This window comes from Trichomycterus rosablanca, chromosome 16 (genome assembly GCF_030014385.1).
Source record: "Trichomycterus rosablanca isolate fTriRos1 chromosome 16, fTriRos1.hap1, whole genome shotgun sequence".
Taxonomy (NCBI): domain Eukaryota; kingdom Metazoa; phylum Chordata; class Actinopteri; order Siluriformes; family Trichomycteridae; genus Trichomycterus; species Trichomycterus rosablanca.
Genome location: NC_086003.1, coordinates 23604577 through 23748755, shown reverse-complemented (window position 1 = coordinate 23748755; position 144179 = coordinate 23604577). Strand labels below are relative to the sequence as shown.

The following is a 144179-nucleotide window of genomic DNA, read 5'->3' as shown; positions in this document are numbered from 1 at the left end:
TACATGGGCTGCATTTAGACCAGAACATCAATTGCTGTGCATTTGCTGTATTCAAACCACACACAACCACTATAAACAATATTGGTAAACAGTAGTGGTAGTGCACTAATGTGGTCTCATTTTAAAATGGAAAAAAACTGTGCATTAATACCCAATTTGCATCGATACCTCTGTGCAATTTTACCAAAAACCAACTAACTAATTTCAATCAGCCATTTCCTCAATGTTTGTGGGGTTTAATTTCAATGTTTGTGGGGTTTACCAATAACCTTTCTTAAGGATACCTTAAATCTGAACTTTACTTCTTTTTTCTTTCTGAAGGTTACACATAACTCAGCAGAGGTGATCAGAGAATGCCCTATGACCCCATGTTTATGAAGGTCTGGATGTACCCCCCGTTCTTGTGGGTTGCAGTGGAACAAAGACATTAATTTCAGATTGTATGCCTGTACTTTTCACACTACAAACCCACAACCATGTCAGCCAGGACATTTGCAAATGACATGTTAAATGATGTGGTTCACTCATCCCTTCCTCTTAATGAAAAAGTTAATGAGGGAAGGGAAGATGAGGAGAAAAGTATCCCAGGGTTGGATGATGATGATGCCTTGGATGACTCATCAAGTTCATACTGCACTGCCCTTTGTTCTCTGGACAGTGAGGATTCAGAGGATGAAATACTGTTCACAGAGCCACTATGTGAGGATGCTTCATCTGAATCCTCTCACTCTGAGGCTGCTTCAGAGACATCAAAAATCTCTTCTGTGAATTATGTTCCATTGCAAGAGTGCAAAACAAAGGAGGTTTTACACCCAAATGAAGAGACTAAAATAACTGTTTTAAATCTCAATCTCACAAATATTAATTCTGTAGTTGCTGTGCCCGGCAGTGCTCCATCACCCAACTTATCCAAGACAGAGTTCTCATTAATGCCATGGGATTATTTCAGAGGCAAGAATGCTGCTCGAATTCATACAAAGTCTTTTCAAAGTTTCAGGGGTACAAAGCCTAGATTTGCCCCAAAAAGTAGTGTAACACAGATGTGTAGCAAGGATATGTATCAAGCAGAGCAGATTGGCATCAAACCAAAAGAAGACTCAGCAATACATCAACAAAGCTTCATAAAGCCTCACTATAAACTTGACAGTGGCAAGTCTATCCTTGGCAATTTGAAATGGGAGGAGGAGGAGCAGGATACAGGGGTTGGAAAAGAGCAGGCCAAGCTGTCACTCAAAGCTGAAAATAGAAACTTGCCTGCAAACTGCACCTCAACACTTACACCTAAACTGCAGAAGTCAGGAATCCTACCACGTTCTTATTCAGAACATATTCCTGCAACTAGCAACCAACACCAGTCCCAGAGCCTTCCTGTATCCCAGAGTCTGCAAAAGCAGAGTCGTCAAGGAGTCTGGCTATCTGCACTGCTTCCACCGACACCCTCCAGCAGCTCAAGAAAGCACTGCAGCACTGGAGACAATATCAAAGGAACTTCCAGAATGGCAACAGTAGCAGCTGAGACAACAACCCATGTGAGAACCCTCACTTCTTTAGACTCTACAAAATCATCATGTTTAGAGACTAACTATATGGATGTTTTTAATTATTCCGCCTCAACTTCATTGTCCTGTGATGGAGATCTCCATGATTGCTCTACAGATGCTGAGTCATTTAAGTTGCCAGTGATGCCAACAAAGGACCATAACACTTCAGCATGCTCAGAGACCAGCAGTTTTGAATGCATTGATGTTGCCTTGGAAAATCATGAACAAATGAACAGAATTGCAAAGACTGTGCCAAAGAGACAGATTCAGCTAAAGAGAAGAGAGGACTCTCATGTCAGCGAAAACAATGCTTTCCCTGAAGTTCCATCACCACCCAGCCGGCCTCGTGACCTCCTTCAGCGTCAGCACAGCACCCCTGCAGCATTTCATCAGGACTCACATGGATCAGAATCTAAGTCAGATCAAACAGAGCGAAAGCAGAAATTTCAAAAATCATTGTCCCTGGATGAAACTGCGGGCAAGACCAAAATGGCATCCTGCATTATTAAAAGTGTACTTTTAAAGAGAATGCAACACGAGCAGAACCTTGGCACTCGGGATGTTACTGAGCAAGACTTTGGTCCACTCAAAGCCAGTAATGATGATTATTACTTGAGCTCTTCTACTGAGGAGGTAAGCACTGAAAGTAATCAAGGGAACCTGCAGACAGCTCCTTATTTGACTTCTGCTCCCTTATTACAGAGTCCGACACTGAAAACCCAAACCTCGGATTCTGAAACAACAAGCAGAAATATCAAAGAACACATCAGTGTCAGCTCCAAAACACAACCTAAACTGATATCCAAACACGGCTTCAACCCTCTATTCTGTGCCTTGGGCAGGATTGAGATGCAAGAAAACGATGAAACTACTACCCCCAATGACACTAAAAATGAAAAGCTGGGTCTTTGTAAAGATGCATGGTTCACAAATCAGAGCACTGAAGAACAGAGTAAAGCACGGAACTCGAGTGCAGTGATAAGCAGAGCTGTTGGCAAACTAGCCTCAGTGAAAACTACACCTGAGGAATGCTGCACAGCACTGGAAGCCCATAAACAGCAGAATGTAAAGAATCAGTTCATAACTAGCACTGAGAAGCAGGAGAAAACAGTTGAGGACAAGGAGAGTACACTGTGTCCCCCAACGGCAGCCTGCTCATCATATAATCCTGATGCAAGCACACTGGAAGAAGTCAAGCCCCAGTCTGCTTTGAGTAATCCAGAGAAAGACCAGGAGCATCACAGGGAGGAACCTAGCCTCCGTGGGCAGTCAGACAATTTGCATATTCAAAGCCTTGGTAAATTTAAAGGAATAGCACCTGTGCATGTGGTAAGGGATATACGGAGCCTAGTAAAAAACATTTACACTCAGTCATTTAGAGGTTCTAGTGAGGCAGCACAAGGGCTAAGAGCTAAGGATGAAAAACCACATGTGCAAAAGAAGACTTCACCCAAGGCACTGGATAGGGTAAAATTATTTGCCTCCAGAGGAAATGCAAACTCTCACCTGAAATCACATGACGACATTCCCCATTCTGGATTATCAAAGATCAAGCCAATTAGTGCTCCAAAGACAAACAGTTGTGTCCTGTCAAAACCTCAAGAGGAACACAAGAACCTAACAGCCATCAGCCAAGCCGATGTCCAAGGTAGCAACAAAAACATGAAACAAACAAACAGGAAAGGAATGCCACCACCTACTAAAAGTAATATTGTAAATAAGATAGCCAAAAAGGAACAGTCTGCAAACTCCAACAAGTTGGGACACGAGAAACCGAGGAACCTTGCTGAACATCAAGGGAAACCACAGGCAACTAGACCGCAGCATTGTTCATCTGCAGAAAGCTCTGATCAGCAGGATAGCTGTAAGCTCTTAAATGAAACATGCTTTTCAGCCAAATATGTTCACCAGACCCCATGCCTACCTTCAGGATCTCAGAACTCAGCTGGACCTCCCTCTGCATGCATCTTAACTGTTGCTCCAACACCAGTATTCCCGTCATATTTGTACAAACCAAATCCACTTGGCTACCAGACACTCTCCCCGAATATCGGAACAGCTAGTTATGTTCAAGGCCCTGTTTTCATGCAAACACCAGCTCACAGCCAGCCTATGACAACAAATGGTTCTGCTCCTTTGACGCAATCATTATCCCTGGAAGGTAGACTGCTAGCTCAGCCATGCATAGTAGATGGACACTCTGTACACCAGAGCTCATCTAAACAGACAGAAAGTGTAGAAAATACACTGAAAATGCCCGCACCAGATACTCAGCAGTGTAGAACATTCATCACGACCCTGGGCGCTGAAAGCATTCAAGGCAGCGGCAGTATGCTGCATCCGGAAATGGGAGGAAATTTGGCGCAGAATCCACGACACATGCTGCTGGACCCTGAAACTGGCCACTGCTTCTATGTAGACGTGCCTCAGATTCCACAACGGAAAATGCTCTTTGACCCAGAGACCTGCCAGTATGTGGAGGTTGTATTGCCACAACAGACATTTTCCACCGCGGTTATGACTCCCTCTTGTGCCATACCTTTGCCCTCCCTTCACATCCCAGCCATATACACTCCACACTGCCTGTCTTTTGTCCAGGCACACCCTCAAGTACTGAAACCACCAGGACCTTGACAACTAATGAGGCAGATCTGAGGCTGTTTGAACTGGATGACCTACAGGCTTCTAATTCAGGAAAATACTAGAACATAAGTTAATAAAGGTTCCTCTGGAATTACTAACTGACATAATTAAACACGTGAATATGCAGTTGTAACATGTGAAAACTGTTAGTCTGATAGCATAACTCAAATCAAATCAGCCTTTTTTCATGTTTGTATTAAAGTAACATTTTATTACACTTAGAAGACAGAACTTTGTAAAAAGCAGATAATAAATATACTCACCAGTTCAGGATGATGGAATAGGAGAAGATGCTAAAAGCAGGAACTTGAACGACTTGAATATGTTTTATGTTAAGTGGGTTTTAAGAGGTGTTGGTATTAATTGTTTACTGATTTTATTAGTTCAGGTTGGAAGATCATGGTTTAGATTTTTTGTGATCACACAACTACATACTGTACATAGCAAATGACTGCAATTTTTACAATATTTTTACCATAATGAAAAGTGTACCAATGGTTGCTCAATGGTTATGGTACTGGATTTGTACGGATCTGGTAATCAGAAGGTCAAGTATAGTGGCCAAATTGTCACTGTTGAGCCCCAGAGCAAGGCCCTTAACCTTCAACGGCATTGTATTCAGTTTACTTTAGATACAAGTTTCTGCTCAATGCCATACATGTAAAAAGAGACTACAAGAAAATTATGGGTGTCATCTTAATGTTACATAACATTTTTTATTGAGACAAAATACATGTTTAAAGATTTATCTTATATCAGTTAGAAACTAGTTTCAGTTTTTTTGCTGTAGTATTCCATCCTTATTTATGTCCTGCCCTTTGTGTGCTTGTGTCTGTGTGTGGGCACCAGTCTTATTATGGCTTTAAATTGAAATTCTATTGATTTTATTATTATTTATTTTCCTTTTATTTAATTTTGTGTTTGGGGTTGATAGTTTCTATTTACTTTGGTTTGTTTGTACATTGTGTAGTCTTTTCCAGGGTTTTTTCCTGCCTTTGGCCCTGACTTCCCGGGTTGCCACAAAACCCACGTTGACCCTGATCAGGATCAAGTGGTTATTTAAGATGAATGTAAAAGAAGTGTTTTAATAATGTTATTTCTACAAACAGATAAACTAAAGGAGTCCTTATTGAGCTCCAGATTAAAGTCAGAACTTTGGCTGAATGTAAGGTATTTAAGAGACAGTTTCGGTGTGTATTTTACCAAGGAAAAAGCATTTCATGTGTAAAACCATGATGTGCACAAGCAGTTTCTCTGAAAAGCCTCATTGGTTATGATATGGATTATAGGTTGATTGATATTTTCAGGCAAAAACACATATTTTACATGTTCTGTTTAAACTATCTGTAGGAGTATGTCAGTTTTGCTCATTCTGCTGTAGTTCATCAGAATTCTCTGAACACTATTGTTCTTTGAATGCTTAAATGTAGTGATGACCAGAAAAAAGAAATACAAACCTAAATACCAAATCAAACAGCCTTTTAGAACTGATGAGTTCCCAGTATTATATTTATGCCGTTTGGCCTGTTACTAACAGTACACCTTGGTCAGAGTACTTGGTGTAAATTATTTGTTAAAAAATAAGTAAGGCACAGAAGATATTTTGTATCTGATTTAAATTATAATTAGAAAATTGTTTTGGATCATTTGTTTTGTTACTTTTCTTGTGTTTATAAGTCTTACTGATGGTCTCTCACTAAATGCCTGGTGGGTTTCTGCACACATACAGTACAGAAAGCCATAAGAGTATAAATATTCCTAAACATTAAAATGTAACTGCATCGCATTGTGTTTATGTGACTTTTTACTGGCATTGTTTTTAATTCTGAAGCATTTTTTTAAATTTTCATTTGAAATCCTGTTTTTTGTAAATAGTGAATTTTGTAAATAATAAAGACAAATAGCACATGCAGTTTATTTCTGTAACATTTATGTTGTCATAAAAATAAAATCATGTTCAGAAACAGTTGTAGGTTTAAATAAAAATGATCAGGAGTCATTCTTTGTAGATCTAGGTATTATTTAGTGCCTCTAATATACAGTAGTAATAAATACAGTATAATAATTAATATAGAAAATCTAGTGTTGTGTAAAATATATCATACATTCTTACAGTAAAATATGTCCTAAAGCTACACTTTGGTACATGTAATATTATCTGGAGTGTTTCTCACCACACTTTCAACATTCTTTATGTTCTCTTCCTCAGCCAAGCTGGTTTTGTGCTGGCGTTGCTTAAAGCCCTGAAAAGTGGGGCAGATGGGCAGGTAGCGCAGACAGCCACTTTGCCGTATCAGTCTCATGCCAATGGGAAAGTTATATGTGTCTGAGCTCACACCACCAGTTTCAAAGACGTCGGCCTTCCACTCGATGAGTCCACGCTCTTCTTTTGTTCCTGTATTCAAACACACACGAGGCTCAATTACAAATTTGCTTCAAAAAAGAGGGATGCAGGTAAAAACTAAATGGTAATTTTGTATAACATTAATCTAAAATGATTGTATAACATTATATTAAAATCATTGTATAACATTAATCTAAAATGCATTTTAAAATTAATTTTAACAGCCTGAAAACGCCAGATGGTGCAACCACACATGAATTAAACTAGTTTATTTTAAGAATGTCACCACCACTGACTACATGTATACACTAATCTTAGCTGTGTCAGAGGTTGCCTGCACTTGTAAGGGACAGATCATGGCAGTCTTGAGATTTCAGTGATTTCTGGAACAGTTATTTTTCTGTGACAGTCTGGCTGTAACAGAATAAACCTTTCACATATTTTAGTTATTTAATAAGATTACTGTGGGCTTTCTAAAAATAGATTTTACTTAATGTTATGATGTAAAAAGTTCTACACCATCTCATTATTAGATATTATAACTGACTGTAGCTGGTAACTTCTCAGGCCATAAACATTGGGCTGTTTGACTGCACTAAAGAGACTAAGCCACAACCTTTACATTGAGAAAGTCTGGAAAGGTTTATTTTTTGACAACAAGTTTTAAAAGGTATTTTTTTGGACAAAAGAAGTGTGTGTTCCAATCATGAAAAACAACAGCTGCAAAAAATAACAAACATGTGTCTTACAAGTGTATCTAAAATGACTGTTTCTTTAAAAAAGGAGATAAATTGGACCAACAATGCAACATTGTATGAATCCACATAATTTAGAGTTAATTTTTTTAATTATTACAATTGTGTGTTTCAAATGACATACATACCCACAATCCTGTACATACCTGAAATGGTGTTGTCCAATACAAACGCTAAAAATCCTCCAACAAACATCTCAGTAGTCAGAAGAACTGTTAGGATTTGATCCAGCTCTGGCAAACCTAATAAAAACATTGTAAATCATGTACAGTCTGTCATTCAAAATCTAAACTGACCCAGAAAATATATTTAAATTATGCTTATAAAATATAACCAGAACACAAACCTGTCTGGATGCTGCCCGGGTGAGTCTCCAGGTAATTGGGCAGCATGAGGCCAGAAAACATGGAGAAGCCCAAAACAAACAGGTTGCGTGAGGAGTTCAAATCCACACACTGCAGGTTCGACAGACCCACGGCTGTAATCATACCTGTTTCAAACATGAGCACGTATAAAATCAGAATGAAATGAAAAAACAGAACTGGTTTTCTAGATCGTGTTTGGGAACCAGTTAGCAATGCCACAATCTGTTAAACATTTAATCTGATAATGAACATCTGGGCTGATCTTTGCCAGAAACCTGGCTTGGTAAAAAATATTGTGCATATATTTGTTTCTAACACAAATCAAGTGTAGTGTTGACTGGGGGAATTAGATTTTTTTTATGTCATGTACCTTTGTGGCATGGCTTTCTTATTCCATGTTAGTGATTGACTATATCTGCTGACTTCTCTGTCCCCAGATCAACAGAGTTAGTTTGACTGCACCCATGTACACACAACTGATTTGTTTCTTATGAATCAGGTTTGGCTTCATGAATAAACTGTCCAGCTCTGCACTGCCCCTCTGTGGACATAGTTTGCTTCTCTGCAAATTCTTGATAATCCCAGCTGCCAGACCAAACACTTCAATCAGGAGGGATGGGTTCTTATACACTATGCACCTCAGTATGAGCTTGTTTGACATCCCATTCAAATACTATTGGCATTAATATGGATAAGGATATTAATCACAGAAAGCTAAAGGTAACTCTCTAAAGCTTCTTACCAAATAATGTGCAGAACATTCCTCCCAGAATTGGATCCGGCAGTGAGGCAAACAGTGCCGTGAACTTCCCAATGGTGCCCAAGAGTAGCATTATGATCGCCCCATACTGCACCACCCTCCTACTGCCCACCTGCAATCCAGAACACATGTTTAAAAAAGGTTTGTAACAAACCTGTTTTGTCTATTACATTTTCATTCAATTATTTATCTTTAAAAACACCTATATTAGTCAGGGCTGTGGTGGGTCCTGAACCACTAGACAACCCTGGGCACAAGACTGGAACACACCATGGACAAGGCAAATGTCAGACAAGCACTGATGTTTATTTTAGTTACCAGCAGTTTCTAATCCTTGCTGAATTTCTCCATTTGGAAATAATAGGTCTCTATCTTTTTCCAGATTAATATATCATCAACACGTTTTAGTTTATTTTCTGGAATGTTTTTGAAACAGCCTAGTCATGTTTGGTTAGCTAAACTAATTATACTGATTAACTCATTAAAGTAATCAATTGGGTATTTACTGTTAAGGTAACATTTTTCCATAAATGTATACAAATTATGTCTCATGAGTTTTACTGAAGATCCATTTGTAATATGTCATGTCTTGTTTATTGATCTAAAATATTTCATGTAACAAATATGCAGTCTATATATTTTTTACACCACTGTATCAGCACCTTGGAGGGACAAAGGCCAGAGCACAGCAAATGAACAAAGTCAAAGATAAACCAGAAAACCAAGAAACTATAGAAACACTCCAAGTAATATTGTGTATTAGAGATACAATTATCAGTGCATTATCTGCTCCACCCTGTAATAATGACACCACACACACACCATTGTCTAGTAAAGTCTGCTTGCTGCAATTCTGGACTACTTACACACAAGTAAATAAATAAAAACATTAAACCTTTTTATGAATTTATTTGCATACAAGTGGACTATTTGTGTATAACTGTTCACTGCAGCAACAATCAATGATGACCAAATGCTGACACAGGTCTCTGAAGAGCAATTTTACTGTTCATCTTCATTTTCTGACCATTTGTTTGTTAAATGATGTTTTGGTGTGGCCCATTTTTGCCCAGGAGTGTACACGAATCACAACATTATCTGTTTACATTGATCTCTTTTTAATACAGGAAAAGTAAACCCCTTTAGATGACCAGGAATTCTGCATTAAACACTAATAACATGCTGGCTGATCTTCAACCAAGTTGTAAAACAAAGGACACATTCTGCCTAAACTAAAAAAAAAAAAACACACACCTGTACTTGTCATTCTTTATTTAACTCTGATTAATTATTAACAGGTCACAGTAACATTTTCTGTAATTGTTAATCAGAATTGCACAAGAATGAGAAGGAAATTTAGGTTTTTCTGGGTTTTCTTGCTGTTCAGGCCTTCTTGCTTTTCATCATCCGACTTCTGTTAAGCTTCAGACGATGGACCACTACCCTGACATTCTCCTGTAAAATTTCCTGTTACAGTTTCTATTTAATTGTTCCTTCGACTGCAAACAGCCCAGACCCTGACAAACCAAAACAGTACCAAACAGTGAAGGTGGGCAGTACCCTTTTTCTCCAAAAACATTCTGCAAAATTTTAGGTCACATTGTATGCTGTGCTTTAGGTGTAATCTTGGAATGATGCCCAGTCAGGACAATGAGGCACATTGCCAGAGGAAGGCAGAGTGAATTTCTTTCATATTCAGAAAATGTATCTAATTGCAGATTAATTCCACTTGTTCACAAATGCTTTTGTAGCCTTTTTCAGTTTGCCCTATAAAATCTGGTTAACTAGGGTATAGTTCACATGTCATGTCACTGACTGGACCATCTGACAGCTGGAGAAGTAATTAACCCAGAAGTTTAGATATTTCAGTCAGTATTGTGAATGATTAGTGAGTAAAAACAAGAAACAACTGTTTATGTGCTAGTAGATCAGGGGAATTGTGTTTGACTAATATCATGACTTTGAATAAAGATCCACATGAAGATCCATTCTGAAGATCCACAATTTTGCAACTATAGTTTCTCTGCAAGACGAGCCTCTTTTTAAGTGAAGGAAAGTGACTAATTTTTGTAAAGATTGGAAACCACTCTAATATAGAAACAGAGTCAATACAGAAAATCTTCATACTAGAATGAGAACTGAATATTTCTCACCTTAGTGATACCAAGCACTCCAATGTTGGGACTTGAAGAAGTGGAGCCGTTTCCAGTGCCCAGTAGACCGGCGATGATACAACACACACCCTCTGTGAAGATCCCTCTAAAACAGCACAGGCACAGATATTCAAATTATGAAAAAAAACTTTACAAACTCACACAAGTTGCGATGAAAGGGGTCTATCATTAAGTTCTAGACTACAACTTTTTCTGACCTGTTAATGGCATGAACAGGGGGTGGTGGAGCTCCAGCGAGACGGGCACAGGCATAGTAATCTCCAATAGATTCCACAATGCCAGCAAAAGTGGCACTGAACATTCCCAACACTCCAGCAATCGTAACTGTGGGCAGTCCCCACTGACCTGAGCAAGATGTGAAAATCAACAACTCTATAAATTCGGCTGGTTACAACTTTGTTTAATTTCTTCTATTGAACTTACAGGGATAGGGCATGCGAAACCATGGTGCTTGGGTCATGATCTCCCCCCTGGCATCAGTGCGAGCCTTGTAGCCATATTGCTCTGGGTCATTTGGCAACACATCAGTCAGGGTGAGAATATAACACACCAGCCACACTAGCATGATAGCCATGATGATCTGCACACAGACAACACAGATACTCAGCATTTTAATCAGTCAGTGCACCCTTAACACACTGCAGAGAGCTGGGATCTGATATGTGTGATACCGTTGATATAATTTCCAGTAAGGCAGGTTTATGGCTGAACTTTTACTGGGTCAGAGTGACTGAAAACAAAGAAGCAATCAAAAGCAGTAAAGCAGTGTGGTCGTGGTAAAGGTGCCATGTGTTGGGTCATACCGGAAACATCTTAAAGATCTGGAAACGGATGGTGTGACAGCCTTTCCGTCGAGAGTAGAAGGGAAAGGGGAAGGCCCAATTTCTCAAATACTGAGCAAAGAGAACAATGAAGAAGATGCACCTGGAGCAACAAAACACACACAGAAAGACATTTGAGATGGTTTGCTAACCTACTCTGGTAAAAATAAATGCTTCCTGGTACCACATGGTAAAGTTATCTAAATGTTCACCTTATTGCTAATTAGAATACCAATAATACCACAGTAAAGTGAGTATCTGAATTGAAAAGCACTTACACATTTACCGCTGCATAATTTTATAGTAGATGGAGTTCTTTGGTGACTACTAGTAACAATGAATAGTCCACTAATCAAGTATAAATAATTTAACCCCCCAATTAATGATACAATATAAAATATTATTTAAAACTGGCAGTTTTTCTTCTAGTTTAAATAAAAATTACAATGTTTACTCATGGCACTGGTCCACATAACAGAGTTCCAACTGAGCGCAAGACAATTATACATTTTATGCATTATATGCTTACATACCAGCTAAAACAACAACAGCATTCTGATAAACCACAGTGTTAAACCATACTACTCCAATACAATACAATCCAGAAACAAAGCCACCAGTGCCTTTACATTAGAGAGAGACCCCAGTGGCTGCCTGCACGATCTCCAGCAGTCTGAAATACCGACAGGCCAATGAGGGACACTGTGGGGGTGACAGTAAGTGGACCAATGTAGTTAAGAAGGAGTCCAGGAAGGCCCACCAGCCCGATCACCACTTCTATTAGACTAGATACAATGATGGCTCCCTGGATCTGTGGGTCAGAGACAAAAGACAAAAACAGCTAAGATGGGATGTTTCGTGCATGCAGTCGGCACAATAATGAACTAGAAGCTGGAACTTTTACTTGTTAGCTTTATATATTCAGTGCAAACTAAAAACTTAAATAAACTTCAGATACCCAATTTATGTTGAGTAATCAGTGATTAATGGGATAACTGTACAAGTGGCTTTGCTAAACTATTACTTTACAAGCATCTGGATAAATGAGGATTACCTCTCTTATTCTGGGCTGCCAGATATGTGTGGTATTGAGAGGGAGGCTCCAATTTCCATAAATCTCCTCTACAAAAAGAGAATATCAGCCTGCAGCATTAAACTGATAAGCATGTTAACAATGACTCCGAAAAATAATGATCCACATAAGCAATCCGAGATGGTAAAGATCAAATTCACTATACCTTCAGGAGGACACTTCCACCTCTCCAGTCCCAGAATAGCCTGTGCAGGGATGAGGAAGGCAAACGCACTGGCCTGGAAAAGTGGTAACCTAGGTACAGAATGTAGAATTAACAATCTCAATGTATGTAGAATTAACAATCCTAAAGTCTGTAGACGCCTTTTAATCAAAAAATTTTCAGCTTTACTCATTACCCAGCGCATACATTTATGCGTTAACCTTTATCTATCCAATACGAATTTTACACCTGCCCACAGAAATTCTGACAAGCAGTCTATAAATAAACCATTTGCATATTGATTGGTATGGGCAACAGACTTGGGTACAGCCTTTTCTGTTTTTAGCATGATGATGTACCTTGCACCAAGTAATTTAATAAAAATGTGTTTTCTCACAGGCACAGAGGCCTGAATGAGATGAAATGAATGCTGACTGAAAGTATATCTCATCACCCAATACCAGTGCCAGTTCTTGTTATTTAAACCCCTCAGCCATGTTCCAAAATCTAGTAGAAAGCCTTTACAGAAAATTAGACATTGTTATTGCAGCAAAGCTGTGCCTGGGTTTTGAAAGTGATCTTAAGGTGTCTGGTGTCCAAAGACTTTTGGTCATGTGCTTTATTTTTTCCAGCTAAAGGACTCACCTGACACCAAAGGTTGTTTGTATGAGTGTAGTAATGCCCACGCAGGTGAAAATTGTGCCAACAAGTTGGCTGACAGTGTATTGGTCTCGCCCCACACACATGGCATCAGCTAGAAGAAAAGGCACAGCAATGGTCCCACTAAAACAGGTCAGGTAGTGCTGGAGAGATGGACAGGAAAAGTACATACAGGCATTAAAAAAGGTTTTTATTAACTTAAAGGATAAAATCCATCTAGGGAAAAAGACTTGCTGAAATATGGGCTTAATTTGCCAAGATGGTAAAAATTTGTATAGCACAAAGGGGAAAAAAATAATTGAAGTAAACAATGTATAAGGCTGGTACCTGCAATCCAAGCAACACACATAAATACCACGGTGGCACATCCTCAATTCTGTATATCATATCAAAGCCTGGTTTCTGAGCATTGACTCCTGAGGGCGGTTTAGACCCGACAGGGGTTGCTGCCTGCACACAGCCATCAGCAGGGAACAACTGGAAAGAATAACAGTCATTCATTCAAACACTCTAAGCTACTCATCAAACTCCATCTTTACTCTTTGAGTCCTTACTCAATGATTGACAGCACCCAGTTAGGCTGTTACAAAGAGAAAAACGTGCTCAGGTTTTGTAACACGTATTCTGCTCATCAAGTGTCATGCTTTTATCATAGAACAGACTGGATCTCTGAGTTAAATTGACCACTAAAATCAAATCAAACAAAGCAGGATTGTTCATTTACAGTCCAGATTAAGTGCAGAGGAAACAATCTGGCTCTGACAATTTCATCATGTACAACGATCCACTAAATGGCTTTGATTTAAGCCTGATTCATGCCACAACGGAGCTGGTTTCAAGAGCTACATAGCAAATGGAAATTGTAAATAGTTTATCACAACTACACTTATCATAGCAAAGGTTTGATCACATTCTCTGCAACAGTCATTGCTTAATTCCACATTGTTTTACAGTTTTTTTTTAATTATTATTATTTACTCTTATTTCTGAAGGCAAAGTATACTGAAAAAAATCTTTAATGAAAAGTTGGGCCCAAACTTTTGGCAGATAGTGTAATTACAAAGAGTTTTAAGCTTTTCTTGCAACTGTTTGAATGGAAAAAAAGCATCCTTCCAACATACCACTGTATGATGTGCTTCCTCAAATAGTTACAAACTGTGACAACAATATAAAATTCAAGGAAATATATAAACCTAAGTAAGTAATACATCTGAACTCTGGCAGAACTGAGCTTTGTTTGATAGATGACAATAAGTTGTCTTTTACCTCTGGTTCGGCTGTGTTGTTGGAGTGTTTTATTGGCCGGTGGAGGTTGGACGTGATATTGGGCTCTGCGGGGCCCATGTTTCTGGCGTCTCCCAGTATCCACGTGAGTCCTTTTTACATGCCGTCCAGCAGGGAAGCAGCTTTATAAGGGAGAGAGGAGCAGGAGCAGATTAAGCAGGTTAATGATCTGCCTCTGGCTGGACTTTACTCAGTTGAGCTCATCAGTAAATGTTCAGTAGTTGAATTGTAAGACGGCAGATTGTGTGAAGCAGCAGGAGATGCTTCACCCTCACCACACAGGGGAAAACAGGATGAATGATTGAGTGAGATTAGGCTGGAGGGCACGGCTTTTATTAAGTGAAAATGCATGATGGGAGCTCGGGGAGGGCTTTTAGCAAAGTTTTATAAGAAAGACCAACTCTGACAATTAGACAACAAAATGTATATGTGAATATACCACAAGAGACACACCAAGAATAAAAACAAAAAGTATGAATAAAGTAAAACAAGTAAGAATTGTTTCATCAGTGCAGTCTATTCTGACTAGAGGTTGCAGTAAAGAAAATTGTATTTATTTATTTATTTTTGCTATTTTGTTTATGCATATTTCTCCTTTTCTCCCAACTTAGCGTAGTCAATTTGTCTTCCACTGCTGGAGACTCCGGTCGCAGTCCACCGACCCTTTCTTATTCGCTCACACATTCGGTGAATGTGTACAGATGCAGAGAGCCACACACTGATCTCTGTGCTCATCCACTTTCTGTATAGGTGCCTCGGGCTACTAACCAGGGTCGTTACACAGCGTCAAAGACCTCACCTACTTTTCATTCCAGTCTTTTTCCCACTCTGCAGACTTTGGCTGTGTCCGAAATCGCATACTTCCATACTGAAAAGTACCCAAAAGCAGTATGTGAGAGCGGCTAGTATGTGCAAATACGTAATATTCATTAAACAGTACGTGAAAAGTACACGAATGACCTACTGCCTGGGCAGCCATTTTTGAGTATGCAAACAATGCACACTTACGGTCCGATAATCTATCCCATGATTCAACTGGAGCTGCAAAGGCGTTCATAGCGAAGAAGAAAGATGTCGGCAAGAGGAGTAAGACAAACATTAAAAATGTTATGATTAAGTACAACCCTGAATAACATTATGAGTCTTATTTTAAAATTGTTTACCACAACTGTGGTGATGTGACGTCATGCACCACGTGACGCTGGTAAGATGGCGGATGTAGTACATACGAGGCATACAGTGGTGTTCAAAAAAATAGCAGTCCAACACCATTAACCTGATAAATCACTGTTTTTAGTAGAAATGCTATTTCTACATATCAAAAAGTTTACTTGAAAGTGTAGTAGAGTAATGACAACAAAACAAACCCAACAATTAGGACATGCATGCCACTCATTCTGAGTAATCGATGCATTGATTGAAAGTGGGTTGTTTAAAATAATAGCAGTGAGGTGTTTAATTGGTGAAGTCATGCATTCTGCAGAAGAACGGGTGTCAATTTTGGTCCTTATTTAAGGTAGGATGGTGGCAAATGTTGCACAGGTTGGTCATAGCGCATTTCATTCTGAAATACTGGGTAAAATGGGTTGATCCAGACATTGTTCTGATGAACAGCGTACTTTTATTAAAAAAACATACAGAGAAGTGTAGCAAATTCTAGGCTGCTCAGCTAAAATGATCTCAAATGCCTTGAAGTGACAACCAAAACCTGAAAGACGCAGAAGGAAGCGTGGAACTACTGTTCGAATGGATCGAAGAATAGCCAAAATGGCAAATACTCAGCCAATGATCACCTCCAGAAAGATCAAGGAACATCTGAAGTTAGCAGTGAGTACAGAAGATGATTAAGTGAAGCCAAGTTACCAGCAAGAACTCCTTGCAAAGTCCCGTTGTTAAGATAAAGACGTGTCCTGAATGGGTTCAAATCTGCCAAGGAACACATTGACTGTTCCAAAGAGAAATGGCTCAACATTTTGTGGACTGGTAAAAGCAAAATTGTTCTTTTTGGGTCTAGTGGCCGTAGACAGTATGTCAGACGACCCCCGATCACTGAATTCAAGCCACAGTACACTGTGAAGACAGTAAAGCATGGTGGTACAAAATGATGATATGGGATGTTTTTCATACCGTGGTGTTACGCCTGTTTATCACATACGAGGGATAATGGATCAGATTAAATATATCAGAATACTTGAGGAGATCATGTTGCCCTATGTTGAAGAAGAAATGTCCTTAAAATGGGTGTTTCAACATGACAATGACCCAAACCATCCTGGTTACAGACAAACAAGATTAAGGTAATAGAGTGGCCAGCCCAATCCCCTGACTTCAATCCCAGAGAGAACTTGTGGGCTGATATCTGAAACACGTTTTTTTGAGGCAAAACCCAAAATTGCAGAAGAACTGTGGAATGTCGTCTAATCATCCTGGACTGGAATACCTGTTCAGAGGAGCCAGAAGTTGGTCGACTCCATGCAACACAGATCTCAGAAACAATTGTTATGCCACTAAATATTAGTTATTATTAGTTAAATATTAAAGTAAAGTAAAACCTCAAACATTTTTTCATGTTATAGATACATTTTTTGAGTTTTTAAAGAAAAATGCTGGCACTGCAATTTTTTTGAACAGCCTAATATTAATTTTTCTGAACTTTCTGTAAAGGATTAACACAAACTGGCAAAATTTTGTTAATGTTTTGAATTAGAATTGAAAGTGGAGTATTTTCAGTGCATTTGCATTTATGGAAATAAAAGTTATCATAATGATTTTGTGCTTTATTCACTTTTTTAAAACCACTGCTATTTTTTTGAACACTACTGTATGTAGAGTTCATACTGCACATTTGCTTAATGAAAGAGCTTAATGCTTTACCAGCCGAGCAGTGCACACTGCCGTGAATCTAGTTCGTACTGTTTAAGTATGCGATTTCGGACACAGCCGTTATTGGCTAATTTTGTCTGCTGCAGGCACTGTCAATTATGCCCGCTAGAGGATGCCCAGCCGACCGGTAGCAGAGCTGAGGTTCGAACTTGGGAGTTCAGAATCCCAGTGCTGGTGTTTTTTGGTCACATTTAAAAATACAAGTGGCATAGAAATCATGCAATTGAGAAGCTATTTTTGGATTTAAAAAAATTAAATCATTTAGTTGCAACCATAAATAATATATATATATCAGTGGCGGCTGCTGGTCTTTTAAAGAGGGGAAGCTTGTTGTCGGCAAACATTATAAAATTTGTCAATTTATTCATACATAAATTCTGCCCTCTGTTCCTTTTCAAGAAAATGGCCTGAAATGGGTTGCAGCAGTTTGTCTTTCGACTTCACTCGCAAAATCCGCGATGGGACTGAAGCTCCCAGTGATTAAGTGATGGTGTAGAGATCAAAATAGCCGTCAATCAAAACGGGATTCAGCCTTTCAACCGATCCTCCAATCATCTTGCAGAAGCTCAGCGTCCAGACCCGCCCACGGCTCCGTTCACCCCCAGAGACGCTCGGCGTCCGGGGGCGGGACAAAATCGTGGCATTTATCCAATGACCGGCGAGTTTCGAAGCAATGACAAAACGCTCCCATGCAGCCCCATAGAAGTGAAGAGACGCTCAGCTTCTGCGGGCAAATGCATTGAGGCGCCATCCCACAACCCACCCTATGCCTTCCGCCAACCCGCCAGCCCAGGGTGTTCCTTATTTCCAGTTCTGAAAGTTGGCAACCCTAGTTCATGGTAACAGCCATTAGGAGTGCTGGTTCTGAAAACCAAAGTGTTTTAGTTGTTCACAATTGCAGACAATGACCTATGAACCGATGGAACTTCCCTGTGCTGCCACCTGCCATTAGTTTGTTAGTTTGATGCCATTTGTAAACTGATGCAAATACTTATGATAACCAATGAGCTCTACTGTTTAAATATCACCTTGTTTAATGCAATGGACTTGTTTCCTATTTCGTTATTAACTGAAAGGAACCACCAGTGACTAGATGTTAACTGAGTGGTCGACAAACATCAGTACTGTAGTCATGGTAACGTGTTGTATAAGTGTAGCAAGTGCAGCAGAGTTTTAAACACCTCAACATCACTGCTGGAAGGAGAATAGTTACGTCAACACAAAATAAAGCTAACAGCGCCCTGTAATCAGAAAGTATACACTTTAAGTGAAAATACTAGAAGATTAACACAAATTGTGCATAAAAATTGACACCATGTTTGCTTTATCCAAGTAAGTCAGTGCTGTTTTAATAACCTGCAGTACACAGCATTAGCCGCTAGAGGACACCACACACTAACATTTTATTCATGCCATCCGATGCCAGTCTGAGGTTCCTGCACCACAATCATGCGTGACTCAGACTCAATAAAAGCACTGATACTGATATCACAGTATAAAGAGAAGTTACTGAATAATTCATACAAACCAGAGAAGCTACAGGCTGGAACTGAGGAGAAAATCCATTACACAACATTAAAAGACTTTGTTAGTTTGGATGTATCTACATGTTTACGTTTGGATTAAATCAGACAACAGTTTTGAGAGGAGGAAATATGACTTACACAGGAAATGGTGTCTGAGAGGAAGTCTTTTATTTCAGATGTCTCCAAACTCTAACAAGGATCATCCTGTAATCAAATCAGATGTTTAGATGAAGTTGTAAGAAACATGCACGACATGACTGTCAGTGGTTTTGAATCTGAGTATCTGAACTGATTTCCTCTCAGCATAGTGGCAGTTTGGGGTATTCCTACAAAACCTCTAACCAGGAGATTAGTGGTTTATGGACTTTTTAATTGGAGCTGTCAAACAAGCCCTGTTTTTATGGGCACAGAGAAGTCACCTCCTAGAGTGAATTACTAATGAGAAATTAGTAGACCATGGCACAAAGTTGAATTAATATCATTGTATTAAAAAGCACCAAATTATGAACTAAAGCTGCTGTCTATATATTATAAACAAAATAAAAAAAACTTAGATGAGCAATCGTCTCTGACTTTACATCAACAAGGTGGACCAACTAGGTAGGAGTGTCTAATAGAGTGGACAGTGAGTGGACACAGTATAAAAAAAAACCCAGCACAACACACACTAACACACCACCACCATGTCAATGTCACTGCAGTGCTGAGATTTATCCACCACCCAAATAATACCTGCTCTGTAGTGGTCCTGGGAGAGTCCTGACCATTGAAGCATAAAAAGGCTAACAAAACATGAAACAAATGGACTACAGTCAGTAATTGTAGAACTACAAAGTCCTCCTATATGGTAAGTGAAGCTGATAAAATGGACAGTGGGTGTAGAAACAATGTTATGGCTGATCAGTGTACTTTAACGATATAGTTTACAGTGGTGTTCAAATAAATAGCAGTCCAACACCATTAACCTGATAAATCACTGTTTTTAGTAGAAATGCTATTTCTACATAGCAAACAATTTACTTGAAAGTGTAGTAGAGTAATGAAAACAAAACAAACCCAACTATTACGACATGCATGCCGCTCCTTCTGAGTAATCGAAGGATTGATTGAAAGGGGGTTGTTCAAAATAATAGCAGTGAGGAGTTTAATTGGTGAAGTCATGCATTCTGCAGAAAAACGGGTGTCAATTTTGGCCCTTATTTAAGGTAGGATGGTGGCAAATGTTGCACAGGTTGGTCATAGCGCATTTCATTCTGAAATACTGGGTAAAATGGGTTGATCCAGACATTGTTCTGATGAACAGCGTACTTTTATTAAAAAGTTGATTGTAGAGGGAAAAAACATACAGAGAAGTGCAGCAAATTATTGGCTGCTCAGCTAAAATGATCTCAAATGCCTTGAAGTGACAACCAAAACCTGAAAGACGCAGAAGGAAGCGTGGAACTACTGTTCGAATGGATCGAAGAATAGCCAAAATGGCAAATACTCAGTCAATGATCACCTCCAGAAAGATAGAGGAACATCTGAAGTTACCAGTGAGTACAGAAGATGATTAAGTGAAGCCAAGTTACCAGCAAGAACTCCTGCAAAGTCCCGTTGTTAAGAAAAAGACAAATCCTGAATGGGTTCAAATTTGCCAAGGAACACATTGACTAGTCCAAAGAGAAATGGCTCAACATTTTGTGGACTGGTGAAAGCAAAATTGTTCTTTTTGGGTCCAGTGGCCGTAGACAGTATGTCAGACGACCCTCGAGCACTGAATTCAAGCCACAGTACACTGTGAAGACAGTAAAGCATGGTGGTGCAAAATGATGATATGGGATGTTTTTCATACCGTGGTGTTACGCCTGTTTATCACATACGAGGGATCATGGATCAGATTAAATATATCAGAATACTTGAGGAGATCATGTTGCCCTATGTTGAAGAAGAAATGTCCTTAAAATGGGTGTTTCAACATGACAATGACCCAAAACATCTTGGTTACAGACCAACAAGATTGAGGTAATAGAGTGGCCAGCCCAATCCCCTGACTTCAATCCCATAGAGAACTGGTGGGCTGATATCTGAAGCGCGTTTTTTTTTTTAGGCAAAACCCAAAAATGCAGAAGAACTGTGGAATGTCGTCTAATCATCCTGGTCTGGATACCTGTTCAGAGGAGCCAGAAGTTGGTCGACTCCATGCAACACAGATCTCAGAAACAATTGTTATGCCACTAAATATTAGTTATTATTAGTTAAATATTAAAGTAAAGTGAAACCTCAAACATTTTTTCATGTTATAGATAATTTTTTTGAGTTTTTAAAGAAAAATGCTGGCACTGCTATTTTTTTGAACAGCCTAATATTCATTTTTCTTAACTTTCTGTAATGGATTAACACAAACTGGCTGAATTTTGTTAATGTTTTGATTTAGAATTGAAAGTGTAGTATTTTCAGTGCATTTGCATTTATGGAAATAAAAGTTATGATGATTTTGTGCTTTATTCACTTTTTTTAAATCACTGCTATTTTTTTGAACACCACTGTATATATTAAAAAGAAGGGAATAAGATAAAAATAAAGCAGTAAAGTGTAACAGTGAAGTGGCTTAGAGCAGCTGGAAGTATAACAGTATATTACATTTTGAGGTCCGGCATCTTCATGCTGAAATATCCATGGACATCCCGGTTAAAGATGGGACACATATGCAAGTCACCCAAACAGATATTGGCTTTAAGCTAATTCTGGATGGTGCATTTCATCACTGGCAAAGAGAACACGACAACTTGGTCCATTTGAGGTAAGATTGGGTACACACTATAACAGTGTGGCTTTATAGACACAGTGTGTGTTTGAGATCTATCTCCTATTAAAAATGTATCATAAAAAAAAAATATTAGACAACAGTGACCATGGACTGTTGAGCAGCTGAAATTTCATTATAAGGAAGAATGGGCAAAAAAAAATCCACATGCACTTCCACTTGGTTTCCTCAGTTTCATACCCATTTAAAAGTGTAACTAATAGGAAAAGCAATACTCTAAGTGTAATGCAGGTATCAAATTCAGTTTTTTATATCTATAAAACACAATCAAGTGGATCAATAAAAATTTGAGATCTTTTCTTTGTACTTTTGTAAAATAAAGGTTTAAGAGAATTAACAATTATTGTTTTTATTGCATTTTACACATTCCATAACTGACTAAAATCAAGCCTGGCTGTTTTCAATCTGCTAAACTGGCTAAAGTTGGATAACTTTATTACTAAAATAAATAAAATTATGCTTTACAAAATGTGTTTCACCAAAGTTCATTTTTGTGTAACATAAAATGTTTTGTTTACTGATCTTAAACCAACTGGTGAGACAAAAATGCACTAATGAACTCAGGAGGAAGCAAATGTACAATATTTCTCTTTTCTTTTTCTACTTATTAATAAATGTTATTATATTTTAGTAAAAGATAGTACAATTATATTGTACTATATAGAAAAGTATATAGCCCCTAGCCAATCATGTCTGTATATACAGGGGTTGGACAAAATAACTGAAACACCTGGTTTTAGACCACAATAATGTATTAGTATGGTGTAGGGCCTCCTTTTGCGGCCAATACAGCGTCAATTCGTCTTGGAAATGACATATACAAGTCCTGCACAGTGGTCAGAGGGATTTTAAGCCATTCTTCTTGCAGGATAGTGGCCAGGTCACTACGTGATGCTGGTGGAGGAAAACGTTTCCTGACTCGCTTCTCCAAAACACCCCAAAGTGGCTCAATAATATTTAGATCTGGTGACCGTGCAGGCCATGGGAGATGTTCAACTTCACTTTCATGTTCATCAAACCAATCTTTCACCAGTCTTGCTGTGTGTATTGGTGCATTGTCATCCTGATACACGGCACCGCCATTGGATGCACATGGTCCTCCAGAATGGTTCGGTAGTCCTTGGCAGTGACGCGCCCATCTAGCACAAGTATTGGGCCAAGGGAATGCCATGATATGGCAGCCCAAACCATCACTGATCCACCCCCATGCTTCACTCTGGGCATGCAACAGTCTGGGTGGTACGCTTCTTTGGGGCTTCTCCACACCGTAACTCTCCCGGATGTGGGGAAAACAGTAAAGGTGGACTCATCAGAGAACAATACATGTTTCACATTGTCCACAGCCCAAGATTTGCGCTCCTTGCACCATTGAAACCGACGTTTGGCATTGGCACGAGTGACCAAAGGTTTGGCTATAGCAGCCCGGCCGTGTATATTGACCCTGTGGAGCTCCCGACGGACAGTTCTGGTGGAAACAGGAGAGTTAAGGTGCACATTTAATTCTGCCGTGATTTGGGCAGCCGTGGTTTTATGTTTTTTGGATACAATCCGGGTTAGCACCCGAACATCCCTTTCAGACAGCTTCCTCTTGCGTCCACAGTTAATCCTGTTGGATGTGGTTTGTCCTTCTTGGTGGTATGCTGACATTACCCTGGATACCGTGGCTCTTGATACATCACAAAGACTTGCTGTCTTGGTCACAGATGCGCCAGCAAGACGTGCACCAACAATTTGTCCTCTTTTGAACTCTGGTATGTCACCCATAATGTTGTGTGCATTGCAATATTTTGAGCAAAACTGTGCTCTTACCCTGCTAATTGAACCTTCACACTCTGCTCTTACTGGTGCAATGTGCAATTAATGAAGATTGGCCACCAGACTGGTCCAATTTAGCCATGAAACCTCCCACACTAAAATGACAGGTGTTTCAGTTATTTTGTCCAACCCCTGTAGATGCCTGACTGGCTGATAGCACAGCTGGGGATTCAAACCTTGGATTCCAGCGGTAGTGGGGCAGTGTAATTTACAGCTACAACATGAATGAAAATGTAACTTTTGTTGATAAAAAAAAATCATTTTAAATAAGAAACTTAACATGGTTACGGTAATAAAATATTTAAATAGAACATCCAGGATAAAATACTGCTACCACTCCGGTGAATGGATAGTGAAAGCGTGTATGGGTGTGACGGGAAACCTTCACACTACTGATATAAAAAGAAAACTCACAGAGAGAAAATCCTGTTCAGTGTTTGAGACAATAAACATTAGTCATTAATTACACCGCTCTGACAGAATCTAAATCGCCATCTTCCACTCTCAGTCTATAATCCGAACTAGTCACAGACACAGTCATTCACAGTGACAACTTTAATACAATGCCTAAACAAACAGAAACATTTTATTATAGCAGTCAAGCAAATACAAGATGTTTTAATAGAATCAGATCACACTGACAGTTACCAGTCAGGTGGCCTAAACTTCACACCCATAATCATCCAGTCCTACTGGCCCCCCATTTACAGAAATAATGAGTGTGTTCTGTTCCTGGGAATACCAGAGTATCGGCAGGTACGCATTAAACATGTAGTAACAAATCCCAGTGGGGTTAAAGGTGAGATCAGTGCTCTGAGTGAGTGTTACTGAGCCCGTCTGGACATTAACATTTCTCTGATGTTGTCCTCTGCGTCCTTTACACTGCGCTCCAGGTACGTCTTCTTTTGCTGCAGAGAAAAGAAGAAATATCATTTGTTTTTCAAAATAATGTGCAAACAATGTCATGGTACCAGCAGAAAGATTTCACAAACATTTTATTTACATTACGTTTACAGCATTTAGCAACTTCTGCAAAAAACTGTACTGAAATTAAACATAAAGAGAATGAAACCATTAATTACTAGCATTAACTGGAGACTAATCTGCAACTGTTTTAAAAAATCTTGAACTATCTATAAGGTACCTGCTTCAAATACTAAGGTACTAAGGACTAAAGGTGTCATATAAACAGATTTAGTACCTGGAGTAATTTTTTGCTTAACACTGTCTGAAATCACTTTCTTACCCCCTTATAGGAGTAATGATGGGAAGGTGGGGTGCACGTCTCAAGATGAGAACACCTGTGTGAGCCGCCAGGACACATACACACTCAAGATTGGCTGTGTGTCTGTAGAGGAAGGGACAATGGCTGAAACAGAGTTCCTTGACGCTGGGGCAATTACAACCTCTCTGCATGCAATACTGCACACAGGGACCCCGCCCCTAACAGGTGAAAAGAAGTAATGTCATAGAGGTGCGTGACAACAATCAGGGGTGTGGGCGGCAGCAGCGATGGGAGTGAGATAAGCTGCAATTGGACATGACTGGACTGGGTAAAAGGGGAGCGGCAAAAAAAGGAAGACTGTTGGGTAAACAGGCTGGTTTCTAAAATCCTCAAACCATGACCACTGAGTCAGACCTACACATCACTACAGTGTGCAGATACAGGTGCGCACACACGCACGCCCGCACACTTCTGTCCCACTGGTACCTCTAACCACATGTCTTACATTGTGAAAACCAGTACCACACTTAAATATGGAGTATTATCATAAAACACCAGGCTACATGTGAGCATAATTCTAATACAGTTTGTTATACCCCAATATACCCTTACAGGAGCGCATACAGTAATTTGAGCACCTCAGTGTATCATACAGTTCATTTTTATCAATAAATGTATTACAAAGGATGAGGGACTGTTCATGCAGAGCAAAGATTACACCTCACTGTTTAAATTACTGTTCACTTTGGGTGTTTTGCTTTTATTTTTGGTGTTCATTGTTGGGCTTGGGTTGAAATAGTTGGGTAGAAAATAGGAATGAGGAGCTTGACATGCAGGTACATTTCTCTTTCAGTGATTAAAACTATTATCTTTGTTGCTGAATCAGCACACTAACATGTGGTTACAAAAAAGTGTTAAATGACTAACAATCATGTCCAAAATACTGTGACCCACTGGATTTATTCTAGGTAAGTGAATTTGTCCTTCATCTTGGTTGTACTCATGCCTTGCACTTCATGTTTTTATGTAGCACCGGAGCTATTGAAAGTCTAAACAGGATTAAAGGTAATAAAATACATAAAAGAATAAATAATTAAATGTTACACTACAAGATGTAGTCAAATTGTGGTCAGATCCCTTCATGAATAAAACCTAATTAGAAAAGCCTTTTTTGTACAAGGTACATTGGGGTGTTGGAGACAGGCGACACCAAATCCATTGTATGTGGGATTTGTTATATGTAACATCATGCGTAACTGGACTTTCAGTGCAACAGTGAAAGGGTGCAACCTAGCAAATTAGCATTTGAAAGCTGCAAGCTTGAATGATGAACATTACCTGTAAAGGTAAACTGATCATGTCTGAGTGGCAAAGGATTTTTTTTGTGATGTGGTAATAATTCAGACTGAAGTACCAGACCGCACATCCAAACAGTATACAAATCCATGAGAAGTGAACCGTTTGTATATCCAGTTTGTGTACAGCTGTATAATAAAGGATAAATCTGTACTCACAAGAGCTAAAGAAGCAAGTGTCAGTTTAAAGCTATACACGTTTCACTGATGCTGATGTCAGAATGGCATCAGATAAACTGTACAGCATTGTTCACTCATGGTAGGATTTATTAATAGCACCTTGCTGATCCTGTTCACTGACACAACAATGCGTCTGAGTGTGTGAACGCCGTCGTCTCATATAAAAATGTTACATTGTCTTCGGTTCAGAGCAGAAGAGTACGACAGTACAGCTCACACACATCACTTTGTTTTGGAAACAGAAGGCAGGGCAGAATGAGATGCAGACATTTTTTCTATCATCGTTATTCCTCCTACTTGTCACTGGCATACCATTACAAACAAAAATCATCTTAAGAAACATAAGAAAAAACTTAAAACCACAACTGAAACCTGCAGCATTCCACAAATTCCACCAAAGGTCACCGGACAAAAGTATCTTTTAAATGACAGTAAAATGCACAAGTTACAAAACACAGGGCGAGAATCACAGTCTCTGGTTTCTGGATTGTAAAAGAAAAAAAGAAAAAGCTGGTTTGTTTGATTTTAACATCATGTTTTACACTTTGGTTACATTCATGACAGAAACAGTAGTTACTTGTTACACAAGATTCATCAGTTTACAATTTCAATGTCAAACACAGTCATGGACAATTTGGTATCTCCAATTAACCTCAAGGTGGGAGAAAACCGAAGCTGTGGGAGGAAAACCACACAGACACGGGAAGAACATGCAAACTTCACACAGAAAAGGACCCAGTGCTACCCACGTAGCCACCATGCCACCCAAAAGTTGTTAGGGTGTTTGGAATGATCTGGATGTTGGCATCACTGTTAACATCATTCAGATATCATCTCTTTTTTTTTAACTCGTAACAGACCAGTCCCAGCTTGATCTCGCAGCTTTTAATACAAACTAAAATGATTGACTTTGCAAAAGCTTTTCTCAAAATGTGTTGCAGAACTTGCACTACTTTTAGAGTAAATTATTGTTAAAGTTACATACACTTATGATGAATTTGTATGTCATGGCAGTTCTGGGATTTACTGATTTCTGCAACGTTTTCTGTGAATTATTTGAACACGCACTTGGTCTGAAAATGATTCACAACTTGTTTTATATGTTTTAAGGAGGTTTATAGAAAATATTCTGGGTCATAAATACACTATAAGATTAATAGCTTGGTGGTAAAAAAACACTTTGTAATGTAATTCAATGGAGTATAATATAGACTGACTACAGTGAATGACTAGTCTGACTGCAGCTATTATACATTACAAGGAACAGTGGTCTCTTGTCAAGGTAAAGAAGGACATAGTTAGTAAATGCCATAAAGTCAATCCTGACCATATGGATAGTGTATCTCCAGAACATCCTGTCTTCTTAACGGTTTGTTCCCTGTTTCACTAATTCACTAATTTTATCCATCCTCTTCCTCATTTACCCTCAACTCCTCTAAGCATGGTTGTCTTTTGCAATTAATTGGTTCTTCTCTTAATGTATTCCAGATAAAACAGCTTTAGTTTGGTTATCTGTGCTTTAAGTGACCAGTGATCCATTTGTTTGTTTTCTTTGCCATCCGAGCTGCTCTCAAAAGTCTTTGCCAACACCAAAGTTAAAAGGCATAGATGTTCTTCCTGTCCTGCTTTTTTATTGTCCAGCTTTCACATACATACCAAACTGCAAAGAAGACCATAGTCGATACTTTTATTGGGTTGGAGAGACAAATCGTTACATCTAAAGATCTATTTCAGTTCCTTTATTCTTGTCCTGATTGCTGGATCATTTGAAGTCAATAATTGTTTCAGATAGGCAAAAGCTCTCCACCACATAGACATCTTATCTTGACTTTCCTGTTGTCATGACATCTTTTCACTCTGTTTTTTAATGTTGAGTGTTCAGATCTACATTTTGAAGATTACTGATGTTCTTCCAGCACTATTGAATCCAAGATCATCTTTCTCCAGTCCTGCTTCTCTTATTAAATTATCGACATACATGCTGAGCAGGAACGGTAACAGAATGGCAGCCTGGTCCAACTGCTTTACTAACATGGATTCAGTCTGTTTGTCTATTTCTGTCATGACTGTGGCTTGTTGATTAGTGTAGCGATTCCTCATTAGAGTGTTGAAAAGATTTGGTATTCCCACCATGCTGAGAACATTCCACAACTGTGTGGTCATCACAGTCAGAAGCTTTGCTGTGGTCAATGAAGCACATGTTGCTACCTTCTTGAATTCCAAGGCTTTTTTTTATAATCCAGGGTACATCTGAGATGATATCTCTGTTCTTCTGCCTTTTGTGAATCCTGCTTTCACATCTGGGTGTACTTTTTTAATGTCTGGCCCCCACAAAGCCACCATACAATGAGAATATATACTGAATATATCACTATATACTGAGAGGAAATCAGTCCTGTAGTCAAGTAAAAAATCTAATCTATAAAACCACAGAGACATCATCAGCATAATTAATAATAAATCACTACTAGGGAATTAAAAGATCATGCCACAATGTTAAATGACATAACAGAATTGTATGTATAGAGTGTTTAGTGAAGTGATTGCACATCACTAAATCCTGAACAATATTTGAAGGGTAGGTTAAATTTGTGTAAAAAGTGTGAAGACTTAAGAAAGGACTAATAAGGCACCCAGGTGGCACAGCAAGATATTCCGCTAGCACACCAGCACCAAGATTCAGAACTCCTCGGTTAGAAACTTGGCGTTGCCACCAGTCGGCTGGGCGCCATCTGGCAGGCATAACTGGCCACCGTATCTGCAGCTTGGGAGCCGGACAATGTGTGGGTGGGTCGGTCTTCATACGCTGTGTAAAGACCCTGATTGGAGGAGGAAAAGCCTGTGCAAAATGCATGGGCGAGAAAAGGAGGGCTGTGCACGTGTTGGAAGAGGCGTGTGCAGCGACGAGCTCTCCATGGATGCAATCGGGTATCCCTCAGCAGCGGAGGACAAATTGAGTGCGCTAAATCAGGAGGAAAATGGGGAGAAAAGGCATAAAAAAGGACTGATATAGAAAATCATTCTGCCCACATGAAAGTGTTTTCATAGAGTTATGAAAAGCAAAACTGTGTGCTATTGCTTTAGGCAGTGTTTATTATAATAGCTAGATGATGATTATACCACATGTGATGAGTAATAAATGCAGAAACCTTTCTCTGCTACTGACAATATTTCTGCAATACTTGGTTACGTACTTTCCCAGGATGATCACAATGCTATGCTTAACACGCATTTAAGTCTAACAATTTCCCAATCGCAGTGAAAAATAAAAGTTCTACAGAAGTCGAAGAACTGACTTACAGTGTTTTTCAAAGTTGTGTCACTATATTACAGTCCTCCAATTTTGTCTTCACCCTGCCTTCCCATTTCCAAGTAAAAATGTTAACCAGCACTGGGCAGTATTTACAAAGTGCTTATTTTGAATGTGCAATAGTCAAATTCCCTGTTACTTCCTGATGTTGCAAGACTGTCCAAAATAATGATGTGTTTGTGTTCATGACACTTTGTTTAGGCGTTTATAGCTCTACAGCATTACAGAGTACACAGTTTGGTTTTCCATCCTCCAACAGATAACAATCAAACCATACAGTGCTCAGAAATGAGCTGATGACGTGTTCTTGGAATAGCACCGGGAAAAATGATTATGTGATAATAAATAGCCATGTTTACACACTCAGACACAGACAGTTGTCAATTCTGATTGACTGGCAGGTGTGCAATAATTTCTGTATCAATGGGTAGCACTGTCACCTCACAGCAAGAAGGTCCTGGGTTCGATTCCCAGGTGGAGCGGTGGGTAGCACTGTTGCCTCACAGCAAGAAGGTCCTGGGTTCGATTCCCAGGTGGAGCAGTGGGTAGCACTGTTGCCTCACAGCAAGAAGGTCCTGGGTTCGATTCCCAGGTGGAGCAGTGGGTAGCACTGTTGCCTCACAGCAAGAAGGTCCTGGGTTCGATTCCCAGGTGGAGCAGTGGGTAGCACTGTCGCCTCACAGCAAGATGGTCCTGGGTTCGATTCCCAGCTGGAGCGGTGGGTAGCACTGTTGCCTCACAGCAAGAAGGTCCTGGGTTCAAAACTGGGTCTTTCTGTGTGGAGTTTGCATGTTCTCCCCATGTCTGTGTGGGTGTCCTCCGGGAGCTCCGGTTTCCTCCCACAGTCCATTGACATGCAACTGAGGTGAATTGGATACAAAATTAGCCGTGTCTGTGTTTGATATTGAAGACTTGATGAATCGTGTGTAACCAGTAACTACCCGTCCTGTCATGAATGTAACCTGACGTTAAAAATTTTAATAAAATAAATAAATAAATAAATAAATAAATAAATATCAAGACATCTCTAATGTAACCAATGTGGACCAACAGGATATTTAATTATATTTATTCAAATAATAAAAGCCCTTCCCGGATTTTCAGTGATGTAATCTGGAATAACAGCATCAATCCAGGAAAAATTTGTACTAGCCTGAATTTATAACATCAGCAAGACAAATAATAAAACTTCAAAAAGTTATTAATTAATAGAGAGGCACGGCAGTTTGTGGCATTGTAAAAGTGTAAAATAATACAAATGAGGAGCTGAACAATACGGCAATAATCAGTGAGAGCTTTCCTTGAAGTTGGGGTTCTTAAACTTATTGCAACCTAGGACCACTTCATGTGCCAAAAAAAATCCACAGACCAGCAGATTTATTTTGGAAATACAAGTTTTATGAAACTGTTTATGTGAAGCGTCTCATGGATCTGGTTTGTCACATATGTTTAACATTAAGTTTCTCCACAAGAGGAAAGTGTGAGCACAGAACTGTAATGTAACATACTTTGCATTAATGACAGTGTACTTATTAACATATTCAAAATAAATGTAAATTCTTAAACTCAAGTGACCAGTTAAATAGAAATATATTGATAGGTTAAACTGCACAACCCCTATTAATAAATCAAGGACCCCACTATGAGAACCTCTACTCTAAAGCACCAGAATGTAAGGATCATGACTGGTAGAGAGAGTTTTTAATGTGTTTATCTCTATAACAACTATCTTTTTGCTACAATGTTTTTGTGCATCGTTTCTGTAAAACAATATTTCTTAACTCTTGATTTTTTTGTAGTTGAGATAAAGGAGAAATCATGTATTGCCTTAAAAAAACAATATGGTAAAAAGTATATGGACACCTGACTATGAGCTAGTTGGACATTCGGTCCGAAACCAAGGACATCAATATAAACCAGCCCTCCTTGTGGCTAACACAGCCTCCAGCCTTCTTTCTTATTTCCTCTTAGGCTGTATTTCCTCAGAGTTGAGGAATGCCTAATGTTAGATGAGAAGGCCTGATTTACATTTAATGATGTACCACATGGTTTTAACAGGAGACAGATATGGGCTACAGGCAGACCAGTCTAGCACCCAATAGCAATCTCTCCGCAGTGACCACAGGTTTAAACATCAGTTTGATCACACTCACAAAACCACTAACAACTAAAGATCCTTTAAAGAGACGACAAATTGTTGTGTGTAAATGTAAGTAATCACCAAGTGCTAATCAATCTGAACGAACAATGCATTTCTTTACTTCCCAAGTCCACAACAAACGTTAAAGCCTCATGAGTGGAAACTCAGGATATGAAACACTATCCTCTTTGCCAGTAATGATATCTTATAAGGCTGACCTTTACACAACAATATAGAAGCAGGTACAATGAGAAGCCTTCTGACTGTGGACGAGTTAAACCGCTGAGCCTCTCATTGTTACGGTGTTAATGGGCCTCTTACACACTCTTGCTGCACACAGTGACTTAGTGCACAGATGACAGGGCAGATACACATACCGCTCTAAATAAGCTCCTTGTTGTCGGTTTGTCTAGTGTCGCAAGCCAAGAGGTCTGAATTACTACACAAACGGGGAAAATCCCGACATGAGGGAAATGCAAATTCAATAAGTAGAGAAAGATAACAATATGCTTCCAGACAGGTTAATTATGTATAAAGAGAGCAGAACAAGCTTGAATGCTTGACCTTATACAGTAGGTGGGTTCACTGGCTCTGTTCTTTTGCAGAAGGTATTGTACTGGCATGGTTCGGGTCCACTTACTATCAATGGGGAAACCAGAGCCTGAGATGATGCACACAACCGGTCCATGCTAGTTTGTGATCTTTACACAACACTCTTGTAAAGGCATTGTATGGTTGGGGAGGGGCGGGGGTGTTAGTGTTTGGCTGTTTACGTCAGTCATATGCTGACTCCAGCGCTGACATTGCAATATGAAAAAAAAACATTGAGGAAAGAGCATGTAAGAAGTTTGGATGATAAATGAGTTGGCTTATACTCTGCATTTCCATGATAAATTGTGTAACTATCGATTCTTGAAAGTTTAATACATTTAATTATGTCAATAACTGATGGCACTGTTGAGAGTGGCTGGGTTGGACAATTGGCTGCGTAAAAAATGCTTTAACAGCATCCCTGACAAAGCCAGGTGGCACTGGTGAGCAAGGTTGGGTTAGACAACTGGCTGTGAAAGGTTAGATGGGAAATAAACCTCTTTGCTGCCTACAATGGTGATTCCTACTGTCTAGTCGGGCACAAAAAAACTAAACTAAAATAACTGCACTGTTTTTGGGTGGAGTGATGTTTGTTTGTTTATTAGGATTTTAACGTCATGTTTCGCACTTTGGTTACACTCATGACAGGAACAGTACTCACTCATTACACAAGGTTCATCAGTCCACAAGGTTATATCGAACACAGTCTTGGACAATTTAGTGTCTCCAATTCACCTCACTTGCATGTCTTTGGATTGTGGGGGGAAACCGGAGCACCCAGAGGAAACCCACGCGGACACGGGGAGAACAGGGTGGAGTGATGTAAAGCACACTGCCACTGGACCCTGCAGGAGTAAAAGCACGTCACATATAAGCGTGTGCTTAATGCCGTTACTGTAGAACATGTCAGCATGGGATCAGCGATACACTAAATTCACAACAACGCCAAATTTCTACCAATGAGGTCTTAAAATACCAAAAAGCAACGTATAGCTGCTTTAATAAAGAAATCCCTATCCAATGGCACACAGATTAGTGTTTTAATACTGCCAAAGAACAGATAATGAAACAGAACCCCATGCGAGGCTGTCCTGACACTGCAACTGACCCATACACAACAAGACCTAATGCTAAAATGCAAAGAGTGTAAAGACCACAAGACGCCGCCCCCTCTTAAAAAAAAAAAAAACATGATGATAATGTCACGCATGCTGTATAGATGTTTAACACTATCAGTTTTAGCACTATTTGTTATGATCCTCATAACACAGATGGTGTTAAGTAACCAATCATATGTCAGTAAGGAGACATAGGCATCAAAGTACCTTGTAGGGACATTTATCACCATGCTCACACCCAAGCTTGACACCCAAGCCACAAGACTAAATCTGCAGACTGTCTAGCCCCCTGAGTATTAATAACAGCCATCAACCATATTCTCTATCAGTACATTAAACAAAAAAACCATCCAGGATGAGTGAGAGGAGCTGACAGGTCCATAAACTAATCTTTCATCAAAGCCAAACTCATCCACAGTCAGCCAAGCGGCCACCTGCATCCCAGCCAATTATGAGCTCATAAAGGAATCACTGGCATTGGTATCGTCATCACTCATGCTCGGCGATCACGAGGAGCTCCGAGGGGGGCCAGCACACTGCTGGGCTGCTGATGACATCATGTTACCTCCTAAATCACTGCTCCTTCCCGGCCAGCGGGTGCGGCAGCCACCAGAGCAATGAGCTCATCTGCACCCTTCGTTCTAAATACGGTAGTCACATCTTGGCTAAAAAGAATGGCAGCAATGTTATTTCTTTTTAAAAAAAGGCAACCAACATCTAAAATGGTACTGTGCCTCAGGGGTCAAGTTAAGGAGCAAACTCAATCAACAGCAGGTCTGCAAGTCAGTCCTGTTAGATCATACGCAAACTGATGATATCAACAGATTTCCAAAACCCTAAATTTCTTAGAGCAAAATGATAGCTTGCGTCCACTGTGGTCCTTTGTCTGAGCAGAACCTTTGTTCCTGCCAGCTCAGAAAATACAGGATAGATAGACAACACAGGTGGCCACTGTGAGAAGAAAAAATGTCATTGGTATGAAAAAGCCCTATGTCCATTCCCTCCCTCCCCTTTCGTGCTGAGGGAAACCCTTAGCTGCATTCCTCAACCGCCATCTGGGACAACCTCAGTGGATCAGCCTGGGATTACACCCAAGCACCCAGCCACAGCGCAGCCACCTACAGGCCCAGACCTGCATGGCCGGAGCTGAGCCAACACAAACAAACTAGATGTTCACCGTTGTCTAAGTGTACTCTGATATATCATGACTGTACCTTGCCAGGCAGTAAGGTACGGCATGTTACAACTTCATAAGCGAATTCAGCCAACTTGGCAACCATAAAAAGTAAAAAGAACTATGCATTTCCCCTACATTTCCTCCTTATATAGTTACATCCAAACCTGGTTTGTATTTGTATTTTCGCCTGCTGCAGTCCTCCAGTCTAGACTGAGGAGGGCCGTAACTAACACACCCCCATAACGTGTGCAGTAGTCAATCACTTCTTTTTACCCACACATGGCAGGTTATTAATGATTGATGTGCAGGCCCCATCAATCGGTCAGCAGAGGTCGTAATTGCAGCAGTTATGAGGAATCCCTACAGCTTTTTTTCCTCGGACAAGCTAACCATTGTACGTGTAGCTCTTAGCAAGCTAAAGATATCAGCACTGGTGGGCTAGCATGCTACCGTGTTTCCCCGAAAATAAGACATCCCCTGAAAATAAGACCTAGTAGAGGTTTTGCTGAATTGCTAAATATAAGGCCTCTCCCGAAAGTAAGACCTAGAAAAGTTTTTGTTTGGACCGTACGCTGTCCCTGCTGTGCTGTACGAGTGTGCTGTGGTGAGCTCCCCCTGGTGGCCGGAAGCTGCAATACCGTCCCTGCTGTACAAGTGGCTCAGTATATACAGTATATATATATATTAGGGCTGTCAAACGATTAAAATTTTTAATCGCGATTAATCTCAGAATTTCATATAGTTAATCGCGATTAATCGCATTAAAAAAAAATCTGTGTAAATGTTATAGAAAACAAGGATTTTTAAGTGAAATGTTACAATTAAAATGGTGAACACATTTTATGCTAAATGTACTTATGTTAAAAACTGCTGGGACAAGAGAAAACTGTAAGGGAGTTTATTCACTCACATACTAGGCAGTAAATGTCAGATTGTAGGTTAGAATTTCTCCATCAGCAAACATTGTAGATCAGCGGTGCTTTAGATGGGATAAGGCGTAGTTATTGTATCAGACTTGTCTGTGGTTGTATCGTGACGATGGTTTGATGGACGTTTCTACACGAAGTGAGTGTGTTTTGACCCTTTGGGGCTTCCATAGTTCATGAACTAACGTGCTCGACTCAGCTTTCCGGTATTCGGTACAGAAGAAGAAGTTAATTAAGTGTAATAAAGTGTTCTGCTCCCGACAACTTGTGAATATAGCGTGTATTTATTTCTTTATTATGCAAGTGCATCACTACCACGATCGGTTACATTATGTTAACAAACCGCAAATGAAAAACGGTGGCAAGTCCGACATTAAAACGTTTGTTCTACCAGTCAAGTGTCAACATGAACTAGAATTTGCGTTAATGGCACTAATTTTTTTAATCGCGTTAAATTGAGGTCGCGTTAATGCGTTATTATCGCGTTAACTTCGACAGCCCTATATATATATATATATATATATATATATATACAGTAATAAATGTTCATTTTTTTTGTTCAACAATAAATGTGAATTCTTCTTCATGGAAAAATAAGACATCCCCTGAAAATAAGACCTAGCGCATCTTTGGGAGCAAAAAAGTCTTATTTTCGGGGAAACAGTATACCACTGCACCACCTGAGCACCCCAGCAAACGGAAAAGTTACATCTAGTTCACACTACACGATTCTTGCCCTGATTTTCGCTTGCCGACTGGTCGGCGCTAGATTTGCCGACTCTGGAGCAACTCGGCGTTCACTCGGCGATCAAAACTCGGCTCTCAATCGCTATGTGTGAACTACTCAACAACTCGATCCGAGCGGCTGAAGAAATATATCTAGCTTGTCAAATTTCTGGATCTGAGTTGCCTGACTGACAATGAGTGCTATGTCGAATAGCCAATGAGAACGCAAGATACGGGGTGAGGGGAAACGCAGGACAGGAATTGTAAAAAGGTGGGACAGGGGCAGAATATAGTTTATATCAGAATACATCGGCACACACACAAGTTTTACAGTATTTCTGAACTCATCGTTCTCTACAAAACATAACACCCACCCTGCATTGCAAAAAATATTTATTAACCTCCAACTCACTATAGAACAATCCATGCTGTTCGTGTAGCCAAATCCACTCAGATTCATTAATTTTTTCTCCTTGATTTTACGCTGCGCATCAGCAGCACTTTGATTGCTCGCTACTTGTTGACGTGCATTTTTGGACGTGGTATCATTAAACCCCTCATCACTTCTCGCGTTTGTTTTCGTGACAAAACGTAGTTTGGGAGACCAGAGAGACTTGCCTGCGATTCAAGTTGGTGATAGATGGTGTAGTGTGAAACCCCCTATCAACAATCAGTCGTGTAGTGTGAAAGCCACACCGACTTGAAAGACTCCCGATTACAAGAGATCCAGTTGTGTAGTGTGAACTGTACCGCGACCTGACGACTTGGAAAGTCGTGTAGTGTGAACTTGGCATTACTTACACCATTTAATCCAGCCTTTCAACTTCCTATAATTTTATTAAGTAAAAACTCTTAATTAATGCTTCGTACTGTATGTTTAAAGGCCATAAAGTGTAAACTTTATTGCTGTGAAGGCTGTGGCAGTCTCAAACTATGATAAAGGGTTAGGCATTTCTCACAAAAATATTTTTGGGGGTTAAAATACTGCCATGTTTCAGTCAAATGCCTTTAAAATTCACTGATTTATGTAGAATGATAAGCGGAATTTTAGACAAATATTTTTTATTTCAATAATATATAATGAGGGGAAATGCACCACCCACACCAAGTACAGCAGCCCAAAGAGTAAATATTTACACAAACGTCTGTCAAATCGACTACTGACACTTTCAGGTCCAGACTATAAGCTGGATCAAGATGATGAAAGTGCAGCTTTATGACCGATCCAACCCAGCCAGACAGAGGAAAGGTGAATTGGGTAATGACACTGTGCCTCATATCCTGTGCTGATCTGTAATTATCAATGCCATCTGCGCACAGTTTCAGCAGGGGCATGGGCGATGGTGGTTTGATGGAGGTCTGTTTCATATGACTCATTACCAAATTAAGAATCTGTGACTGTTCATTAACTTTGAAGTGCATAACCAAACCTCTTATCAAAGCTGGTGCAGATGTCTGGCAGCTATGCAATGTTTGATCACACAACAAAACTAATTGGCTAGGTTACTGGAAATTAAATTTATCATTAAACAAGCGATCAACACTGAGATACAGCGTAGAATTATCACTCGTTTCTGTTCCACCGGAAAAATTTAACAGAATTAATAACAATGGTGCAGATACCAGGGCTTTTCTAATAAACAGTAGATCAAAGATCAAGAGCGGAAGACACATCAACCATCACCCAACACGGCACACGTAATGCTTGCATGCGTTTACGCACTTGCGGGTATATGGTGGTGGGGGCTGAAATACGAGACCATGATCTACATTGAGTAGAACTTCCTGCCTTAGTGTAGATAAAGAAATAACCATTTCCTTCATTTGTATTTCCAAGATTGTGTAATTTGTCTTTGTCCTTACTAGCAGGTTTGAACCCTTCACTGACACATCCGTCAGGCTGCATGCGGGTTTTAAAACATCGAGCCCAGTTAGTCCAGAGAAACTAAAAATTTTATGCGCATCGGCCAATTCATTAGAAACTCCTGTGCACCTGCTCATACAAACAGTGATCCCAAGAGCCGGTCATGTGGAAACAGCAGCGTATATAATATCATACAGACACAAGGGCAAGAGCTTTAGTTAACATTCACATTAAATATCAGAATACAGATGAGTGACTCTGAATGTCGCTGATGCCAGATCGGCTGGTTTGATTGTGTCAAACCATGTGTATGGAATTTCATGCACAGTTGCCTTAGAATAACGGGGCAGTGGTAGTCTAGTGAGTAGGGCTTTGGGCTATCAACTGAAAGGTTAAAAGTTCGAATACCAGCTCTGCCAAGCAGCCACTGTTTGGCCCTTGAGCAAGGCCCTTAACCATCTCTTCTCCAGGGGCACCATACAATGGCTGACCCTGCGCTCTGACGCCAGCTTCCAAACAAGCTGGGATATGCGAAGAAAGAATTTAGTTGTACTGTACATCAGTATATGTATATATGACGAAGAAATGTCTTCTATTCTATATACTGTATATAATGTGAAATAATAATAAAAACATCCAGTGGGAGCAGAAACATCTTGCTAAAGTTTGAGCTGGTCTGACTGGTTTGAGCTGACAGGAAGGCTACACTAACTCAATAAATACTTGTTAAAACTGAGCTGAGCAGTAAAGCAGCTCTAAACGGGTTGTACCTTAAGAAGAACAGGCTACAACTACAGAAGGCTGCATCATGTTCCACTCCTGTCAAGACAAGAACGATTATCTAAGGCTACAGTGGGGACAGACTCACTTGGACACATGCACTTTAATTCTGCTGATATGTAGTGGTAGCTAAGCAATTAAGGTAAAGGGCTAGTACTCATTAGGTTGCTGGTTCAAGCCCCACATCTGCCACGTTGCCACTGTTGGGTCCTGAAGCAAAGCCCTTGCTTGCAGTGTATACAGTCACAATTGTAAGTCGCTTTTGGATGTAAAGGTGTAAAGAATGGCTCAGTTTGGGACTCCTAAAAAGAGCTGAGCTTTGCTTAAAACCCACAGTCAAATATATTCAATATGGTTGCTGACCATGTGCAGCCAACTGCGACCGTAATTCACTAGGGATGTAACAATGCACCACAAGACAGTTAAAAATCAGTGCACGTGTGTCACGATTCGAATCGGTTATTCATTTAAGATGAATCAATATTCACTTTAAACAGCAGAGGACACTGGCGCTATTCACCTCGCCTGGTTGACGGAACTTTACAAAGTTGCCAGGTAGGGGGATTTTCCAGCCAAATTTATTTATGTGAGGATACTTTCTTTATTTGTATTATTCATTTATTATTCATTTATTTATATAATGTTGGATTTGTTTTCATTTCAGTTTTTTTTTTACACAATAAGCATATTTGCCATAGTTTGTACCTACCTCAGAAATAAAAGAGCATTCATTATTTAGATACATAAAAGATAAGCACAAATACAGTATTTTATTTAATTTTTTTAAAGAGAAATTATAAAAGGAAACTTTGTCATAATTTGTCTTCAATTTCATTTTGTTTAAAAAAAAAAAAATCAGGAAAAAATCGTTTCATGAACCCAGTATCGTGAATCGTATCGCATCGTGGGTAGAGTGTATCATTACATCCCTATAATTGACCACCAACTCCAGAATGATGATGCACCATGTCACAAAGCACAAGTCCTTTTCAACTGGCTCCATGAACATGACAGAGTTCAGTGTATTTCAATAGTCTATCCAATCACCAGATCTGAATCCAATAGAGCCAACGTGAAAAGGAATGTTTCCCCCACCTTGTATGATTCATGGCAGAAAAACTGAGGTTGTTCTACTAGAATATGAAGGAAGGAGGAGGAATATTAACATTGTGTTGGAATGTAGGAATGTGATCCGTCTCGTCCTCCTAACATCATTTCAGGCTAAAAAAGACTCAACCGAATCCATTAATCTTATGCTGGTATAAAATGATACTGCAAGACAAAGGATTGATATTTAGGGATTCCCCGTTTGTTTTTAAAGGTTACTAGCTTCCCCTTAGCTTCAAGACCAGACACATACCTGGTTTATGTGGTTCATTACATAATAGAAGAAACATATGAGATGACGTTAGAGCTGTTAGTCGTATAAGCAGGTGTTGACATATTTAAGTATTGGTGGGTGATATGGAGAGTTTTGTAAATGTTACTAATATTTTTTATGTTTCACTCATCAGAAAATGTGAAGCTATGACTAAAAGTGCTGTGACTACGTAGCAACTATGTACCATTACTGATAAACTGACATTATATAACATCGAAAATTCATAGCCATTTTTACAGGTTTCAATTCAATTCAAGCAGGTTGGACTTAACCAAAGATGCTCCCCTTTAATAAAAACCCAATTAATTGGTTGGGGGCAATGTTGTGTGGTGCTCTTCACCATGCTTTTCCGTCACTCACACATGTAATTAATTTGGTTTATGATCTAGACAGCTACATCACCAAAAATCATCTTTTCACATGTTTACTATCACATGCGATATAGTTTCAGAATATCCTTATATAATAATATGCTAAAATAAAATGTTAGAATCACTTTTACTGTATCACAATATTGAGCAACAGTCTAACACATTTTTCCACATAGTAAAAGACATCGTAATTTATTATATCTTTTCTATATGTACTTTGCACATTAATATGATTAACAACCCTGGTTTATTATTAGTAGTTATTATTATAATTATGTTATTAGGACACCAGCACTATTGGTCTAAAGATTACTGAGATGAACTCCAGTGATTGATATTTCACTGACATTCAGATTAATATTGAGAGACGTTCTTGAAACTGCAGTGGTTTATATGTTTTCACTTCCTTTTACTGTATGTAACATTAACAAACAGGATCATCTAGAACTCCTCAAGCTTTGATGGAATATTTTGGGTAACTCAGGGATGAACGTTGACAATCACAAGCCCACGTTACATCACAGCTAATATTTGTAGGGCTAATAACTTTTCATTAAAAGGCATTTCAGTTTTTATTTAACATCAATAAAATAAAACAGCATAATAATTGCTATGGCATATTTTTCAGGACTTCAAAAGCAAAACCCAGAGTCTATGTGCACCAAACAAAGATGTAACTTTCCTTTCACTAGTAACACAAAGCATGTGGTTTGCATGACCTTAAAATGAGACATTCCGTAAACTAGATTTGAATCAGTTCATTATGTATGAATAAAGCATAGCCGTTGTGATAGTCACTTACTGAAAATAGATAAGAATTATACGTAATTGTTTATAATTTTGAAAACGTTTGTGGTAAAATAACTAGATGAAACACTGATATGTAACGCAAACTATGACACTGTAGCACAAACTAGACATGAGCTGACCTATTAACATAAAAATGCTTGTTAAAAATGTTACAACGTATTAGTCAAGGCAGCATTACAGACAATTGCCTGCAGGTTTTGCTGGCTGGCATTAAGTCAGTGTATTACGTGCTGTTCTAATTCACAGCACTGATATCAGAGGTCAAAGAAAGTGTTGTCAGACAGTGATACTGATATAATAATGACACCCTCACAGAAACCAACCAATAAAATGTAAAGCGTCACAGATTTGATGGTGGCTTGATTTTTCATACTTAATGATGGTGGATGACTGGTATTATGCATCACCAGCACACACAGAAAATTCACAAAATGAGTGGAATAAAAATGAAAGAAGAGTGGCTGTTATAGCTGAAAAGATTACTTTATGTTTTTTTTAAATGAGATGTCCAACAGACTGTTGGTCAGGTGTTCAAATACTTTTGGCCATAGTGTACTTTATTTGATTTGTTTATTAGAATTATGTGTGAGCGGAAAATAAAACAAGGTTCACCTCAAGCTCCTTAATCTTGTCATCTGCGGTTTTCTGCTTTTCCACCAACTGATTATTAATCTCCTCTTTTGATTGCAAGATAAACCTGTAGAACAGCAAAATGAGATGAAACCAGCCGTTTCCAGCTGACAAAAACACTTAAAAGTGAATTAGTTATGGTGCACGTAAAAAATGCACTGAGATACGTACATGCGCCCCACTCCTTCATACATGCGAGTGCTGTCGGGAAGTGAAGTGATCTCTACATGAGTCAGGTTAGCGTGCTTTTTCATCCGACTCAGCTGCTCGATTTGCAGATCAGCCAGCTTCACCTTTTGCTGGGTATCGATCATTTTGGCTTGCAGTTCTGCAAAAGCCTGAGAAAACAACAATATAAGAAGCGATTTAGGTCAAGCAGCTAAGTAACCAGTTCATTTTTAAAACCTGGTCCTAGTCTGGCCAATCCTGCACTCACACTTCATACAGACACAAAACAGCTTCTGTTTGGAATTTTAATGTGTAACTTTCGTGTATCACTTGCTCTCTCTCTCAGTAAGTATGTAAACAGTATCTTGGCTCATACACACTGAGGGTGGGTAAGGGCAAGTCTTAAAACATGACTCTAAAGTCTGTAGTGCAAACCAACCATCAGCTGTTGAATTAAAATGAGCTTTTAACCAGCAGCATTAACCGAACAATAACTTTTTTGACTTCTTATTGGTGTACCCGTTAATCATTGACATCCTTGGTATGTATGCTTTTAACATTACAGTGTCCTGGCAGAAGTTTGGTGAAAAGGAACCCCACAGGTCTGATCCCTGTTGAACACCATGTTGATGAATTGGAATGTCAAAAGTAAGCCAGGCATCTTGATTGATGGGCAGTGGAAGCTCAATGGTTAAGGTACTGTGCAACTAATTGGAAAGGTAATTGGTTCAAGTCCCACCAATCACAGATGCTTAATTGAATTGCGATCTGGAAATTTTGGAGGCCAAGTCAACACAAACTCTGTCACGTTCCTCAAAATATTCTTAAACTATTTTTTTGCAGTGTGGCAGGACATATTTGGAAAACACACTACACTACACAGCTCTTTTCTAGAACTGGCCATTTTTGTGATCCAGTCAAGTAGCTAACACAATTTGACCCTTGTCAAAGTCACTCAGATTCTTATGCTTGCCCATTTTGTAAGCTGACCCAACCCAGACTTTTGTTCTACAGCTTGCTGCCATCATGCCTGTAATGTTTTTTTAATAACCTGGCAACAAAAGCATAAAGGGAATCAAATCACTGTCTGGATCAGTACTGATCAGATACCTGATATCAGCATTATATCAATAGATCAAATTTGTTTGTTTATTATAATTTTAGGGTCATGTTTTACACTGTGGTTTTACATTCATGACAGGACAGAGAGTTACAGAGTTGCCAGTTCAAGTTCAATGTCAAACATCATCACGGGCAATTTTGTTGCCCATTTCTCCAAGTCACTTGACTTAAGTTTCTTTGGACTTTGGAGGAAAACCGGAGCTCCAAGAGGAAACCCATGAAGACACAGTGAGAATATACAAACTCCACACAGAGATCAGATTTTAGATCTCTTGACATTTTGTGGTCAGAAACTGACAGGAAGATTACCAAAAATGGTCCATGAGACAAGATGAGCTATAGATTTGAACTGCACACCTACCAGCTTTACCAGCAAGCTAAGCGTGTCTCAAAGGTAGGACTCGGAGTAATTGTAAACAGTGTTAAGACCCCAGTAACCGTTCTGTAACTGATAAACTAGTGTCACACACAGTAGCATGAGAGTGTCAGTACTGTAGTGAGAGGGATCCATCACCCAGCACCCCCAGCTCAGCTCTGTCCTGTGTTGGTCCCATTTCCATATTCGGGCGGGGTAGAGAGCTACAGATTGTGCATAACTACAGCTTACCTACAGTAATTGTATACACAGCGATAATTTTAATTATGCACGTGTTCAATTATTAAGTGTATAGTATATACAGTGTAGCGTTTATAATATTTACAAGTTAGCTAGCAATTACATTGAACAAATAGCCGGTTAGCTAGTAAGCTTTTCAATCCGATAAAAACGTCGTAATTCTTTACAACAGCAAAAGTATTATCAACAAAGGAGTCCTGCAAATGAGCGTTATTTACTGCAACAAGTGTCGACTATAAAATATGAACAGTTTGATTTAATAATTAAAGAATAGCTTGTAATTTACCTTCTTCAGTTCCAGGTCGACAGGGGCTGCCATGTTGCTAAAGACATGTGAGAAAACGCGCATGCGCACTAGCATTGCCATGTCAGAGTTTCTGTTGTTCTTGATGAATGTGGTGTGTTGAACAGCACAATTAATCGATTAAATCCACTAATAGTAAATAAGTAAATGTAGAGTAAATGTAGGAAAGTCACATTATACGACATTAACGGTTATATTTACAGAACATATTGAAAGCAATTATTTTACTGCTAGTTTTCCTACATACATGATCCTGTAGGCATGTAAAGTAGTAGGACTTGCAAGCTTGACTAATTTTACCAGGCACATATGTTAAAATATAAATACACTTGTTAAAACTACACAAGTTACTATTGTAATTAGTGAAAATATAATTAATTATATTAAACATGTTAGAGCAGAAACGAAATGTATTTCGATTACACAAATCAAGTATTTGCCAAGTTTCCATGAGCAAGACCCTCAAGTGACTGAATTGTAAGTTGCTTTGGATGAAAGCGTCTACTAAATGACATGAATGGAAATGTTTTGGGCCAAAATATTTTGCCTTAATGTAAACATAAATGAGTAAATGTATGAGTGTTGTCTTGTGATCGATTGGCACCCTGGCCAGGGTGCATTTCTTCTTTGTGTCCTTTGTTTTCTATGGGGAAACTTTTTAGTTCATTTAGTTATCTTTAGCAACAACTGCATCCTCATTAGGGATGTGTGTCTGGAGCCTGTTTGTGTTAAAACCTAGATTAGTAATTAAAATTAACTTTCATTGCAATCCACTTTTATTTGTGCCTTATTTTAAACCATGATCAGTGCTGCACATCTACATGCTACTTTATGGTTCTGAATTAAATCCTTGCTAAATGCAAAATGTTTTAAATCAACCCTTAAAATAATTACTGGTGTCCATACCTTTGGCTGTAGTAAACATTCACACAGAATTACTAACAATTGTGTTTAATTCCATTTTCACAGTATAGACAAACATTCTACAACAACACAAGTCAATTACAACATTGTAAATTAAATAACCAAAATGTCTTCATGTAGCAACAAACAAAGCATAAAAACCACATATTTAATCTTTACTATTTTTACAATATTTCAAGACATTTAAAAACACAGTTGATACAGTACATACAAAGTGGTGATTGTTGTTTTAGCTCAGTACTTTGAAATGAAACAATAACTAAAATAGCAGCTCTTATTTAATCTAATAAAAGAATTACAGCATTTCCATGACTGTGACTCAGCTCTATAGATTATTAAAAACTGGATATTGGGCATAGTGGTTCAGCTCCTAAAAACCTGGGTCTCCTTGGCTCTGTATAGGCTTGCTCCACACTAGTACTATATTGCCTGTAGGTGTGTGGAGGGGCGAGTGTGTGATGACCAGCCAGGGTGTTTCCCCACCTTGAGCCAAGTGTATTCAGATGGACTCTGGACCCATCATAAGCCTGATCACGATGAAGTGCTTACTAAAACTGAATCTAAGAATTAACTAATTGAACAAAATACTGGACACATCCAATGGCAAAAAACAAAACAACCAACAATGCACCACAGTCCTATTGCTTACAAGATGCACACTTGCAGGGCATTTAGTAAATATACAGAATTATCACATACAATAAATATCAAATACATAAATAATTTTCAGGCCACTTTGTGGATACATAAACTTGGCTGACAGTAAAGAGCTCAAGCAAATGTTTAATAAATAAAATAAGGACAAACTTTTTTTTATAAAAAAATCTTGCAATTACATTCACTAACTTTCTTACTTCCCTTCATTTATGATCTATACTTACAGGCAGACTCATGGAGGATAACTACAGTCCAATAAAATCATTGAAATGTTCATTAATACCAGCGGTTTCCTCCTCGGCCATGACAGGGTGTCTAAGTAGTAGGATACATGTCGACTGTTTTGTGCCTGTAATACAAAATGTTGCAATTGATTATTGATAATGAATAATATAGAATGTTATAAATAATATAACATTTCTGAGAACTTCACTAACCCCAGGCGTAGTATTTTCATTAATATGTATACATAGACTTTTAAAATTATAATATTTAATTATAAACTTACCTTGCTACTGTACTGTTGCTGCCTCAAGTCTGATCTTCTCATCTTCATTACTCTCATTCTTTTTCTTATATCTGTAGAAGGACATTATGTTATATATAAAATAATAATAATAAAAGTGCTTTACATTGAAAGAGAATTAAATGTTCATGTAATAATGACTGAACTGACAGAAGTGATCCAAGGAGCTGTACACATTGAGACAACAATAGAACCTTGCTGAACACCATATTACACACTGTGCAAGATATGCTCTTTTTATCTAAGCATCAGTTTTTAAGCACAGTCTTTTATTCTAGAAACAGTGCTGCTAAATACGACTGAACTGGTAAGTATAGTTAAGCAATAAGTAATCAGCATTATATTTAAGGGGTTACATGTACCAGAAAACATACAGAATATAAATATATAGGTAAACAATAGTGAGCTTACAATAGCACCACTTGGGACACCATATTGCATTGATTTAAGTACAAAAATGTAAATAGGTCCTAAATTATTAACTTGAAAACCAGTAACATGCCAAATTAAAATTTTATAACTTATAAAAATATTTTTGTTTAAAAAGTTCACTACACAAGTAGTGATAATATATATGAAAGTTAAACAATAAGGAGCTTAAAACAGAACTCTGTTGCACTGTTTAAGCCTATAAATGAAACAAAAATTGTTGGTATACTATATCAGAAGTAAACGTCCTTAATCCTGGAAACCACCAACATGCAAGTCAAATAAAAAAAAGCTTCTCATTTAAGTCAGAACCTCACAATTTATATTGTTAACCCAAACTTCATTTATAAAAGTCTTCTATTTTTTGTAACCATGTTACTGAATCTAGCTAAACTAAGTATTTGTCCGCTTGTCAGTATAGTAATAAGATTTGACCTCATGTGTGTAAATTACACATCTTTAAGGATGTTTGTAAAAAAGCCATTTCAAATTAAAACAGAATATATCTGAGATTAAGACAACAACAATACAAACCTGATGGCCAGTAGAATGCCAATGATGGTGAGACACGTTAAGGACAGAACTGCTGCAGTCACAGCCAAAGCTGTGGTGTTGTCGTCTTTCACATCATCCTTACCAACAGGTAGGCTAAAAAAGTGGCACCTCTCACCGGTGTATCCCTCATTACATCTGCAAATGTAGACATCATTAGGAATGACTGCAAAAACAGCCAAAAATCTAACGTTAATGAACAGGCGTTTGGGGAGGACTGCTACTTACATGCAAGATGTAAGGTTAAGTTCCTTTAGGTATTGGCAGACCCCATGAACACAGTAACCTCTGTATTCGTTTTTCAGGCAGGGGTTATTATTCCTATCTTTAGGTGGTCTTTGACCTTTTCTTGTCCTCTTTGTAGCAAGAACTGAAGTGAAATTTTTAGGCTTGGAGGACAATGCCACTGTAAAGCAAAAAAACAAGAAGTGTAAGTCAACATTATTCTAATAGGTCACAGCAAAACACACAGAACTCAAACAGTGACCCAAATGAACAATAACAGTCAGGGATGTTATGGTATTATTGGTATTATTATTGTTGTGGTTACAAAAATTATTATACTTCTTATTATACTTCTTAAATACTGTTCGATTACACTGAGGTAATTATTTTGAAATACTACCTCATTCTCATGCTATCAAATTTTAACTGTAATCTTTCAATCATCGTATTATTTAGCTATAATATCATTAAAATGTAATTTTAAGATATTAAATAATTTTGTGATGGTTAATGTAGGTTATTTTAATCATAATCATTACAATTTTTCAATCACCTTGGGGTGTATTATTATTTAGATATTCTTTAAAGGCTATTGTTATGTGCTGCAGTAACAATGTCAACAATTATTAGATTTTATTGTTTTTAGGTATTTAAGTAAAACTGTTCCTCATTATAATGAGAATCTCTTTATTTAGTGATCTACAATCTCCAACATAAGGTTTTCACACATTTGACATGCAATGTGTGTGCCAAAGTGTGTGAACACTCTTGACTGTGCACAAAGCAAAGTACAGTACTTTGTAAAAATACATCGTTTGCCTGCACAAATTCCCACGAACACACTTCATTCTTCTTGTGAAAACGTTTAAAACGTTTGTTTTAATGTCGGACTTGCCACCGTTTTTCATTTGCGGTTTGTTAACATAATGTAACCGAGCGTTGTAGTGATGCACTTATAAAGAAATAAATACACGCTATATTCACAAGTTGTCGGGAGCAGAACACTTTTATTAACTTATTCTGTTAAGGTACCAAATACCGGAAAGCTGAGTCAAGCACGTTAGTCCATGCGCTATGGAAGCCCCAAAGGGTCAAAACACACTCACTTCGTGTAGAAACGGCCATCAAACCATTGTCACAATACAACCACAGACAAGTCTGATACAATAACTACGCCTTATCCCACCTAAAGCACCGCTGATCTACAATGTTTGCTGATGGAGAAATTCTAAACTACAATCTGACATTTACTGCCTAGTATGTGAGTGAATAAAACTCCCTTACAGTTTTCTCTTGTCCCAGCAGTTTTTAACATAAGTACATTTAGCATAAAATGTGTTCACCATTTTAATTGTAACATTTCACATAAAAATCCTTGTTTTCTATAACATTTACACAGATTTTTTTTTAATGCGATTAATCGCGATTAACTATATGAAATTCTGAGATTAATCGCGATTACAAATTTTAATCGTTTGACAGCCCTAATAATTACTTTATTATTTTGCATTAATTAGGAAGTACTTTGCACTCACTATTTCACAAAATAAAGTCAAAATGTTAATAAAGGTATTATTCTAAAATTACACAGAAATAACGACATATCTCATAATATATATCTCAAAAACTACTTACTTTTAGGATACTCAGTGTCATAATCTGCAGACACACTGTCTTCATACTTTTCGTCCATGTCTGCCTGATGTTGCGTTGGCGTGTACACTTCAGGTAGAGTGTGCGCTAGTTGTTCCGCAGTCACCATGCTGTGATCCAGAGACACACCACCACTCAGTCTAAAAAAAACTGTAAACGGGAGCCAGTTAAAGTGTGTGTGCTATGCAGCCAAGTAATAAATCAGTGAACAAGTGCGAGACTGTCATATCTCTCAAATTAAATAACTGTATAATGAAAGCTCAATGTACATTCATTTATCGAAGGTTTGATTTATTTTCCTCCTAGTCAGGGTCCAAATGGGTCCAGTGCTACCTGAATACACTGGCCAGAAATACAATCTGGACAGAGTGCAACTCCATTACAGGGTACAATTCACTCCCACCCCGGGTCAGGTTAGTCCACATTTGCATGTTTTTGGGAGATGGAAGAAAACCACAGTATCTGGAGGAAACCCACACAAATATGAGTAACCAGTGTTGCTGTGCACCACCCACTCTCCCAACTGCACCACAGTGATGCATAAATAGAACATTATAAAAGTTACATTAAATGTCACAACTTTCCACAGACAAACTTAAAAATCTTGTGAAACCTTGCCAATAAAGTAAAAGCTTTTATAACAGCAAGAAGAGGGGGTCTGTATTAATGCCCATGGATTTGGAATGAGATGGCCAAGAAATTTATGGTCAGGTGTCCAGATGCTTTTGGACTTAGTGTCTTTCATTAACATCCTTAATACAAGTTTTAAATATAGGTTGTGTATGGGTCTACTTCATACTGATAATACCATTTGTAACCATAATTCTTGTCTGAGGTTAAAAATGATGATATTAGAAAACATTAAATATTTTTATTCCACTTAAGGAATACTAGAAATATCTTTGGATGTAGCATTATGCAGTTCGTTTTTAAAGATTTTATACATATTCAATGCATGAAAGATAAAAGTTACTTGTACGTTTATGATAATCACTGATTGGCAGCCATTCGTGTAATATAGGGGATTAATGTACAATGTGTTAAAAGACTGTAAAAATACAAAATGACCAAATATAAAAAATGCAGTTCTAAAACTTAAGAATCCTTAATGTTTCTTAGCTTGGAAAATAGGAGATTTGGAATTGGCAGAACTTTTACTTGCTAAGGAAACTTCTCTATGTGTGGAAGGTTGTTTGGTGGTAGAAATGACTTGTTTAAACTAGTTTAACTTATAAATGTAGAGTACTTATAAAAGTAAAAATTTACTGAACTGTTACTCTACTGTAAATGTGAGAAATAAAAAGAAACAGAAATATTAGTGATTAGTGGATGAACTGCCTAGTTAGCAAAAGAGCTAACATTATACATAAAGTGACTAGAGCAAAAGCTAGCTAACAATGGTAAAAGCTAGTTAAATTTACACATGTAAAACAATTTATTTGATTAAAAATGTATCATAAATATGTAAACTGTTAACTAATGGTAACTAGCAGTATCTAACAGTGATGGTAACTGGTGGTAAATGGTGTTCATTGTAAATACTGTCTGTTAGGTTTAAGGGTTTAAAGGTTTCCTGTTAAAAATTAACAGTAAATGTTTTAGTATTTAGTTTTATTTCTGCATGAATCTCATGAATGTTTTGTGAAGCTAAAAGCTTTCTGCCTTAAAATTTCTCTGATTTGTGGACAGTGTCAGCAGCCCTGATCCAGCAGTTTCCAATTCATGGAAAACCTGTTTTGGTGGTTTGATTTAGATCTCACCACAGTTTCTATTAAGTGAAGTTTCACAATGTTTACTTAACTTTTACTTTATTGAAAACGCCTAGAGGTCTTTACAGCGACAGTTTGTAAAATACCACAGATTAGCCAGCAAGTTAGTAAAGTTACACTGATAACAATTCTGTCACAAGTTCTATGTTTAGTTAAGGGTTAAGTTATAAAGCTTTTTAATATCTATACACAACTCTCAGACTTTATAACACTTGTGATTCAGCTTAATGGGTGCACACAAAGTAGTCTTATTTAACAATGACAAATTACTTATTAGGAATTAGGAGGCTAGCCACAAAGTTTTATAGAAATGTGTGCACCTCAAAGAATTAAGTATATATAAATATAACAATTAATGATAAATGTGAACTGTATGGAGCACTAGGTGTAAATTTAAGGGTGAATGTGAACGGTATGAAACCATGAGTGTACATTTAATAGTATATGTAAAACAGAGTGGAATGCTGAGTATATGTTTAATGGTAAAGATCATTTTAACAAATTGAATCTCTGTAGTGTGAAATACACTCACCAATACTGTGCAGGAGAAAGAGTCGAAAGAGTCGAAACATATCCATATTATTAATGAGTTTAAGACAAGTTGGCAGCAGTTAGTTCCAGAAATTGAGAGTTGAGCAGATGAGAAGTGCTGGATGTCTGGATCAGTGTTACAGCACTAAGAAAGTCAGTAGTGCAGCGAATCCGTTTTATATAGGCAGCAGCAGCACAGAGTAAAGTGTGAATCCTCCTGTATGAATCACAGCCACACCTCATCAATCATTCTACAAGTTTGGCAGACACACACACACACATGCACTTAAACACACACTTCCCTCCTCATGTCAGCTCAAGAGCGTCGATTAATCGCATTAACAGGAGCATTTTATAATAAAACACTGCGAACATTCAGCACAGGTCACCAGGTGCGTGTCATCTTTCATAAAAAAGCACCTGCACACGACCATTAAAACATGACCAGATCCTGTATTTAACTACAGAGCGCCACCTAGTGATTAATGCATAATATTGCTTTAATTACACTATAGGGCATAGCTTCTACTCATATATTTCGGAATGTGTTTGTGAAAACTTGTGTTTATTCAGTTAAAAGAGCTTTTGAGGGGTCAACCAGATGCCCCAGCTTGTAATAAACGTTACAATTCATCTCACAGGCGTTTAGTGTGGTTGAGGTCAGGGACATGTTTAGGCCACTGGAGCTCCACTTTACCAAAACTGTCAAACCACGTTTGTTTGTTTGTTTTTTTAGGATTTTAACGTCAAGTTTTAAACTTTGGTTACATTCATGACAGTAACGGTAGTAGGTAACAGTGGCGTAACTACAGGTGCACTGGGGTCCATGGCGGGGGGCTCCACGACATGAACTCAACCACCCACATACCTGTCAAGTCTCCCGTTTTGGCCGGGAAACTACCGTATTTTACCCCTCTTTCCCGCCGTCCTCCCGTATTAGTATTTTCCCGTAAATTTCCCGTATTATATTATAATTAGTGATGGGTCGGTCGCGAACGATCCGGCTCTAAGAGTCGGCTCTTTAAAGTGAACGACGGGATACGGCTCCTGATCGGGAGCCGATTTGGTTTTTTTTCCCGGTTTTTTTTTTATGTTAAAGTCGCACATGATTGGTCAAGATGCGTAGCGGTGTGCACAAGAACAGGAGAGAGAGAGAGAGAGAGAGAGAGAGAGAGAGAGAGAGAAAACTTGATGAAGTTTGACATTGCGCTTTACATACGCAGACATTACACGCTGGAAAGGTGAGGAACATGAGTGAGAGGAAACAGTAGTTTGGACACGAGGAGCCCCTTTTACAGACCCACTGAACTGGTGTATTCAGTCTACCCACATCTTATACATGTGATGGCACATAGACTGTGTAATGTAGCAACATCTGTCCCCTCAAAGAGAATCTTTTCAAAAAAACAGGGCAGATGAAAACAGAAGGAGAAACAGGATCTTCGCTAAAGACTTACAAATACCTGGATGCTGCTTTTTTTTTTTTTTTTTTTTTTGCACATTTTCATTTATACTTTGTTGAGTGATGCTTTGTTGATGTGTTCTTTTACTCTAGATGCAAATGTACAAATAATATACACAATCAGACCTTTTTGTTTAATTGAGATGGGTCTTTGTTTTTGTATTTTATAATTTATTGTTGTAGCACTCTTCCATGTTGAGTATATAAATAAAACAATTTAAATAATAAACATTTGATACAATGTTTTTACATTAGTAATTAATTTTACATGTAATTTGGTAATAAATTAATTTAAGGAACAAAAAAAATCTAAGGAGCCACTTGGGAGCCGAAAGAGCCGGCTCTTTTCAGTGAGCCGAGCCAAAAGAACCGGCTCTCTAAAAAGAGCCGAAATTCCCATCACTAATTATAATTTTAAAAAACATTCCTGTGCCTCTCCAAACTGAAATGTCACTAACCTCGTGAGAACTGCCACCCAGGCTGCTGCAAGTGGCAGTTCTCACGAGGTTAGTGCGGACAGCGGGAACAAACCTGGAACAGCGAGAGATGGATGGATGCAAGGAGAGAGAGGGCATTCCTGCCAAAAAAAGTAAAGACTGCATGTAAATATCTAGAGAAATGGGACATCGAATTTACCTTTCTAAAGAGGAGCAGGATGGGGCAGAGTTATGCATTCTGTAAGGTTTGTAACTGTGTTTTCATTTAGGCTGTATTATAAGAATTACATATGTAGGAATGTCCACAGCATTTCAGTGTCAACAAAGGTAGGCCTATCAGATTCTGATCATCTAATTGCAGTTTGTAAGTGGTTCACAGGTGGTTATTTTAGATTTCTTGTAAACCTGTCTTAAAATGTAAGGGATACTGAACCTCGGTTGGGCTGGTGGGACGGCTCGTAGCGCGCGGCGGAAAATTTTTAATTTTTAAATGCAAAACTTGACAGGTATGACCACCCACCTCACTGCCATCCACCCCCACCCCCACCCCCCACCCCCCACCCCCCACCCTTGGCTGCACGCATGTATTATATAACTATATCTATAGATATATACAGGTCCTTCTCAAAAAATTAGCATATTGTGATAAAGTTCATTATTTTCCATAATGTAATGATAAAAATTAAACTTTCATATATTTTAGATTCATTGCACACCAACTGAAATATTTCAGGTCTTTTATTGTTTTAATACTGATGATTTTGGCATACAGCTCATGAAAACCCAAAATTCCTATCTCAAATAATTAGCATATCATGAAAAGGTTCTCTAAACGAGCTATTAACCTAATCATCTGAATCAACGAATTAACTCTAAACACCTGCAAACGATTCCTGAGGCTTTTAAAAACTCCCAGCCTGGTTCATTACTCAAAACTGCAATCATGGGTAAGACTGCCGACCTGACTGCTGTCCAGAAGGCCATCATTGACACCCTCAAGCAAGAGGGTAAGACACAGAAAGAAATTTCTGAACGAATAGGCTGTTCCCAGAGTGCTGTATCAAGGCACCTCAGTGGGAAGTCTGTGGGAAGGAAAAAGTGTGGCAGAAAACGCTGCACAACGAGAAGAGGTGACCGGACCCTGAGGAAGATTGTGGAGAAGGGCCGATTCCAGACCTTGGGGGACCTGCGGAAGCAGTGGACTGAGTCTGGAGTAGAAACATCCAGAGCCACCGTGCACAGGCGTGTGCAGGAAATGGGCTACAGGTGCCGCATTCCCCAGGTCAAGCCACTTTTGAACCAGAAACAGCAGCACTGGACTGTTGCTCAGTGGTCCAAAGTACTGTTTTCGGATGAAAGCAAATTTTGCATGTCATTCGGAAATCAAGGTGCCAGAGTCTGGAGGAAGACTGGGGAGAAGGAAATGCCAAAATGCCTGAAGTCCAGTGTCAAGTACCCACAGTCAGTGATGGTCTGGGGTGCCATGTCAGCTGCTGGTGTTGGTCCACTGTGTTTTATCAAGGGCAGGGTCAATGCAGCTAGCTATCAGGAGATTTTGGAGCACTTCATGCTTCCATCTGCTGAAAAGCTTTATGGAGATGAAGATTTCATTTTTCAGCACGACCTGGCACCTGCTCACAGTGCCAAAACCACTGGTGAATGGTTTACTGACCATGGTATTACTGTGCTCAATTGGCCTGCCAACTCTCCTGACCTGAACCCCATAGAGAATCTGTGGGATATTGTGAAGAGAAAGTTGAGAGACACAAGACCCAACACTCTGGATGAGCTTAAGGCCGCTATCGAAGCATCCTGGGCCTCCATAACACCTCAGCAGTGCCACAGGCTGATTGCCTCCATGCCACGCCGCATTGAAGCAGTCATTTCTGCAAAAGGATTCCCGACCAAGTATTGAGTGCATAACTGAACATAATTATTTGAAGGTTGACTTTTTTTGTATTAAAAACACTTTTCTTTTATTGGTCGGATGAAATATGCTAATTTTTTGAGATAGGAATTTTGGGTTTTCATGAGCTGTATGCCAAAATCATCAGTATTAAAACAATAAAAGACCTGAAATATTTCAGTTGGTGTGCAATGAATCTAAAATATATGAAAGTTTAATTTTTATCATTACATTATGGAAAATAATGAACTTTATCACAATATGCTAATTTTTTTAGAAGGACCTGTATATATATATATTTGTTGAGCTCCTAGTTACACCACTGGTAGTTACTCATTACACACAAGGTTCATCAGTTCACAAGGTTATATCGAACACAGTCCTGGACAATTTAGTGTCTCCAATTCACCTCACTTGCATGTTTTTGGACTGTGGGAGGGAACCGGAGCACCCAGAGTAAACCCACGCAGACACAAGAACATGCTAACCCCACACAGAAAGGACCAGTAAACCCATGTGGACATGATAGAATGTGGCAAACTGCAGACAGTCACTAAAAGCAAGGCTTGAACCCAGATACCATGTTTTGTGGCACATATTCTACCATCTGCACAACCATGCCCCCTTACTCACATCTAGAGAAAATTTAGAATAAACCATCCACTGACTGGCATACTTTTTGAAAGAAAATTATAGCATATGAGGAAACCTATATGTGGAAATGGTAAGAATATACCAAACTCCTCAAAGACTTCTCCTTCTTAAAGGTGAAGTTTGAAACCAAGCCACCAGGAACCTGGTGCTGTCCAGCATTTACAGTACATAATATGCTTACACATTCATGTTCCATCCACTTACTGTACTTAAATTGCTGCCAAGCTAACAATTATCATTAATAATTAATTTGTTGTATAATAACGAACATTCAAATCTATTTTTATAACCGATTTTATCATGACCAGGGTCACACTGGGTCTGAAGTCTAGCCACAAACACAGAACAAAAAAGGAACAGGGCACAAATTCACCTTAGGACATCACACCAAGAGGCAGTTGGCAGTAGCAAATTCACATACTGCCTTATTTTTGAAAGGTAGAAGAAAAAAAAAACCAGTAGAAACCAATAAACATAACCAAATGACAAACCAAGAAAGTGGTTTAAGATTAAGTTCTTCATACAGTTAAAATTGAATTATATGGATGTTGTGCCATGTTAGATTTTCTCTCCAAATAAAGCAAATCATTTAAGCAGATCTGCTTTATTCATAAGACCTGATCACTTTCTGCCACTTCAGTTGGCGAGTACAGCAGTATCTTCAACAAATTCTTTGCATGGCACAATATTTTCTTCTCAGAATGAGCTTCTTCCTTGCAGCAGTTACAGAAATATTTGATACAAACCACTTTTTTTCCTATAGAAATACAGCCTGACATGGGCACGGTGACTGTGAAGATAATACTTTAAGCAGAGCTAAACAGTAATAATCAGTAATCAATGAAGTGCACACTGTACATTGTAATAAACTTTTTTCCAGACAAGGATATCCATAAAAAGTTTTATTTTAGAAATCAGCCGTAGAACATGGGAAAGGAAAACATGCCCACAATTTAACAATGAATAGACCTACACTTACTGTATTGGCCAAAAGCAGAGACTTCCAGTTTATTTTAAAAAATCATTACAACCTTCATTATAAAAAGTCCAGTCAAAAGCTGATGAACTGGAAGAATTATACACTCTTTGCTGGGCATTAATAATCATATATACAAGAATAAACAAGGATCAACAAAGGAATCAAAGCATGAACTTTTACAACAGATGCTGATGTTGCTTCACTGTAGCCCCCCAATACAAAAACAACTACACTTACTGCAGTGTGAATACTTACAGAACAAAGACAGGAGGGGTAAAGGAGTACGATTCCTTTAAAAAAAAAAAATCCAAAAATTGTCGTCTCCCCCAACCAAGTGTCTTTCAAGCTCAGCCACGACAAAGCCACTTAGTGGCCGTTACATGCCCCAGCCACCACCCATGCCCATGCCACCATTCATACCACGACTGCCTCCGTAGTAACTGCTGCTTTGGTTACCTAATGATAGAAAGAAGAGAAAAATTACACATAGGTGTTTCAACTCACAACACTATGCCTGTTAATCTTTTTTGCTTATTCATATAATGCACATACATAAAAATGCCATCATCTTTAAACCTCAGTTGTTTTATGTGCATTTAGACAAACATTTCATCATTTACCATAGTCATTGTATCCACCCATGCCTGACTGGCTATTATAGCCTCCACCATAGCCACCGTGCCCATAGGACTGGTTACCTACAAATAAACAAACAAATGCATATGTAAGCTACTTTACAGCATTTTCTAAAATGGCATTGCAAGCGCCATGGTAGAGATTTTTTTTGCCTAAAAATGTTGTCATTGTTGCTCATAAAGCATTTAAATAAATGCTTTTACATAATCTAATCCAATCTACTAGGCAACTCCAGACCACATTGCTATATTTTTATAGTCACTGGACTGGTTGCATCAACTGGTGCCAGCAGTTAACTGCATGTTAACCATCAAACTGAAAAACTAATGTCAGGAAATATCTGAACTTCAGGCCAGACATGAAGTCAATAAATTTGATTATTAATTATTCCAGAATTCTATTTTAACAGACATGCTCAATCTACTTACCCATGCCTCCCATGTGGCCTCCATAGCCATTACCACCCCTTTCAGTTGAGTTTAAAAATAGCTCAACATAACGATGTTCTGCAAACATAAAAAAAAAAAAACAGTAATGAGAGGAATTTCTGTTGGCTGTTGATTCTGTTTATTATTTTTTATACTGTAATATATCTTTAAATTGACCTTTTATTAAAACATTTCTTAAAAGTGCATCAGATTTCTGTTAACAAGGTGTATGTTCACATTAATCCACCTTTTTCTTCACCCAGCAACTATTACATTTAAAAACCACACATACACCTGTGGCGTAGCTGTCTAATGCACCAACCCAACAGCTCAATTTGTCTCACACTTGTATAATTCAGAGATTTCATTTACTCGGCACTACTTACGCATATTTGCTTTATCCTTGGACATGGCAGCCACAGCATCCTCGTGTGTGGCAAACTCAACATCAGCCTCCCCAGTTACCCGTCCGTCTGGACCCACTTCAACGTGCACACGCACCGGGTTCAGAGGGGAGAAAAACTGTAAGAGGCAACAGAACCAAGTTTAGTGTTAAAAAAGGAGGCTCAACATGTGTGCAGGTGTTTTGTGAATTAAAGCAATAGCATACGTTGTAGATGTCGTTTTCTGTGGCACGGTAGGGAAGTCCTCGCATGTGCACACAGTGGCCAGTGGTGCTTGAGAAGTTGGATCCACCATCGCGATATGGTCCATCTAAAATTTATGAAGAGAAAGAATTACTTTAAGCATTTAGAGAAGTGACAAGAACTTGACTCGTTCTAATGTTTCCTCAAACCTAGTCTGGCAGAACTATACTTATACTGTCCAGATAAAAAAAAAAAGAGAATCAGTCTGGTAGTTTTAAATTAAAGATATGAACTGTATAAGCCAAACTATAAACTATTATGGAACGATAAATTAAGGCAGAACCAAAACTCGCCCTCATAGACGAAAATACTCTCCCCAAACTGGGAGAGTAGGGCCAACAAGTGCTTACTCAGAAACTCCCAGTAGTCATAAACAGCATCACACTGAAATGTGCAACACTGCAATGCAAGAGATAGCCACTACTTAGTTTAATGCTAGTTTTCGAACCTCCACCGTATCCACCGCGGCGTGTCCTGTCGAAGGATCCCCCTCTGCTCATGCCGTTATAGCCTCGACCGCCTCCACTTGGTCTGTCGTATGGGCCGGGTCTCATGCCCATGCCTTTACGCGGGGGCTCGTAATGAGTGCGTACCTCGGCACGGCTGCTCTTGAAGATCTCAATGTACCTAAAAGCCACCAAAAAGGTTTTAATGTGGAGCTTAAAGTGAAAGCTTTTAAAACTAGATAAATCAACATCTTTTTAAATTTAGCTGCATGACAATTACACCAGCCAAAAAATATATTTTGTTGACCAAGTAAATATAACCTTATTTTACACATAGATGCCATAACTGAAATGTCAATTGTAATTGGGGCATGTGCAACAGCTTGTAGGACTTAGTAGGACTTAGACCATAGTCTGACAGATTGATTGTTGTTATATGGGAATTTTGCTTTGTTGCACAAACAACAATGAAGATTTTTCTTTACCAGCCCAGACATTTAAACATAAGACAAGTTTAACTAAATACATACCAAAATTCTTCTTCTGGAGACATGTGCATGTCCATGTCACATGAGGATAGTGATTATTTAAAGCATTTCCACATTGCAGCCAAATTTTCTAGGCACAGATTAAGCCAAACACCAAACTAAATCATAAGGCCCTTAGGATCTTCCACAAAAGCCACTTTAGTTAAAGTTTAGGCTTAATCTCCACCCAGAAAACAGTCTGGTACATTTATTTAAGTAAAAAAATACCACCAAGAAAAGCAGCTTGAACCCGCCAACCATCCCCACCTGTGCCCTATTCTTTCCTTGTGTTTCTTTAGAGCCTTTTCAGCTATTTCCTGTGAAGCAAACTGCACGAAGGCCTCCCCCGTACTCCTCCACATGTAGTCCACCGGCAATGTTATCCCATTTGGCACGATTTCCAACCCTTCAACCCAAGGACAGATAACCCCAGCGGGGCAAAAAGTCAATCACATGCCCATTTACACTGTTTTTCTTTATCTTTTTGATGTACAAACAAAGACATAGACCAAAAAATAAATGCATTAAACAGCAGGACAGTTTAACCACTTTGGTCAAAAAACCAACATTTTTTATTTCATTATTTTTGTTTAATTGGTTAGAAGATTATGAACAATTTTCTATTTAAACTGGTGACATCAAGAACAGAAGTCAAAATTAATTAACTAAGAAGTTGGTCAAAACATACAATTACTTAATTTACCCACTTATAAATAAATAAAAACAAATAAGTAAAGCTTTAACATACCTGAAAAGAACTGTACAATCTCCTCTTTGCTACAGCCAAAAGGCAGACCACGCAGTCGCACCAGTCCTTCTCCATCTGCCTCTTGGCTGTTTGGACCAGTGTGTTTAAGAACCCAATCCATTTCAACATTGTTGGATCTAAACACTAAAAGATAAGATGGACAACTTTGATTAGAGCAAGAAAAAAAGCCAACACATTGCTGTGCTACATGCTGGGTGAAATCTAAAGTCTGATATATGCTACTGTTCGTACAGGCATTAAACAGGTAGGTGCAAGGTATTTTTGAGAAGTTACTTGTTGAACCAAAGAAGGCTAAAAACGGTACAGAGTTCTAATTATCCTAATGTGTGGGAACAGGGAACTTTTATTTAATGCACAGTGTTGGATATATGCTCTCGGGGGACTGATGTGTGTTCAATGCTCGCTGCAAGTGACTCCATGATACCATCATAATTTATTCCAAGATACAAATAGAAAAAGAAATCAATTCATTATGCATCGTCACCATCACAATTTATATTGTCATGGTGATATAGCAATTATGTAGTTAGATTAGTACCTTCGACATATCTGTGTCCCATGGATTCTCGATCTTTCTTTACTGCAAGTTTCACATCCTCCTCAGATTCCAGCTCCACAAAAGCCTCTCCACTCGGTCTGCCCTCTCTGGTGTATGTGAAGTGAATACTCGTACCATTGTTAGCCACTTTGCAATCTGAAAAGATGTGAAATAGAGAGAATACATGACAGATTCCGTATCAGTACTTGTGTATGCGCATTAATATCAGTATTAGTCATCAGTATATCTGTATCGTTACCTGAGAAGAATCGGGATACTTCATCTACAGAGCAGGACCAGGGCAAACCTCTCACTCTCACCACAAATCCCTCATCATCTGCCATCGTTAATCTAAAACAAACAGCACGAACAAAAAACAGGAGGATTAACGATACATTATTGGTATGAAGATTGAGGTGAAGTGGAGTTTTGAGAAGCTGGAGAAAGGAAATCAGTCAGAGCGCAGTTACATCAGGAACAAAGAAACTGAAAGCAAATGGCGCTACAAATACCAGGCCTCAAACACTAAACCCTGTTTAACTACATTCTCACCTAGAATAAATACAAACCGACAGAATGTAAACTTAATACAGAGTTAAACACTAAATAAAAACATTTTTAGTACAATAAATAAAGTAAAGTTTAAAACATTACCGTTTGTATTAGCTTTAGCACGGCGTGTTCGACTTCCACTCGGTGGCTCAGCGACGCTTCTTCTGTTCTAACCGCGGATGAACGCTGGTAATGAACCCAGCGCCCCCTGCTGCTCAGCTGTATACTGGAGAAATAAAGAACAGACCGAGTCTGGGGGCGGAGTCACGGCTGGTGGGCGGAGTAACAATACATTTCGTCTTCAGGGTCGCGTTGGGTCCGGACTCTAAAGCTAACGCATTTCACCTACCGGCATATTTGAGAGGGTAGGAAATCCAAACGATTACAGGACGCACGTACAAAAAAATAACTTTCCGTCGGCAGGGTCTGTGGGCAAGATTTAAAAACCACCTAGTATAAAAGAGGGCAAAATTCCATAGGAGATTTTATGTCTCAATATCATGTTTTATGCTTTCAAGTGTTAAATCACTTCATCAGCTCAAGTCAGGAAATGAAAAAAGACCAACACATCAATGAAATTCATAATGAATTAACATTCTTCATATTCGTATTATTATTATTATTATTATTATTATTATTATCATTATTATCATTATTATCATTATTATTATTATTATTATCATTATTGTTATTATTATTATTATCATTATTATTATTATTATTATTATCATTATTATTAGTATTATTATTATCATCATTATTATTATTGTTATTATTATTATCATCATCATCAGTGTTTTTTCTGTTGTACTTTGTGCAATGCATTTTATAAAACAGCGCAATATTTGTTCAACTTTTTTAAAAGGCTGTTTATTTATTTATTTTTTGTTCATTTTTATATATCTTTTATATATATTCCTACATTTCTATTTTTAATATATGTGTAAACAGTTTTATATCTATTTCTGAAAGCTGCTGTGGGATAATAAAATGCTATTTTTTCTTATCTTATCATCATCATAATCATCATCATTATACGAAATACTGAAGACAAAAGAAGAGGAGAGCGATTAGTAAAAATTAGAGTGGTAAGGATGGATCAGGGACAGTAAACAACAAAAAGGTAAATAATAAATTAAACAAATAATAATTTTTCTAAACCAGAACTGTCGTTTTACTTAAATATTAAAGTTGTATTTATTCATTTTGTATTTATTTAGTGTATTGTATTCATTTGTAGCGTTTTTGTTATTTTTTTAGTGTTTGTCACATAAAAAATGAGAAAATGAAAAACGTTACACTGGAGGATGCGGGCATCGATCCCGCTACCTCTCGCATGCTAAGCGAGCGCTCTACCATTTGAGCTAATCCCCCACACTGACCACCCAGCGAGCAAAACATGCTTTCTACAGGCAGGGGTCCTCAGTGCTACTCCATATACCAAAACGACTGCAAAAACTTAGTTTATCGAACAGAAACGGAATAAATTAATTTATTATCTGTTTTACCATCGCTTTATCATGTGGATATTGTGGATACAATTCACTGGGCGAAAAGTAGGAAACAACATGGACAGGTCGCTGGCCTATCACAGATAAATAAAACATCAAATAACAGAGAAATCTGCACTAACACGTATTAAATACAGTCAGTACCAGTATAAAAACAACAAAGAGAAGTCATTTCAAAGACGAAGCTCAACCGTATAGTTTAAAAACCACCAACTACGAGATTATTAGACGATCCTGTCAGAAGTAAACTTATTCTTTTATTCCCCCTCAATCATTGTATAGTGATCAGGGTCGCGTGGGCTCCTGGACGCCAGTCTAACTCTGAACACGTGGTCAGAGCTGCCTGATAGGTTACTTATTAGTGGTTTGGTTTGTGTGAACCTTTACAACCACTTTGCCAACCAAGAATGATTTAAAATTGATTTATTTACTAGGATTTTAACGTCATGTTTTACACACTTTGGTTACATTCATGACAGAAACGATAGTTACTCATTACAGAAGATTCATCAGTACACAAGGTCAATGTCGAACACAGTCATGGACAATTTTGCATCTACAATTCACCTCAATTGCATGTCTTTGGACTGTGGGAGGAAACCAAAGCTTGCAGAGGAAACCCACACAGACACAGGGAGAACATGCAAACTCTACACAGAAAGGACCCGGATCACCCCACCTGGGGATCAAATCTAGGACCTTCTCATTGCTACCCACTGAGCCAAGGTGCCATCGTTAAAACTGTTGAACGGCTGGTTAAGTTAATTTGTGCTACAAGTGATATAGATGTTAGATGTATACAGTACATTTGTCATTTAAATAACAAAATACATTATATTTAAAAAAAACGTTTTTTTGTTTAGTCTCAAACAGCTGATTTAATTGCTCAAGGCAATTAAAACGAGGTACTTTTCCACACTGCTGTGTAACTGCATCCTGTGGTGTGATGTCCTTGTATGAGAAGTGGTTAGAGGGAAAACGGTAGTGACTGGTTTAATGTGTCTGGAGGGAAGCAGGTGTTGGCTCTCACTCTCCTGCTTTGGCCCTTACTGTGCAATTATTTGTTGAGTTGTTTTTCCCCTCTGTGTAAAACTCCAGAAGCACTTAAACATTTCTGCATCCATATAAACACTTAAAAACACTGTAAAAACAGGTAGAGTAAGGAGTAGTACTGAACCCAGCACATTGGAAAGATTCCATAAAACTACAATAATTCAACATTTAAATGTTAAACAAAAAAGTGACCAACAAACAAAACCAAACAGTTTTTTGTAGCTGAAATGACAAGATGCAAAAAAAACATCTTTAAATTAAGAATTGTGGTTGCTTGAGTGGTGCAGCAGTATAACACACTAGCCCAGCTCTACTGACACCTTCAGCTCTCGAGTTTGGATCCTCGACGACGCTATTGACTTTGTTGGGCATCCAAACAGGGTGGTCACTAGGCTTTAATCCTAATGTATAATTGCAAATCCTCGATCAAAGCGAGGGTGGTACAAGATGAAATTAAATTGTAATAGGGAAATTGCTAAAAATTACAAGTATGAGAAAAATGCAAATAATTCACTACAGTGCAGAAAAGAATCAATCTTCCTTTATTAAATGACATGAATCAGTTTTCACTCTGGCTCTCATTTGGACAGTGTATCTCTAGAACATCCTGTCTTCTGTTTAGATCTTCAGGCTTCTTAATGGCTCATTCATTGCATCTCTTCATCCTGTTGCAGATTGTTCTTTTCTCACAATGTCAACCAAATCTCAGGCTCTAATTTGAACTTTGGATGTTACAGTGCTAATGATGATGGCCAGGTTGATAAGGATCCAGCATAACTGTTTCAAGCATAATTGTCTTTCTGTTGTATTGGTTCTTCCCATAAGTTTGGTTACCTGGGTCTGAGTAAGAGGTTAGGTTTGATTTTGGTTTCAAAGGTCTTTGCCTCACCAAAGTTTAAAGGCATCAATATTGTTTGTGTCTTGCTTTTTAGTGTGCAGATATGCCAGTGGTAGTGCACTAATTGGACATACTATTTAGTATGCTAGGGTGCATCTTGGAACATGTTTAATTAGCAAGCTATCGCTTTAAACATTGCCTTTAGAGAGAATACATTAAATGGCAGAAAGACTTTGTTCCCAACCACTTTTTAAACCAAACCCCCACAAGTTTTGCATTTCAAATCATTAAAAGCATGCATGATATCCATGTTGCATTTAGATTTGTGTATAGAAATATAATGCTGGCTTTAAGTGGGAACTGGAAATGACTAAATTGTGAGACAATTAAGTTAAAAAGATGGGAAGGTTTAGTGTTTTATTAAAGCAGCACAAAATATCATTTAGCACCAGTAACAAATACTGGTTTGGCTATAGAGTGCAACGAGTAGTTTAACTCACAATGTCAGCCAAATCTCTCAGGCTCTGATTTGAACTCTGGATGTTACAGTGCTAATAATGATGTTCAGGCTGTTAAATGATCTAGGTTAGAACTTCAGGACTAGAGTTGTACAGCATAAGGAACAACATACAGTATAAACAGCTCCTTATAAATATTAACAGTAGGTTCATCTATGACTTAACTATTAACATGAGCAATAAAATCAACTGTTTCAAACACTGTGCAACACAAAACAAACTCCAAAAAACCCCAATTGGGCTGCATGCAACTAAAAAATTAGTTATAACTAATGTGTAGAGAAAAATACACAATTGGATTAAAAAAAAAAAAAAACACTGACTTGGCAATATTTTAGTGCACAGAAACTTCTTTGAAACACAAAAAATACTAATTCCCTGTGACATCAATGACAAAAATACATCAAATAATTAAACTGACCTTCATACAGACAAATCTATTTAATATGGAAGATGTTTTTAATCATATTGTGATTTGCAACTATATAGAATTTCTATACGCCAATATAAGGGTAAAAGGTTTTTATAACTAAAAAAATGTGGTTAGCTACAGTTAAAAATGTATTACACAAAAAATAAACAAGATTATTAAATACTTTGCTCTGAACAATTGTACTGCTAAAATCAGACAGACATTAAATAAAATATGAGTGTGTACAGGATCTATAGTAAGCCTTGATCACAAGTTCCTTAATGTAAGGAAATATAAGCCAGCTCTGTTACCAGCACATACACACACCCTCTGATGAGGCTACATTTCAGTGTACGTTCACATTACAGTGTACGTTTCAGCAGCTCCATTGCACTTCAGCATGCTGTTACCTACGCAACAGGGCAAATGGGCACCGTTCCACATCGTACCATCTCTCTTCAAACAAAGTGACCTGAACAGATTCAACACTGACATGCTTTATCTGGTTAAGCCATTGCTGATATGCCAGAGATGCCCTTCTTCAGTTGCCCCTCTGGCGGCCCACAAAGCGGTGCAGCTTCTCACAGTGTTCCAGCTTCATGGTCTCAGCCTTCTGCTTCAGTCGCTCATCACGGTACAGCTGGCCCAGGTTAGCCAGATCCGACTCTGCAAACAATCCATAGGATCAGAACAGGGTATGGTAAGTGAGCGCCATAAATCATTCTGGTATTCAATGCATTATATTGCATTGTATCTTGAGTAGGGGAGTTTGGCTTGCGCATAGTTGACAGTCAGTTCTGGACAGCAACATGGGACCTTGGGACCTGGGTTTAATCATTATTCCTGAGTCTGTGAAATATCTCCAGGTACTTTAGATACATTTATTTCTACAAAAAACTGCCTATTCTTAATTAGCCCCAAGTGCATATGTGAGTGTAGGTTGCCTGACAATCTACTGGCATCAGGCTGTTTTTCTGCCTAGCACTTAGCATTTCCAGTTGGCACTGGACCCACTGCAAGCCCCAGATGAAGCAGTTTGTAAAAATGAATGAATTAATATTATAAGTTATACTATCAATCAAATAAACATCTGGCTGGTTAAGCAAGGAAATCCCCACTATCAAGTATAGCATTAGAATCACTCAGAATCTTACTGAAGTATTTAAAAGTACTCACTCTGTTGCTTCTCTTTCCAGCAGCTGTTTTGTAAATGGTCTATATAGTCGTTCTCTATGGTCTTCTCCAGTTCATCCAGAGCCACCCCACGGTACTCCTTCTCAAAGCTCTTATCCACGTAGTACTGTACACCCATGTTCTGCGTTTCCCTGGACACCACCAATCCCATGGAGCTTAAAGAAGACAGGCTTTTTTCATTTACGGAACACAAACCTCAGCACAACAAAACCTCACAATGTCTAACAAAGAATTTATACAACTTAACATTTCATTTAGAAATGACTGGCAAAAGCTGCAGAAGCTTTATCCAATAAGTAAGCCAACAGTCGTCTTACATTGTTGAGGTCACATGGTCTAAACATGATGGCTGTCTCATTTTAAACCTGCAAAGCCTTTGGCACCTTAAAATATGTTTATTTATTTATTACAGGAAACACATGATTATGATGTAAAATGCATAGTAGGAAAAAGAGTTCCTACTGATACATAATACAGTAGAATAAATACATTGTTTCCATGACTACCTACATAATAGCATAGTATAGAATAATTGTATTTTGATAAGTAAAACAGTTTTAGTATTAGATTAATAGGTCATTATTGTGCTGATCTAGCAACATATTGTTGTGGTAAAACCCCATTACACCAGTAACTTTCTGTATGCAATGGTTTGCAAAACGGCTATGGTTACTCTGACAATACAAAAAAATCCATTAAGGTGCCAGTGTTTGCAATTTTCTTGAGTCTTGGCATGAATACGTAATTCAGGTTTTGCAAGCTTGAGACATGTAAGTAAACTAAATAAAATGAATTTAAGGGACCAAATCAATTCAAATGTACAAAACATGACATACATAAAGGAGTTTGTTGACAAGCTGTCTCACATGGCAACATGTCAATAAAACTAACACACTTTAAATCCATTTACATCCAATTTAGCCTCCTGACTCACCAAGAATTCTGTTACATGATTTAATTTAGTTGTGTTGAGTAATACAGTGTAACATTGTAAGCAAAACTACTTTCTGCTGATTAAAAGGCATCTGCTGATGACACTATAGTCAGCACTTGCTCAGATTTGGGCTCAGTGTTAATTTTGACAGCAAATTTTGATTTAGTTTTAGTCATAGTCTTTTGACTAAAATGTAATTTAGTTTTAGTCATAATTTAGTAATCTGAATTGTTTTAGTTTTAGTCTAGTTTTAGTCGACTAATTATCATAAGAATATAATCGACTAAATCTACAGTCGATTCAGTCGACTAAAATACATATTTGTTTGTTTATTAGGATTTTAACGTCATGTTTTTACTAGGGCTGTCAAACGATTAAAATTTTTAATCGCGATTAATCTTTATTCACTCACATACTAGGCAGTAATACTATCCAGTGGTTTAATGGACGTTTCTACACGAACTGAGTGTGTTTAGACTAGGGTGGCCAGATTCATAGTAACAAAAAGGAGGACATTACACCCCAAAAAGCCGGACATCTTATTAGGAACAGGGGGACATGCTACTGCAACACACAGAATGAATCCAGAACCCATATAACAGTTTTTGACCAATTTAAGCAAGAATTATATAACAAATGACTGTTTTACTCACTAAATGTTGTGTCTTTTCATATTTAGGTCCGTTCATCGCTGCCTCAAAAGTTTACTTTTTGGCATTTTCACCGCGTTCCTGATCATGAGAGCTGAGTGATTGACTCAGGTAGCGCGGTGTTTACAAAACAGAGAGGGCGGGCGAAATTCAACCACCCAATCACAGACTAGCATTTAGAGGGCGGACCTTCTCCGATTGGCCAGTGGTAGCTCTATAAGGAGTCAAATGAGGCTGTTAAACCAATGAAATACAAAGCATTTGTTTCGACATGTACCTGAGCCAATGGTAAATAATATTGATCAAAAATGAAACCAGTTCACTCCAAAAGGAGGATTTTTAAGTGTCCGTCCTAGCGTTACGTGAATGGAGGACTGGCAGCTTCTTTATTATGCAAGTGCATTACTACGACACTACCACGCTCGGTAACATTATGTTAACAAACCGCAAATAAAAAACGGTGGCAAGTCCGACATTCAAACGTTTGTTCTACCAGTCAAGTCTCAACATGAACTAGAATTTGCGTTAACGGCACTAATTTTTATAATCGCGTTAAATTGAGATTGCGTTAATGCGTTATTATCGCGTTAACTTCGACAGCCCTAGTTTTTACACATTGGTTACATTCATGACAGGAACGGTAGTTACTCATTACACAAGGTTATATCGAACACAGTCATGGACAAATTTAGTATCTTCAATTCACCTCACTTGCACGTCTTTGGACTGTGGGAGGAAATCGGAGCACCCGGAGGAAACTCACGCAGACACGGGGAGAACATGCAAACCCCACACAGAAAGGACCCGGACCGCCCCACCTGGGGTTCGAACCAGGACCTTCTTGCTGTGAGGCGACAGTGCTACCCACTTAGCCACCGTGCCGCCCTAAAATACATATAAAGGGTGTAAAATGTAAATGCTTTTTTATCACGTCCCTTAAATTATTTAAGTCATTATATACACTTACACAAAATGAAACATTTTTAACCAGTTATGGAATATTATTAATGTTTGAATGTGCAATACACACAAAACCAGATTTAACTTATTTCAAACATCTTTATTTACCTGACCTTGCTTATTGAGCATAACAATAACAAAATATTAATCACCAGTAGGCCTGCTCTGCCTGAAACATATATGCATTGTTCATAACAAATTGCATATTACATTCTTTATAAAACTGGGTACCGTTAAAGCAGCTGTGCCATTATGTTGCCATTATACTGCCAGCAGTGCCAGATGTTTCAGATTTGTTGTGTTTTTACCCTAGATCGCCCCACATGGTTTACACATCGTCTTGTTTTTCACGACGTCAAATGAGAAATGTGTCCATATATCGGCTCTCATCTTTCTCCCTGTTGACATTGTGGAGTTAACCTAGTTCCATAAGTAAAGACAGTTCACAGGCTAGTCTGGTCTTCCCGGGTTTAGATCAAACTTGTGCGATTGTGCTCTTACCGCGGTACAGAGCTATCTCTATCTACGGCTCTGCCGCGGTACTGCAAAAGATTAGTACTGATTGGATGGCTACCCGGCTTGTCCCGCCCCTCCACATACGCTAAAGTAGTTATGATTGGATCTCTTTCTAACTTGTCCCTACCTTCCACAAAACTAAATCAGTTCTGATTGGATGTCGCCCCTGCCAAACATTTTCGTCTCGTTTTTATTCGTTGACGAAAGTGTCGATTCATTTCGTCATAGTTTTTATCTTTTTTTGTAGTTTTTATTTAGTCATCGTCTCGTTTTCGTCATGAAAAAAGGTTCGTTGCCGAAAACTTTGACGAAAATCATTCGTCAACGAAATTAACACTGTTTGGGCTACTGTGATTCAGAGCAAGCACAATTCCTTTACAGACCAACAGAGCAAAGACTTTCTGTTATCTGTCCAACAATACAAACACATAGTCAAAGTACACTAAATTCAAAACTTATCATCTTAATACTGTAACTATAGTACACGTGACTTCTCTCCTATCCCTAATCCCGGTATATAGTTTTTTTTCTGTGTAAGAGTTCCAGTATAATACTATCACGCATGTGAACTTTGACCCACCTAATTTGCATAAGGGTTTAAAGAAAACAAGACTCACGGTTTGTAGAAGAGGCTGTATGGAGGACTGGTTGCCATCAGCTGGGTTATCACAGAGATGAGGATCAGCACCAGGACGGGCAGAAGCTGCAGGATGGCTGTGAACGAATTCTAAAAAATATAATATATTGTTACAAAACTACAACCGTAAATCAGAAAAGGTTGGTACACAAAAATGCAATGTTTCTTATATTTACTTTAACTTTTATTTTATTGGAAACAGTATGAACCTAAGATATTTCATGCTTTGTCCGGACAACTTCACTTCCTTTGTTATTATACATCCTGTACATATGTACATATACATTCCTGCATTTCAGGGCTGCAAAACATGCAAAAAAAAGTTGGGATGGTAAAGCTTTTACCACTTTATTTCTTATCACACAATTTAAAAGACATTTTGGTTTCGAGGATATCAAGCAATGAAGTGTTTCAGGTGTTATTTCGTCCCATTATTCCAGCAAACACTTCTTAACGTGTGCAACACTACAGGGTTGTCATTGTCCCATTTTTCATTTGACTGACTACAGACAGAATGTGGGCTTGGGTAACTAAAATCAGGCTATACATGAACACAGCAGATTGTGACTAACCTGGCTGCGGTTCTCCTGTACCTCTTCTTCTCGTCTCTCAAATGCACGGCGTCTGCGTGGCTGATAGAACTGCGAATAAGAAGCTCCTCTGTTCGTGTATACATGAATATTGCCTGCAGAAATCAGAATTTTATGCATGATACATCTGGCCTTTAAGTATCATACAAAAGTTATATATTTACTAACAACTCCATCTAAGTGCTATATTTTCTGGATAACCTTTATGGAGGACAAAATTAAGTTTCATTTATGCAACAGGTTCTTTTATGTTTAGAAGATAAAACTACACCCGGACTAACCTGTTGGAAACCTGCCACCAAAAAAGATGTTGAAAAGTTCTTCGGGTGAGATATCGGGTTCGAAATCCCTGTGGAAAGTACGATGGTATGCATGTGTGTATCGCGGCTGAGCGGAAGAATGACTCGCTGTTTCTGTGGCACCCTGTTCTCCATATTGATCGTACTGCTGCCTCTTCTCTGAGTTACTCAGCACTGCGTAGGCATTACCAATAGCTGCCAACAAGAGCAAGAAAATAAGACACAGGCTGTTGGATGACAATAGGTGCTGAATTACTGTAACAAAATGATTTCATAGATAGAGAAATTACAGTATTTAAATTGTCTGCTTATTCAGATGGCACTGTGGAACATGGTGCATGGAGAGAACAATGGTAAACAAGTGCCACCTGCTGCACTGAGTGCATTTACAATAATGTAAATCCCATTATTGACTGACTGAAGTTTATGATCCAATTATTCCCAAAGACAATTTTCTCCTGAATGTTTCCCCTTTATCCTACAATCTAGTCTATTCCAATATGTGATGTGAATCCACTGTTGCTTGCACAACCCCCATTCTGATCAACAAGCGCTGGAGACCACACACCCCCAAAGACACATGTCCAATCCTTGGCCAGTCTCGGGTTCCAATACAGAGCTGTATCACAGATGGAGAGCCTTATCTCAGCAGCAGCAGCAGGAAAAGACCCTGTCCGACCTCCCCTCCCTCAGGCCAAGTTGGTAGCTCCTCTGAGATTCAAATTCACAGGCTTGAACACTCTACAGTGGTGAGCAAGCACCCTCAGAAAAATTTTAAATTTTTGGATTTTAGATGATTTTGTAAATGTAATTTACAGTGTCAAATGTATTTTCTGTACGTAGACCCTACCTTTAAATGCATCAGTGGCCCCAGGAGCACAATTCTTGTCTGGGTGGAAGCGCAAAGCCAGCTTTCGATAAGCCTTTTTCAGGTCCTCATCACTAGCATTCTTCGGCACTCCAAGAATCTCATAAAAGTCTTTACATTTTTGTATCCTGCAGAGTCAAAAGCACACAGGTCCATAAAATGCAGGGAGAGACAGCAGTAAGTTTGTAAGTTATAAGTAGAAACTGCATGTACCTGAGAACTCCCTGCCTCTGCTCTTCAGTATAGGTCTTCTTATCATCGCTGGATCCCTCGCCAGCCCCTCCAGTACTGCGACGCTGGTGCTGGACAGGACTGTCATCATCTGTGTTCCTCCAGCCAGGCGGTGGCGTGTACGTACGTTCAGTTTCGGGGGCTGCTGCACTGCCATTCTTCACAATGGCATCAATGAGCACTAAGACAGATATCAGGGAAGGTTTGAGATAATAAGGCTAAACAAAACTCTCCAGCCAACAGCAGTTCTGTGGTTAAAAAACTGACTTATGATGGGGGGGATTAACATAAATTATACCAGACAGATCCTCAACACAGTACCACAATCACATGCATTGATCTTATACCTGAGTATTAGCACAGCACAAATACTGGCCTGAAACCCTAAGTTTAAACAGATTTCAGTTGTATCCACTGCTTTTTATACAGTAGGTACGATTACTGATAAATGTACAGTTGAGGTCAGAAGTTCACATTTCTATGTGGACAACTGACCATAAGCTTGTTGGACATCCCATTTTAACACCAAGGGCATTAATATGGAGTTGCCATTCTCTCCCTTTTTGCAGCTATAACAACATTTGTAGTCATTTAATCAAAAGAGCATTTGTTAGGTCTGATGTTGACCAGGCTCACATTTATTGTTCTACTTTACTGCCGACTAAAAGATGTTGAGGAAAGAGTCCCCAGATGTCAAACTAACTAGGCAGTAGTGGAACATTTTGGACAGACATCACAGACAGCTCTCTCTCCAACACAATCAAAAAATGTAAGGAAAATCACATAAATGGGGAAAACATTCTGACAACAATGGTGTTCCATTCTTCAATCAAGGACGTAGCCATGAATTGAACTAAACATTGAGGGGACATCCAACCAAATCTAAAAGGATTGATGGGGGGCATTCTAAAACATTCCTGCCATCTCAACAACTGATTGGAATATGGATGGATCCTAACATTACACCCCCACCCCATATACACTGATCAGTCATAACATTAAAACCACCTCCTTGTTTCTACACACACTGTTCATTTTATCAGCTCCACTTACCATATAGAAGCACTTTTAAGTTCTACAATTACTGACTGAGGTCCATCTGTTTCTCTACATACTTTTTAGACTGCTTTCACCCTGTTCTTTAATTCTCAGGAATCTCCCAGGACCACTACAGAGCAGGTATTATTTGGGTGGTGGATCATTCTCAGCACTGCAGTGACACTGACATGGTGGTGGTGTGTTAGTGTGTGTTGTGCTGGTATGAGTGGATCAGACACAGTAGCGCTGCTGGAGTTTTTAAATACTATGTCCACTCACTGTCCACTCTATCAGACACTCCTACCTAGTTGGTCCATCTTGTAGATGTAAAGTCAGAGACGATCGCTCATCTATTGTTGCTGTTTGAGTTCTTCATCTTCTAGACCTTCATCAGTGGTCACAGGACACTGCTGTTGGCTGGATGTTTTTGGTTGGTGGACTATTCTCAGTCTAGCAGTGACGGTGAGGTGTTTAAAAACTCCTTCAGCACTGCTGTATCTGATCCACTCATACCAGCACAACACACACTAACACACCACCACCATGTCAGTGTCACTGCAGTGCTGAGAATGATCCACCACCCAAATAATACCTGCTCTGTAGTGGTCCTGACCATTGAAGAACAAGGTGAAAGGGGGCTAACAAAGCATGTAGAGAAACACATGGACTACAGTCAGTAATTGTAGAACTACAAAGTGCTTCTATATGGTAAGTGGAGCTGATAAAATGGACAGTGTGTGTAGGACCAAGGAGGTGGTTTTAATATTATGGCTAATCGGTGTATATTGTGATTTGCAGCCTTGCCTACAGTGTTCTGAAGCCGTACAGGCCAGTTGTGGTATATCCATGCACCTCTACTCTTTGTCATAAGTCTGTAATTCTAAAACTCAATCCCAAACAGTTAACTTTTAGTGAGCTGAGTGGATCTTGCGACATGCAAAAAGCCAGACTCTGCACTTTCTATTTCAGATCTGTAACCAGGGGGGCATGTCAGGTTTGGGTAACTCACCTCGGGCTCTGGTGCTGGGGTAGATCTTCTGTGCTTCGTATAAGAGCTGCAGGGCTTTTTCTTTCCGTCCAGATCTCAGGCAGAACTTGGCTTTCTCTATCAGTCTGTCTGATTCTTCTTTATCAGATCCAAACATCGGCATCTCTACCCTGCATACAGCCTGTACCGCTACTATACTGGTTACACCTCACTAAGAGACGGACACACGGCTGACAGCAACAATAACCGTTTGCCAAAAACTGTACAATACAGAAAGTGAAGTAGTTACGATTCTTAAAAGCGAATATCAAAAGAAATATACATAAATAATACACCAATGTACTAGCGAATATTCACAACAGTTAGCCGGCTATCTAGCTGCAGGACATTAATAGCATTAGCACCACAGTGTGTGTGACACGCATCATTAATCCGTATAAGCACTATTAATTACTAATAAACAGCATTTATAAACTGTCCTTTATAAACAAACCCGTTATATCAGCGACACAAACAACTACCTTAATGCTGCTACTACTAGCCAGCAGCGGCCATTGCTTACAGGAACCGGAATCTCAGTGATAACCAATAGGAAAGCACCAAAACTGTCCTTACATGGCATTCAGCTGCTGCAGCCTGTGGTATTTTACTGTTGTGCATTGTGGTCAACACTTTCTGAGCAAAATTTACTTGGTCATACAGTTTAAAATATATTATTATTATTATTATTATTATTTTTACATTTAAAAGTTTAAAAAATCTGCTCTGTTGATCAGCTATGTTCTGTAAAACAGTGGTTCTCAGTCAAGGACTTCTTTGTGTTGTTTATGGCAAAACACTGACAGTGTTGGTTTAGTGGTTCTCAACTATCCAACTATTCTCAAGGTCACCCAAAGACAAGCTGTTATTAATCTCAATGTTTCTTCCTTATAACATTCCTGTACTATTCAAGGGTTTGTAGAAATTAATTTAATCTGACCATATGCAAAACAAAACAAAAATCATAAAAACAATTATTCAAAAGTTAATGACACAATGGGCAAATATGCATAGTTATTTTAATGTTTTATATTACTAAATAATTGCCCAAGTTATAAATATTACTAATCTTATTAATATAAATTATTATTTCTATGTTTCATGTGGACAATCACTAAAAACCCTTCATTAAATGAACCCTTTAAATGTGTAGTAGAAATTTCTTTCTATGTGTCTCTTTCCAGGTAAGGACCTAATTTATCTGTTCTATTGTGAGGTCAAAGAGAGCCAGGAAATAATAATAATAATAAAAAATAAAAAAACAGGAAGGCCATGGTGTCTGATACAGACCAATAAATTGCAGATAATTTTAATACCGTTGTTGAGATGACTGTCACAACACAATGCATCAAACCTCTCTGTGTATAGAGCCGTGTAGTAGCAGGCCAGTCAAAGCTGTTTTGACAGCATATTAGGTGAGTTATTATTTAAGACTGTAAATATTTGCATCTTAGAAATAAATGCACATAAAAATAAAATTAACGTTTTTATCAGTGCTGAAAAAGGGGCAAGATAAAGCAGCATTGTTTAATGAGGCCAGTCAGTCTGTTTGCTGCCCAACTATGATATGGTGGAGATCTCTGTTGAAGTCTTGGTCTTCACCATCCAGTACTGTACTGTGAATGGATGAGATCTGTGGTGAATCTGTGTCTATAAATAAAGGGAAAGGGAAAATGTATTTTGTAATTGAAATATCTAAAACATTTAAATGTGACAAATTAGCAAAAATAGAAGAAATCTGGGGAGGGGCAAATACTTGATTTATGATCAATTGATAACTAAAGTGGGGGGGGGGGGATGACAAACTGTATAGAGGAACATATAGGCTTATAAAACAATGAATGGACATACCATTAACATAATGTGCTTAGTGAGTGTTTGTCTTGTTAAAACACACACACACACAAATGAAGTAATGAAACACAAATAAAGTAATGAAACAAATTTCCAATTTTTCCTATTTTTTTGTTTAAAGTTTAAAGCAAGTGTTATAATCCTTAAACCCGAATGTAAGATTTTGACATCAACTTTGAAGTCTGAACAGGCTTTTAAACACACAAACAGTATGTCAGGTGAATTTTACCAGTGTCTGTGTTTAAAGTCCTCATAGAGACCAACGTGATGCTTTCTTTTTCTCCAGTGCTGGTTATGTGGCTGTTACAATATTGGACAAATTACAAATAAAAGAATTAGAAATATGATGCCTAAGAAATTCGGTAATAAGTTGAAAAATACATATTTAAGCTTTAGTTCATACCTTTCTGACCTCACAGAATCATAGACTTTAACATCTGTAAGGTAAAAAAAAATATTTAATCTCCTAAAACATTATGGTTTCTAGGAAAAATGGTAATTGTTTGCCCTCTCATACAACACACACACACAACCATGTCATACCTTCCTCCTCTTTTTTACAACAATGTCCTCTAACATTAACCACTGTTACCAAGATCAGCATAACAACGATCAGAATCAGAATGAAGCTTATCACACCTTTGAAACAGAAAAATGGCAAAACCATTACAAAAATGAAAGGACCTGCCAAAATTTCTAAAAAGGTAAATCTGTTCCAAAGAGAGCTTACCGAAAGCTAACATGGTGAGGTTGTTATCTGGTTGCTGTGTCGGTGGGACCTGTGTGAGGTCTGGTGATTTTTCTAATGAATTGTTTGAAGCCTGTTTGTTTGTAAGTTCAGTGTCGTCACCTGCACATTTAGAGAGAAATGCTGATACAGTTGAATTGAAAAGTTTACTCATACCTTTTAGAACATGGAGAAGGTGGGATGGGTGCACTAATTTGTCACTAGGTGTGAGTAATAAAATAAATAAAATAATAAATGGAAGAGCAAGATCTAAAATAATTAATGTGAACTTGTCAGGCCATGAACAGCTAAACAGTTTTTCATACCAAAATTAAGTGTTTTCATATTTCCATATAAAAACAACAGTACACCGATCAGGCATAACATTATGACCACTGACAGGTGAAGGAAATAACACTGATTATTTCTTCATCACGGTACCTGTCTCTACAGTCTCTACATAGGAAGGTAAACAAAGCATAATGCTAAGTATGGCCTAAGACACATTAAAATTCAACAGTAGATCACTGGAACACATTCTATTTACTAAATAATCCAATATTTAGCTCACTTCACACCAACATGTACAGTTAGAGTCAAAGGTTTGGCTACAACTATAGGGGACGTTTACAGTATGCCATGGCAAGGATTTAAATTTCAAGCACCCTTTAGGCAATGGGCATGTAAAAGTGGGTTGACTGTTCACAGTTTCTCTGGTGTCTCCAAACTTGTGTTTCTTCTTAATTAATATAATTAGACTATTCAAACAAATTATCTCATAGCCTAATGTGACAGTTTTGGTTTTCTGTGTGATCTTCGCAAAGAGACTTTTGTTTTATGTCATTTTTAATGGGTGTGGTAAAAAAAACTGTACTTATTGGACCCAGATGTGTCACTAAGTCAAAGTCAAATTTAAATCTCATCATACCAACAGATATTCTTGTTATTATTATGATATTATTATCGGTGTTGTTGTTTTTCTTTGGACTAAGAAGTACAGTTTTTTATTAGTCAGTCATAGAAATCTAAACTACAAAACTACCATGACGTGAGTGTATGTAAACATTTGTCCTTAAATGTAATGCGTTTCTTGTAGTAAATATGCTTTAGACTTACCTGCTGAGACGAAAGATGCTGAATAACAGAGGATGATGAAAACCCATATTGTGAGAGCCATGGCTTTACCCAGTTAAAGGTATATTAGAACAAAATTAGCTCATACAGGTCACCAAGCGTAGATGGTAAAAGGATTTGAGGTGATGTTCGCTTCTTTGAAAAGAGTCTTGAAAAAGACGGTGTACAATGTACAGTATGGCTGGTTTTTGGTGAGTAGCTCTCTGTGCCCACTTTTGGTTTGAGGGAGAGGCTTGCGGGCCATGACAGCGTTTAAGCTTCCTGTGGAAGAATTGCAGGAAGCAGATGTCGAGTTCTCATGGAAAATGAACTCTATTAAGCAGAATATTTGTGATTTAGCCTGACTGGAAAACAGAGTCTTTAGCAGTCTGAACAACTACACAAACATGACACTGTAAGATAATTCCCTTTAGATTACCACCAGCAGTATAACAATTCACCCTTTTGGGAAAGCTTTCTATAAAATTATTGTGGTGTGTCTAAGGGAATATGTGCCAGTTTAATTAAAAAAGCATTTGTGAGGTCAAGAACTGAGCGTGTGAACTTCCATTTCCAGGTCTCTACACAGATGTATAGTGGGGTTTAAGTCTGGGCATTTTCTGGGCCACAGGACCTTCAGAAGGACCTTCAAAAACCTGCCCCAAAGCCACTCTAGTGGTTATAGTCGTGTTGAAAGGTAAACTGTTGCCACGGACAGAGTTTGATTGTACTGTTGAGAGAGGTTTTTATAAGAATGTTCCTGTATTTGGCTGCATTTACCAGTCCCTTATTTCCTACAGGTCTTCCTGTCCCTGAGAAGAACCCCATAATGCTGCCACTACCATGTTTCACCTTTGGGTTGGTATTAGCAGTGCCTGTTTTTCACCAGACAAAGTTCTTTCTGTTCTGGTCAAAGAGTTCCATTTTTGTCTCTTTAAGCAAACTCCAAGTACGTTGTCAAATGCCTAGTGGCTTCTTTCTGCAACCATAAACACCTTAATTATGGAGTGTTGTATATGGTAGTCCCCGCAACAGGTTCTACTATCTCTACACAGGACTTTTGGAGCATTAGAACCTTTGACCATTGAGTTTATTCTAATCTCCTTGATCAACATTCTTCTTGTTTGGATGCTTAATTTGACTACATTTACAGTTACATTTTCAGCATTTAGCAGACGCTTTTATCCAAAGCGACTTATAGTACAGTGACAGTATATTGTCTAAGCAATTGAGGGTTAAGGGCCTTGCTCAAAGGCCCAACAGTGGCAACATGGCAGTGGTGGGGCTTGAACCAGCAACCTTTGGATTACTAGTCCAGTACCTTAACCACTAGGCCACACCTGGCCCACACCTGACTAGAAAGGTTTAATGTTGTGTCAAGCTTCTTTAATTTTAATTCTTGTTTTACATCTGTGCATTGCCTATAGAGTTCCTTGGCTTGGGTTTGGTTCTGACAATGCCGTATAGATTGTGGGTCCTTATAGACTCAGGTATGTGCATGTGCAAACTACTGTATGTCCAATCTATTTAAACTGCAACAGGCGCACTCAGTTTGGGGAGCCACAGCAAAGAGTCTCAATACATTTGTGATAAAGAGATTTCAGGTTTTGATTTTTAAATACATTTTTAAAAAACTATAAATAAGATTTCACTTCATCATTATCTGTGATTAACTGTAATTGATGGGTTAGAATAGCAATTATATCCAATTTAAATCAAATGCACAAAACGAAGAATGGGTAAAAGAGCCAAGCAGTCTGAACACTTTCTAAATCCACTGTATGTAATAAAATAAATAAAACATGGCCAATTTGGCTAAGCTTTTTGAATGAAAGTCGCTATGTTAATAAACTTGCCCTGCCTTGCCTATAAAAAAAAATTGGAATCAGCCATAAAAATCATTGTAGCCGCACTCTTTTAATATAACCATAAGTAAACAAAGCACAGAACAGAAAGGTAAAAGACACTGTAGTTCATGCATATTTTATTCAAGAGTAAAAAAAGTGATTTGTCCCATAGGGCATGCTTACAATGTGTGTCATCGTTTAGGAAGTCAAAATGCCAAAACTTAGTTCAAGAGAAAATTGCAAGAAAAAAAATAGTCACAAGTTAAAATCCATTAAACTCCTTCTTTAACAGAAACCACATCTGGACCAAACAAGGATCAGAAAAGAACGGTAGGCTTAATTGTATGAATAAGAAGAATAAGAATATCATCAAGAATTAGAATATTGTTTTCCTTCAAAGTGAGACACATGATTTTCAGCGTGTCCAATTAGTTTAACATGTGAATAAACCATGCGATCATGCTTTGGCAGCCTGAATGTTGCTTTTCACGGAGTAATATGTTCATTCACACTATTGAACAATGTCTGTACATCAACTGAACAAGAAAAAAGTAAAGACACAAGGCTTCACATCTTAAACAGCCAGTGTCTGTACAGCAAAACAATACAAAAATGAAATGAAATAGAATAAAATCATGTCCATAAAAAACAAACAAAAACAAAAAACAAAAGGAAATAAATTCAAAAGAAATAATTACAAAAATCATATATATACTGTATATAGATATAAAAACAAAGTTAAACTTTACAAATATAGTCTGAAGAGGGAAATTATTGAAATCTACTATATTGAAACACATCACAATTATAATTTCACATATCAATAAGGAACTTAATTGCATGCATTGATGCGTTCCGTACCATAGATGCTGTTAAAAATTTTACTCAGTATTGTCAATCATTATTATTAATAATAGACTTATATGTATATATTTATATATTTATACTTATATATAGATTTATTTGACTTGTGAAACATATTATGTGCATTCTCTCTTGAGTTACAGGCAGGTGAGAAACAATCAGGTAGGTGGTGTCAAAATTCTTCTACTGCATGCCCCCCTGCATCGTCAGTACTTGTGTTTACACCACACAACACGTGCTGCGCTTCATGAGTCCACAGCCGACATAAGCAAACGCTTTACACCCACCAGGCCTCATGGCATCTTACCAAAAGAAAAAAAAACTATAAATAAAAATACTTAGGTAAGATTGCATTGCAAGTAATAAAATGTACATATTTTTCTCAGTAAATGTCCTTTCTTACAAACGTTTCATTTTTCATCGTCATTTCAAATTTCATTAATACTAGTAGCAAAACATCAAACAGTGAGATCATTTCATTATGAGATTGGCTCATAAACGAAACTCATCGATCAAAATATTCAAATGTGTGCGTGGCATTGGTACTGGCTGGTCACCCCCACCAATGAGCTGCGTTGGATCAGGCTAAAGAGTGATTTCTAAATCCCAAGTCCCCGCCCACTAGGCGAATGGGTGTAGTCAGAAACAAATTGATGAAGACGTTTCAAGCCCTTGACTGGCATCCCCCTCCTTCCCAGCAAAATCCCTTCACCACCCACCCAACCCTCACTACCCTGTTTATCACATCCCAAAGAGATCTTTGCCTAAATAGCTAGAAACCCCGTACAGTAAACTGGCAGCGTAACAACAGCAACTGCCCTTCACCCACAAAAACTTGGATAGTTTGCTTCTTTAATCAGACATTGGATCAGTAGTGGATGCATATATAGAGTTATTTATGTTGTTTTTTGGGTTCGGTTGGTATCAGGAGGCCTTAAATTTTCAGGTTTGGCGATATCCTGCCACCCAACAGAGCAGGGGCACGGGTTCAAGCATGCAGGCACTGCAGGCGGTCACTGCATCACTGGATGTTGCTGTTGTCGTCGGTGCCGTTGGCCTCGGACATGTTCATTTTGCCCATGGAGTGACCAACGTGGTTAACGCCATCCTTACGAGGGGGCATGCGCTCATTGATGCGGTCCAGACCCTTGGCCTCCTCGAAACTGCTGATTTTGTGCTGTGGAGAAAAGCTGCGGATGGCTGTGGAGAGGCACATGGTAAAATGAGTAACAGAACTTATGTTTCATACATCCTTATTGTTAAAACAACACGTCAAACAAAATTTGACGTATTGCTTCAGATATGTTTTTTAATGAAGTGCTTCTCTCTTATCTCATGTTCAGACTTGTTATCCCTAACTAGTTAGTGGACTCTAACTTTCATAATAGAAATAAAAGCAGTTCGGACTTGGTAATGGTAACAATCAATGTCAGGATATCAAAGCCATTTCCTTTTATCATCTGTAAAGTACTGGTCCTTCCTTTCATGCTTGTATCAACAGACACTGGAGTGCAGAGGAAGTAGTGACCTTCACTGTAACCCAGTATCCGTGAGGTGGGCCTGCTTTGGAGTGTAAACAGTTGTAGAAAAGGTAAACACACACTGGCTGGCTGGTAGTTTCTTAAATTTACCACATGCTTTGCCAACAGCTTCCTCATGAGATTATGAAAAAATGGATTATTTAATAAACAGACTCAATAAACAGACTCGATCATGCCTCTGTGTTAAACACCATTTTAAACTGGCATGCACATTTTATCCAGATGTTTACTTTTGTTTACTGAGAAAAAGCACTGCAAATATCTGAAGAGGACCAAACGTTATTACTGCACTGCTACATAAAACAGGTCTGATAAATATAATTTCGCATTTGCCACTTAAACCTCACCAAAAGCAAAAGGTCCTTACCATCTATACGATACACTAAATGGCCAAAAGTATGTGGATGTCCCTGCAGTCATTGAGTTTAGGTGTTTTAGACACACCCAACAGTTTGCAGAAGACCCCTTATGTTTAAAGTGAAGTCCATAAACTAGGTTTGTCTAATTTGGTGGAATGTGCACACAGTTCTGCAAACACAGTCCAAACTCTTATGAAAAGCCGTACCAGAAAAGCAGAGGCTGTTATAACTGCAAAATGGGGACGACTTTGTCATATATTAATACTCAGAATGTCCACAAACTTATGGCTGTATAGTGTACATTCCTTTTACTTAAATTGCACTATTTTCAAACAAAATATTGCAGTATTATGGACAACTAAGTTTATTGTATTGATCTGAGTAAAGCTTTGCCTTCTCTTAGGTCCTATTCAGATGGGACACACCGTTCTGTAAAAAAAGTATTTTCCTTTTCTGATTTCTTCTATTTTAAATATCTGTCAGCTGTAATTGTTTCAGATCTTTAATCCAAACCTAATGTATGACTAAGTCAACCTAAGGAAACACAAGATACTGTTTTTGTGACAGGGCAGGTCAGAAGCCACGACTGCAAGAACTGAAAATAACCCCAAGTGCAAAATGCTTGACCAATATTGTGGCTAAAAAGCCACTAAAAAAGGATACACAAAAACAAGGTGGCCAAAATAACAGACACACAGTAATAAATAAAAGATACTAAAACATCCACACCCTGCAATGGGAAAAATTGGCAAAAAAATGGCTTTCCCCCTTTGTACCGTGTTTGTACCGTTATTGCATCTGGTTTTTGATCCTGTTTCTGTCTACCTTTTTCCCTTTTGGACTGGGTTTTGTATTTGATGTTTTGGTTTGGTGATTATCTGGTTTTGACCCGCGCTTGTACAACGACTACTGTTTTTGGTTCAGCCCTACAAATTAAAGCCTATTCCAATTTTTACCGCAAGTGCCTCGTTTCAGTCTGTAACGTTACACCATCTGCAACAACTTAGTGCTTGAAAAAGGGAAGATAGGGAACAAGCAGTAAACAAGCGGCACTCCAACCCAACCAAGCTCTGTGGAATTATGGGTAGAGTCCGCTTGGGAAATGGGACGTCATGCTGCCTCTGAGGCAGTTTTTTTCTCTCCTCAATCCATAATGAGGCCCATCAAATGCTGCAACAACAGGTGAGTTCCCAGAAATAAAGTGTGTTGGCATCATACACCAGCAGTAAAACAGACTGGAGCAAGCCTGGCACCACGGTTCCAGAGAAAAAAACAGGTTTGCCAGACAGGAGAGCTGGCAAGTCTGAAAGGGAGAAAAGATGGCAACGCAGAAAGACATTTTTTGCAAATAGACAAAACTGTATTAAATAGTAATGAATCTTTCCAAAAGTAGCTGGTCTACAAAATCTCAAGGCTACCTAAGAGCGCATTAATAACTCATCCAGGAATTTGAAAAAGAGCCTGGCCTCACTTAACTTAGATAAGGTCAGCATCCATGAAAGAGAAAGAAAACGACTGCTGACCCCCAAGACTTTTGACATAATGTTTCATAAACTAATGAATCGAAGTTGGAACTTTTTGGATCAAATGGATCCTGTTACATTTGGTGTAAACCCATTTCGCTCCTTGGGGGGACTTAAATGCTAAACAACATAAATACATAAAGATCAAACACAAATGGTTGTGCAACAACACAATGCAGCAATCTTAATCAGAAGTGTTCAGTTGCAGCTATAGAGACTGACGACTGCGCACACTTCTAGGGGGCAACTGGGAAGCAGCACTTATTTAGGGTCAAATATACAGCTTAAATAGCTACATTCTTGTGTATTATACTTCTCAGTAATTAATTATTAATAATTAAGCTACCTCACTTCCCCTTATTAAACGTATCCCATCAGAATAGGACTTTGGACCTTGTTTCTTTCAGTGCTTTCTCTTTGTGTGTAACATGAGGTGATGGTAGCTGTGCAGAGCTGATGCTAAGCCCAGATACATGTCCTGGATTTACCTTCTCCGTCCTCTGCTTCAGTCTCGATGGCTTCGATGGCTTCAATGGTGGCTGAGGGTAGAAGGAGGGCAGCAGTTACACTTGAACAAGCCATGCATACAAAAGACGTTATGCACAGGCGGCAGGAGAGCACCACTAGCAACAACCCTGAGTGATACATGCAGGCCAACCCGACTATGGAGCACACAGCCAGTAAACCACTCACACACCATTGGCTGGATACATGGTTGTCTTTAATCTGGGACTCACAGACTCACAGGCGCTCACTCACCTCACCTCAGTTTACCCGCTGTGGGAAAACTGAACCACTGCCGTCCAGGCTTTGGGGCAGCACACGGTACAAAAAGAGGAGCACCCAAAGCCTGGAGTCGATCAGAGGATACAGAAAGGGATAGATGGAGAGACAGGTGGAAAAGACAGGGAATACTGTAGGTTGGTATACTCACCGCTTTGCAGAGTTTGCTTGCCCCCGGACAGCACTCCACTCGGCAGCATGCCAGTTGGAGTTAGCCCCTTCAAAGTCAGCACGTTCTCACTTTCCTCTCTGGTCACATATAGATAAAACACATGTTAGTCCTGCATTTTGGTGCATCTACAAAGCATTTAAATTTTTTCCACTGAAAAAAAACCCTGAGAATACCCACAAAAAAGTCCAAACTGACATACTAATCTACAAAAGAGTGTTTTTCAAATGAGCAAAAATTGTGTCTGTTTTGTGAGATTCTAGATTCAGCAGAAGATTATACACTGATCAGCCATAACATTAAAACCACCTCCTTGTTTCTACACTCACTGTCCATTTTATCAGCTCCACTTACCATATAAAAGCACTTTGAAGTTCTACAATTACTGACTGGAGTCTATCTATTTTTCTACATACCTTTTTAGCCTGCTTTCACCCTGTTCTTCAATGGTCAGGACCCCCACAGGACCACCACAGAGTAGATATTGTTTAGGTGGTGGATCATTCTCAGCACTGCAGTGACACTGACATGGTGGTGGTGTTAGTGTGTGTTGTGCTGGTATGAGTGGATAAGACACAGCAGCGCTGCTGGAGATTTTAAATACTGTGTCCACTCACTGTCCACTCTATTAGAGACTCCTACCTAGTTGGTCCATCTTGTAGCTGTAAAGTCAGAGACGATCGCTCATCTATTGCTGCTGTTTGAGTTGGTCATCTTCTAGACCTTCATCAGTGGTCACAGGACGCTGCCTAAGGGGCGCTGTTGGCTGGATATTTTAGGTTGGTGGACTATTCTCAGTCCAGCAGTGACAGTGAGGTGTTTAAAAACTCCATCAGCACTGCTGTGTTTTATCCACTCATACCAGCACAACACACACTAACACACCACCACCATGTCAGTGCCACTGCAGTGCTGAGAATGATCCACCACCCAAATAATACCTGCTCTGTAGTGGTCCTGGGAGAGTTCTGACCATTAAAGAACAGCATGAAAGCAGGCTAACAAAGCATGTAGAGAAACAGATGGACTACAGCCAGTAATTGTAGAACTACAAAGTGATCTTATTTGGTAAGTGGAGCTGATAAAATTGACAGTGTGTGTAGAAACAAGGAGGTGGTTTTAATGTTATGGCTGATCTGTGTATATGCAAGTGAAGAACCTCCTCTGAAACACCAGACTCAGTATTTGCTGTGGTCAAATGTCAAATCATCAAGGCATTTAATTCTGAGAAAAATAAATAATTAAAAAACTGAATGCAGATTCCACAATAATACACAACATGAATCTGTCAAACGTGCTAGATCTTCCTTTTTGGGAATGCCAAAATCTGGTTTTGAATGCCATCATGCAATTTCTGCATTAGATTAATACCTGGCCCTTGCTTGTATTAATCAACGCCAGTCATTCTTTAAGCTAATCCTGGCTTCAGCAAAACTGTAGAAGGGTCCAGCAGGAGACAAGGACCACCTAAAGGTTTTTCTTCAACAGCTGCACCATCCACATTTTAATGTAAACTTAGATGTTCAAAGGGTGTAAATAGAAATGTTGATTTCAAAACAATGTGGGACTCGAACATCTATTTATTTGAATGGTGTTCGGTGGGGTTGAGCTCAGAACTGTGAAGGTCGTTGACGTTCTTTCAAGCCACTAAAGGTCTTTATGGACTGTGTCTTGCACAGGAAGAGCAAAGGACCTTCCCTGAACTGTTTCCACAAAGTTAAAAGCACATAATTTATCATATAAATTGATTTTACTATAAGTGGGAGGTAAAATAAAAGCATGAACAAGAGGGTGGCACAAGAACGCTATCCCGTCTACTTAAAAGCACGTGGCACATCTTTGCCACCCACCATGTGCCTTCTGTGTTCTTCTTGCTACATTTTAACCAGACAACTTGTTTTGCTCATTTGCAAGTCCCAATTCTCATGGTTAATAACTTTTCTTGCACATTTTCCAAGTTTTCTACACAAGCAAACCCTTATTAAATTTAAACCATAAAGTTCATTTGTTTCTGAGGTTCCTCTTGTACCTGAGCACAGAGAACATCTTGGCCATCTTTCCGATGGCGCGGATCTTGTTCCTAATCACCTCTTTCCGTGCAGCTGCTGCGTTGGCTGTGGAAAGATTGATAAGGTTATATTGTCTCAAATGCAAGGTTTGCTGAAAGTAAGAACACTGTGAGCTTTTCTTAACAATAACGCCAACTCTGCCATTCAAACTGTATTCTGATTTCTACTGCTGTAAGAAAAGTAAATGCTGCAAAGAAACGTAGAAGTAGAAAGCATAGTAAGGATAGTATGGATCATTTAAAAGCCATGTCTTACCATCAAAGATCTCATCTCCATCGTTCATCAGCTCATCATCGGAACAGATACTCAACACATTCACCAGCATCTCTGTGACTGGAAATGAGGTAAAGGAGTAATAATAATGGGTTATATAGAATCACAGAGCTTTACAGGTTTAATGTGTTCTGATAATTGCAACTCAGAGGTAGGCTATGTGTTACAATTTAGTTTTATAGTAGCAAAACTCAACTTAATAATCCAATAATCTGATTTTTACAGTGGTGTCAGTGTATTAAGGCTGTTTTTTCTTTTAACTACATTATTAGTGTGATTAATAATTAAACTATATTCTCCTTTATATTTTTGTTTTAATCAACCATATTAGTTGTGAAGGAAGTTTTTTTAATGTAATTTAACTGTTTTTCATGGCTTCTTAATTTGTAATAACTGTGCCAAATTATGTATGAATCCCTGCGGCAGATCAGTCAAACAAGCATTTAAAAGGTGACCCCTGTATATAAGAGCAGTATATCAGGCTCAGTTATTTTTATGTGTTTTATAATGCTGTATAAAGGAGTTGTTTACTACCTTTCTCTCCCACAAAAGGCAGAGACCAGGTGAACACATCCATGAAGTTTGGCAGCCAGTAGGGATGAGGAGAGCAGTTAAACTGTCGAATGTTCATCACATTATTCTCATACTTCAGGACAGCCGCTGCAATTAGAACAGACACACACACACACACACACACACACACAGAGTTGACGTCTGACACTTTTAAAGACACTTGTCTTAAAATTTTGGGGGCAAAATACTTTTACTCTTCCGATAATTGACAATAAGTTGTTAAAAATCCCACCAACACTGCTGCACCGGATACTCTCGTACCAGATCAACACACACTTCTATGTCATTATAATGTTAGTGTTATTGTAGTGTTGAGGATGGTCACCACCCAAATAACATCTGGTATGGGGGTCCAACAGAGATTCATCTTGGTACAGGAACAGGGTGGTGACAAAGTTTACAAAGCAGCTGGCTACAGTCAGTGATTGTATACCCTCAAAGTGCATCTGTATGGTAGGTACAGTGTAAATAAATAAATTTAATAATAAAGATAGATGTACCTAATTCATTACTGGAGTGAACATATGCTTTGTAAGCGTGTATACATTTTAGATTTTTAAATTTTAATCAATCTTATGCCAAATGGGCCAGTGATACCTTAGTGGTTAAGGTACTGGACTAGTAAACAGAAGGTTGCCGGTTCAAGCCCCACCACCACCAAGTTGCCACTGTTGGGTCCCTGAGCAAGGCCCTTAACCCTCAATTGCTAATTGTGTAAGTCGCTTTGGATAAAAGCGTCTGCTAAATGCTGAAAATGTAAAAAGGGCTGTGGCTAAAGCCCCCCCTGGCATCTCTCTGTGCACATGCTTGACATAAATAAAATGTATAGGTGTAAACTTATGTTTACTTATTTTTTAAATAATTTGTTAATTATAAGCTATGTTTAGATTCTGTGTCTAGTAGAATATGGCTCTATTTTGTTGACAAGTTGGTTGCAGGTGTCAAGTGGTCAAGCAGAAAGCTAAAAATCTCAGGTGATCGTCTACAAGGTTTCCCAGTGCTGTTGTATACCTCCCTATATTGGTTAAACAAAAGTCTTAGCCCCCTGCAGTAAGCCTGATACCAACACTGACTTATTATTGTGGCTCTGAACCAAATGAGTAGAGGCCCAGTACTGGGTTCTGGGTTGGCTGCTGTGAACTCATACGTTTGTGTGATTATGCTCATATATTCGTGTTATTGCCAAATCTTCACTAGATGGCGCTGATGTTGACCCTGTTCTTTCAGAGGAGATAAAACCATATGGAAGAAGTCATTCGAGCTGAAAATCTTGCCTGTTTCACTGCATTCATAATACATAACCTGTACACACATCTAGTCTATCAACTACAGTCAGATCTGGTCATTATTTTCTAGGTTACTTGAGTTGTAGTAGTTGTATGGCATGTGTTTCACCAAGACACTGCTGCTGATTTACCCACCTTTGTTATTGTAAACGTCAAGATAGTTTGGTGCGGAAAAGATGGTGATTAGAGATGGAAAGCCAGTGGTCTGACTCTTCCTGTACATCCGGTATCTGTAATGGAAAATCCAACCCAGAGCACACAAAGACTTTCACTGGATATCACAGAGATCAATGGACAAACATCAGAAGTGTTATGAGCATTGAGACTGTGTGTGTGTGTGTGTGTGTGTGTGTGTGTGTGTACATACCCTGCATCTTGTGCTTCATGTGCTCGGATGACTGATAACAAGTTATTATTCTGCAGGAATTCACATACCGCTGGATAACTGTAAGGCAGAGAAAGCAACAACACTCCATTGTCAGTCAACCAAACAGTAATAAACACTGTATTATCTGCCAGTGTGTAGTTCAGCATGCAGCCAGCAGGGGTACAGTGGTACCAAGTAAAAAAGTGTAGTAAAGACTCAAAGACTCATTGCTCATGTGGATACTCGACCGTGAGCTATGTGAATGTATCATTGTAAAACCATGAGTAATTATATAGAGTTACCAACCCCCATCATCCCTTTGCAGCTATAACAACCTCCACATTACTAGGAGGGCTTACTAAAAGATGTTGTAATGTGTCTGTGGAGTTTTGTGCCCATTTTGACAAAAAGAACAGATGTTTCCAATGATCTACGCTCCCATACAGTTATTAGACGGTCAATGTACCTCATAGTTGGGCATCTGTGCAGACCACATGAGTTCCCCACATCAAGCTTGTCAAAATCATGACTTTATGGACCTTGCTTTGTGCACAGTGGCACATAGTATATTATATTTTGTATATTACTGATTATACACCTGACAGCAATGGGTATTAACCAAAACACCTAAACTCAGTACTTAGAAGGGGTGTCCATGTAATTTTTGCTGTGTAGGTTATGGTTTAAAACGTGTTTTTTATATTTATTGTTTTTATATGGTTAAATATGCATACAGTTAATGGTTTATGAACTGTTTGGGCTCTGCAGATGTGCCTGTGCCTGAGATTTTTCTGTAATGTTTATAAATCTATTTAAATGAATATATACTGTACTCTTGTCATAAAAGTGCTGCAAACCATGGTTCGATTGTCGGGGTAGAGCCTCCTATTTAATATACCCCCCTCCTCCATTTGTCACTGTATAATTCACACTCTGCTACAAACCACTTTTTATTTTGTGTCCTACATTGTCACTCCTGAGTCTACAGAAACATGTCTTTATATCTCTGCTTCATCATTTTTGGTTACTGTAGCCTGTTTAATACGTTGCTACACCTGTTTGAATAGTGTTTTATGTGACTGAGGTAATGTGATGCACAACTTAAGTAATTTAATACCTGCACTCAAGATCAGTGCTTGTTTTAATGTGGTACGCAAGATATATTAATCATATGCAGAGTAGTTTGCACATCATTTTGGGTGTTTAAATTTATGCTTGATTTACTTAACACTAATAAACAATAGGTTGGTATGTGTGAAATACTGAATGATTAAAGGCAATGCAGTTAACTCTGAGGATAATTGTGGTTAGAGCAGAGGAAGAAAAGGCTGGTCCCATTTTTAAAGAACATTTATTTATACTGCAAGTGCGTTAGGACACAAGCACAGCAGAGACACATGAATAATTACACATAGGCTGACAGTTATATTACACTCATCAGATACACACACGATCACACATATACTGCAGCCTGAAAAATACTTAGCCACCGATGCTATTAAGAGCATAAAGTGTGTTCTGTATAGTAAAAGATTTTTGGTAGTGAGTTCTACCGATTTGCTTTATGTTGTAACCTGCTGGGCAGGATGCAAAAGTGTGCATGAGTTCAACCTGTCTAGAGCTAATGGAGCATGTGGTATGATCTAATGGAGAGGAGCTCAACCAGTGGCTCACATATAGCCTACAGCTAGTGTTTCTTCTCTGTCCACAGCCAAGACAGACTCTGTAATATGAAGGGCTCCAGGTTTAATGTCAGGAAGTGATTAAACTGTTGCCATTACTCTCTCTGAATACATTCATATATACACAGATCAGCGATAACCTTAAAACTACCTCCATGTTTCTACACTCACTGTCCATTTTATCAGCTCCACTTACCATATAGAAGCATTTTGTAGTTCTACAATTATTGACTGTAGTCCATCTGTTTCTCTGCATGCTTTGTTAGCTCCCTTTCATGCTGTTATTCAATCGTCAGGACCCCCACAGGACCACCACAGAGTATGTGTTATTTGGGTAGTGGGTCATTCTCAGCACTGTCACTGCTGGACTGAGAATAGTCCACCAACCAAAAATATATCCAGCCAACAGCGCCCCGTGGGCAGTGTCCTGTGACCACTGATGAAGGTCTAGAAGATGACCAACTCAAACAGCAGCAATAGATGAGCAATCGTCTCTGATTTTACATCTACAAGGACCAACAAGGTAGGAGTGTCTAATAGAGTGGACAGTGAGTGGACATAGTATTTAAAAATTCCAGCAGCGCTGCTGTGTCTGATCCACTCACACCAGCACAACACACACTAACACACCACCACAATTTCATTGTCACTGAGAATCATCCACCACCTAAATAATACCTGCTCTGTAGAGGTCCTGTGGGGGTCCTGACCATTAAAGAACAGGGTAAAAACAGGCTAAAAAAGTATGTAGAGAAACAGATGGACTACAGTCAGTAATTGTAGAACTTAGTGCTTCTATATGGTAAGTGGAGCTGATAAAATGTATAAAATGTAATATATATATATATTTTTGACATTTGTCCTTTTTGTATAGAGTTTGCATGTTCTCCCTGTGGCTGTGTGGGTTTCCTCCGGGTGCTCTGGGTTTCCTCCGGGTGCTTCCCACAAGTTTAAAGACATAGAATCCGGCTAATTGGAACTACTAAAAATTGGGGTAGGATAAAGCAGTGGTAAAACAGACGAATGAATAATAATAATAAAAAAAAACAAAAGCCAAACTTTAATTTGGCTCTGAATTTTCACCCAACCTGCACACTTCAAACTAAAGAGCCCTGAGTTATGTAATATGCATCATGTATAACTCAACAACATAGTGGTAACAAGCTTTGAAACGGTTTCATGTTGTGAATTAGAGCAGTTACAGAATTGTTCACGCAGTGAGCAGGAAGATCTGAGCTGTGCACCATCTCTCTTCAGCGGAGTGTGTACTCTTAGCTCAGACTCCTGCTCATTATACTTCATCGATTTAAAAAAGAAAATGAAACAAGCAGCAGGTGCTGCCAGTGTCCATTTGCATGTTCATTTTCATTTTCTCCAATACAGTGTGTCCATAATAAACACTCAGACACAAGCTGGGACTATTGATTTATCCATATTAGTGTCAATCAATTTGTTGAATACAGCTAAAAGTAAAAAGACACATTGCACTTAAGTCCTGACAGGTACAAAGCATAACCAAAATCTTATAATCAAAAAAAGTTAGTTTTTTAAAAATTGATTTTGTTAGTTTAATTATGGCTATAAAATAAATAAATACATAGATTTATTTAATTATTTATTAGGATTTTAACGTCATGTTTTTACACTTTGGTTATATTCATGACAGATCAGGTAGTTACTCGATACACAAGATTCATCAGTTTAAGTTTTTAATGGCAAACACAGTCATGGCCCATTTCAGTATCTCCAATTCACCTCACTTGCATGTATTTGGACTGTGTGAGGAAACCAGTGCTCTCAGAGGAAACCCTGCAGGCATGGGGAGAACATGTAAACTCCACACAGAAAGGACCCAGACCGCTCCACCTGGGAATCAAACCCAGTACCTTTTTGCTGTGAGGTGACAGTGCTACCCACCATGCCACTCCAAATACATTTTACATTACATTTTCAGCATTTAGTAGACGCCTTTATCCAAAAAAACTAAAACTGATAGATAGATAGATAGATAGTTAGATAGATAGATAGATAGATAGATAGATAGATAGATAGATAGATAGATAGATAGATAGATGGCGGTGGGTAACAACAACCTCACATGCCACTCTTTGGCACAGCAAAATTCACTGTAGGATGGAGAGGGAGGGCAGCATCGTCCATAATAGTTAAAAGTTTGTTAAGTGTCCTTTTGCTTAATGACAGTTTCCAGGGAATTTAGCTTAAAACCAGTGGCCGAGCCAGAATTCTTCAATAGTTTGTTGAGTCTCTTTGAAGCACTAGTTATGATGCCATTGCATCAACACACACCAGCGTGAAACAGAGAACTGGCAACAACAGACTGGTAGAAACTCACATCAGGGAGGTGCACACACTGAAGGAGACAATGAAATACCAAGACAACGAGAATCACTAATGGCTAATGCTTGCATGGACACTAAAATTCAAATTATTAATTTATGTTGTTCCACTGGACAAAAATCCCATTGGAAAATGTCAAAAGAGGGTTTGTATTATCAGCTCATTGTGTTGGTTATCATTTTATTTTGGCCAGATTTACCTCCTTTACAGCATCTACTAATGAGTGGCTACCCCCGTTGTGATACTACTCCTCTCAACAACTCACTGTTTCCTTTACATCTCTCTTTTCCTCTCACGCTCTTTCTCACTTCAAATTGGGTGAAAAGAGTGGGTCGTCATGGCAACAACACACTGCAAAGCCCCCGGGGATTGTGGGATAGATCGCAGAGCTGTGTTGCTGCTGCTGGCTGCAGTGTGGGACTTGTTCGTGTTTCCTCCCAGCCTGGATCGCTCCTATCCATCTCTTTGCTGGTTTTCTTTTTCCCTTTTGCCATCCTTCTTACTTTACGTTCAGTGCTAATACTGATTAAAGCACAGTTTAGGAGTTCAGGGGATGGCAGGGGCAGGTGATAAGGCACATCCTCCTTCCTGCAGATGTGATTGTATATATAATATATACTGTATATATTTATGTGTGTGTGTGTATTATATACATTTAAATATGTTTATTGTGTTATTACATCAACATTGTTTTTTTCACTAACACTGGATACAACCAAGATATGCTTACATAATAGAAAATAAAAATGTGAATACACCACACACACACACACACACACACACACACACACACACACACACACGCACACACTATGAGCCACTCCCACACACCTACACTTTGGGTCTGGTCAGTCCCTGGAACAGAAAAGATGTAATAAAAGCAATGATTAAGTTAAGAGAGCAAATATTGTTTCAAATAGCTGTGAGGCTTTTGTTCTGCATAGAAACATAATGATGAATAAAACACTGCTGCACAGCGGCTCAGTTTTATCTGAACATGAGGACAGAATTGTGGCTAGAAACTGCAGGAGTCCATGTGTTACGTGTATATACTGTATGTACAAAGCTGCATGGTTTGAATTACCAGTGGGGGTAGTTCAAAGGGGTCTGACCTTCCTAATGAATACTTGGACCCCTCAAAAAGAGGTAAAAAATGACAGCTGTGACCCCCCCAAATTGTCACTATATAATTCACACTCTGCTTGGGTAGGTATTGCAGGATAAACAGTTACTTACAGTTTACTTGTGTTGACATAAATACAGGTATTAGTTGTTGAAGACACGTTTTATTGATCTTTTCTATTATACTCTGTGAAGTACTAAACAGAAGTTACTTGGCTGCTGTAACATCTACAACGTTTGACATGGAATTACACTGCTCCACCACAAGATGTCATCACTCATCATTTCTACAGTATTTTACTGACATGGTGACACCTGCCGGTACAACAGTAAACTGCATGTTTGCCAATATTTATTTATTTATTAGGACGTTAACGTCATGTTTTACACACCTTGGTTACATTCATGACAGATTCTGTAGATTCATCAGTTCACAAGTTTAATATCAAACACAGTCATGGATTTCGTATTTCCAAGTCACCTCACTTGCAAGTCTTTAGACTGTAGGAGAAAACCGGGGCTCCTGGAGGAATCCCACACAGACACGGGGAGAACACGCAAACTCCACACAGAAAGGACCCGGACCGCCCCACCTTGGGACCAAACCCAGGACCTGCTTGCTGTGAGGCGACAGTGCTACCCACCGAGCCACATGTTTGTCAATAAATTAATTAGGCATTAATTAAGAACAATTTTCTGCAGTTGGACTATACAGCATTTTTGCCACAGATCAAGCATGAAGATTATTGCTTTTACATTTCTAAGAATGCTCCACAACAAACTTGTTTTGTCAAGGTATGGAAAGTTTATATACACTTGTGGGCCACATTCAGCCAGAGGTACAATTATATCCGGCCCGCCAGTATACAGGACGCACAGCATTGATACTACAGTCCCAGAATGCATTGCAACTGTGAGCATTCCAATAACTGCACACCCAGCAGCACCTTTTCCCCACTCTATTGTACATCCATCCTAGGTCAGAAGTCAATTACACTCATGTAACTGTCTAGTGTGTAGAGCTTTGGACTATCGATTGAAAGATTGAGAGTTCAAATCCCAGCTTTGCCCTGCAGCCAATGTTGGGCCCTTGAGCCAGGCCCTTAACCCTCTTGGCTCCAGGGGTGCCGTATAATGGCTGACCCTGTGCTCTGACCCCAGCTTCCAAACAAGCTGGGATATGCTAAGAAAGAATTTCATTGTACTGTATATCTGTATATGTATATATGACAAATAAAGGCATTTTACCTATTCTATCTATCATGTAACCTACCTAAATATATTTTCCAATATCTTGTTTATCCTGCTTAATAAATGTTGACTCTGTTTGGCCCTCGATATAGTCCTGGTTTTTAATTTGGCCCTTTCTGTGATTGAGTTTGACATCTCTGCTATAATGTATAGGTATAGAGTTGATATACACTGTGGGTATATGTGGATAACCCCTATTAAATAATGTGGAGCCATAGATTAAACTCAGGTTTCCAGGTCCCTGGAGCAACAATAGAGCCACCTGGAGTTCCTAGTTTCTTTCCTATTAATATGGCCAGCAGTTTCTCAGCTGTGTTACAATAATAACCAAGTTCAAAGAGAGAGAGAGAGAGAGAGAGAGAGAGAGATAGAGAGTAAAAGAAATAAAAAACCAGAGCGATGGAATGTAAAAGAATCGCCATCAAAAAGTTCAGTGTGGGAGGCCAGTCATCTATCACAGCAAAGCAACAAGCACAGCCCAGAGGCTTCAAAACACACACACACACACACACACACACACACACACACACACACAAACACGGTTTACAGTGTGTGAAATTAAATATTGGATGTGTATAAAGAATACGTGGCAGACCTATGCAGAGTCGACATTTGATAGAGGGCACCGTTTTTCAAACAGACATATGTATAAAACATGAACGTGGGCGTGTTCTCACCCACACAGAGGCTGTACATGTGTGACACTGGGGGGTAAAGCAGTAAAGGAGCTCTAATGTGTGATACAGGGGGTAAAGCACGTTGTGATACGATCTTCTCATTTTTATGCCAATGACAATTTCAGCCATAAGGGCGCAAAGTAATAATATTAATAATCATAATAATAATAATTTAAAGCAACTTTCTTAAACCCAATCAGACTGTTAACATTAGACAAAAATTTCAAAGTCAAATCAAAGAAAAGAAAACAGCCACATACAAAATAACACAGTTTAGGTAATTCGAGTCTTTTTTTTTTAAATGTAGTATTAAACACAAAGCAACACATATTTTCAGGAAAGGGTGTCATAGTTACGGAGCTGCACTGAAAAAGCTGTGTATGTGCTTGTGTATGTGCTTTGTCTAGTGCTAGTGCTACTGGAGTGGAGTAGCTTTCGTTTTCTGAAAGTAATAGAAGAAACAAATGAGCTCACAAAGGAGCTTTTCTGGTTTTGATGGTTTTGTCAGGAATTGATGAACCAAATATATCAAAATTATGCAACCATTGCAAAAACGTTACAGTTTATTAGTTTTCTCTTCCTTTTTTGTTTTGTTCTGGATATATAAGTCATCATAATTAAACAGTTGTTTTTTTTTTTCCTCTCACTGGATTTACTACAAAACAGTATGGTGGCTGTGGGTCCCGGAATAGCTGCCTTAAATCAAAAATAGACATGGTTAGCTTTGATGCCTTTAAAAACCAGAGGTGGGTATTAACATTGTTTTTTTACATTATTATTGGCTTTCTTTGATTTTAGACTTATGATTAATCACTCCTTAAAAGCTTTTTATATAATGTACACATAAATTGTCCGTTAATACACCACTGATTCTAAGCAAATAATTTTTTTAAATATAAAATCCCCCCTTTTTTTCAAAAGGTAGGTATACACCATTTAAGCACACATACGTGTGTTTACAAACTGTTCTTAGTTTTTATTGTGGTATTATTCTTTTTTTTTTTTTATAGCTGCTTTCATATCCCATGTTTAGGGGTCACCACAGTGGATCTGGTTGGTATACCAAACGTTTTTGGCATTTAGCATATGCTTTTTATCCAAAGCGACTTACAGTACTGTGACAGTATACAGTCTAAGCCAGTGTTTCCCAACCTTTTTGACCCGTGGCACATATTTCACATTAGAAAAATCACAAGGCACACCACCAAACAAAAATAAAGTATTGTTGTACTGCCCTCTAGTGGAAGAGAATATAATTGTTCTTATAACAGGCCGCTCGCTTAGAGTACCAAATTGGATAATCTTCCACGGCACACCTGATGATTTCTCACGGCACACTTATGTGCCACGGCACAGTGGTTCGGAAACACTCGTCTAAGCAACTGAAGGTTAAGGGCCTTGCTCAAGGGCCCAACAGTGGCAACCTGGCAGTGGTGGGGCTTGAACCAGCAACTTTTCGATTACTAGTCCAGTACCTTCACCACTAGGCTACAATTGCCCTACAACTGCCAAACTTGACACAGTTTTTACGCAGGGTGCCCTTTTTGACACAACCTTCCTATTTTTATCCAGTCTTGGCTCCAGCAAGTGCACATTCCAATGGCAATCATATCCATGCAAACTGGATACCAACTGCCATCCAGGCAAACACAATTGGCTACGTCTGAGGGAGGAAGGATGACTGGGGTTCTCTTTACTGATGTAAATGCAACTTCTGCTGGCTGGTTGAGGTGCCTGTATCAACTTATGAAGCAGCATAGAGTATCTCTTCGTACATGATACGGCTCTCTGTGAGACTCTGCCTTTGTGAAAACGTGTGATTCATACAGGGAGCAACATTATTCTTTCTGTATTGTTCCACTGCTTTTGCTGCCGGATGTACAAAACAGGAGTCCCTCTGACGTGGCCATGTCTATTAAACTCCCTGCCAGGCTGGTGGCACAGGCAAGAGGTGTCGGCAGACAGATTAGCTACAATATCAGAACGGTGCTAGTTTACCTGTAGAAGTAGGAACAGCCTCTGACTGTGTTGTGGCTGAAGTACTCCTGGCTCTTTTCATTGCCAAAATCCTCCAGGGGATCTGACCACAGGAGATCACACATGGGCCCGAACGCTGGAGGCTCCTTAAACCGATCCAGCTAGGTCACAAAGAAACAAACATACCATAGTATACTTTACACTAAATGCTGTGTGCCCCCCCCTTTCCCAGTGTGAACTGCTGTAGAAATGGAACTAAAGAGGTACCTTCTTTATGTCATCTAAGGTGTGGATTTCAGGGGACAGGCCCCCGTGAACACACAGAAACTGTTGGTTCATAAGGGCAGCCAGGGGAAGGCAGTCAAACGCATCCATACAGGAGTCATACACCTGCTCCGAATACTTAATTTTACCTGAGAAAATAAGGTTAGAGGAACATTTATATCATATGTCTTTAAACACAATAGGACCAAAAGTATGTAGTCACCCCCTTTAAATTTCATCCACACCCATTACTAACAGGCGTGTTACATTAAATCCAACTTCTTATCAGCATAAATAGTGTTCAAAGCACCTCTATTTTGCCACAGCTGAAATCTGGCAACCTTAACAAGGCAATACTAATGAACCTTTGTGACGAGTGGTAACATAAGTTCAGCAGCCGGCTAAACTTATGCAGTAAGAGGCTGGGCAATTAATGACGGTGTAAATGTAGGGTAATACTTGCTCCATCTAGATTATATAAAGCCAGCCTCTGCATTTTTAGAACTATAGTTCTCAGAGAGACCAGCACAATTGGAACACAACTGCCGTCCTTTCATACACATGAGTCACAGATGCCCGGTTTGTGTTGCTTTGGTTTAAAGTGGTGACCTGGGAAGATAGTGGTTACCATGTGCTTCCTCTTCTTTTAATAATGCAACTCATACATTATTAAGCAGATGAACATGCTAAAATGAGGTTGTAAACCTCCACCATTTATTAATATGTGCTCACAGATGTCAAAGACTGGTATCCCTTAGGAATGCCATCCCTTCCCCCCAAAGAACAGGGCCAATTATTTTGTTGGAATGCCAGCCGTGGACAGCTGTGGAAATCTCCACCACCTGGAACACATTCAATTATTGATATTACAAAGCAGCTAGTGACATTTTATTCGTTCATTAACTGTCTGTTTACCACCGCTTCATCCTATTCAGGGTCAGGGTGGGTGGGTCAAATTCACTGGGTTAAGGGTAGGAAACACCCTGGATGGGTCACCAGTTCATCACAGGGCACGTAACACTCATACCTAGGGCAATTTCCAGTATTTCCAATTAACCTGACTGTATGTCTTTGGACTGTGGTATGAAACCCACAGAGACCACAGAACATACAAACTTCATACACAAAGGACCCTGAAAGCTCCAACTCAGGACCTTTTTGCTGCGATGCGACAGTGTTACCCACCAAGCCACCACACCGCCGTAGTGAAATTATAGCATCACCCAAAGCTCTTGTCCTGTCAGGGCTGGCTTTAACCTGTCTGTAGTCTGCAGCTCTACTACATTTTGGCACGCTCACCCGCCCCATACATTGCACTCCCTTTTTATTTCACTGATCCTCTCCTAAACACAATGCTACTCTAACCGACACAATCGAAGACATCTCTTCACTCAACTCTGACCTAGAAGTTACTCTCCAGCTCCTGTCTTAAATAGCTTAAATAGCTCACTCACAGGGTGTCCTAATAGACCTGGTAACAATGCAGCCACAAGGATTGCAAGACCCTATTTCTCATTTTGACATTCAAAAGAGAGCTCACCAGGTGCACAATTATGAAGTGATAGTCCAATCATTCGAGGATTGTAAGTTCAGACCTCAAGGGTCAAAGATAATAAAGTCTGGCTTGCTCTCTGAAGGAGAGGCATGTTTTTTTTGTCTCCCAGTTACTCAGTGGAATATCAGCAGCCAGTTGTGGAAGTCTCTGAGCTGCAATTAAAAAAAAAGCTCAATTTTGCACAAATGTATGTGGACACCTGATCATAAGCTTATTAGAAATCCCATTTCAAAACCATTGACATGAATAGAAAAGTTGCATAATCTAGGGTCTACTTTAAAGATTTGGTAGTGTGTCTGCTGGACTTTGGGTCAGTCACTGATACTGGATAAGAAAGTCTGGATCTGATTAATCCTGTTTTTTAAAAAGAAAGACCTAGTTTTTGAGACTCACCAAAAAACACCAACTATTTAAATTTAAGATGTAGTTGCAGAGCTAAAGGGTAAAGCACCAAACAATACAGCAGGTGGATTGGTTCTGACTGGACTGTGCAAGTGCATTGAAGAGTTGCAATAAAGAAACTGTAACTAACTAAAACAGATATCCATGTTATTCATAGAGAACATGGATATGGAGTGAAACATCACCCCTCATACAGGTAACCCCAACTGTTAAATAAGGGGTGGTAGCATCATGTTATGGGAACATAGTAGTAGTTTTAAAATAAAGGAAATTAATGTTCCTTAGTAACCCAGTCAATATTTTAACCCTATTAAACATCTGTATTAAGACCATACTCACATTCTTGTTTGAAGGTGAAGTATTCTGTCAAATGTCTACATTCGTGATTTCCTCTGAGTAAAAAAAGGGTCTTTGGGTAGAGGATCTTCAGCGACCAAAGGTACAAAACACACTGTGGGTGGAAACAGAAGCATTAGGTGAGTGTGATGCATTTATACCACATCATACAGTATTTTCTCATTATCATACACGAGTGCTGGGCTGATAGAGCAGTTAAAGCAGCCTTACACATTTGATAAGGTGGGCCAGTAGTAGCTTAGTGCTTATGATACTGGTCTAGTCAACAGAAGGTCCCTGGTTCAAGTCCTACCATTGCCAAGTTGCCATGGTTGGGCCCCTGATTAGGGCCCAGCTGCTTGCATTGTATAGGCTGCTTTGGATAAAAGTGTCTGCTTACTGCCATGAATATAAATGTTATGTATTGGAGCTTTTATACAGACTGCTATTTTTATGCAGCTGTACCTTTTCTGTGACTGAATGATCACTTTGTTGTCCAAAAAACCTTTAATGAATTTTAGCTCATTAGTTAATTTCAGTTAAATGTGAATTTTTGAAATACATGCTGGTTACATAAAAGACATAATGCAACTGAAATGATTGATCTGGTTGTACAGAAAGCTTTATACTGTTAATTAACATCCTACTTTTTAAAATTACTGCCCCTAATTTTTTAGCAGTAGTTATTGATCAAAGCTGTTGGCATCTCTGTACTCATAAAAATACTTGTTTGCGCCCATTAGAAATACATGGAACAATGGTCTCTTGCTATAGTTGACAAGGTTGGAAAGAAAACACAAACCTGTCACCAAAAGAGGTTGGTCTAAATGGGCAGATGTAATGTAAAAGATTTGGTCAGCATTTTGTCAGAATGGAACTGGAAAACTAATCCTAGTCATTTGGACACAGAGAAGTCACCAGCTGTGCCATTATTACTAACAAAGAATAAAGAGGCCATGCTACAAGTTAAATGATGTTATATGACTTTATACACCAACAACCTAATAATCTGTGTTGCTGTGTACACATTTTTATACCAGCATATTTTTTGGATATACTAAATTTTCCTGTGCACCCTGAGGACCTCTGCCAGTTGCACAGCACCCAACGCCCCAGAATCTAAGGAGGACCCTGTTCCTTTCTGCATTTCGCTTCCAAATTTAAGGAACAGCTTTTAGAACAACAGTAAGGCTATACCCCACCAGGCATTCCCCACTCCGTCAGACTCTCCGTGTTCAGACTAGAGACTTGGATTTTAGTAATGCTTGGTTAGAGTATTGGAGCGTTGTGCCACCTGGCAACCAAAATGTATAAATATATTAGGACTAATATGTTTGTTTGATGTGTTTGTTTCCTCACCTCGATACTGAAATAGCCCCGGTCTACATAATCTCCAAGGAAGAGGTATCGTGTTGTGGCGGGTGAGCCTCCCACTTCAAATAGTTTCATCAAGTCAAAGAACTGCCCATGGATGTCCCCACACACTGGAGAGAGAGCGAGAATGAGAGATAGAGAGAGAGAGAGAGAGAGAGAGAGAGAGAGAGAGAGAGAGAGAGAGAGAGAGAGAATATTACTGAATAGAACATATTAAGTTACAGACAGTGCAATCTTTTTCAGATGAGAACCACTCCATAAATAAACCTCTCCTATATTATATCTGTGCAGGCACTTTAATCACTCCTGCTACAATCTGGTTCCTGACTACTGCACATACAGTATCTTCATATCTGCACTACTTTCTTAAAAATCATGTACACAAGAGCTTGAAGCACTTGAATTACATTATATTGTTTAAAATATTGGACTACTGACCATGAGCTTGTTGGACATCCCATTAAAACAACAAATGGTATTAAAATAGAGTGAGTTCTTTTCAGCTATAACAACAGCCACTCTTCTGAGAAGGCTTCTTACAAGAATTTGAAGTATGTCTGTAGGAAATTGTGCCTATTTAGTCAAAAGAGCATATGTATGGCTGAGCAGTGATGTTGGTCAAAAAAGCCTCAATTGATGTTCCAGTTCATTTTAAAGCTGTTCACTGGGGCTGAGGTTAGAAATCTGTGCAGAACACTGGAGTTTCCTTAACTGTTGATGCAAAATTGGAAGCATACACTGATCAACCATTACATTAAAACCACCTCCTTGTTTCTACACTCACTGTCCATTTTATCAGCTCCACTTACCATATAGAAGATATAAAGGCACTTTGAAGTTCTACAGTTACTGACTGTAGTACATATATTTCTCTACATACTTTTATAACCTGCTTTTACCCTGTTCTTCAATGGTCAGGACCCCCACAGAGCAGGTATTATTTAGGTGGTGGATCATTTTCAGCACCGCAGTGACACTGACATGGTGGTGGTGTGTTAGTGTGTGTTGTGCTGGTATGAGTGGATCAGACACAACAGCGCTGCTGGAGTACTCACTGTCCACTCTATTAGACATTCCTACCTAGTTGGTTCACCTTGTAGATGTAAAGTCAGAGACGATCTTCATTAGGACCTTCATTAGTGGTCACAGGATGCTGACCACAGGGCGCTGTTGGCTGGATATTTTTGGTTGGTGGACTATTATCAGTCCAGCAGTGACAGTGAGGTATTTAAAAACTCCAGCAGCGCTGCTGTGTCTGATCCACTCATACCAGCACAACACACACTAACACACCACCACCATGTCAGTGTCACTGCAGTGCTGAGAATGATCCACCACCCAAATAATACCTGCTCTCTAGTGGTTCTGTGGGGGTCCTGACCATTGAAGAACAGGGTGAAAGGGGGATAACAATGCATGCAGAGAAACAGATGGACTACAGTCAGTAATTGTAGAACTACAAAGTGCTTCTATATGGTAAGTGGAGCTGATAACATGGGCAGTAAGTGTAGAAACAAGGAGGTGGTTTTAATGTTATGGCTGATCAGTGTATATTTCCTTTATATAACTGATTTATTACACCTGTTAGCGATTGTTATGGCTGAAATACATAAATTCAAAAAGTAATGTCCAAATACTTTTGTCCATATAGACTATCACTCTGTGTGTAATCGGGGGTGTATGGATCTGTGTTTTTTATGGCCATGGGTGCAGGAGATCCTATAGCCACAAGATCCCTGTTGTCTCTCAATGATTCCTGAGGCTGAAGGCGAGATAGAGAAGCAAACTCCTGTTGCCATGGCGATGCAAATTTGATGAGAAAAAATAATGAAAAAAATGAGGAGTTTTCATTTCTCTCGCCTGTGCTTAGCGTTGGCATGGACATTCTGCCTAGGCGTTTGTTTACCCATGAGGCTCCTCAGCCGGTTAGTGTGTTGGTGTAGCCATAGGCTGAAAGGCCACATGCACAGAATAGAAAAACATATGGTAGAATACATCTTTAATATACCGTTCATTCAACATCGCAACACGGGGATTAAAAAACAACTGTACTGCAGCCAGATGTTTGATCCACCTAGCATTCAGCCTGAAGAACACAATTAGCTCTTACCAGACTAATAAAACCAGTGCCTGTGGGGATGGACAGATTCTGATCTCTGTGGCATCCAGTACACTACATGCAGGCCGGGTAACTCTGTGGGTGGAACATTACAGACTGAGACCAGCATAAATGTGTGAACCCAATAGCACACATATTACACCACAATGACTGCCATGCCACTACTGTATTGGTGTCCCTGCTGTGCTGAGAATCACAGTATAGAGTCTGTACCAATTTTAATTTAAAGCTTAAGCTCGGGGCTGATTTCTGCCTAATGTTTAATTCTAAGATATTGCAAACATTTACCCAAATATTCAAACTACGGTAGAAAAACCTTCTTATGGTTCCTGTTTCTGATTTAAGGCAACATAAGATCCATTTTATATTAGGAACATGCCACTTCAATTGACAGTACACATACATTCTTCTTCAGAAAACCATTAGAAACACATTTCCAATTTATAGAATAGCTGCTGTTGGGTCATGGTTCATGCCTGTTGTAGTCTTGCACCACCTAGAAATACCACAAGACATGAAGACACACTGCAGAGTCAAGCAGGCTTTAAGTTGCCATAAGCTTAGAGGTTGCCGGGCAAGCATAGACCAATTATAAACTTGGTACCTTAAAGCTTGGCTGCATTTCTTTGACCATATAGACAAATAGTTCTTTCTTCAACAGCCTCTAGGCCAACAACTAGTTCTTGGGTTACATCTGACCACCCTGCTTTTACCGTCAGCATTACGGGAAACCTTGGCAAAACCAGCATTACATTGGCAAAAACACCCGAGTTCCATGTACATTATAATGGAGTCAGATGGATGGATGGATGGATGGATGGATGGATGGATAGATAGATAGATAGATAGATAGATAGATAGATAGATAGATAGATAGATAGATAGATAGATAGATAGATAGATAGATAGATAGATAGATAGATAGATAGATAGATAGATAGATAGATCATGTATAGAACATATAAAACTCCTCAAAGACAGGAACCAGAGCTGAGGATCACCTCCAGAACCTATGCTGACCACCATGCTGTTCCAGTGGTGTTCTAATATGAAACATTTAGGCACCTTCCAGTCAATCAGAAACTAGTATTTTAGGTTACCATAATAAATAGTCGGTAATTTTACACCACCAATATGCACCAACTAGTTGGGAGTATCTGATAACATGGTCCATAATCAAAGAAAAAAAACCTAAATAAAAATTAAGAAAAAACCCCAGTGCGGATGGTGTGGGGAGCATTCTGCTGGCCGGGTTCGGGTCCACTTGTTCCATTAGAGAAAAGGGTAACTTTAAATCACTATGAAAGTTATTCTCACTTCACAGCTGTTTAATATGACGGGACGTATTGATCCTGATGGAAGAAACAGAATAGGTGTAGATGCTTTACAGAGCACTTTAATGACAAGGATTAGGTCCAGTTGTTCTCAAAGAGGACAGGAAGATTAATTGCCAATCAATACAAAAGTTACTGACTGTTCAATATGATGCAACATTTTTATTTTGAGTGGTGTGGTCTTTTTTAGGAATGACAATGCCTTTATCCATAGGACAAGGGGGTCTCTGAATAGTAATATGGGAAATAAAATGCCTTTGCACCCCTAACTGAAGGGAGATCTATTAGAGGAACCATGTTCCATTTGATTTCAGAGACTTTTGTACATGTACACAGACTTGCGGTATGAATGCCAAGGTACGTTGAAGTTGTTCTCATGGCTCATGTTTAAAGTCATGGACAATTTTGTATCTCCAATTCACCTCACTTGCACATCTTTGGACTGTGGGAGCAAACAGGAGCTCCTGGAGGAAACCCACACAGACACAGGGAAAAGACCCAGATTGCTCCACCTGGGGATTAAACCCAGGACCTTCTTGCTGTGAGGCGACAGTGCTACCCACCGAGCAACCATGCCGCCCATATTTCCTTTATATAGCTCAGCCAAGGTATGTTGAAGTTGTTCTTGTGGCTCATGTTTAAAGATTTAAGGAAACCTCAAGATTTTTATTTCTTTGCCTACCGTAAGGTAAGTGTACAGGCATGTGTTTGTGTGTATGCACAATAAATGGACTGCTTGTGTGTGCGCGATGACCTACTGTAACTGCGTCACCATGTCTGAGATCTCTTACAAAACTGTGTACAAGACCACTTCCTCTGTCTACACTCTCCTCCATCTCTCTCTCCCTCCCTCCTACCTGGTATCACCGTCTCTGCTGATTTGCTCTGCTTTGGCCTTCGCCCACTCAGGACTCAGAACAACAGCGCTAACACCATGAATGCTCTGCAAGAGCATAAACAGTGCCAATCAGCTCTCTCTGCCTCACAAACGTATCCTCAAACTGTTTTTCTCGTCCCACCAGATCAGTGGAGGCTGGGTATCAGCAGCGTCTCAGTTTGACAATGCACATTCATCTTAACACATCATTCCCAGCACTGGTGTCTAGTGCTAAATAGTCTTCTGGGATGCAGTTTAAATAAATATAAGCTGAGTTAAAGAGATCTTATCTGCGTTAAGTAAACCGCAGCTATGGGCATTGAGAGTATGAATCTGCCACTAACACATTTAACAGTGACAGGGCCTTAGCAGCAATTTAGCAGTGAAGCATAAACAAGTAGCGCTGTATTATCTTAATGTGTCTCAGTGACATAACAGACAGAAAGATACAGAGATCCGTCTTATAAATTTAAAATGGGATTCAAGTCCAGATTGTCCAGACCCTGGAAGCATGCGTCCAGGCCATGTTATGATGCGTAATAACCCAGTACTGTTTACAGAACAGTAGCCACATATTATGGAACAGTGGTAGATCAGTGATTAAGGTACTGGACTATTGATTGGAATGCAGCTGGTTCAAGCTTCTTTAGGCTAATACTGCTGGACCCTTGAGCAAAGCCCTTAACTCTTAACTGCCATTTAGATTATTGTAACTCTCTGCTTCAGGCATCAGCTCTTCTCTACTTCATAAACTGCAGAAGGTCCAGAATACGGCTGCGCGTCTACTTACTTACACTTGGTCACATCACCACATTACACCTGTTCTGCAAAACCTCCACTGGCTTCCCATAAAATATAGTATTCAGTTTGAGATCCTTCTCCTCACTTACAAAGCTCTCAATAATCTTGCTCCGTCCTATCTCTCTGACCTTCTCCACGTCTACAAGCCTGTGCGCACTCCCCCTTCTTCCATAGATGGTCTGCTTACCATTCCCTCCTCTAACCTCCAAACCTCCATAACTTTGGTGATCGAGCATTTTCCAGACTTGATCCACACCTCTGGAACTCTCTTCCTTCACATATTCAGCAATCAAATTCACTGTCCTCATTTAAATCCAACCTTAAAAACCCACCTCTTCTGTCTTGCATACAGTCGTCCTTCATCTTAACCTATTGCAGCGCATCTCTTTCATATGTTGTCATTGTGACTTTTGTATCATTGTCTCCCCTGTTTGTCCGTTGTTTATTTGTTCCCTGTATTATTAATTGTACTTTCTAAGCATCTTTGGGCTGTTGAAAAGCGGTATATAAATGTGATGTATTATGATTATTATTAATTGCTTACATTGTTTCTTGCATAAAAGCACCTGTTAAATCAAGGATGTCCAAATTACGGCCCATGGACTGTTCGCGCCCGTTTTTATTTCTGAAACGGCTTGCAAGGTGTTTTAGAAATAAAATTAAAGTTGGCCCGCTGTTAAGCAGGTTTTTTTTTTAAATAAACTGCTTGAACTGTTGGAACTCTGGGTGTTGCTATAGTATAAAACAAATCTACAACGCTCCCCATCTTCTTTCCCCCAACTCAAAACATTAAGGTTACACCTACATTAACAATCTCCTTTTTTGGATAAACATTGCCACTCCAAAGAAATGAAAACTAGACAGCGAAGAAGATTTCAAATCTTAGTTTACACAACACTGTCAAAGGTAGATAATTAGTTACTTAAATAAAAAGGAAGTATAATTTTTAGTAATCAAGTAGGTCTACTATATCTCTGTTTTATTACAAAAGAGTCTGTGTGGCATGTTTGCATGTTCTTACTCCATCTGGCCCCCAACAAGAAAAGTTTGGACACCCATTTGTTAAATGCTATTTACTTAATGCAAACGCATTATTATGCACCCGCATTATGACTTTTGCAAGGCGTGGAGGAATGAAGATGATTGCTGTGCAGTTCATTGCTTAGTAGTCACCATTTATTTTTTCCTGCCTCAGGTCATCCTGAAACTTTTTTTTAAAATTATTATTTCATCTAGTTTTTTTCTTACTTTTCTTCTATTAGTGTGACAGCATGTTGTGAAATCTTTTAATCTCATGTGGTGCCCCTGTCTGTGTTATAATTCCTCTGCTGCTTGGACCAGCTCAGTCCAGACTGAGAAGAGCTGCATGGCTATCATGTGCCACCTGCCAGATGTGGAGTCTCACAGAGAGCTTCTTCCCTATGTGGAGAGCCACGCTATGCTGTTCCGTGATCATCCAACCCTCATGCAGCCAGCAGAGGCAGCAATTGCAACAGCAATGAGGAACCCCGTCAACCCCCATTCCGCAGGCACAGCCAAGTGTTGATACACAATATGGCCAAATTATTATTGAGTTTAGGTGTTTCTGCCACAACCATTGCTTCTATAAAATCAATTAAATATATAATAAATCATAGGCTTCCAACATTCAACAGTTTGCGGTAGGGCCCACTCTCATTCCAGCGTGACTGTGCCCTTGTTCACAAAGTATGGACCATGAAGGCAGGGTTTGACAAGTATGGTGTGGAAGAACTTTAGTGATCTGCACAAATTCCCAAGGTAACTTGCCAAAACAGGGTGGGGTGGTACTCCATGAATGAGATATCCAGTGAGATATTATTTTTTAAAATCATTGTCCCTAAAAATATTAGAAAGATTTAAACCTCAGCTTTTCTATGATTGTTAATAGTTTCACTTTAAAATTAAACCAGGTATAATTTGCACAAAATCATTTTTTAATTTGCAGTACTGAAATGTAGAACCTCGACTTATATATAAATTTTAAAATATTCTCTGAATAGCAATTTCTTTCCTTTAATGTATAATGTTAGCTAATACTTCATCAGCCTTTTATCAGTGGGCAGTCAGACGTAGCTCATCAAATGGCCAATAAATGTAAATATAAGGTAGCTGTACACAATAAAGTGTTTATTAAACCATACATGCTATAATCTCATCAAATATTGATCCTATTCTCTACATTAGAGCCCTGCATTATCAGAGGACTCCCAGGGGACCCGGATTGATTTCGAGGACAGTAGCGGGTGGTCAAACAAGCAGCATGGATCGAGGCATTATCATAAAGTCCTGCAAAATAGATGATCAATAATAATTCATAAAATGTTAATAAATGCCTAATATTTCAGAAGTGTACACATAGTAGATTGTGTGAAAGGAGTGTGTATGTGGAGATTTGTGCCCATTCAATCAAAAGAGCATTTGTGTGTTCAGGCACTGATGTTGGACGAGCGAGCTTAGACTGCAGCTGACATTTCAATTAATTTCAGAGGTGTTGAGTGGGGTTAAGTTCAGGGCTTCTCCACACCAAACTCATCAAACCATGTCTTTGTGGATCTTGCTTTGTGCACGGGGCACAGTAATATGGGACCAGGAAAGTCCCTTCCACAAACTGTTTTCACAAAGTTGGAAGCAAATAATTTACTTTATATTATTGATTTTATACACCTGTCGAGATATCTAGTACTCCACAATGCAAATGTTAGATTTGTGTTCTCCAAAAAGAAAAAAAAACTAAAGCACTGGAGCCTTTACAGATATTGTGCAGTATAAACAGGTATCACATATTAACAGCCAGTCAGAAAGCATTTTATAGCCATGATTATTCTAATTTGATCCAGCAGTGTAACTGCTGTAACTTGGTTGTAACTGTACATGTTTAAATTTACATGTTGTTTTTACATGAACTTACACGTTGTAATTACATGTTTGAAAACATGAGTAGGGCCGCTCAGGTGGCGCAGCGGTAAAAACACACGCTGGAACCAGAGCTGGGATCTCGAATACATCGTATCAAATCTCAGCTCTGCCTGCCGGCTAGGCTGAGTGGCCACATGAACAACGATTCCCAGATATGGGCGTGACTAAGCTGGATGGGGTCTCTCTCTCGTAAGAAAAGTGTTCTCTCAGTTTGTGTCTCTTCGTACACAACGCTGAGCTGCACTTCACTCGTCAATCAGAGCGGGGATCGGCATTGGTGGAGAGGAAGCATGACGCAATCGGGCAATTGGACGCGCTAATAAGGAGAAAAAGGGGAGAAAATGCATAAACAAAATAAAAATGAAACTTGAGTAGAATAAAAATTTCTAATGCTTTGTAAGTATAAGTCTGAACTATTTCACTCCTCTTAAGCTGTTATAGTATCAAACCATGTGACGTACAGACTAAACATGGCAGTGTTTTGTTATGGTGAAGAGCAGAATGGCCGTCGTGCAATTCTCATAAGAATATTGAAGCCCTATGGAGTTTTTCTACCATCTCCCATAAGGTGGAGCTCCCTTGTGCCAAGGTTCTTCTGAAGGCAACTTCAAACCCCTCTAGCACTGCATGGCTTTGTTCCTCACAACCAGCCATGCTTCTTAGTTTCTGTAGATAAGAAAAGGGTTTTATGTAACACTGAAAAAGTGCAGTCACGTTGTGTGATGAGTGCTTTATAACGCAGAGTAAAATGAAATAAATATAAAGCAAGCAGAGAAGCAGTAAATGGAATCTGCAGTGAGCAGCGCAGTATCATTACTAGCTGATGCTCTTTTTGTGTCAATGATTCTCCACACTGTATTAAAAATGTATTACATTTAAACAGTTGTAATGAACTAAAATCCAGCTAATCTTGTCTAAAATATAAACAGCAGCTGAAATTATTGTACAGCCTGGGTAAGTGCTAATACAAAATGCTTAAATGTTCAGGGACCTGTTCTCTTTAAATTAGTTAACTTGGCTAATTATTTAATTATAAGCTTGCCAGGCTTTCAGCCACATTAAATTTTGTTGACATGGACAGGATTGTTATGAAAAATGTTACAATAGTATTTTGGGCAAATAGGCTAGTTCGCTATGTGCTAAAATTACTTACATAACATTCTATTATTATGAGCAGATAGGCTAGTTAGCTATGTGCTAAAACTACTTACTAAAGCAATAAGCCACGAGAGGCCGTGCATTACTGTGATTTTAGCACGGGGATGACGTTTTTGGCACGACGCGAAGCGGAGTGCCTAAAACTTCTTTCCCCGTGCTAAAATCATAACAGTAATGCACAGTCTCCAGTGGCTTATTGCTTTTATAAAACGGCGGTCAACATAAAATATAATAAATACAACAATGTTTAATTCATAAATGTATTTATTGTGTATAAACTTACAATAAAGCATTCTTCCGCGACGCAAAATAGTTCGATTAACAGTGTTGCTAGGCAACATGAGGGCGAAAATAACATTTACTTTTTCTTTTCAGTGGCGTATTAATATGGAATGATGTGAGGTGGTCATAGGTGTGCGTTTATCGGGGATTTTACAACGGCTTCGAACGCGGCTCAGCCAATCAGATTTTAGGACCGGAACTATCCGTTTTATAAATAACATTCTACTATTATGAGCAGATAAACTAGTTAGCTATGTGCTAAAACTACTTTTATAAAACGGATAGTTCCGGTCCTAAAATCTGATTGGCTGAGCCGCGTTCGAAGCCGTTGTAAAATCCCCGATAAACGCACACCTAGGACCACCTCACATCATTCCATATTAATACGCCACTGAAAAGAAAAAGTGAATGTTATGTTCGCCCTCATGTTGCCTAGCAACACTGTTAACGAACTACCTGGGGTAGCGGAAGAATGCTTTTTGTAAGTGTTTTTGTAAATGAAAACATTTATAAATTGAAAATTGTTGTATTTTATTATATTTTATGTTGACCGCCGTTTTATAAAAGCAATAAGCCACTCGAGACCGTGTGTTACTGCTATGATTTTATCACGGGGAAAGCTTCGCGTCGTGCTAAAACAACCTTCCCCGTGATAAAATCGCAGTAACGCACGGTCTCTTGTGGCTTATTGCTTTAACATAACATTCTACTATTATCAGCAGATAGGCTAGTTAGCAAAGTACTTACATAACATTTTATTATTATAAACAGATAGGCTAGTTAGCAATGTGCTAAAACTACTTACATAACATTTTATTATTATAAACAGATGGGCTAGTTAGCTATGCACTAAAATTATTTCATAACATTCTACTATTATGAACAGATAGGCTAGTTAGCTATGTGCTAAATTACTTTCATAACATTCTATTATTATGAGCAGATAGGCTAGTTAGCTATGTGCTAAAATTACTTACATAACATTCTATTATTTTGAGCAGATAGACTAGTTAGCTATGTATTAAATGACTTACATAACATTCTATTATTATGATGTATTTCTACATTTTGTAAATAATTCTTTTTTCTTCATCAGTATTAAATTATAAATAATATTTGGTTAAATTAAGTTGTGTCAATAATCAATTAAAGTCAAGACTTTTATTCTGAAATCTGATCTATTTTCAATACCAAACAGTGCTAGCTGGTTTACTAGTAGTTTGTTAGCTGGTCTGCTAATTCGGCTGCGTTCTAACATATATTACTTAAGAGTTAAATTACTAAGAACCCCACAGGTAGTGTACAAATTTGCCATTCTCTTTTGTGCTGTGTGGTGTTTGGAATACATTAAACGTGTACTGTAATAGAAATGCTAATGTAGCATTATGTCACCCTGTTTCTCTCACATCACACGTCACCCTGATTCTCTCAATAATCAAAAAAATTGTTAGACCCCAACCAACAGCTTGAGGGAAGCGGACAGGACATCAAAAAAAAAAAAAAAAAAATTAGGACATAAACCCCACCTTGTTTTTCTTTTACCTCTTTGTTCATCTAATATCACCATTTTTACTGAAAAAGGTCTTTAGATTCATAAATCTCCAAATCCTACATCCAGGAGCTTCATCATTAATATACTAACAGTCCAGGAATTCATCATACCAGGAATTTTTCATATCATTTCAAATGTAATTTACCACACCTTATCTAGTTAGTATATTTCAGAAGCAAGAGAAGGTTCGCTGGTTCAGCAGGAATGCAGATCTGCAGCAGGAATGTTGGTGATCAGTAAACTCTCTCCATCCATCATTGCTTATTTCTTCATTCATCCTGTTTCTATGTCATTTATCTTCTTTAAACCCACCATCTTTGCTGAGGACTGCTGTTAAGATTTCTTTCTTTTTTCATTCTTACAGTTCAGCTCCATCCCCTCTTATAGTCTTACAGGAGTTTTGTCTCCGGTGTCTTCCTCTTTCATCTCTGACTTCTTTCCTCTCTTTAATCCCTAGATCTCAAGACCACTTGTCAAGATATCCAAAAATGCAGTGGAGAATGTTGCCTTTTTTCTGGAACTTGGTGTGTTTGCTTTTAAAAGTTATGTGACAACACTCTTCCACAAATGCATCCAGGATCAATCTCACATTTCACCTAAGATTGACCATTTCCCCTCTTTTTGTCAGTAATGAACTTCTAAAAAGGTTATTGATTCTGTTTTTAGAGCACCAGCAAAACGCTAACAGCACATGAATACCTTTCAAATAAATAATTTTATTGTATTTATGTTATCAAAATGTTAACTAGTAAATAATTACAATTTGACAAAAAATGTGCTGTTTGACAAAAATATTTATCAAAAACAGCCAAATGTAACCATATATTAGATCAAATATACAATGCAAATAATATTTTTATTAATTTGCGGGTTTACCAAGTTTAATAATGTCAGTCAACTTTGTAGGATGTCCTCTAAAATTTTCATTAGTGATTATGATTGACTATCACTAATACTTCTATTTACATTGCCCTGAGAATAAATGCTGCCATGAAAAAGAAGCTCCACTCCTGCTTCGTCTATGTCCTTGTAATAAGCAACAAACTTCTGGCTTTATTCTTGCATGGCAACGTTTAAACCTGTGGCAACATAAAGCTCTTTTGACTGTGGACAGTGTTACCTCAGTTATCTAATTTATGATAGACCTGTTTTTAGTGGTTCTTGAAAAGTGAAAGTGTTTACCTTGTTTGTTTCTGTTAGGCCTGTATTTATAATGGGTTTTTGACAAAGGTTATTTCAACTGCAATTCGTGATCATGGTTTGGGTTTAGAATGTCCATCAAGCTTATGGTCACGTGTCCACATACTTTAAGCTATATTTACATTTTACATTTACATTTTTGGCATTTAGCAGACGCTTTTATCCAAAGCGACTTACAATTTTGACCACAATGCCTATCTGTCTATTGCATGTTCTCCCCGTGTCTGCGTGGGTTTCCTCCGGGTGCTCCGGTTTCCTCCCACAGTCCAAAGACATGCAAGTGAGGTGAATTGGAGACACTAAATTGTCCATGACTGTGTGTTCGATATAACTTTGTGAACTGATGAATCTTGTGTAATGAGTAACTACCGTTCCTGTCATGAATGTAACCAAAGTGTAAAACATGATGTTAAAATCCTAATAAACAAACATGTTTTACAAATTTTTTACATTTAGCAGATGCTTTAATCCAAAGTCACTTACAGTTGTAACAGTATACAGTCTAAGCAACTGAGGGTTAAGGGCTTTGCTTAAGGGCCCAACAGTGGCAACCTGGCAGATGTGGGGCTTGAACCAGCAACCTAACAATTACTAGCCCTGTACCTTAACTGCTGAGCTAACTGCTGAGTTTTTAATTTCAATACTCACTTCAATAATCACATTGGTCTATTCCTAGAAGAACACTTATGGCTATATGTTATTTGGGTGAAATGATCAGAAACTGTATTGATTGTTAAATATAATTCTAACCTAATTTAATGCATACGGTGAATTAAAGAATATTTGGTGACAATATTGAGTTTGTGTATAAAACTGGAAGCTGCATTATGGAGATTTTCTGGTGACAGCAGCATTATGTAGATGTAGTTTGGCTTTTCCAACATCACTGAGCTTATTGAGTGCAGGACAAGGGACCTGCACAACACACATCTGCATTAGCATGGATGCATAAACCTGACCAATAGCATTACAGTGGAGCTATGGAGATAACTAATGGTAGTGATAAACACACTTTGTTTTTTATTATGGTGGATCACAAAAGCAGCAGACCTCATCGCATGACAGATCCTAGTTTGCAAACTGTCTCCTGCATAATTTGCATACTGACAACATCAATAATACACACACACACACACAGTTTTAATTCAAATTTAGTTTTAGTTAAAATCCAACATCTACTCATCGAACCTATATACATACACAGCACATGTGATATTTGGATATACCCATCTTAGATCTTTTCATCTTGGACAGATTGGGACTTCTTTAAGACCTTGGCAAAAGACCACTGCTCCATGTATTTTGTATGTGTTGATAATTATTTGTATTGATGACTTTGGAACTGAAGTCAGTTGCAGTTGTAGCCTAGCAGCTAAGGTACTGGACTAGTAAGCAGAAGGTCACTGGTTCAAACCCCACCACTGCCAGGTTGTCACTGTTGGGCCATTGAGAAAGGCCCTTAACCCTCAATTGCTTAGACTGTAAGTCGCTTTGGATAAAAGTGTCTGCTAAACTTTTTATCTACTCATTTCTCAATATAGTCATTACCAATTCCTGTCAAATTACAAACACTAAAACAGATGGGTAAAGGTTTTTCACGTGCCTTCTTTGAAATGTGTTAAGCTACCCATCATCTGTTTACAATCTGTAGCTTAAGCAGTGTCATTGGATGAATAATTGGGCTATTCATCAATAATTGACCTCATTCACAAACATGCTTACAGGCAGATTGGCTGGAATGTTAGCACTGATAATCAGAAAATTCCTCCCACCTAGTAACGATGTCCAATAAGCTTCCAGCTATCAATCACGAGATGGTTTGTAGCATCTGTAGCATTGAAATCTTTATATAATAAGGTGAACAATTTTCTGTTGTCACCCAGACGCCACAAGATTCTACAACTGGATTACAAAGCCCCCCCAACAAACAAAACAGCACAAACAGTAAACAGCCCTGCATATGAAAACAAAAGCTGCTGAAATCTCAAGCATTGGTCTGCAGCAGTTGCAAAATAAGCCTGTCGGATTCTAGTGGGACTAAAAAGCAATCACACAACACGATTTTACATATGTAACATATTTATGGACATGCATGATGTATAAATGCAGGAGCCACACGCATGCACACAACACACACCCACACAGATAGAAATCAGCAGAGAGAGGAAAAGCTGGGCTGTGAGGAGATGACTCAGAGGTGTAGGTGTATTCTGCACACCAGATCTTTAATCTCCCTCTCTTCTTCTTCTTCTTCTTCTTTTTCTTCTCTCTTATACTGATGAATTTAAACAGCCATGGCAGTAAAAAGGCAGCAGCCAGAAAAATCTGAAGAGCCAGAGGAACTGTACTACTGCACTGTAGCTGAACCGGGTGAGTCCGCTTTCAGGAACTTGTGTCCGCTTCACTGGGACTAATGGGCACAGAAACCACGCCTCATTTACTGGGACTACTAGGACTAATGGGTACAGAAACCACGCCTCCTTCATTGAGACTAATGGGCACAGAAACCATGCCTCCTTTTCTGGGACTAATAGACACAGAAACCACGCCTCCTTTACTTAAACTACTGTGACTAATGGGCACAGAGACCATGCTTCCTTCACTGGGACTAATGGGCACAGAAACCACGCCTCCTTTTCTGGGACTAATAGGCACAGAAACCATGCTTTCTTTACCCAAACTACTGGGACTAATGGGAACGAAAACCATGCCTCCTTTACTGGGACTTATGGGCACAGAAACCACACCTCCTTTTCTGGGACTAATAGGCACAGAAACCATGCCTCCTTTACTGGAACGACTGGGATTAATGGGCACAGAAACCATGCCTCCTTTACTGAGACTAATTGGAACATAAACCACGCCTCATTCACTGGAACTAATGGGCACAGAAACCATGCCTCCTTCAATGAAACAACTGGGACTAATGGGCACAGAGGCCATGCCTTTTTAATAAGATTAATGGGCACAGAAACCATGCCTCCTTTACTGGGACTTATGGGCACAGAAACCATGCCTCCTCTTCTGGGACTAATAGGCACAGAAACCACGCCTCCTTTACTGAAACGACTGGGACTAATGGGCACAGAAACCATGCCTCCTTTACTGAGACTAATGACTAATTGGAACATAAACCACGCCTCATTCACTGGAACTAATGGGCATTTGCTGGAACCATGCCTCCTTTAATGAAACAACTGGGACTAATGGGCACAGAGGCTTTTTTAATGAGACTAATGGGCACAGAAACCACGCCTTCTTCACTAGGACTAATGGGCACAGAAACCATGCCTTCTTCAGTAGTGCTAATGGGCACAGAAACCATGCCTTCTTTAAAGGGACTAATCGGCACAGGACACCTTTAAAGGGACTAATCGGCACAGAAACCATCCCTCATTTACTGGGCACAGAACTCATGCCTCCTTTTTTGGGACTGACAGGTACAGAAACCATGCCTTTTGCACTGGAATGTGCAGACAAAAACCCATGCCCCTTTACTGGTCTTGATAGGCACAGAGGCAATGTCTACCTTATTGTGCTAAACAGAGCAGAGACCAGAGACTTTTTAAAGCTTCCCTACTTTTGTCTGACATGCTGTTGTCAGTCAGTGTTTGTTTATCATACACACTAAGCCCAGTGTATTGATTAAACATTTGAGTCTTTAAATGCTCATCTTGTGAACTCCATGTTTTTAAAAAAGACAGTTCATGTCTTCTGTCTGGATTCTTGATTTTTCTGTACGTAACAACACAGCTTATGACTTACAGCTCTCCACAACCAATCTTATAATCTTCTGAGACTGGGATGTTTACAGCAGATGTTCTGTAACACTGTACAGTGAATCGTGGCAGACTCAATATGGCAGTGTGGGATTTGGGCTTGATGGGAGGGGGGCTTAAAGAGTGACAATTACAAATAAACCAAGCCATAATTCAGCACAAATACAACTTATAGATAATTTCTCCATCACTATCACCATCAATTAGTCAACACGTCGAGTGTCTACATACAGACATGATTAGCTGTCCTTATGCACAAAGCAAGGTTTTTAATAAAACGGCCTGGTGTTTGAGATTTGGTGTGGACTGATTCCACAGAGACCATTATACAGCCTTAAACTCAACCCAAATGACCACATTTGAAAATAATTGGGACCTTGATTGTGAGCCAGCCCTTATCTTTCAACATCAGTGCCTGACCTTACAAATACACAAATTCCTAGAGACACTCTTCAAAATCTTCTCAGAAGAAAGCAACTCCATACTATTCGTCATGTTTCTGAATAGGATGTCCAATATGTTTACAGGCATGTACCCTAGAAGTGGATGTACACTTCAATTGTACATCAATAGAACAGCATTTGAGAGTCTGCCACAGAAAAAGAAGGACCATGGTGTATAAAAGCTTCAGTGCTATGCAGTGGCATCACACTGTAATATTAAATAATCTGAATATCATGCATTGATGGAAGCTGGTAAAACAGAATGCGATTTTACCTGTGACGGGTGCCTCAATATCAAGCATGGTCTTCTCCTGGCGTAGGATGGCAGCGCCCTCACTGACGATGCGCTGGGCGACAGCCTCCTCCACTCGGCCTTCTTTGGTTAGGTGGGCTTTAAGCAGGTCCACCCGCGGCTTGCCCTCGCAGTCGAACACCTCCTTCATGGTGAGGCGGTGGCTCAGAGGGAAGGGCACGGCTGTGGAGAATGACCACGAGACAAGAAGTTAGCCACCAGATTATAGACAGATGAAGCAGCAAAAATACCATTCTACCAAGTTATTATTCTCAAAAGATTCATTAGGCTGGATGGAATAAGCTAACAATGAGCTGGTAATTATACAAATTTTGACTTCAAAGCAAAATACAACACTTGGAGTCTATTCAATTTTACTCAAATAACAGTAAAAATGTCACATGCTAGTAAACTAAATGAGTAAAAAAAAGACTTTACTTCTTTTCCAGTCACAGGTTCTGGGTCACTGTGCTGTAACTGAGTTAAGCTTTAAGTAAAATACTGGACCATATTCTTTTTTTTCTATTTATTTATGCATTTCCTCCTTTTTTCTCCAGATTTCAGAGTCAATTTGTCTTCCACTGCTGTGGATCCCTGATTGCGTTCGAGGAGGGTATATCGAGCCACTCACTTGGTCCGGTCATTTCCCCACCCAGCAGACACAGTGGCCAATTTGTGTCTGCTGCTAATTGTGCCCATTAGATAGCGCCCAGCCGACAGGTATTCGAACCAGGGTGTTCAGAATCTCGGCACTGGTGTGCTAGTGGAATATCCCGCTGCGCCACCTGTGAGCCTCACTGGATCCTATTCTGATAAACAACTGATGTTTGCCTTCATTCATCCTCCCCTATAAAGTTAACCAGAAAGAAAACTGATTAGTTTTATCCTCATTTTGGTGTGTATTAAGAATGTAATGCCACTAGCCGTGTTAATTTTATGAGTTTATTCAAAATTTTATATCCTTAGTCAGCTCCATCATAACATACCTACCAATATCTTTTATTTATTCCTTTGTTTTAGCTTAAACTGAACTTAGATGAACAGTTTTTATGCTTACATGCCACACAAACCAAATAATCACCAGAAAAAGAATTATTGTAATAAGACGGACACACCTAGACTGAAAGGTCACTTCTAAAGAAAGTGTCTCGCAAGCTAAGACTGATTTAAATACATTTTTATTAGAAAACAAACCTTTCGGCAACACACCGTTGGTTCTAGGGCAAGCCAGTACACTAGACCAACCAAACCCTGCTTCCCTGGTGGCAGATTGACGGAGCTAGGAATTCAACACACCCCTCACCTTGTTTGCAACACTGCAATCGAGCCGCAGTACTCCGTTCTATTCAGATAGTGGTTTCTGTTACAAGCCATTCATGTTATTCCAGCAAATCAAATAACCATAAAGTAATAACAGGCTGCATTAACTGCAAAACTATCATTCACATTCAGATGTCTCTAGCAGACATGGAGATGGATGAAACGTGCAGACCTTCCTGACCTGCAGCAAACCTAACGAGCCTGCTACTTTAAACTTGTGATATAATGCATTAAATGCTATTACATTCCACCTGTGCTCTTCTGCCCTATTCAGTTATGTAATTAGACCAATAACCTGAGATGTGAACCAGACCAAATACAATTTTTCTTGAAGAGCGAACAACATGACACCATTTTTTCTTCTTACAAAAGAATAAAGAGCAACACAGGCAGCTTAAAGGATAGAACAAGTAAGAAAAGAGAACCTAGATAGAGGTGCACTAGCTACATGGGATTAAATAGCAGGTGATGTGGGATCCTGGGCTCCATCCTTGCCTTTATATCACCTTCTGTTGTGCCTGTGTTGGTTTCATACAGAGATAGATTACTTCCACCTCCCAAAAACATGCAGAAAGTACAATGACTGCTTTAAATTAAACCTCTGTGAGTGAGTGAGTCAGTGTGTGCTGCCCTTCGACAAATTGGCACTTTCGGATGGTGCCTGGATGAAGTGTTTAGTGAAAATTAAAGAATGAATAAATTAATTATATGGATATAAAATTTTATCAGAACAGTTTACACTAGTAAACTAGTACACTAGTCTTTAATGTGTCTGCTGAGCAATACCCGTTACTAGAATACCTACAGAAAATGCTTATAATCCTCCAGGCCACCCAAAAAGGATGGGTCCCTGCTGAGTCTGGTTCCTCTCAAGGTTTCCTTGACACTGTCGCCCTCAGCTTGCTCAATAGGGGTTTTTTGTCTGTTGGTCCTGGATTCTGTAAAGTTGCTTTAAGACAATGTCCATTGTAAAAAGGGCTATATAAATACATTTGACTTGACTTGATAATAAAACAAGTTTAATAGAAACAATTAAAATAATCACCTCAGTTTTAAGACTGCCACGATAGACTTGTCTTCTACAGGTGTATGTGAAATTAGAACTTTTTAATCATATGTAATATGCTTTAGGCCTGACAGAAAGCTATTGGGTTTTAGCAAGAGAAATAATATAGACATCAAACATCTCTTCACGTTGTTAAGAAGCACCAGAAGCCGCTGGTTATGTAACATTGTGCAGACTCGAGTAACCTTGCTTAAAAACTCAGTTGCTTATTATGCATGATGAAACATAGCCGAAGGAAAACCATAAACTGTGGAACTGAAAAGAGCAACTTTTGACAAAGCTGAAACAAAAGCAGAAAGCCGCAGTCAGAAACTTAGCTGGAAGCATACTCTGTAAGCAACACACACCATCTATCAATGCCAAATAAAGTCTAATACATTCAAGCATCCTTCCACACATAATGATAGAGTACAGGGCTGAAGCACGCCATTTTTATGTACTCATGATGATAAGGCTGCTTTGTCATGGATGGCTCATTGCCTGAAATAAATTCTTTAAAAACCTAGGCTTCATTAATTGTGCAGGCTTCATTAGTACTGTTACTGTCATTTATGCATTGACGTAAATTAACAAGGTAAAAACGGCCATTTAGTACGAACACAATAGCGGCACTTCACTAAACAGGCTAAATGACACTCCAGAACAACATTTACTCATGAGCTCCTACAAACAGCTCGCTGCCATGACATGAATTATTGATAAACCAGCATTAAACTGTATGTTGATCTGCACTGGAGGAAGAATTCAGTTTTTAATCAAATACTGAGCGCAGTGTTGAACATGAAGCAAAGAGTGACTCACTGTGCAACGATGATAAAGCTTCAACAAAACATGGGCATGGTGAATTATTTACGCACGGGTACTGGTGGAGATGAGCGTCACTGTTCGGCAATAATTGTAGAGTGCGGTTACAGGATCAATGACTTCAGACAAAGCAGCTTTGAAATAGATGATGTGGTTACTGTTTGTATGAATGGTATTGGTACATTCTGATGAATGGATTGGTAAAGTGTGTGGATAAAATATCACAATCAGACTGTGGTCTTTGTGTCTGTGAGAGTGAGTGAGTGAGTACGCTGCCTAACACAAAGAGAGAGACAAAAAGCCAAAGAGAGAAAGATAGATGGCCTAATTCATTCATTATCACCTCTGCTGCTGAAGATCCACTTTACCATAGAAACCCCATCCCAACAGAACTCATGCTCTTATTAGAGACTGCTTATTTAGACCTGATATTTTGGATCTGGACTGGAAGATATTTCAAATATTCTAAGTTTATTCAAGATCATTTATGAGACAATACTTATGGACAACATTGTGGAGCATCTGGTAGTATAGGTGCCAAGCAGTGACATGAGTCTTGAGGATCAGGGTTTCATCCTCACCTCTGGTTCATGTCTGTGGGGAGTTCCACATGTTCTCCAGTGGGTTTCCATGTGACACGTAAACTGGTGATATGTAAATTTTAAATGAAATTGCCCCTAGGTGTTAATTAATGCCTAAATGTGAGTGTGTGCTGCAAATCAGACGTACCCACTGCTGACACAATAAGGACTTGTATGGGACTAGTATAGGCTATATATTTGTATAAAGTGGATTAAGAGTGTATTAATACATGTATACATGTAAGTGTATTAATTAATAAAAGTGTATAAAGTGTATTAATTAATAAAATATTAATTAATTAAGTATTAATTAATAAAATAACAGACGGATGATGCAAAAGGCAACATACCAAAGGTTACATGTAAATCAACAATGGAAAGATACAAAATATCATCATCACAATGGCTAGGCTGTTTTGGCAGTCCCCTATCAGACATCAGAAGTGCTGCTGAGATGCTTTTTTAAACCCTGTATCCCTTGATCTTAGTGGAAGTGGGCTAGTGTACTTTATCGCCGCACCACTTAAGTGCATGTTGAGGGGTCTAGCATTATGACCTTTATTTTGGCACAGTTAGCAATTAAGTAACATTCATTCCAGATAACTTCTAATGAGAGAATAAATTCTGTTGTCACAAGCTTTGTGGACATAATAAAGATGCTACATACAGTATATAAGAAAGAAAATTTCACTGGTTTCAATGGTTGGTTTAATAGGAATCAATAGAGATAAGGCAATAGATAAAAGAAAGATCTGGGCAGATGTAGTTGTTAAGGCCTCGGTCTCATGCAGATCCAATGGCACAAGCACATAATGTCCCTATCTGTCACTGTTCTCCCCTGCTGTCCATGTGCCCTGGGCTAGAAGTGTGCAGTGAATGTTTATATGGGAAATAATAAGACAGTGCAGAGCAGAGGGAAGAAACAGCATGACATGGTTCCCCTTCATTACTGGGAAAGAAAGTCCACTCGCCTGGAACACATCATCACACGTCATCACATCAGCCATAAGTACTGATCTAATGTGCTGCGATACACACTGCAGCAGGATCATTATGATGCCAGCATGTTCGAAACGTGGCCGTCATGGTGAAGAAAAAAAAACAATAGGCACTAGAATGGGTATGTGAGGAAGAGTACAAACATTGTGTGATCAATCCTGTGCGGCTGCCCACAAGCACGGATCCTACATACGTAGATTCAGTCAAGTGCTTCATCTTAGTCAGGGTCTCAGTTGACACAGTGCCAATATAATGTCATATCATTTTTAAGGCACTCAGGTGGCACAGTGGTCTATGAAGCTATCCCGGTCAACCAGCCAGTGGTCTACACGGACATGATTGGCTATGTCGGAGAAGGAAGGGCATCTGTGAGGCCTCGCGATGGATTGCTTCCTTGTCAAGTGCATTTCTGCCTTATACTCAGTGATTTCTGGTGAAGCAAGACCTGCTGCTACCCTGACAAGTAAAGCGATTGATGAATTAATGAAATAAAGATGATGAAACAGATGTGAAGAACGTCCATTTGTAAGAAGGATTGTTATAACATTATGACAAGAATAATAATCAGACCATATTTAATAAGTAATTAATCCGGAAATCCAGGTCATAATAAAGTAAATCAGACATGCAAGTTAAGCAGATTTTAAACCAAAACACCGAATTAAACCAGAGCTCGACTGAAAGCAGAGAGAATGAACAGTCACGGTTGAGTGTGCTCTCCCAGGCTGATGCGGCCGGCAACAGCTTTGCTCCTTACTTACACCAAAAGCCGAGCTGTTGAAACTGTGGTGTGTTGCCAAGCAACAGCCAATGACGACTGGAGGCCAGCCAGCACTGTCACAGTATACATTGTGACTGGGGAGTAAATCTCCAACATGCAGGTCTGTTCAGCCCACAAACCCTCCAACACACACACACACACACACAATTATACACACACTCAAACAAATCCGTACCACACAGCACTAATTAGACGAGGTTAATATGTACACTTTTTCTTTAAGCATGCACAATATTCACTACTAGCTTTAGTGTAGAGCATCTTCTCACTATAGCTTTCAACATCAAAGCACCTTTTCAACCAGCACACCGCCATAGGAAAAATGCAAAGCATGTGTCTGAGAGTAAAATGAAACACCAGTGTCTCGATAATCAGGTATCACATACTGGTTTTAATTAAGATTTGTAATCTACTACCACTGTTTGTGGCTGGAATTTTTTAATCACTGAAAAATCACAAAAAAACATGCAACCACATACAGTGTAGATAATAAATAATAAAACTTTTTATGTGCTAATTTGTCATGTATTTAGTAAAATCTGAAGTGAATTGGGGCACAGCTTAATTAAATGGGCACAAAGGAGCAGCACAATATCAACCTAGGCATCACTATCAATCTATGTACTAATTAATGCACTACTACTTGTGTCAGCACTAACTACATGGTGTGTAGTATATGCAGTTGGAAGTGCTGCCTACATTTTGAATTAAACAGTAAATGCAGTGGTTATGGATGAAAAACTGTGGAAGGAACATGGTTGGTCACGTTGGTTATTATTATAATTATTCCACAGCTGCACTCACAAAACCAAACAGATTTGGTCATATTTTAAATACTAATTTTTAGCATTGACAGAGCTGACTCACTGTTAGTGCATTATAGCTTTAGCCAAGGCTCTTTAGAAATGCTGATAAAACAAACACCCTGACAAACGTTAAGCACAGAGGTGAATCTATTAATCGTTGGCGTTGTGTGGCAGCCAATAGCACATGAAACACTTGTAGATTAAAGAATGAATTTTCCTAAACAACAGTAAATGTAACACAGTCAGTCCAAAAACTGAAACTGAGAAGAAGCTCACATCTACATCAGGACAATCATCTAAAACACACATTAAGGCGCCCAGGTGGCACAGCGGGATATTCCACTAGCACACCAGCACCGAGATTCTGAACTCCTCGGTTCGAAACTCGGTGTTGCCACCGGTCGGCTGGGCACTATCTGACAGGCATAATAAGCAGTGCCTGCAGCAGATACTAATTGGCCACCGTATCTGCAGGGTGGGGGCCGGACTATGTGTGGGTGTGGGTGTGTGGGTGTGTGGGTGTGTGGGTGTGTGTGTGGGTGTGTGGGTGTGTGGGTGTGTGGGTGTGTGGGTGGGTGTGTGGGTGTGTGGGTGTGTGGGTGGGTGGGTGGGTGGGTGGGAGGGAGGGACTGATTGGTGGGAAGAGACCCTGTGCAGAATGCAGGGGAGAGAAGAGGAGGGCTGTGCAGCCTCTGCTGGCTGGTTTAAGGCACCTGCAGAATAAAGGTATGGCTCACGGAGCAGAATAGCGTCCATTTCTAACACTCCATTTCTAGCAGCATTGACTGCCTGGATGTTGGATGGGCATGTGATAGTACAGCTGGTCCTCAGTCAGGGCAGGGGTTTGCAGCAATGGAGGAAGTTTCACTTGAGAACTGGAAATGACTAGCTTGCAAGGAAAAAGAGAAAATGCCGAAAATACTGTATTTATTAACTAATCTCAGCCAAAAGGGTGTTACAAAAGACTAATTGTGCACATGTCTCAATTTCTCTTTTATGTAATTTGGTGAGGGTGCCCAAACCTTTGCATACAACTGTATTACCAACTAATATGTGACACTTAATTGTAGAAGTGATTAGTTATTCAGTAGCAGTTATTTTATCTTATATAACAGTTATATAATTCAGTCAAATTGATCTAAACCCATCGTTATACTGCACATTCTTGCAAAAGGAGAAAAAAATGAAGAGTGAATCTGATCTGAAGTAAAATGTATGTGTGTTTGCAGACAACAAGAACAATACCATTAGCATAAGGCAGCTCAGTCAGTAGGGAGATTACCTCATTAATCTTGGTTACCCTGGATATATACAGCCGAGCTCAGAGAAACAACAGCAGACGCAGTGCAAGAAGGAAAACCATCGCACGATTGTTGCAGAATTAATGGATACCAGGTCTAACAGCAAAGAACTCCAGTTTATACTTTAGATTACTAAAACCAACCAAGGTTTACAGAGTGTGGACAAAATAATAGAAACAGCACATCGGAGAGCTTTGGTGTAAAGCAACTACATCATAATTACAAACAAATCTGCTTTAGTCTGTTCTGTTTGCTTAGTTTTTAATTAACATCATGCATCATGTTTGTTGTAACAAAAGCTACATGACATGATCAAAAGTTTGAGGACATTTCTTCTAATTAGTGTGCTCTGGTGTTTCAGTCAATTAATTGCTAACAGGTGTAAACATTCAATCAATTATATACAATACATGACATGATACCAACTTTGAGAAAACAGTTACGTAAAGGTCATTTCGTTCCGCAAAGCCAGGTCTGTAAACACATAGTTTGACGAGTTTGGGCTGAACCAACTCCAGTGGCCTACACATAGCCCTGACATTAATTACGTTCAATATTTTTGTGATGATTGCAAACCCGACCTTATTTATCATTCAGAAATGGATCAAAGATGTTCTGAAAGCATGGGGCAGCCTAACACTCCATTATTTCCTTTATATTAACACACTGTTTCGCATTTGTACTATTTTATTTATGTTTCCAGCAGTAGAAACACTGTAAAATCTTGAACAGGTGATGCAATTATGATTATAAAAGTATAAAAGAATCCAGAAAAGGCCCAGCACCTTAAAAGCAAGGATGCTCATATTATGCTCACTTTTACAGTGCATAATATCACTAAAAGATTTTAGGGCGGCACGATGGCTAAGTGGGTAGCACTGTTGCCTCACAGCAAGAAGGTCCTGGGTTCAATCCCCAGGTGGGGTAGTCCGGGTCCTTTCTGTGTGGAGTTTGCATGTTCTCCCCGTGTCTGCGTGGGTTTCCTCCGGGTGCTCCAGTTTCCTCCCACAGTCCAAAGACATGCAAGTGAGGTGAATTGGAGACACTAAATTGTCCATGAATGTGTTCGATATAACCTTGAGAAGTAATGAACCTTGTGTAATGAGTAACTACTTTTCCTGTCATGAATGTAACCAAAAGTGTAAAACATGATGTTAAAATCCCAATAAACAAACAAACAAACACTAAAAGATTTAGGAAAACATGAGAAATCTCTGTGCATAGAGGAACAAAACTGAAAACTGAAAGCCTGAATGCTTATGACCTTTGATCCTGCAATAAAATAGCATGCTTTTGTGGTGAATGAAACCACTTGGGCTTGGGGATACCCTGGTCAGTAAACACATCAGCAAATGTGCATTGATGCAAAAGAGCAATTATGGAAATAGAAGTTCTGAGTTATTTAAGTCAGAAAGGAAAACTACCATCCACGGCTTTTGGAACGCTTTGAAGTTTAAATAACAAAACAGCAAAATAAATAAATAATACAGTTAATCCAGGTTAATACAGGTAAACATAATTAGGAATTCATTGCTTTGGATTTCACAAAATGTCCCAACTTTTTTGTAATTATTTATTTATTTATTTATTAGGATTTTAACGTCATGTTTTACACTTTGGTTACATTCATGACAGAAACGGTACTTACTCGTTACTCAAGATTCATCAGTTCACTAGTTTTAATGTTAAACAGTCATGGACAATCCAATCCAGTCCAATTCACCTCACTTGCACGTCTTTGGACTGTGGGAGGAAACTGGAGCTCCCGGAGGAAACCCACACGCGGGGACATGGGGAGAACATGCAAACTCCACCCGGACTGCCCCACCTGGGGATTGAACCCATGACCTTCTTGCTGTGAGGCGACAGTACTACCCGCAGAGCCATGGTGCCTTCCTTTTTGTAATTAAGATTTGTAAACCTACAAACCACATATCTGGATTTTTTTAATGCAATAAAAACAAGAATCTGTGATTTGTTACTTTTCTTGAACCTCAACTGACTTAAGTATAAAGAAATTACTTTAAAAGTTTTGGTTGAGCAACTTAATTGCATCCACCAAAGTCTCAGTGCAGTAAACACACAGGTTTAGCTCTGCTCTGGTTTTGCTTATTGGCGGCTATCGTAATGTTAGGAAAATGCCACTAACTGCTCTGATTTTAAATTTTGTTAGGAATATTTATAACTTGTTACAAATGTTCGTCCATGTGTGTTTTACTAGTCTTTTAGAACATGAGAAAGTATTTAATCACCCATTGTGCATTTAGGCAAAAGTTGAGTAGAGAAAATCATGCATATCTACACCGGACACATAGTAATGTTTTATCAGACTACAGTTTTTTGGCGTTTCACAGCACAGATTCTTTGTGAACTGCTGCATCTCAGTGATGGATAGAGCATACGCTACCCGAGAATGGAGAAAGAAACCATGCTGATAGAACATTATAAATAACTGAGCAAACTGTGTTACATAACCACCTCCTCAGTGTCTAACACATTAGCTCTGGCTGGATCAACTGTGGTTCCACATGGCCTGATCCTGTGCAGCTGGCCATAACTGGAAGCTTCAGAAGAATGTGTTTCTGCTGTGACTATTGTGATTTTAGTTCATTCATTCATTCATTCATTCACTCACTGTCAGTTTTATCACTGATTCATCCTGGTCAGTGCTGGTTCCTGTTTATTGGGTAGGAAAAACAATGGACAGGTCACCAGTCCATCACAAGGCAGACACACTCACACACTTAGGGCGACTTCTAGTAACTCCAGTTGGTCTGACTGAATGTACTGTACTTGGACTTGTGGGAGAAAACCGGAGCACCTGGAGAAAACCCATGCAGACACAGGCCGGAGAATCAAACCCAGGCCCTTCTTGGTGCCGCCCACCTGGATGCATCTAACATCCAGTATTCATCTAGCATGTTTGTTAGATGGAGCCACACTCAGGAGGGCACAGCAGTCTATCACACTAGTCCACCACCACTAAAATCTGGGTTTGTATCTCCCGTGATGTATTGCTGCCTTGTCCAGGGTATTCCTGCCTTTGTGCATGGTGTTTCCCAGTCAAACCAGACCTGCCACAACCCTGACCAGGATAAAGCGATGAATGAAAATGAAAATTATTGTTATGGCTGCTAAGACAGGTCTAGCAGTAAAGCTAATTCTGCTATGTGTTATCTGCAATCTAGTAAAGCTAATATTTATTTTCTGCACATTACATTAGCAATGTTTAGCTGGAATATATTTATGTGCAGTAGCTACATGCATGAATCAGCATCTTGCAGACGAGAGCTTGATCCATGCATGAAATGGCAATATGGAACTGGAATGGCATTGCGGCTCTCTGGGCTGGTACAGGGCAGAAGGTAGACCTCGGCCATTAGAGGCATGTCGGTGTGTGTTTTGTGCGGCGTGTAAGGGTATAGTGCCAGCTGGAATTTTTTTTCATTTGTCCGGCCAAAGGAAACTGCAAATGTTAAGTTGTATTTTACAACTAGTATATATTGCATACATCATTGTGCAAATAATAATAATAATAATAATAATAATAATAATAATTATATATATATATTTAAGCAATAGAACACGAGTGGGAGTGTGTTATCACGAATAACACACTCGCTTCGGCTCGTGCCTGCAACCAAATCACAGCCGTGATGTTATTCGCGATAACACACGACCTCAAGTGTTCTATTGCTTTTATACAACAGTTTTTACAAAATAAATAAAGAAAATGAATCAAAGAAACCCTGAATTTCATAATAAATATGCTTTAATATTGACAATACCTTCCGCCAAAAAGTAGTTCCACAACAGACATCCCAAGTTGCAAAAACTCATTTCAGGGAGGTAAGAACAACAAGAAGAAAAAGTCAAGAACCTCCGAAGAGAAAAAAAAGAAATAAAAAACATCTCGCACACACCAAAGGATATGGGTGAGAACAGAACTTTTAGCAGCTGCTAACTGGGCTATTAAGCTAACTGTTCGCGTTACAAACACATTAATGTTCCCTACATAGTGCACTAGATTGTATATCGGATAACGCATTCATGTTCACTGCATAGTGCACTAGACAATATATTAGACAACTGATTTATGTTCCCTACACAGTGCGCTAGATTGTATATCAGATAACGGATTTAAAACGTGATCGGGAAACAAAGGCTGTGTCGCCTGCGTGCGCGTTTGTGTACTGGCAACGCGTCAGCGGAGTAATACCATTGTGGTGTGAAAAGACCGTGCTGTTATCACGAATATCAGCAGTTAGAACGCTTCTCAACCAATCAAATTATAAGGTCGGAACTACCTGTTGTATAAATATATATACAGTATATATATATATATATATATATATACATATATATATATATATATATATATATATATATATATATACACTGATCAGCCATAACATTAAAACCACCTCCTTGTTTCTACTCGCACTGTCCATTTTATCAGCGCCGCTTACCATATAGAAGCACTTTGAAGTTCTACAATTACTGACTGTAGTCCATCTATTTCTCTACATACTTTTTTAACCTGCTTTCACCCTGTTCTTCAATGGTCAGGACCCCCACAGGACCACCACAGAGCAGGTATTATTTAGGAGGTGGATGATCTCAGCACTACAGTGACACTGACATGGTGGTGGTGTGTTAGTGTGTGTTGTGCTGGTACGAGTGGATCAGACACAGCAGCGCTGCTGGAGTTTTTAAATACCGTGCCCACTCACTGTCCACTCTATTAGACACTCCTACTAGTTGGTTCACCTTGTAGATGTAAAGTCAGAGACGGTCGCTCATCTATTGCTGCTGTTTGAGTTAGTCATCTTCTAGACCATCAGTGGTCACAGGACGCTGCCTACGGGATGGATATTTTTGGTTGGTGGACTATTCTCAGTTCAGCAGTGAAAGTGAGGTGTTTAAAAACTCCATCAGCGCTGCTGTATCTTATCCACCCATACCAGCACAACACACACTAACACACCACCACCATGCCAGTGTCACTGCAGTGCTGAGAATGACCCACCACCCAAATAATACCTACTCTGTGGTGGTCCTGGGAGAGTCCTGACCATTGAAGAACAGCATAAAAGGGGGCTAACAAAGCAAGTTAGGGTCAGGGCTGTGTGCAGGCCACTGGAGTTTCTCCAAACAAAACTCATCAAACAATGTCATTACAGACTTCACTTTGTACACAGGGTCGCAATCATGCTGGAACTGGAAAAAGCCTTCACCAAACTGTTTTCACAAAGCATATGTTTTATGTATACAACTGAATTCACGAGGGCTCTTTAAAAAGTTTCCGCACTTTTATATTTTGGTTGGAAACGGTGAGGGAGAGAGGAGTAGTAATTGGTCGTGTCTGAGAGACTGAGAGAGCTTATAGTCCAGATTTGGCGCCATCTGCACCTTTTTGGACACTCAAAAAAGCTTTAAGGGGAAGATTTTCATGTGATGATGATGTAAAAGCAGCGGTGCACCAGTGGCTATGCGCTCAACCAAAAACATTTTTTGATTATGGCGACGCTGGACGTTGAAAAAATGCAGTGGAAGGTGACTGTAGAAAAGTGATGTGATTAGTTTTTGAAATTATTAATAAATAGAGTTTAAAAAAGTGCGGAAACCTTTTAAAGAACCCTCGTATTAACCTGTTAGCTCTGGGAGTAAAACTGGGAGTAACACAGGAGTAACACTTGCCCCTTAGTCTACAGCCAGTATAAAATCGGCTATGGTTATAAGTTTGTGATGCAGTGTTCATTTACAGAGTTGACATGTGTGAATGCAATGTGCAAACGTCTTCTCACGCATGATCTCTCTCCACCGTTCCCTCTCTCACTCCTCTCTCACTCGGTCTGTCTACAGTATCTCTGCATGTCTTTATCTCCTCCATTCTCTTCTTGTCATCTTCTGTTCTTCTCTTCCTGTTCCATATCCTCTTTTGTAGCTAGCAACATCTCTATTTTCCCAAGGCTTGTGCGTTCTTCCTCCTCTCTCTCTCTCGCTCTCTCTCCCACCCATTTCCTCTTTCATGTGGAATTCCTTTCTCCTATATTCCCCAAATCCATCCGATAGATCTGAGGGAAGCTTCATTATGTAAGAGAGCAGAGTGCAGTAAAACACTGCTGCAAATCAATGCGTAAATAATTCATCGACACTGCTAAATAAAGCTGGCTAGAGTGTATCCTGCATGCAGATCGCTCAGCCCCGAGCTCACTTTCTCTGCCTCCCTGATACCTATTACATCCACCCAACCCCCCACCTACCCATTCATCTCCTCACCATTCAGCTATTGGAGGCAGATTCTGACTATATGTACAGGTAATTTGGGATTAGATTACTCATGGTGTGATTTACACACCGTCTGTACAAGTAATGGGAGGTCTGTCAAAGCCGGGCACATTAGACGGACCATTACTGAGTGAACAGACCCATTCACACCACTGCATCTGATTAAGCAAAACACACGTTTGGACATGATGACTGTCAATAGATGGATGAGACCCTTTTTGTCATTATCGACAAGTCATTTAAAGCATACGGTTATTTGGGTAGAGGGTAAAAAAATAAAACCAACTGTATATACCATATTGTCCTTATAACTGCACCGTACTGCATGTTACTAACAAAACACAGCAAGCAGACTTGCAGTTTATTCATTATGTTGTGGTATGAGATGCAGGCTAGTATTATTTTGTCTCCTGTAAAGAAACAGCTGAGACTGAATGAAGATGCTTTAATAGTGTGACTAATTACTGCACTACATATGCTTTAGTCAGACATTATGTGTCACATGATGTTGTTTGGGATGTAGCCAGGATGTGCTGTGTAAACAATGTCTGCCTGTCATAACCGTAGATTTAAGCTTGCACGGTTGACAAAGATCACTGGAATAATGGTAAAGTTGTGCCTCAAGGGTGTTGTGAAGCGTAAACTGTTTAGTCTGTGTAGCTTTAGGAGAAATGTTTAAAGTAAATGTGAATAACGACGCTTCACAGCTAACGTAAATGAAAGTCAAAATTTTCAAAGCTACAATCATAAAAAAGTATAGATGTTTGGATTTGCATTGGAACTACATGGTGCACTGTAACCCACCAGTAAGCTGAAACACACCTGGGAGAATCAAATCAAATGGTAAGCATATTTATTTTAAAGATCTAAATCATTTAGCGGGGCGGCACAGTGGCTCAGTGGGTAGCACTGTTGCCTCACAACAAGAAGGTCCTGGGTTCGATCCCCAAGTGGGGTGGTCCGGGTCCTTTCTGTGCGGAGTTTGCATGTTCTACCAGTGTCTGTGTGGGTTTCTTCTGGGAGCTCTCACAGTTCAAAAACATGCAGTCAAGTTAATTGGAGACACTGAATTGCCCTATAGGTGAATGGGTGTGTGTCTGTGTGTGTGTGTGTGTGTGTCTGACCTGCGATGGACTGGCGCCCTGTCCAGGGTGTTACTGTGTCCCCCCCCCCCCGGCGCGCAACCCTAATTGGATAAGCGGTGAGTGACAGTGAGTGAGTGAGAGAGTGAGTAAATCATTTAACTAAAGTTGGATACATTATTTGCAACCCACCTTTCAATTCATTCCAAAGGTGTTCAGTGGTGTTGTGGTCAGGGTTTTGTGCATACCTGTATTCCAAACTAATCAAACCATGTCTTATAGAGCTCGCTTAAGGCTTGTGGACCATACCAGAAAAGAAAAAGGCCTTTTCCAAATTGTTGTAACAAAGCTGAAAGCATGTCATTTATTTTATATCATAAATGTTTCATAATATATCATAATCATACCTGTTAGCTATGGATGTGGCATAAAACCTAAAGTGAATAATTAGCAAGGGTGTCTACATACTTTTGGCAAACCTTTCACGGGGGGAAAACACTTCCAGCCACAAATCCATCCAAAAACCAGCTGTCAGACTGACTCATGTTTCTTTAATTACTCATGTGACTTTTCATTTTTGTAGATTAATGGTGCTACATAAGGAAATAAACAAGTAATTCATTCATACATGAGCTGGTGTGACATTTCAGTTCATTTCTTGCATATGCGTATCGATAATTAATTAATGATTGATTCTAACCAGCAACGTAGTTCAGAACAAATGAAGTCATCATACGTAAGGAGCACGCTAATGATGAATAAATTCACGTTTACATGTACCATTAAATGCTAAAAAGTTGCTTTCATAATGACCTAGCCTTTAGAGGAAATATTGTGCCTGTGTCCTGAGAATAACTCTGGCCCCTCCAGAACTAACACAGTTAATGCCCTAGAATCAAACTCAGTAAAGTAGGCTACTTGGAAATTGGCCCTTTGGGACCCCAAGTATGGAGTGGTTAAGTGGCATCTATGGAACACTAAACTCCTGTCACCAGACTAGGTCATTTTCTACTGCAGCTAAGAGAGCACTGCCAACCACTGACCTGAATGAGAGCAGGTGTAAGGGTGCAGTGGTTTTACTGCCACCTATGATGAGCTTTTCTGATTTTGGAGGGATTTTAAAGAGGCCGCATAATGAAGTTTTATATTGTGGTGGGAAAAAAAAGAACCACCTAGTAATGCACATTCATTTAGTCTATAGCAATATTACGTTGTAGCCTAGTGGTTAAGGTACTGGACTAGTAATCAAGAGGTCGCTGGTTCAAGCCCCACCACTGCCAGGTTGTTGCTGTTGGACCCTTGAGCAAGGCCCTTAACCCTCAATTGCTTAGACTGTATACTGTCTCAGTACTGTAAGTCGCTTTGGATAAAAGCGTCTGCTAAATGCCAAAAATGTAAATGCAATATAGCCTACCAATGATGAATGATATGACGTACACTATATCCAAAAGTATGTGGACACCACTTCTAATAACTGAGTTGAGGTATTTCTGCCACACCTAAATGCTATATGATGTATACAATTAATAATAGGTGATAATTTATATTTAAAGTAGCCTACATGGCAGCAAAATGCTGAAACAGGATGTACATGTCCTCACAAATGTATCTAACTCTGTGGTTCTGTCTGAAAACCCAGTGAGCTCTCTATACAGACCCCATTTTACATCATCCTACACTCGCTCCTGAAAAGAAGGCTGTCTGAATTCCTAGATGCCTTAAAATGCTGCCCACCATGATGCCTTATTTTGAGAGCTTTTCTGACCGAATAAGGAGAGAGCTCCATGTGCTTCCTCACCTGTGAAGGCAATCCCAGCATTCAGTGCGGCACAACTTTTTCACAAAACAGAAACGGAACAGCAAGTTATTTCCAAATGCAAGTCATACTCATTACATTTGAATTCTTATAAATGTGTACAAGTGTAATTTATTTGCAAATTTGTGCTTGTCAGTGACAATCTGACAGTTTTGGTGGTCTCACCACAGCCCATTGGATTAATTGGCCAAAGGCTTACTCGGTTAGCTTAGTAAGCTAACACTGTGGCGGTAGGCAGTTGACGTGATTGCTGTCTAAGTAGGGCGTCTAAATAATCTGCCCTCTAAAGTTTAATGTTAGTTAGAATCCTCTCTACTTAAACAGCTGTCCAGGTAGGCAGTGGGCAGTAAGTTTTCAGACAGACTCTTTGAATGGTGCTGGCCTGAGAATTCTGAGGCTGATCCACCGTAATAAAACATTTTCACTGCTGGTGCTGTAAGGGGCGGGTAAAGAAAGGAGGAAACAGTCAGTAGTTGTCAATGTGACTGTGTGGAGGTTTAGCTAAGCTGTGCTGAGTGAATATCCTGAGGTCTGTGTGTGGGTGAAGGCCATCATGACTCATTACTGTTACTGCTTGTTTCTTTACAAATAGCACTTCTTCTGAAGGTCGCTTTTACCTCTTAAATGGCTTCTTAAGGTTCCTCACAGTCTCAACAGTCCATAACAAAGCAGCATTAAATCTACCTTTACTATTAGAAGTACATGAACTTGCACATGTGGCCTTATTGTAACATATTTAACAACATGTGTAACAGTTGCACTATGTGTGTATGACTACACTATATGGACACACCAATCATTGAATTAAGGTGGTTCATTCAGTCCCGTTGCCATAGTTATATAAAATCAATCACTTAGCCATACAGTCTGCCTTTATAAACATGTGTAAGGCCATTGGTCATTCTAAAGAATTCAAGCATTGTACTGTAACAGGCTGCCATCGTTGCAAGAAGTCAATTTGTAAAATTTCTTCCCTCCTAGATATCCCACTATCAACTGTAAGTGGTATTATTGTGAGCTGGAAGCATTTAAGAATGACAGCAAGTAAATGAAACAGTTCCAAACCTACTCTGGCATTAACATCAGCACAAAAACTGTGCGCCCGGAGCTTCATGGCACGGGTTTGTATGGCCGAGCAGCCGCACACAAGCTCTACATCCTCAAGCACAGGCCAAGCGTGGGATGTAAAGGTGTATAGCACACCATTACTGGACTCTGGAGCAGTGAAAACATGTTCTGTCAAGTGACAAATCTGGGTTTAGCATATTTCAGGAGAATGTTACCTGTCTGACTGCATTGTACCAGCTGTAAAGTATGGTGGAGGAAGGATAATGCTATGGAGCATTAGATTGGATAGGTTGGATCAGGCCTCGGAAGGAAGGAAATCTGAATGCTTCAGCCTACCAAGACATTTTGGATAACTGTATGCTTGCAGTTTGGGGAAGGCCCTTTTTTGTTTCAGCATGACTGTGCACCAGTGTATTTCCATACTTAGGTCCATAGAGGTGACAAAATTAGGTCCATAAAGGCATGGTTGGGTGAGTTTGTGGCAGAACTTGACTGACCCACACAGAGCCCTGACCTCAGCCTCACTGAACACTTGGGATGAACTAGAATGGAGACTGCGAACCAGGCCCTATCATCCAACATCAGTGTTTGATCTCAAAAATGCTCTTCTGGATGAATTGTCAAAAATTCCCACAGGTAGACTCCAAAATCTTGTCAAGAACCTTCCCAGAAAAATAGAAGCTGTTACAGCTCTACTATTATGAGGCATCTAAAACTTTTGCCAGTCTCCTCAGAGTTTGGATGGTAAAGATGTGTGAATGCCTGTGGGTGGAGCTTCAGCTCTGCTGCTTGGCTGATGAAATCAGTCTGTGCATGAGCATGTTGGAAGCAGATACAGCATTTTTAAATGTTGTGCCAAATTTGTAGTTAGTAATGTAACCATATAGAGCCACTGGTTAGCAGTACTGTTGTTTGGTTAAGCAGAGCCTCTGGTTTAGGGAACAGCTGGTGCAATTTAGCGAGCAGTGGTGAAGCGTAACTGCATTGTCTGTTAAACACATGCTTTGTCTTCTGAGAAGCTGTGCAGCTTTCATGTGTGATAATCATTTCATGTTCTTAGTGTACAAATATGCTACATGCATTCCATCCAACATCATGTTGTCAGAATCACATTATGTTAGCACAGTAAGTTAGCACAGGCTACAAAATTAGCTTCATGTTAAGCTTTCTCCAATTATTAACCCATTATTAAAAAAAAAAAAAGCTAAATGTGGCTTTTTGTACCAAAAATGTTGAAATGTTATTTTAAACCTATAGCTTTGCATAATTAAACTGCAGTCTAGCATTTGGAAACCACATTTCATTAAACAGTTGAAATTGACCCACACAGTCATGTCACATTCTGTTTTGAAAGGCTTAATTACAGTAAATGCTTCTTATTTATTATTTTTTTTTTTTTAGGATTTTAACGTCATGTTTTACACTTTGATTACATTCATGACAGGAACGGTAGTTACTCATTACACAAGGTTCATCAGTTCACAAAGTTACATCAAAAACAGTCATGGACAAATTTGTATCTCCAGTTACCTCACTTGCATGTCTTTGGACTGTAGGAGGAAACCGGAGCACCCGGAGTAAACCCACACAGACACTTGGAGAACATGCAAACTCCACACATAAAGGACCCGGACACCTCACCTGGGGATCGAACCCAGGACCTTCTTGCTGTGAGGCGACAGTGCTACCCACTTAGCCACCATGCCGCCCTTAAATGCTTCTTAATTAGCTATTGGATTGTAGACCAGTCAATCAGACCAGATGCCAGTACCTACCACATACTGGTGTACACATATGAACAGTAACACTGAATCAGTTTTGTAAGTCTGTAGACTATAGGAACAATTTGATTCATTCGCATAGATGGACAGTGAAAGATAAAAGCCAGATAATGAGTCAGAAGTTGAGGCATCCAAGCTATTTAAATTTTAATAGATTACACATACACACACACACACACACACACACACATTTGAAGGTCTGTAATACTGACTGAAGCATAAAGCCAGCAAAATAAAATTTCATGACTTGTTTGTGCAAAAAACGCTTGAAAATGTAATAAAATTCAATTAATTTTATATAAACAATATAAGATCTAATAATATTGTTGTGACAATACACTGGTTGACACATGCACCAACCAACCCCACCATCTAAATGATAGCCATTGGTACATGGATGCCCAAACACAAGCTTATAGAACATTTAAAACAAAACCAAGAAATTTTATATGGAATTGCTCCCCTCCCTACACACACAGTCATACTAAAACAGGAAAGAATATTTCACACACTGTTGTGACAAAACTGAAATTATAAACTGTATATTATAGAATACATTTTATATACCTGTTCACAATGAGTGGAATCAATAATAGGATCAGGTTTCCACATACATCAATACACAAGTCAATACTGATACCATGTGTCAAATCTTATAATGGCATGCCAAACAGCTCCCTCTGCCAACCAGCTGTGTTTTTCTAATGCTGAATATCAGAAAAGGGTTTAAGTTTATTAACTCAGGAGTCATTTTCTAGTTTAAGAAATTAGAATCTAAATCAGGGCAAAACAACACGATGCATTCAAATAATCCAGGTTCCTAAGCATACATAGCAAGGTAGATGTCATTATTAATTATGAGAAAATCAAGACATCCTGCAAAAAATGTGGGTATGCCCTGCATGCTCTGCAAATTTAAATACTTCATTATAGTATCATTATAATAAATAGACACATTTGGTACAATTGCAATATGGACACATTAGCAAAAATATATTGTATTGTTTTATCATAACATTATTTATTTTGCATTCTTTCCTTTATTCATTTATTTGAAAGGGTTACAGTACAGTATCATTTTAAATGAAACCAATGGATGATATAGACACAATTCAAAATACTTTGTACTATTTAAATCATGGTCTCATACACAATATTATATAAAGGACACCCTATATACTTATTACATTCACGTGTTTCAGCCAAAATGATTGCTAACGTGTATAAAGTCAGTTTTATAAAATAAATAATACACTTCTAGCTTTGTAACATCATCAGTTTGGGGAAAACTGTACTTTCCTTGTTCCAGCATAACTGTAACCCTGTGCAAAAGGGTCTAAAAAGGCATTCTTTGTCAAGTTTGTTTTGGGAATTGGGATGCATATTTTAAGCCAGGCTTTTTATCCAGCATCAATGCCTAACCTCAAATTCTCCTTTAAATAATCAGGCACAAATTCTCACAGATACACTCCAAATTCTTGTGGAAACCCTTCCTAGAAAGGTGGAGGCTTCACAAGAATGTGTGTGTTTAAGCCCATCTTAATGACTATAGCTTTAGCATGACCATGCAAGCTTTTTAGTATCCATAGCAAAGATAATGATTTTATTATAGAGGATTTTCGTATACTGCATCACCAATAAACATGACAAAAACAGCCAGACATCATAGATATCCTGCAAAATGATAAAGCTCCTTAAGAACCCCAAGAATGCTTATTTGAGGGTTTATTGTTACAGGGTTATTACATACATATAATATGATGTTGGATTGTATGGACACGATCCAATACACACCATCCAAAAGGCTATTCACAATGCCCAATTTAATTCTAATCATTGTGTGTAACTGACCATTCATAAGTCCATCTACCACATGCCATATCAGCACATCAGGCAATCATACCAAGGCAATTTTCAGTATAGGATATTTTAAAACATAATGACACTACTACATGTGAAAAAATCCAACCATATCTCACAGATACCCTGTGAAATGTTTGGGTGATCCCCAAACAGCTGTCGGCCACGTTATGTACTACATAGAGTGTAACGTATTATTTAATACCTGACATACTACTGCGTTTATGTATGGAGTAGGGAGGTATCGAGCTGGAATCCCCCTCCCTCTTTGCATCCCTGCCTTTCTTCAACCAAAAATGCACAACATTTTAAACATACCCCCATAGTTTTGTAGCAGTAAGCGAATGCACAACATATTATTAAACATCTCCTATATTTCTGTAAAGGATGGAGTGGGTAGAGACAGCAGGGCCGTTAGCACCGTGCCAAGCGCAATCCTGCTGCATCACCGCCTCCACACTGAAAGTGCCTGGCTCATCTAGCCATCCATCCAGCCTGGCACTGCACTAAATTAGATTAGATACACAAACCACATCTAGTGCAACCCCGTTCTGCCCGAATCCCTGCGCAATCCAGGCAATAATCGGTGCCCATCAGCATAAGCCGATCAGAGAAAATGCTATTATGAAGCATATGCATCATTTGCGCGTCGTTTTAAACGACGCCCCCGCTGATACACCAGCACGGCCACAACCAAGATACAGCAAGAAACGTTTACCAAGCGATCACTTACATTTCACTATCCGATCGGTTGCGTTGAGGACCATGTCGGCGTTAGACATCTTCCTGGGCGGCTGATGTCTCAAAGCGAACTGGATGTGTCCCTCCTCAGAGAGGAAGCGGCTTTAGGCTCGGTGTGCTGGCGCGGTGGCGAGATGCGGCTGCTGCAGTGGCATCACCAAGGACCAGTTCTCACCCCAAAATCGCTGGACAGGACTGCGCCACAATCCAGCCAAAAGTCTTCCGACACCACAAAGAGAGGGGTGGCTACTGCTGCTGCTGCGGATGGTGCTGATGCTGAGGCTAGGGATGAGGATGCTGCCGCTGCTGTGGAGTGCGGGAGGATGGAGGTACCGGATGGGGAGGGGGCTGGAGAGAGAACGATAGAGAGGGATAGAAAGAGCTCGGGAGAGCCATGAGCTATAGCAGAGAGGGGAACTCCCACGCACCCATTTGAAGGGGCTGCCTGATGCTGCCATCAGGTGGAAGCGAAGGGGGCTTCCCCGACACCAAGACGCGCCATGTTTGCTAATCAATATCCACTTGACGCAGGTTGAGGGTGGGTGTAATTGGCGTCTTTCTGCGCTGGTGTGGCGCAGCACTTTTTATCCATGTGAGGATAAAAAAAGGATAAAGATGGCAACACCATAAGATAAATATACATCATTTAAACCACAAGCTCTGCACATGGTCACGATTTAGATACACTCCCTGCATGGCTTGAACATCTCGACCTAAAATTGCATGACTAAGTGAATTAAAAGAAAAAAATAAATATAACACTGGCATTTTATTAAGAGCCTCTAAAATTGCAATACAATTTTAGATACAATACAAAATTAGTAAAAATTTACAATGTTTAAAAACAAAACCTCTTTAACTGCAGATTGCTATTCAGGCGAGTCCATGGGTTTTGTGCTACCAGGATCTGCAGTATATGTAGTTGATTCATGCTGATGACACCTAATACAGCCACCAGACAATGAAAACTCAAGTGTCATTCATATAAAACATGATGTTTAGGTTAAAGATCTGAAATTATTAAAAGAATATGGGGCGGCTCGGTGACTAAGTGGGTAGCACTGTCGCCTCACAGCAAGAAGGTCCGGGGGGGGGGGGAGTTTGCATGTTCTCCCCATGTTCGCGTGGGTTTCCTCCTGGAGCTCCAGTTTCCTCCCACAGTCCAAAAACATGTAGTCAGGTTAATTGGAGACACTGAATTGCCCTATAGGTGAATGGGTGTGTGTATGTGTGTCTGCCCTGCGTCCAGGGTGTTACTGTGTGCCTTGCGCCCATTGAAAAGCTGGGATAGGCTTTCAGCACCCCCTTGCAAGTGAGGTGAATTGGAGATACTAAATTGTCCATGACTACTGTGTTCAATATAACCTTGTGAACTGATGAACCTTGTGTAATGAGTAACTACCGTTCCTGTCATGAATGTAACAAAAAGTGTAAAACATGACGTTAAAATCCTAATAAACAAACATAAAAGAATATGCCCTAAATAGAAAAGATGAAGATACTGCATTAGTGCAATTCTAGTTGTGTTGGCACTATAGTGATGCATTACTTAGTGAGTACATTTAGTAACAGTACAGTTTGGAACACATGTACAGTGTCAGTAAATGTCTGCTTTTAAGAAGCATTTAAAAACTCATCTTTTTAAGATTGCGTTTCCAAGTTTGTAGTTACTGTTTTTAACTGTGTATTTTTATTATTGGTCTCGTCAGTTTTCTTTTTCTCTTTCCTTTCTTGTTTTCTTGTTTGCTTTGCTCTTTTTTGTTTTGATTGTATTGTTACCTATATTTTACTGTACATTATTGGTTGGCAACTTGTTTTAACTGTACAGTGTCC

General features: G+C 39.1%; 7 protein-coding genes and 1 non-coding gene across 8 annotated transcripts; all 8 read right to left on the bottom strand.

Annotated features, from left to right (window-relative positions):
- Window positions 1–6129: 6129 nt before the first annotated feature.
- On the bottom strand, window positions 6130–14664 carry slc23a1 (solute carrier family 23 member 1). Its single transcript, XM_063011320.1, has 14 exons — window positions 14565–14664; window positions 13626–13775; window positions 13284–13441; window positions 12642–12730; window positions 12458–12525; window positions 12033–12214; window positions 11386–11506; window positions 11006–11162; window positions 10780–10927; window positions 10562–10667; window positions 8391–8520; window positions 7630–7773; window positions 7430–7525; window positions 6130–6579 (listed from the first exon to the last, which is right to left on the bottom strand). Exons 1-14 carry the CDS (start codon window positions 14640–14642, stop codon window positions 6317–6319), a joined length of 1890 nt encoding a protein of 629 aa, XP_062867390.1. The 5' UTR covers window positions 14643–14664; the 3' UTR covers window positions 6130–6316.
- Window positions 14665–24152: 9488 nt separating this feature from the next.
- Window positions 24153–44450, bottom strand: pfdn1 (prefoldin subunit 1). The gene is made up of 4 exons (XM_063011573.1): window positions 44389–44450; window positions 42368–42534; window positions 42179–42263; window positions 24153–24520 (listed from the first exon to the last, which is right to left on the bottom strand). The coding sequence occupies exons 1-4, from the start codon at window positions 44419–44421 to the stop codon at window positions 24437–24439; spliced, it is 369 nt and encodes a 122-aa protein (XP_062867643.1). The 5' UTR covers window positions 44422–44450; the 3' UTR covers window positions 24153–24436.
- Window positions 44451–47110: 2660 nt separating this feature from the next.
- On the bottom strand, window positions 47111–49481 carry hbegfb (heparin-binding EGF-like growth factor b). The gene is made up of 4 exons (XM_063012150.1): window positions 49355–49481; window positions 47723–47900; window positions 47477–47632; window positions 47111–47141 (listed from the first exon to the last, which is right to left on the bottom strand). Exons 1-4 carry the CDS (start codon window positions 49479–49481, stop codon window positions 47111–47113), a joined length of 492 nt encoding a protein of 163 aa, XP_062868220.1.
- Window positions 49482–57018: 7537 nt separating this feature from the next.
- On the bottom strand, window positions 57019–61833 carry hnrnph1l (heterogeneous nuclear ribonucleoprotein H1, like). The gene is made up of 11 exons (XM_063011565.1): window positions 61756–61833; window positions 61361–61452; window positions 61102–61257; window positions 60543–60686; window positions 60062–60200; window positions 59270–59448; window positions 58785–58888; window positions 58561–58696; window positions 58175–58252; window positions 57731–57808; window positions 57019–57566 (listed from the first exon to the last, which is right to left on the bottom strand). The coding sequence occupies exons 2-11, from the start codon at window positions 61443–61445 to the stop codon at window positions 57487–57489; spliced, it is 1179 nt and encodes a 392-aa protein (XP_062867635.1). The 5' UTR covers window positions 61446–61452; window positions 61756–61833; the 3' UTR covers window positions 57019–57486.
- Window positions 61834–62954: 1121 nt separating this feature from the next.
- Window positions 62955–63027, bottom strand: trnaa-agc (transfer RNA alanine (anticodon AGC)). The gene has a single exon. It is a non-coding gene; the product is annotated as a tRNA-Ala (tRNA).
- A 2431-nt stretch (window positions 63028–65458) lies between these two features.
- On the bottom strand, window positions 65459–75830 carry dnajc18 (DnaJ (Hsp40) homolog, subfamily C, member 18). Its single transcript, XM_063011800.1, has 9 exons — window positions 75412–75830; window positions 74912–75120; window positions 72847–73045; window positions 72616–72761; window positions 71748–71960; window positions 71449–71561; window positions 70857–70966; window positions 67162–67334; window positions 65459–66651 (listed from the first exon to the last, which is right to left on the bottom strand). Exons 2-9 carry the CDS (start codon window positions 75051–75053, stop codon window positions 66527–66529), a joined length of 1221 nt encoding a protein of 406 aa, XP_062867870.1. The 5' UTR covers window positions 75054–75120; window positions 75412–75830; the 3' UTR covers window positions 65459–66526.
- Window positions 75831–76207: 377 nt separating this feature from the next.
- On the bottom strand, window positions 76208–78828 carry ecscr (endothelial cell surface expressed chemotaxis and apoptosis regulator). Its single transcript, XM_063011983.1, has 6 exons — window positions 78627–78828; window positions 77514–77633; window positions 77327–77422; window positions 77187–77220; window positions 77013–77083; window positions 76208–76579 (listed from the first exon to the last, which is right to left on the bottom strand). The coding sequence occupies exons 1-6, from the start codon at window positions 78685–78687 to the stop codon at window positions 76470–76472; spliced, it is 492 nt and encodes a 163-aa protein (XP_062868053.1). The 5' UTR covers window positions 78688–78828; the 3' UTR covers window positions 76208–76469.
- Window positions 78829–82073: 3245 nt separating this feature from the next.
- On the bottom strand, window positions 82074–142611 carry ppp3ca (protein phosphatase 3, catalytic subunit, alpha isozyme). Its single transcript, XM_063011116.1, has 14 exons — window positions 142339–142611; window positions 120032–120232; window positions 103261–103385; window positions 101905–102016; window positions 99612–99757; window positions 99366–99505; window positions 90278–90355; window positions 90046–90140; window positions 88586–88711; window positions 88034–88111; window positions 87739–87823; window positions 85692–85789; window positions 85246–85296; window positions 82074–82534 (listed from the first exon to the last, which is right to left on the bottom strand). Exons 1-14 carry the CDS (start codon window positions 142385–142387, stop codon window positions 82356–82358), a joined length of 1563 nt encoding a protein of 520 aa, XP_062867186.1. The 5' UTR covers window positions 142388–142611; the 3' UTR covers window positions 82074–82355.
- Window positions 142612–144179: the final 1568 nt, after the last annotated feature.

Bases quoted from the DNA above. Each gene is read 5' to 3' on its own strand.
- slc23a1 (XM_063011320.1), bottom strand. From the start codon at position 14,642: ATGGGCCCCGCAGAGCCCAATATCACGTCCAACCTCCACCGGCCAATA. The intron at 12,731-13,283 runs GTGAGTCCTTTA...TTCTGTACCTAG, and splicing joins CAAACAACCTTTGGTGTCAG to GTTACCACTTTTCCAGGCCA. The intron at 12,215-12,457 runs GTAATCCTCATT...TCTGACCCACAG, and splicing joins GGCAGCCCAGAATAAGAGAG to ATCCAGGGAGCCATCATTGT.
- pfdn1 (XM_063011573.1), bottom strand. From the start codon at position 44,421: ATGGCAGCCCCTGTCGACCTGGAACTGAAGAAG. The intron at 42,535-44,388 runs GTAAATTACAAG...TTGTTTTCTCAG, and splicing joins TCGACCTGGAACTGAAGAAG to GCTTTTGCAGAACTGCAAGC. The intron at 42,264-42,367 runs GTACGTATCTCA...GCTGTTCTACAG, and splicing joins TATGAAGGAGTGGGGCGCAT to GTTTATCTTGCAATCAAAAG.
- hbegfb (XM_063012150.1), bottom strand. From the start codon at position 49,481: ATGGTGACTGCGGAACAACTAGCGCACACTCTACCTGAAGTGTACACG. The intron at 47,901-49,354 runs GTAAGTAGTTTT...TTTGCTTTACAG, and splicing joins TGACACTGAGTATCCTAAAA to TGGCATTGTCCTCCAAGCCT. The intron at 47,633-47,722 runs GTAAGTAGCAGT...CTACATTTGCAG, and splicing joins CTTAACCTTACATCTTGCAT to ATGTAATGAGGGATACACCG.
- hnrnph1l (XM_063011565.1), bottom strand. From the start codon at position 61,445: ATGGCAGATGATGAGGGATTTGTGGTGAGAGTGAGAGGTTTGCCCTGG. The intron at 61,258-61,360 runs GTAACGATACAG...ACATCTTTTCAG, and splicing joins AGTATCCCGATTCTTCTCAG to ATTGCAAAGTGGCTAACAAT. The intron at 57,567-57,730 runs GTAAATGATGAA...TTCTATCATTAG, and splicing joins GGGTGGATACAATGACTATG to GTAACCAAAGCAGCAGTTAC.
- dnajc18 (XM_063011800.1), bottom strand. From the start codon at position 75,053: ATGCCGATGTTTGGATCTGATAAAGAAGAATCAGACAGACTGATAGAG. The intron at 72,762-72,846 runs GTACATGCAGTT...TTGACTCTGCAG, and splicing joins CAGAGGCAGGGAGTTCTCAG to GATACAAAAATGTAAAGACT. The intron at 67,335-70,856 runs GTGAGTCTTGTT...GTCTTCTTTAAG, and splicing joins TACAGCCTCTTCTACAAACC to CTCCATGGGATTGGTGGTGT.
- ecscr (XM_063011983.1), bottom strand. From the start codon at position 78,687: ATGGCTCTCACAATATGGGTTTTCATCATCCTCTGTTATTCAGCATCT. The intron at 77,221-77,326 runs GTATGACATGGT...TTTACCTTACAG, and splicing joins TTGTAAAAAAGAGGAGGAAG to ATGTTAAAGTCTATGATTCT. The intron at 77,084-77,186 runs GTATGAACTAAA...ATATTGTAACAG, and splicing joins GATTCTGTGAGGTCAGAAAG to CCACATAACCAGCACTGGAG.
- ppp3ca (XM_063011116.1), bottom strand. From the start codon at position 142,387: ATGTCTAACGCCGACATGGTCCTCAACGCAACCGATCGGATAGTGAAA. The intron at 99,758-101,904 runs GTGAGTATGGTC...TTATTTTCTCAG, and splicing joins CTTCACCTTCAAACAAGAAT to GTAAAATTAAGTATTCGGAG. The intron at 90,356-99,365 runs GTAAACTAGCAC...TCTGCCTTACAG, and splicing joins GGCTGTTCCTACTTCTACAG to TTATCCAGCGGTATGTGAAT.